Source organism: Geotrypetes seraphini, chromosome 5, assembly GCF_902459505.1.
Source record: "Geotrypetes seraphini chromosome 5, aGeoSer1.1, whole genome shotgun sequence".
NCBI lineage: Eukaryota > Metazoa > Chordata > Amphibia > Gymnophiona > Dermophiidae > Geotrypetes > Geotrypetes seraphini.
The window spans coordinates 43368219-43499676 of NC_047088.1; the positions used below are offsets into that span (position 1 = coordinate 43368219).

The 131458-nt window shown below is 43.6% G+C and overlaps 1 protein-coding gene across 4 annotated transcripts; it reads right to left on the reverse strand.

The window, feature by feature from the left end:
- Positions 1-25058: 25058 nt before the first annotated feature.
- Positions 25059-113466, reverse strand: PHF6 (PHD finger protein 6). Of its 4 annotated transcripts, none has more exons than XM_033946792.1 (12): positions 113314-113466; positions 109422-109576; positions 98409-98592; positions 90781-90882; positions 78350-78483; positions 65348-65391; positions 53565-53725; positions 49471-49614; positions 45034-45138; positions 37498-37631; positions 28982-29111; positions 25059-28193 (listed from the first exon to the last, which is right to left on the reverse strand). In XM_033946792.1, exons 3-11 carry the CDS (start codon positions 98544-98546, stop codon positions 28982-28984), a joined length of 1092 nt encoding a protein of 363 aa, XP_033802683.1. In that variant the 5' UTR covers positions 98547-98592; positions 109422-109576; positions 113314-113466; the 3' UTR covers positions 25059-28193. The 4 variants fall into 4 exon arrangements, with proteins under 4 accessions (XP_033802683.1, XP_033802680.1, XP_033802681.1 ...); XM_033946789.1 differs by having other exon boundaries at positions 53565-53728; XM_033946790.1 differs by lacking the exon at positions 113314-113466 and adding an exon at positions 111083-111268 and having other exon boundaries at positions 53565-53728.
- Between the last annotated feature and the right edge of the window lie 17992 nt (positions 113467-131458).

The following is a 131458-nucleotide window of genomic DNA, read 5'->3' on the forward strand; positions in this document are numbered from 1 at the left end:
CACTGCAAATTGCCCCAGCCCTAAAGTCTACTCCCTGAAACTTGCCCAACCCCTGCAGTTGCTCCCTGTAACTGCCACTATACACAAATTGCCTCACCCTGCAAAATACCATATCTTCCCTACCATCTGGAAAACTAATCCATACACAAAATACCCTCCAGTACTCCACCATTTCACAAACTGATTTTCAAAGGCATGTACTATGTTACTATGTACCCAGTCAGCAGGTGCTGCTAACTGGATATGTTTATTTATCAGTTAGTTATATACTGACTATCAATTGCGGTTGTCTAAGTGGTTTACATTTAGGTACTCAAGCATTTTCCCCTATCTGTCCTGGTGGGCTCACATTCTACCTAGTGTACCAGGGGCAATGAAGGATTGAGTGACTTGCCTGGGTTCATAAGGAACCCTGAACCTTAGGATGCTGAGTCTGTAGCTCTAACCACTGCATCACTCCTCATCCCCAGCAAAGGGAATATTTAGTGGTACTAATCAAATAGTACTACTGCTAAATAAATCCAAATAAGTAAGACTTCTTGACTGCCTCAGCACTGTCTGGACCTACCAGGATGGCCTATGAGTGGAGCTGGGGAAGAGCCAGAGGATATCTAAGTAGTGGATACATTCACACCCTTAACCAAAGAACAAACTTTTGCATGAATCGATATGACAATGTGCAGTCTTATGATGAACACCTTTGTTACCTCTAAACATATTTTGTGGCTATTTGAAATATTGGGCTGGACTCCTGCTGAAGGCTTTCTGCTGACTCACAGTCTGCCTTGAGTCCTGTGTGATTATTTCCACAATAAAGAATTGATTGAATTTTGTCCCCTTCACATTCCTGTATAGATTCCCACTCTGTTCTGACTGCTTTACCTTCAGAGCTGCAAGATTTCACAGCTTATACCAGAAGATTGCCAGGCCAGATTAGGTACTTATACAAGAAAGGGACAGTACTGGAGCTAATAGTCTACCATGCTCTCCACCTCTCAGCATCCCATCCTAAATAAATCTTTATCTCCATACAGAGAATGAAGGAAACGTGACCCTGGAACCCTCCAGGCCACCCCCAAAACCCTTCCTGTACACTTGCCACAGCACCAACATCACCCCTCTCCCCTAAATACCATTCTTAGACCTGATGCCACCAACCCACACTCCAATCCTGCTGTGCACTTGACATGTTGATGCTGGCACAGACATCCCTGCTGAGCCATTGCTCCAGATATTTCCATCTAAAACTGAATTTGAAACCATTCCCCATGTCATTCTTTAAGGAGAGAAGGAAGAATCAGAATATGAATGGGCACAACCAATGACCCCCTCAAGCCTTGCATTGAAGAATACTGGTGTAGAAGGACTGAGGTTGAGATAGACACTGAAGAATGACATGGGATGGTTTCCACAGTGTCATACATTCTCTATCTTTCACCCCCCAACCCATGCTGCACTTGACATGCATATACAACCCGTTCACCACAGACACACCCAGATATCTCTTATTCTAGATACCCCCCTACCACACCCAACCCATTCTCCATCTACATTACTGCCCTTTGCACATACCAATGTTATCAGCCGTCTCTAGTATCTACACACACAACCTCTAGACACATCTCGGTTTCCATACATATCCCCATTTCCCTCCACTACAGCTCTAAGGTAGGCATTCCTGAATCCCTAACAGTTTTGAGGGAGACCTCCCACTATGTCTTTGTAGAGCACTCTTTCATCTCTTCAAATCAAACAGCACTAGGTCAGAGTGCAAGAAAAATGATCAAGGACAATTTTGAATCTTCTTGTGGCTGTAACCTCATGATTGCAACCAAATAGCATAGTTACCTGTAGCAGATGTTTTCCTGAGGACAGAAGGCATATATTCTCACATGCGGGTGACATCATCCATGGACCTCAGCACAGACAATCTAAAAGTGTACTGTCACTTTAAAAACTTTTAAGATTGCCCATACATACGTGCTGATGCCTTCTTGCACATCAGCTCGTGGGACTATCAGTTCCACAACAAAGCTAAAAAGCCAACTAGGAGAGGTAGGAGGGTTGTGAGAATATATGCCTACTGTCCTCAGATAACACCTATTAAAGATGAGTAACTGCTTTCTCTGAAGACAAGAAGGCATTATATTCTCACATATGAGACTCCCAAGCTCCCAGGGTCATGCCTCTGCAAAAAGGGTTATCGACAGCTACCATGACCTTGGCAAAATCAAAAGGGTTGGCAGTTAGTTTGCATCTAAGTGAAGAATACATTTTGTAGAACTGCTTGTCCGAACCAACTATCCCGCTTGGAATGATTTTCCAAACAATAGCGAGATGTAGTATGAAATGATGACCAGGTGGCTGCTTTACAAATGTCCTCAATGGGAGTTGAACGTAGATGGGCTACTGAAGTCACCATTACTCAAACTATATGTGCAGTAACATGGCCTTCAAATATCAGTCCAGCGCATAGCAAAAAAGATGCAGTTTGCTAGCCAGGTGGAGATGATTCTCTTAGTGACACAAGTTCCAAATCTGTTAGGATCAAATGACAGGAATAGCTAAGTGGAAGTTCTGTAAGATTTGGTCCAATCCAAATAATAAGCAAGAGTATGTTTACAGTCCAGTGTGTGGAGCACTGTTTCACCAGGGTGAGAATGCAGACATGGAGAAATGACAGGGAGAAGTATGGACTGGTTTAAATGAAATTCAGAGATGACCTTTGAGAGGAACTACAAAGAACAACCTTGTCGTGGTAGAATGCTGTTTAGAGTGGATCTGAGATGAGCGCTTAAAGTTCACTGATGTGAGAGATGAGGAAGACTACTTTCCAAGTAAGATGTTTTAAAGAGCAGAGAGGGTCAGGACTATAGTGAGAGAATCACTCGCGCCCCCCTCCCCCCCCCCCCCCCCGACGTCACTTGGGAACTTGCAACAACCATCTACCAGGGCTCTGAGAACAGACAGAACATTGGGGTAGCTCCTCATCCACCAGAAGGCTGCCTGTTGAAACCTCCAAATGACTTCAGTGGTCCAAAAAGCATCAGAGGAGCAGAGAGAGTCAGGGCCAGCATGAGAGAATCACTTTGTTCCCCCATTGCTGATGTCACTTGCAGCGCCTGTGGCAACCATCTTCCAGAGCACTGGGAAGCAGGCAGGATGTTGGGGCAGCCTCATCCACCAAGAGCTGCCCATTGAAACCCCCAAATGACTTTAGCAGCCCGAAAAGCATTGGAGGAGCGGAGAGATTTAGGGCTGGAGTGGAAGAATTGCTCCGCCCCCACAATGCTGACATCACTTGTGGTGCCTGCTCAGACACAATTATAGCAACTAATCACATCTACAGGCTGTATGGAACCAACCTCTGAATGTAAACCAACTCAGATACAATTACAGCACCTAACCAAATTTACCTGCTCTAGAGTACTAATCTCTGAATGTGAATTCATTCAAATATATCTACAACACCCATCCAATCTACTACAGTGAACTAACCAAAATGAATTGGTATCTCATAATACTGCCTACTGATCAGCACCAAACAAACCAAAGCCTACTCCACTCCTCCCAAAAGTAGATCAAATAACTCCTCAGAACACATAGTCCCATCATGGAGTTACCCTATGATAAACTGCACTAACCATATGCACCAGGTAATCCCAACGCTGGTTGGACCCTCCAGACACCAAAAACCACACCACAATCACATCACTAAACCAAACCTGGACAACATAATAAGAATTCCAACCACTTAAACTAATGAAGTCATATCTCAATCCCATGTGGATATGCTAATACAAGATCAGTGGTCAACAAGACTGAAATTATAAAAGATCTGTTCAATGAATTACAACTTTCTATTCCTAACCAAAACATGGATATCGATGCAAGATGACTCCAGATTACAACTACTCTGTCCAATAGATTACAAAATCACCCACCTGTCAAGAACTGGTTGCAGGGGTGACGGTCTGGCAGTACTGCACAAATCATCTTTTTACATATAAATCATATAATCTAACTCTTGCCTCACTAGAGCTACTAATAGTAGAAATAAACAGCAATTATTCCCAAAGCTCCATCTACTGCAAATTATTCTACATCCCTCCTGGAAAGTGGATAGAAGATGAACCACAGTTCTCAGACATCATCTCAAGAACAATGATACAATATGACTGTCATCAAAGGACACTTCAACTCCTACCTAGATTCAACCAAACACTGAAATTCCATGATCTCTTAAATGAGCCAAACCTCAAACCCTTATTTCAACTACCCACACATGAGAAGTGCCATCAATTAAGATCTACTCGCCTCCTCCAATTCAGCAAAAAGCACAAGATACCTAGCTAGCATTTAATTCTCTATCCAAAGTACCTTTGGCCAGATCACCTATTCCTAGAATTCACCATATTCTGGAAAGAGATATCAATAATCAAATCAACTCCCCAAGTAGCCTCTTACAGAAACAAAGTAGCCCCTGAATCATACTGGAATGAAATAGATAACTCGTTACTATCTCTCCCCATCCCTAACCAAGACTTCCTGAGTCATTGGAAAACAATCAATGAACAAATCCTAAACAAACCAGCCCCATTCAAATGCAGCAAAATAATTCAAAGATCATCAGAGAAGCGGTTCATCTCAACACTTATGTCCCTAAAAAGAGCTTGCTAACAAGCCGAGCGCTACTAGTATAAGCACTCCTCCCCAGAAAACAAGACTAAGTGGCACCAGAAAATCTTAGCATATAAATCAATACTGATGCAAAATAAGAAAGAGTACTACTCTAAACAAATCAGCACAGAAGATAATCTTAAATCAATAAACTGTTCTCAGTATTAGATAATCTAACCAACACGAACAAGATCACAAATGGCGAGAACCCCTTTATTCCAACAGCCTCAGAACTAGCTATTTTAAAACAAAGATGCAATCCACACGAGACTAGCTACCCCGAACCAATCCAGCTAGACTCACTGCAACAAAACTACCTAAGTAAATACCAGCAGATAGATCTTTAAATGATTTTGAAGAGATTCAATTCAAAGACACATAATGGTTTCTCCTAAAATACTCTAAAGCATACTGCAGCCGTAATACCTGCCCACCTTACCTGATAAAGCAGCTACTTCAACAGCCATGGAAAAAAAAATAACCCAGAGGCTCAACTATCACCTAAAAACTGGCCCTTTTCTCAAATCAGGAGGAGGAATTATTTTAACGCCCATTCCCAAAGAACCTAAAACTCAGTCCCTCTGACATGACCATTTATCGGCCAGTAGCTTCCTTCCCCCAAATTATCAAAATGTTGGAAGGATATGTCACAGTACAACTCAAATGCTACTTACAATGCTTCAATATATTCCACCTTTCATAATTGGGATTCAGGAAAAATCACAGCACTGAGACGATGGCTGTAGCACTAGTAACATATGACAAAGAACTACTAAGCAAGAGTCACAGCACAATCATAATCCAATTTGACCTAGTAGACTTCAATCAAGTGTCCGAGATCTTTAGTGATCCAATCTTCTGGTTCCAAGGTTTACATAAAGTTCCTGCTTTACATAAGGTCAGTGAAGTTTTTGACATCTGGCACCCTCACAGTGGGGTCCCCCAAGGATCCCCTTTAACCATCAGTGTTCAATCTTCTAATGCAATCCTTGAGCGCCAACCTAGATCTTGCACAAATAAAACATTTCAGCTATGCAGACAACATAACAATCATGCTACCTGTAACAGCTGCATTAGCCAGCATCCTCACCAGTCAAAAAATGTGTCCACATAATAGAAAACTGGACCCCAACCCACTGCCTCAAACAAAATAAGAAAAAACAACAAATTCCTTTGGCTAGGACCCTCACTTGACCCACACTATACTCCACGGATTACAGTAGATGACATAGACTTTCCATTAGAACTATAATTACAAATCTTGGGAGTAGAAATTGATAACCACCTATCCATGAAAATCCACGTACAATCAATCATAAAAAAAATCTTTCCTTGTGATAAGAAAGCTAAGATCCATCAGAAAATATTTTGAAACAGAGGCTTTCTGAATTTTAGTTCAATCCCTAATCCTATCTCAACTAGACTACTGTAATGTAACACTAGTTCTTTAAAATGTTGCTATCATGTCTACAACTAGTTAAAAATACAGCAGTAAGACTCATATACGGACTACTGAAATCAGAGCACCTATAACCCTACTATATGAAACTACACTGGCTGCCCATAACTGCAAGGATCAAGTTTAAATTAAGCAACACTGCCTTTAACATCCTGACAGACAATGCCCCCGACTACCTCTCTGTCCCCTCCGTCCCCACCTGCACCCCATAAAAGTTACCTGCCCCCATAAAAAGCAGCAATTACTTCAGAAAGTTTTGATTTTAAGTCTTAGTTTATTTAAACCAACAATAAAATCTAATATAATAAAACCCTAAGCCACGCATGCGCACTCCTACCTGCATGCTCCTGTTTTCCGTGCGCTGTAGGGCACCGCAGATAGGAGTGTGCATGCGCGTGAATCTCTCTTCTCCTGAGGCGGATGTCGGCTGTCGGCGGCTGCAGGCCGTGGCAGCTGTAGGCCGCAGTGGCTGTCGGCGGCTGCGGCGAGCGAGCACAAAGCCATCAGCAGCGGGTGGCGGTCAACCCGAGAAACCCCTGACCTACAGGCCGGGACAAAGTTTCTGTTTTAACTTAAAAGACGCTGCAGCGGCTCCTCTCACGAGCCGCTCCTGCATTGGAGAAGGCGGTGATTGTGAGAGGAGCCGCCGGAAAGTTAAACTGGTCGGGGCTCGGGCTGTTCGGTCCGTGCAGGCTTCTCTCACGGTAAATGGAGGGAGAGGGAATGCTGCGGCTGCTGCACAGGGAAGGAGATAGGAAGAAAGACACGGGCAGGGAGAGAGACAGACAGACAAAGGGGGCCAGGGAGGGAGAGAGACAGAAAGAAAGACAGCGGGAGGAAGAGAGACAGAAAGAAAAAGACAGGGATAGGGAGAGAAACAGAAAGAAAGACAGACAGACATATATTCTACCACCAGCGGGAGGAAGGGAGACAGAAAGAAAAGAAGAAAGACACAGGGACAGGGAGAGACACAGAAAGACAGACAGACAAAGAGAGCCAGGGAGAGAGACAGACAGCGGGACAGAGAGAGAGAGACAGAAAGAAAGACAGACAGACATATATTCTAGCACCCGTTAATGTAACGGGCTAAAATACTAGTACAATATAAACAAATAACCAGTGGCGTACCTAGGGTATGTGGCACCCGGGGCCCATCATTTTTTGACACCCCCCCCCCCCCCCCATGTAAAAAAATTTTTTTTTTTTTTTTTTTTTTTGCAATAACCATGAAATGGAATAAATGGTCAGAATAGAAACAGGCAGTGAAAATTTTCTTTTATTGAACCTCATATATGTAACCATTATTCCAAACATAACATAACATAAATTATGTCTAAATTGTCATGACATTAGAAGTACATATGGAGTAGTTGCAGGTGATGCTTGGGACAGTTCTGATTGTGTTAGTTCGGTTTTATGTGTTTTTTGAATAGAAGGGTTTTTATTTCTTTTTGAAGGTTTTGCAGTCTGTGGTTGATATCAATTGGTTGTAGAGTTGGGGGTCGAGTGTTGCAGCTCGAATGGCTAGGAGGTTGTCGAACAGTTTTTTTCTTTTGACGTTTTTGGTTGGAGGGTGTGTGAATGGTGCACAAGTTCTCCTATGTCTGTTTGAAGTGGATTGAATTATTTAGCTGAAGAAATTAGTTACCCCCCATTCCACACACATTAATTCTCTTCCATTTTTGTTCCCATTATAAAAAACACTGATAAGTTCCCAGAAAAAAAATACATTAAAATAAGAAGTGAAAACAAAGGCCCCTACAGATGAGAACATAACATAAGAATAGCCTAACTGGGTCAGACCAATGGTCCATCATGCCCAGTAGCCCATTCTCATGGTAGCCAATCCAGGACACTAATACCTGGTCAAAACCCAAAGAGTAGCAACATTCCATGCTACCGATCCAGGGCAAGCAGACACTTCCCCCATGTCTTAATAACAGATTATGGACTTTTCCTCCAGGAATTTGTCCAAATCTTTCTTAAAACCAGCTACACTATCTGCTTTTACCATAACTTCTGGCCACTTCATTTTTAAGTTTAGATCTTTCCTTTCAAACAGAGACCTTGCTAGATGTCAAATACAGCACAAGGTAACTTCACATGGACTTAGCTGTGCAGGAAATGTGAATCTCCTCATACACCCACCATATAGTGCAAAAATGTGCAAAGGTCTGTTTTTTTCTTTCGATCACTACATAGCCTAATGCCACACAAGCAGCGCTGTTACAAACATATTCTGTAGGTCAATGCTAAGGATAACAAAGTTTCCTTCCTTGGACCAGAAGGAGATAAACCACTGGAAGAGATCCCAAAACAACACCCAAAGACCAACTCAGTGTGTGAATCAGTTGAGTGGAGTGGACTAACTGGGGGGTGGAAATGGGCCCGTAGTTTGCTCAGCAGAATTTCCCAGACCACCTCTTCCTCTCAACACATTGACACGCTGCCACCATCACCACTAGGAACACCTCACTGGGTAGGCCAGCTATGCTATAAACTTTATAAAACACATTATTATATTTTCTTATAAAGCACATATTTTAACTGACCTCTCTGACATCCTCAGCCTTTCCATTCACAAAAATAGAAGGAAGAAAAGTTCCCATTTCCTGCTGTCTCATGTCCCCGGCCTATACAATATTTTTTTTCTGCAGACCCTTCAAAAGTCTGACCAAATCCTCGTTTCACTTGCATTATAAAGTACTGAGGATGCCATCTCTCCCCAATCCCAGGTCCTAAAGTCTAAGACAGTAGCGCAAACTAATGCTGCCAGATACAGGAAAAAAAAATTTTGATTCGATTCAGCCCTATTGAATTGGTTTTTCAATTCGATTTTCCTGCCCAGTTGGGTGATTTTTTTCAAAACTCCTGGTGGGTTTTATAGCTTTTTCACCCCCTTTGGCTTCTCCTAACCACACTGGCGCTGTGGTGTAAATAAAATAAAGAAACAAAAAGGACTTTTCCTCTTTCTGTTAAATCCTAGCTCACGTTTGCAGTCCAACACCAGCTCTGGCAGGATACACATTTCAAATCTGACATGTAATAATCACAAAACAGAAAATAAAATTAATTTTTCTACCTTTTGTTGTCTGGTTATATTTCAAATTTTGTTGGTCCAAGGCTCTGGTTTTCTTCTGATAACTTGCTTGCCAGGGTCTCCTTCTTTCTGCATGCTAACCATCCATCTGCCAACTCTGTCCTCCCTTTCCATTTCCCTTCCCTTCCCAGGAAGTCTGGTATCTTTCCTTTTTTTCATCTCCCTCCACAGATCCACCTTTTCTTAAATACCCTTTCATCCGGCATCTCTCCCTCCTTCCCCACCATCCCAGAGTCCACCATCTCTCCGTTTCTTTTCCTAATTACCCTCCTATCCAGTATCTCTATCCCTCCTCCACACCATCCCTTGTGTCCAATTTCTCTCCCTTTCTGTTCCTTCCCTCCCTAAATCCCATGGTCCATCATCTCTCTCCCTCTCCTCTATTTTCAGACCCATTATTTCTTCCCCCCCCCAAAGTTTGGCATATGCATGTCTCTTTGAACACCCCCTTCCCTCTGTGTACTTCTAAATCATGGTCCCCCCCCAAAGGCCTGTCCCCCCTTAAAGGTCTGCCTGTCCCACCTTGAAGGCCTGCACCCCCCTTGAAGGCCTGTCCCTTCCCCTTGTAGGCCTGTCCCCCCCTTGAAGGCCTGCCTGCCTGTCCCCCCCTTGAAGGTCTGCACCCCCCGAAGGCCTGCACCCCCCGAAGGCCTGTCCCCCACTTGAAGGCCTGTCCCACCCCCTTGTAGCTTCTCCCCCCCCCCTTGTAGGCCTGTCCCCCCTTGAAGGCCTGCCTGCCTGCCTTTCCCCCCTTGAAGGCCTGTCCCCCCTTGAAGGCCTGCACCCCCTTGAAGGCCTGCACCACCCCCCTCGAAGGCCTGCACTCCCTTGAAGGTCTGCACCCCCCCCGAAGGCCTGTCCCCCGCTTGAAGGCTTGTACCACCCCCTTGTAGCTTCTCCCCCCCCTTGTAGGCCTGTCCCCCCCCTTGAAGGCCTGCCTGCCTGCCTTTCCCCCCCTTGAAGGCCTGCACCCCCTTGAAGGACTGCACCCCCCCCGAAGGCCTGCACTCCCTTGAAGGTCTGCACCCCCCCCGAAGGCCTGTCCCCCCCTTGAAGGCCTGTCCCACCCCCTTGTAGGCCTGTCCCCCCCCCTTGTAGGCCTGTCCCCCCTTTAAGGCCTGCCTGCCTGCCTTTCCCCCCCTTGAAGGCCTGTCTCCCCCTTGAAGGCCTGCACCCCCCTTGAAGGCCTGCACCCCCCCTTGTAGGCCTGTCCCCCCCTTGAAGGCCTGCCTGCCTTTCCCCCCCTTGAAGGCCTGTCTCCCCCTTGAAGGCCTGCACCCCCCTTGAAGGCCTGCACCCCCCCTTGAAGGCCTGTCCCCCCCCTTGTAGGCCTGTCCCCCCCTTGAAGGCCTGCCTGCCTTTCCCCCCTTGAAGGCCTGCACCCCCTTGAAGGTCTGCACCCCCCCCAAAGGCCTACACCCCCCCCGAAGGCCTGCACCCCCCTGAAGGCCTGCCAGCCCCCCTTGAAGGCCTGCACCCCCCCCCCCCGAAGGCCTGTCCCCCCGTGAAGGCCTGCCTGCCTGCCTGTCACCCCCTCCCCCTTGAAAGCCTGCTTGCCTGCCCGCCCGCCTCCTCCCTGAAGGCCTGATGCCCCGACCCACCCCGAAGGACCGCTCGCCCCCCTGGCCTCCCCGCACCACCTATGACCAGCCGCAGCAGGATCGCGAAGTCAGCGTCAGCGATCCCTGCGCCACGGTCCCGCCCCTCCTCTGACGTCAGAGGAGGGGCGGGATCGCGGCGCAGGAAGCAGCGCAGGGATGCTGACGCTGACTTCGTGATCCTGCTGCGGCTGTTCATAGGTGGTGCGGGGAGGCCAGGGGGGCGAGCGGTCCTTCGGGGTAGGTCGGGGCATCAGGCCTTCAGGGTGGGGCGGGATCGCGGCGCAGGAAGCAGCGCAGGGATGCTGACGCTGACTTCGCGATCCTGCTGCGGGCTGCTTCACAGATGGTGCAGGAAGGTCAGTGGGGCGAGCGGTCCTTCGGGGGTGGCGGGGGACTGAACGGCAAGGCCGGGAACACCCCCTTAGGGCTGGTACCCGGGGCGGCCCGCCCCCCCCCCCCCCGCCCCCCCCTAGGTACGCCACTGCAAATAACCTACCTGTAACCTGTTCAGAGCTTCTGGGAGAACGGGATAGAAATCGAAATAAATAAATAACCGTGAATAGAAATAAGAGATGCATATTACAGGATTCAGAGAGTTACAACAAGGTCATGAATTGCCCAGGATCATAAGAAGCGACATGGGATTTGAACCCACAACCTCAGGGTACTGAAGCTGTGACTAACTACTGTACCATAAGACCATAATAGCCTATCCATTCCATTTATTATCCTTTCCTCTCCCTTAAGAGATATTATGTACTTGTCCCTAGCTCCTTGAATTCAGATATTCTTCGTCTCCATCACTGTCACTGGGAGATCATTCCATGAATTTACCACCCTTTCTGTAAAGAAGTATTTTCTCCGGTTACTCCGGCGTCTATCCCCTTTTACCTTCATCCTAAGCCCCATCATTCCAGAGCTTCATTTGAAAGAGACTTGCCTCCTGTGCATTTATGCCATGGAGGTATTTAAATGTCCCTATCCTCTCCCCTCTCCTGCTTTTCTTCCAGTGATATACAGTAGCAGAGGACATCTAGGAAAGAAAGTAGTAATTCCCAAGATGCTAGACTCTGTAAAAAGGAAATGCATTTGTTTCTCTAGTATTTGCAAAATAAAAAAGGGGGCCCATGAGGATCACTTGTGGGATCAAGGGTAAGAAACACATGGAACACCAGGGATCTTTTGGAGTTGGGCTGGCCCACTTGGGTCATTTTTGAGGTGCGGGGTGTCAGGAAGGGCACAGGAAGAAATTGGGAGGTCAGATCTGCGCAGTCAACTGATTCTTATGCAAGACCTCCAGTTGACACTAGTGCAGAACCGTGTGCACATGCATCTGATGCAGTCTACCTTGTTAGTGAACATTTTGCACTGCAGGGCTAATTTTTGCATTATGAAGCTGCGCTCTAATGCAAGCTTAATATATTGACCCCCTTAAATTGTAATCTTTCCTGGGACAGAGAAATACCTTCTGTCTTTGAAAAAAACCTCATTTTGAGCTACCAGCCATGAGATAAATTTTAAAAACCCCAAAACCTTCCCCCCCCAAAAAAAAAACCAAGTAGGAAATACTCCCTATATTTCCACAATTACAAATTACAATCTCAAAACATCACACTGAAGAGAACTTGACAGATGAGCTGTTTCTTTCTAACTCTACAGATCATTCTGGCACTGTTAACAAAATTATGATGACTACAGTCCATAAGACTGGCTGAGTTTCTTACGTAAATCAGAAAAGAAGGGTAATCTTCAAACAGACATTAGCCTCTTAAATAAAATGAGTGACCTCTACAATTGAGCAGTAGTTGCTCTGCCTGCAGAGAAATATAACCTAAATGAAAGCTAAGCTCAAATTCTGATCAGATTTGCTGAAGTGAAAGCGCTTGCAGATCCTGATGATATTCAATCTCAACTTCAATTCGGGTCTGGCGCCGCAATGAGAACATCTATGTTGAGCATGGAGCTCAGCACGTAGGCTCAACATGTAGGCAGTGAACTCAGCACGTAGGCACATAGAATCCCCTCCCCTGGATGATGTGTGCCTATGTGCTGAGCTCCATGCTCAGCATAGATGTTTCCGCTGCGCCGCCTGACCCGGACTGAATTTGAAACTAGGTAGGCCTCCCCTTGGGAGTTCCATGGGCCTGGGACAAGTCCTCGTGAGAGGCCCGTGGGGCTTGAAAGGGTCCCTGTGGAAGTCCCGTAGATGGGGGGATCCCCGCAGGACTCCCGTGATCCCCATTACTGTGCAGATCTCTAAATCCAAATAGATAAAGGCAGTATAGAAAACCTGATTAACATGAAGTTGAGAGTGGAGCCTTCATCAGAGCAGAAAGTATAACATTAAGATCCCACGTAACAGGAGGTGGCTTGGTATGATAAAGGCCTTTACCATACCATATTGTTTTTTAAGTGTCAACTGAGAATCATTGCAGCTTACATAAGATTAATAAGGTTAGCAACATAGACATGAATCATAGCAAGACTATAATGAAAACAGATGCGTTTTAGCACCTTCCTAAATTGAAGATAGAAGGAGGTCTGACGTAAGCAGGTTGGAAGGCAGTTCCAAATTTTGGGGCCTTGAAACGTGAAGGTGGATTTGAAGAGTGAAGAGGTAATTTATAGCATTCAAGTCATTCTTGAGTTATAGAAGGAGTATGAAACTTGGATGGCTGAAGTTAGCTCAATCGAGCTTTCTCCATATATAGCCCTGTGAACCATACATGCAATTTTAAATTGATTCTATACTTTACTGGCAGCCAGTGTAGTTCTATCATAAGAACATAAGCAGTGCCTCTGCTGGGTCAGACCAGGGGTCCATCATGTCCAGCAGTCCGCTCACGCGGCGGCGCATCAGTTCCAGGACCTGTTAGTAACCCTCTATCTATACCTTTCTATCCCCTTTTCCTTCAGGAAATTGTCCAATCCCTTCTTGAACTCCAATACCGTACCCTGTCCTATCACGCCATCTGGAAGCACATTCTAGGTGTCCACCACCCGTTGGATGAAGAAGAACTTCCTAGCATTGGTTCTGAATCTGTCCCCTTTTAATTTTTTTGAATGCCCTCTCGTTCTCGAAAGCTTGAAGAATTTGTCCCTCTCCACTTTCTCTATGCCCTTCATTATTTTGTAAGTCTCTATCATATCCCCTCTAAGTCTCCACTTCTCCAGGGAAAGAGCCCCAGTTTCTACAATCTTCCAGCCTATGAAAGGTTTTCCATACCTTTTATCAAACGTGTCGCTTTCTTCTGAACCCTCTCAAGTATCGCCATATCCTTCTTTAGGTACGGCGACCAATATTGGACACAGTACTCCAGATACGTGCGCACCATCGCCCGATACAATGGAAGGATAACTTATTTCGTTCTGGTTATAATACCTTTCTTGATTATACCTAGCATTCCATTCGCTTTCTTAGCTGTCACTGCGCACTGTGCCGACGGCTTCATGGTCTTGTTCACTATTACCCCCAAGTCCCTTTCTTGGGTACTCTCACTCCCATCATGTAGCTGTACCTCGGGTTTCTGTTCCCTACGTGCAAGACTACATTTCTCTACATTAAACTTCATTTGCCATCTCATTGCCCACTCCCCTAGCTTGTTCAGGTCCCTTTGTAAATCTTCGCAGTCCTCTTTAGTCCTAGACCCATTAAATAGTTTGGTGTCGTCTGCGAATTTTATTACTTTGCCCTTCATCCCTGTTTCCAGATCATTTATAAATACATTGAACTGCAGCGGTCCAAGCACCGACCCCTGCGGAACACCACTCGTAACCCTCCTCCAGTCCGAGTAGTGGCCCTTCACTACTACCCTCTGCTTCCTACCCGCCAACCAATTTCTGATCCATCTGTGTACGTCTCCTTCCATCCCATAGTACTTCAGTTTCCGAAGTAGGCGTTCATGGGGTACCTTGTCAAAGGCTTTTTGGAAGTCTAAATATACGATGTCTATGGGGGTCCCCTTTGTCCATCCGTTTGTTAATTTCTTCGAAGAAGTGCAGTAAGTTCGACAGCAGTAGACTGGCCCTCTCAAATTGGGCATTATGGAAAATCAGTCTAGTCGCTGTATTCTGGAGTAGTTGCAATCTCTGTAAGCCCTTTCTTTGTGATGTTGCAGTATTAAGAGTTGCAATAATCTAGATATGGAAGTAGAACTGCTTGAGTCACTGTCCAAAAATTAGTGGTGCTCAGGATTGATCTTATCAATTGCCTCAGTCTGAAGAAAAATCTTTTGAACAATGAGGTAATCTGCTCGCCCATGGTAAGATTGGAATCTAGAATTACTTCTAATACTTTTGGCGTTTTATTAATCATGAGCTTTTCACCTGATAGGGTTAACTCTGAATGAGGTATTCAATTGTGATCACCAAACCATAGCACTTTCGTCTTCTGCTTATTCAATTTAAGGAAGTTATGTTGTGACCATATGCTTTCATGAATCTGGAAACTGAAGGATGTACAAATAATGGCTTTTTGTCCAGTGATGTATGAAAAGCACTAAGATGATGAACTCTCACTAAAGTATTTTGAGACCAGAGTTGGAAAGGTGTAGAAGATAATCTAGAACCAACTGAAGAGGACAAGTGATCAGCTGTAATGAGTGGAAATTATACCAGACTGTGAAGCGAGTCCACTTGAAATGATAGCAGCGCTGTGTGGAAAGTTTTCTAGAAGCTTAAATGATAGCCGACACTTTCGCAGATAGTTTGAAAGCTTCTACTTTGTGAGAGAAAAATACCATGCTGTGAGTGCTAAAAAAACATAGATTGGAATGGAGAAGCCAATTCTCGTTGTGTCAGCAATGTTGGAAAGATTTGCGTTGTAGGAGGAGAGGGAACCATAAGAACATAAGAATTGCCGCTGCTAGGTCAGACCACTGGTCCATCGTGCCTAGCAGTCCGCTCCCGTGGCAGCCCTTAGGTCAAAGACCAGTGCCCTGAGTCTGGCCTTACCTGCATACATTCTGGTTTAGCATGAACTTATCTAACTTTGTCTTGAATCCCTGGAGGGTGTTTTCCTATATAACAGCCTCAGGAGGAGCGTTCCAGATTTCTACCACTCTCTGGGTGAAGAAGAACTTCTTTACGTTTGTATGGAATCTATCCCCTTTTAACTTTAGAGAGTGCCCTCTCGTTCTCTCTACCTTGGAGAGGGTGAACAACCTGTCTTTATCTACTAAGTCTATTCCCTTCATTATCTTGAATGTTTCGATCATGTCCCCTCTCAGTCTCCTCTTTTCAAGGTAGAAGAGGCCCAGTTTCTCTAATCTCTCACTGTATGGTTGATGTGGCTACCAATGTGCTATGAAAATCATGGTGGCCTATTCTTGGCCAAGTTTGAATACAGTCTTCCTGACTAGAGAAATTGGAAGGAAAGCATAAGGAAACTTGCCCCGCTGGGTATCTGACTCCAGATGATTGGGAGTATAGAGTTTAGAACAGAAGAGTGTAAGTTTGTGGTTGGGGGGGAAGCAAAAAGGTCTACTTCTGGGATCCCCCAATCAGAGAATATGGTAAGATGGTTGCATTGAGTGACCACTCATGAGGCTGTAGGAGTCAGCTCAACTTGTCTGCTAAGACGTTTTGCTTTCCTGCTATATAAACTGCCTTGAGAAATATGTTGCGAGGAATCATCCAGGACAAGATTTGGATCGCTTCTTGGCAAAGTGGGTGAGATCCCGTGTCTCATTTGTACATAGCTACCTGGTTGTCTGTTCGAATGAGTACTACTTGACTGAGGAGTTGATCTTGGAATGTATGGAGAGCATTGCAGATTGCTCGAAGTTCTAGGAGATTGATATGGTGAATTTTCTCGTGAGCAGTCCAGCTGCCCCAAGTATGGAGGCAATTGAGGTGGTCTCCCCAACTAAGCATGGAAGCATCCATTGTTAATATTTTTTGATGTGGTGGAGTGTGTAAAGGAAGGCCTCTGGAAAGATTGGCTGGTAACAGCCACCACTGAAAGGATCAACGAAAGTCTGAGGTCACATATCTGTTGGGATAGCACCCTGGTGGCTTGAAACCATTGGGTCAAGAGGGTCCACTGAGGTTCTATGAAATGTAGATGGAAAAATTGAGTCACATGAACTGTAGAAGCCATGTGGTCTACGAGATGCAATATTTGACATGCAGTGATGCATTGGAGAGACGACCTTCTGATAGATATGAATCAGAGTGTCAAGCCTCAGCTGCAGTGGAAAGGCTCGAGCTTGAATTGTTTAGAGAACTCCAGTGAACTCTAAAGTTTGAGTGGGTTGAAGATGGGTTGAGTGGGTAGAAGATGGGATTTCTGGTAACTGATGCAACACCCAAGAGTCCCAACAGACAAACTGTGGAATTGATGGCTTGATGAGTTTGTAGTAATGAGGAGGCCTTGATTAACCAGTCATTTAGGTAAGGGAACACATGAAAGCCACGTGAGTACAGGGTTGCAGCAACTACCACTAAGTCTTCTGTGAACATTCTAGGGTTGATGCCAGTCTAAATGGTAGTACTTTGTACTGGAAATGCTGTGTCCCCATTCAAAAACAAAGATATTTCCTGTGGGCAAGTAGGATGGATATATAGGTGAACGTTTCCTTTAGGTCTAGAGAGCAGAGCCAGTCATTTTCTTACAGTGGTAATAGGGTTCCCGGAGCGACCATGCAGAACTTCTCCTTCACCAAGTATTTATTGAGAGCATGGAGGTTCAGAATTGGACGGAGACCTTTGGTCTTTTTCGGTATCAGGAAGTATTTCGAGCAGAACCCTCAGCCCCTCTCCTGCAGGGCAACTTGTTCTATGGCATTTTTTTTTTTTTAAAGGTTCCAGGTTGTGCTATGGGGCAGGGAGGATGCTGTCTTCTTTGCTCCAGAGCTATCTCTACTTGTTCAAGCGTCCCATTGATGTAATTTTTATTTATTTTGTTTTGGCTTTCATTTGGTTCTTCCACCCCCTTAGTCGCAGACTGTTTTTCTGGTCATTTTTGGGGTGGACTGTTTATTTCGGATGGCCACGAAAACTGCGCAGTGGGAGAAGGACAAGAGCCGCACATGTAATTCGAGAAAGGAGGAGAAGGGTCTAAATGGGCTTCGGAGATTGCTACTGAAGTGAGGGTAGCAGTGGAACACAACTCATTATGGATAAGTTAGATTCAATGGAGAACCATTTCACTGCCATGGTTACTGAACTGCAAACTAAACAACAGTCAGCTCGATTGAGGATTCCACGCAGGCTTTGACTCAACAAACCAGCAACTTACTGAGCATGTTGCACAATTGGAAGATAAGGTGGATGAGTTGAAAAATTGCTCTCGAGGAGTAATCTTTGCCTTCTTGGCTTCCCTGAATTGGTGCCGGATAGCGCTCTCAAGAACCATTTGGAAGCTGGGTGTCACCACTCTTGCAGTCTAGGAGCAAAGCCAGTCCACTCAGAATTGAGCGCTTGCATCATTTGAGCCCCAAATGGCCTTTGGGAGAAAAACCCCAGGTTTTGATCTTTAAACTTTTAAACTATGCACATAAGGTGGAACTTTTACAAGCTTTCCATGCAGGCCAGCAGTTGGATTACGAGGGGCATAAATTATTATGCTTTCAAGATTTCTCTGTTAGAGTTTCTGCTTTTCAGAGGAAATTCTCCTCACTGCACAAAACTACATCATATGGAGGTACGCTTTACATTACTATACCTTGCCAAATTAAAAATCATGCATAATTGCATTTCCAGAATTTGGGAGCAGGTGGATGAAGCAGCAGCCTTTGTGACGCAGTTGGAAAAGGATCGTGCAGCTTCCTTGTCGCCAGGAACTTGAGGTCCTTTGTGCAGAGTGGATTTGGACATTGAATTCTTTTTCTTAGTGTGAATGCGTATGGAGCACTTGACTTTTTCTGATTTTTTTTTTTTGGGGGGGGAATGAAATGAGTGACTTTGCTTCAGTCTGTGAACTGTTTAATCCCCATTTCCTTACATCATTTTTTTTTTTTTTGTATTTTCTTGGGGCTGAGATAGTCTCAACTAGATGTGGCACTTTAGTTATGTGCAGGGTTAATATTCTTGGGGTTAGGTCTTTTGGGGATGTTGGAGGGGAGATCATGAAGAGATGGGGTGGAGGGTTTCTATGCTTCCTGGTGGGAGTGATGGGGTACCAGTTATGTCTGTTACAGCAACTTTTCTGGGAGTGGGATGTTGGTTGTCTCTTCCTGTTTACTGCAGGGTTGGGGGTGTGCTGGCAGGGGGCACCTCTTCACAGCTCTCTTGGACATAGCTTACAGTTTATTTTCTCTTGGTATTTAAGGGTCAGATAGAATGGTAATGAAGAGTATCATTTAGAATGTGTGTGTGTGTGGGGGGGTTATATCCTCCCTGATCAAGAGGTATAAAGTTCTCCGGGCTTTAAACCATCACCATGCAACGCTGGCGTTCCTGCAGGAAACCCATTTAACAACCCAGGAGCATGGGAAATTATGTAAATGGTTGGTTTTTTTTGTTCAAGGTTATCCTGCTGTGAACAATATGCATCAGATCTTGGTCATTCTGTCAATTGCCCAATCCACTAAGATTTCTTCCCTGTTGATCAGTTTTGATGCAGAGGTGGCTTTTGAAAGAGTGGTCTGGTCCTTTAGTGTTTTAGACACCTATGGCATCACAGGTTTTTTTTCATGCTATTAAGACCTTATAGAGAAGCTAATCTTGAACGTTTCAAAAGCCTACTCAAGAGTCATTTATTTAAAGAAGCTTTTAACATTTGATTTAAATTTTACAGTATCCTTTTAACTCCCTTAAGGAATTAAGCAGCAACAAGCCCTTTCCTTTTGGGTTTTTTCCTTGTCTTTCGTTCCTATCCAAATTGTATTTCTAACCCTATTCCCTTTTGTTTCCCGTCTGTCTGTCTCATTTATCCCCTTTTAATATGCCAAGTATTAGTTGATGTTTCTTTGTAATTGTTTTCTTTTTGTGTTAATGGTATTGTTAATGGCATTTTTATTATATTCATGCTCTTTTTAATATTGTAAACACGCTTAGAAATTAGATAAGCGATTAAATCAAATTTTAATAAAACCTTGAATATTGTTGTCCAAATGCTAGTTAGGGCCAATGAGGTAGTGTCGGTCCCTTTTGACTGCAAATGTGGGACCAGGTAGGGGTGTCCATTATCCCCCCTACTTTTTGTTTTGACTCTCAATCTTGTTATTTGGGAAATTTTGGCTAATCCAGATCTAAGGGGTTTTACTTTGGGTCCTCGCATCTTTAAAATAGCGCCCTTCACATACGATTTGCTAATCCACATAACAGATTCTCATGTTTCCTTGCCTACAGTATTGGAGAGTTTGGGGGAATATGGTGATTTCTTAGGTTTTCAATTAAATCTAGACAAATCCAAGGCGCTTGCCCCTGGGATAGCCATTGGCAGATCTGGGGAGATTCTTTTCCTTCAAAATGGGCAATCGATTCTTTTAAATATCTGGGCATTCATTTGAATATGCAGCTGGATTGGCTATATCGGCTTAATGTGGACAGATTATTGTATGAGACCCATTGTCAACTGGATAAATGGCGCTTATTGCCCCTCTTCCTTATGGGTAGAATTGGCCTCTTTCGTATGGCCATTTTCCCCCGGTGGTTGTATGTTACAGATTCTACCACTTGGTAAGGATTTGTTGGCCTTACAGAAACTGTGCTGTAATTTTTGGGGGACAGGGAAAAAGAAATCTATGTATGAGTTACTTATAAGACTCTTGGGGACACAGAGGGCTTGGTGTTCCTAGTCTTAAATGCTATAACCAAGCGGGTTTATTACGGCATCTACATGATTGGGTATTTGCTTTAGAGGCTTTCACTCCTACTTCGTAGGAACGTCTTCTTTTTGCCCCTTGGCATTTTTATTCCTTGTTACATGCTACTTCGGGTGATTTGCCCCATTCTTACGTAAGTAATTCTTACTCCGGCCCATGCGTTCTCTGTGGAGGGATCTGATGGCTTTCTGGCAACAGAATCCCACTTGTACTATCTTTTGCCTGTTGTGAGAAATACAGCCTTTACCCCTGGGTTGAAGAATGTAATTTTTAGAAAATGGAGGGATTGTGGTCTTGCCCTCTTGAAGGATTTTCTTGGGGAACAGGGTGAATGTTATTCTTTTGTTTATCTGCAGCAGCATATGACCCTCGGTTGGAAAGACCATTTTGCTTACCATCAACTCCATCACTATGTAGCCAGTTTGGATCAAACTGGGTTATATTCCCACCTGGGTATTAAACTTAGGCTCTTTTTGCAGGAGGATGCAGTGGATCCTGTGTCTGTTTCTAGCCACCATAAAGCCTTGTCCACTCTGCTCCCTGGTAAGGATTTTTCAGAGTTATTAGGTGCTTAGAATAGAGATTTGGGTTCTCCCTTGCTGAGGGTGGATTTTCAGACATTAAGGGATTTCCTTGCATAGTACATAATGCTGAACTTCAAGAATGTCAATATTGTATGTAGAGCATATGTTTCCCAGCAACAAGCTGTATGCATCAAATGTGGATTAGCTGATACCTTCTTCCATGCTTTTTGGGGGTGCACTACTATACAAACCTTTTGGACAAAAATTTAAGGTTATTTGGCTTGATTACTACGGGGTGGGATTCCTTATACATGGAAAAGTGTACTCTTTAATAAAACTGAGGTATATGGGATACCTGGAAGAGGTGTTAAATTGCTGTTTGGTAAAGCCTATAATTTGGGAAAGAAATGGATATTGCAACATTGGCTACAGGATGCTGGGCCCTCTATATGGCATTGGAGAAATAAATTTCATGCTTTAATGCTTTGAGAGTCGAGAGAGGTCCGGTATTCATTTAAACAGCAAAGGGTGTTCTTAGAAATTTGGAATGTATATTTACAAGATATTTCCCCCCAGAGCGAGTAGTGTGGCTCTCAATGGTTCCTCTGACCTTGTGTCCTCACTCTTAGAGACCACTATTTGCTCCTTTTCCTTTGCCATGAAGTAGCAGGGGGGGGGGGGGTTGGTATTTCCTACCTATTAATCTATTATACTCTTATTTTCTTACAATGAACTATTTCTTTTACTTTGGAGCTAGTATGGAATTATTGTATATTGGCTTATAATTTTTGTACTTTGCTATTGGCAGAGTTTCACGTTACACAATGGGGGGGAGGGAGGTAGAATGTAGGTCATTTGCAAAAAAAAAAAAAAATTGGACGACAAGAATGGTTCTGTTAAATTCTTTTATTGTTGTGTTGTGAAGTCATCAATAAAAATAGTTGAACCATAAAGATTCCAGGCAAATATACTGAAAGAAGAAATGTTTTTATTTTATTTATCAATTTTTTATTAAGCGATAAATTGCTCCTCGTTTCCTTTGGATAGTGACTCTAGCACATCAAGAATGTTGGACTCTAAAACATTTTCCAATAAGTAGATGTGACTTGTCATCTTTTCCTTACATTTTTTTTAACATAAACAAAACCGAGAAGCCTTGAAGGGCAGGATCTGTACATAAGTGGCTACACATATAGAAAATTCAAGTTTTTCTGAGCTCTGTGAGAAATTATCTGTACCAGCAGTCAAAAGACATCACCTACTAGCATTCCAGCTCAACAGAAAAATACTGTCCAGCATAGCCACCTTTCTGTCAGTTTAGTACTATACAGATATATGTATTTTAATGATCATCATAGCCAAATTAAATTTTATTTTATCACATTTTGCTTTCAGGTTTCACTGTCATGTAGCCCAGGCAAATCAATGATGTTACAATGTCCAGCGTTTTCAACTCAGGCCATAGCTTTCTTGAAACACAAAGTTTGCAGCACAGATATCAATATGTTAAACACAGTTCCCATGCCATCTTTCTTACTACTACAGAAAAAGCCTGGAGAAAATCAGGAGACCAACAGCTCAAAGATAAATGGAGAAAAGCCAACTCACAATATAGCGCCCAGATAAAAAAAAACACAAACATACTCCAAAATGATAGGAACAGATAAACCAGATCAGAGGAAGTTATTCCAACTACTAAAGAAATTAACTGATTGCACCCACTTAAGTACTGCAAATACAAATTCCCCTACATCAAGCACACTAACCAAATACTTCTCGACCAGAATTGAAGCAATATATAAAATATTTGACAACCAGACAGACAATACAGAAAATCAACCAAATGACACCAATACCAAGAACATCATAGTGAAAATCCCAACTTCAACACAGTCACAACTGAAGAACTAAGACCTCTAGTAAACAGACTATCCAAAACAGGTTGCAAACTAGATCAATGTCCACCTTTTCTATACTATCAATCTGCCAGAAAACATACTCAATTGGCTAATCTAAATAAACACTACTCTGGCACAAGGATGGTTCTCAGAAGCATTTGGTGAAATCTTACTTACCCCTATCCCAAAAGAAGCAGACTTAGACACATCTGAAACGGCCAGTTACAGATCAATTGCAAGCATACCTTTCATAACCAAAGTGATTGAATTCATAGTTGCAACCCAGTTAAAGGAGTACATCACTTGCTGGAACTACTACTACCATCTCAACATAGATTCAAAAACTTACCCAGCACAGAAACTTGCTTGATAGATCTGGTATCCAGCGCACGATCACCACTAAGTGAAGGTAAACAAATGATACTAGTGCAATTTCATGTCTCGGCAGCATGTAATACGGTAAATAACACTCCCTTCTACTAAACAGGTTATCCAAACTAGAAATTGCCAGATACGTCCTACAATGGTTTAACAGATTCCATATGAACAAATGATAGCCTTCTGAAAGATGAAATTTACTCAGACAACTGGACACCACCATGTGCAGTACCACAAGGGTTACCCATCTCACCTCTACTGTATAACATCTTCATAACTACTCTCAACTCAAACTAACCCAGGAGAGTGGCTATTCTCATATGCAGATGACAACCTTCTGTTTATCCTGCAGATTTAAACCCAACCAAACTATCTTAAGCTATAAATAAAATACAAAACTGAACAACAGAACACCATCTCAAACTAAACACCAAGAAAATCAAACTACTATGGTTTGGATCAAAAGCACAACTGATTCTTCCCTCCATCTCCTTAACAAATGGAGTCAACCTCAAGCTCGAAAAAACCACTATGGTCCTAGGAGTCACCCTAGACAACTAACATTTGAAACTCATATTCAAAATACAGTCCAAAAATCATATGCCACACTACAACTGGGAAGAATCAGACCCTATTTCCTTCCCAATACTACAGGATACTTGTCCAATCTTTATTTCTGCTGTCAATACTAGACTACAGCAATGCACTTATTTCAGGAATACCAAAGAAACAAATGAGGACACTCCAACGAATGCAGAACACAGCGTAAGACTCGTATTTTACAAATCGAGATCTGAACATATATCACTTCTACTGATAGTACAATACTTGCATCCAGTCAATAAATAAATAGAATTCAAGCTATGCTGCTTAGCTTTCAAGATACTACAAGGAGAATTACCTGATATCTTCTCCAGATAAACTGAACTATTAGGCAGACTGAATAACAATAAAAACATGATCTTATCCTTTCCTACCATGAAAGGAATAAAATACAAAACCCAACATAACTCATTCAGTTACCAGGTTGCAAAGAAATGGAACACATTACCAGTAGAATTACACCATGTTCTGCAAAGCTCTAAAACATGGCTCTTCCAAAAATCATGGCCTGGAGTCCAGCCTATTCTCAACTCTGAATTCCATTTTCATGACTAGGAAGGAAATGCTGGATTCTTCCTCCACAATGTACTCACCCTTGCAAGAGCTGGCATAGAATGTGGCTTTACCCCTGTGCCAGGCTGTCTCTGACTTGCTGGAGAAGGTGTGGTGAAAGCCTACAAAGCTGAGATGACCCTGCTACAACTTAAGAATTGCCATATTAGGACAGATCGAAGGTCCATCAAGCCCAGTATTCTGTTTTCAACAGTGGCCAAACCAGGTCCCAAGTACCTAGATAGATTCCATGTAGTAAAACAGATTTTATGCTGCTTAACCTAGGAATAAGCAGTGGATTTTCCCAAACCATCGCAATAATGGTCTATGGACTTCAGTTTTAGGAAATTATCCAAACCTTTTTTAAAGCCCGCTAGCTAACTGATTTCACCACATTCTCCGGCAACTAATTCCAAAGTTGTGTGAAGAAATATTTTTTCCGGTTTGTTTTAAATCTACCACTTAGTAGTTAAAAAAATACAAATCTAGAGTATGAAATTCGTAATTCAATTTATTGAATGATTATAATATAGATGCAAGGATAGCAATAAAAAGAAACTAATACCATGAGCTATTAATTCAGGTATTAAAGCCAATAACAAGAACAAAATATACATAAAATATCAATTAGGAATGTGTTCGTTTTCTTTTATACATTCCTTGTCTTTTCATGGAGTATAGATGTGTGCAGTGGAAACAAAGTGCCAACAATGTGGGATGAACCTGACTGCTTTTCAACAAGAAACATTCTGTAAGAACCTTGAACAGTTTGTTTTTGAAATGTGGGTGGTGCTGAACTATATCCTCATATCCCCCATCAGCAGTAAACCTCCCAAAGAGGTTTCAGCACTTGCTATTCAGACAAGAGCGCATGCACGTGTGCAAGTTCTCTACAATCAGTTAAAGTACAAAATGAAATCCTCAGAGCTTCAAGAAGGCTGTGAGATTAAACAGTGAAAGCTACATATGCTTGATTTAAGTGCCATCAGCATTAAACACAGTTAAACAGAACATCACCTTCACCTATAAAGCTCTTTCCTGGCAATTCTGTTAAAACACGAACTGTTTCAGAAGAAACTGCAACAACTGTATGTAAAACTTTCAGCACATTACAGAAAAGTTTAAACTTGAAATGTTGAAAACATACCTCCTCCTCTCCTACCAACCCCAAGGCAGTAATTAAAATAACTGATGTAAATGTTATATATCATAAATAATTTGTTCATGCCTAGGTACTGAAACTACAGGTAAGGACAGACACAGTAAATACACTGCCGAGGAACATTTCTTTTCATTTCTAAATATTTTTATCCCAGCAGATGCTACTTGAAGACATAAAAAATACACCTTTTTTACATTTTAAGGCACTTTTACTCAGCATACATAACAAGTGTGAAGAAAACAGTACATCATAACATTAGTCTGAGGCTTGTAAGAGAAATAACATGCTTCCTTTAACTTTTGAGTTGAGGATAACCCAGTAGGTTTATTACCATCATGGGTAACAGGTGGTCATGTGAACACTAGCCAAAACTAAAATATCAAGACAGATGAGGGAAGGCATACAGTGACATATCAAAATTTTGGACAAAAATGAAAACCTGCATACCTTGATTTGGGGGGAAAAAAACTTGCCCTATTTACAATATTCTCCCCTCTGCACTGTATGTTTTTTTTAAATCTAAAACACTGAAGTTTCATACAATGACAACTTCCAGCTCTCCATCGATGTGCTGTATCTGTGCCACAAACTTCATAGTGATGCAGAGATTGTTAAGTACCTTAAAATCAGGCTATATATTGAAACCAACTAAAGGCTGGAGAAAAATATAATCACCAATCTTGCTATAGGCAGTTTTCTTACTGCAGCCATGATTTTGTCAAGCTGACAAGGCAAAATTATTCAGTTCACCGACTCATGTTATGTAGAGAGGGGAATTGTGATATCAATTCTATTACTGAAGTTGTATTTCCTCCCATATTCACTGAAGGGACCAATTTTCAAGACAGTATAAGCTAGACAAACATAAGTCTAGTAGTCATGACCATTTGGTTATCACTTGAAAAATATGCCATTTTTAAACAAATACATGAAAATACATGGACAAATGTTTTCTTTCATGAGTGCAAACTAAGTCACTTCATCACAGTTTAATTTTTCATCTAGTTTTGCTGTACAACTGGATTAGTACACAGGGAGATTCTGTTGCATTATCCATCAACAGAACTTGCTTTTCAGTACAATTCAGATCAGACTGAACAAGGAGATGGTGATGGCAGCAGGTTCGGGCATTTATTTGGTAAGTTTTGGCCTTGTTTACAATCAGAAAAATTGACCTTATTGCTTCAGGTCACTGCATGCAAAAACTAATAGGATAGAGTAACTATACCTAGCCAAATCATCCTCCTAGCAGCTGGCTAACTTAGGGGTCCTTTTACAAAGGTGCGGTAGCGGTTGAACGCATGGAATACCGCGCGTTAAACTGCCTGCCGCGCTAGTACCTAACGCCTCCATTGATGAGGCATTAGGATTTTAGGCTGCCGCGGGGGTTATCGCGTGATGAAATGTCCGACGCGCTAACCCCCGTAGTGCGCCTTGATAAAAGGAGCCCTTAGGCTGGCCTAAATGATTGAAATATATGAAACAGTTTAAATATATTCCAAAGGAAAGGATAAGAATGTGGTGCATGGTTGCTGAGAAAACCCAGGAGAAAATCCTAATTAAAAATAATAGAAATATTATAGACAATTTTCAATACAGTGGCCAGATCACAAACAATGCTTTTATTATTATTTTTTTTTTTTGGGGGGGAGACCCTGATTCTTCATTTCAATATGATGAATAAACATACTCTGAAGCGTGATGCAGAGTGCTCTGCACAAATACAAGAGACTAAGAGGTAAGGATATCGGACGTGGTGGCTACATTCCTTTCTATAGCAACCTCCTGAAATGTGAAGACAAAAGGCTGCTGGTTCCAGAAATTATGATTACAAGTTGGTTTGGCATTAGTTTTAAGTCTGTCCTGCAGATAAAAAGTAGATTTCCAGTACAAGTTGGTGCTTCAATCCCTTTGGCACAGGCACTGGAGCTCATTGCTTGGAAATCCCGTAGCTGCCCATGTCTATATCCAGTGCAGTATGCCACAAGCAAGGGCTTTCTCAATGAAAAGAGTCAAAAAGCCACTGCAATGTGTCATTACCAACCAACACATGTCTATGAATAGTGGCTTATGTTTCCTTGTGAATGAAACCACTGAAAAAAAACCTTTTTAACCCAGAACAAAAACTGACAATTCCAAGTCTTGTAATTTATTCTGCCCAAAAAGTAAAAATGTCATTTTCTGCCTTGATGCTTCCAACACTGTACAAATCATTTACATTGTGATGTAACTCTTCCAGAGGAGGACACCGCTGACTAAAAACTACATACTATTGACATGTAGAACTCTGCCATTTATTAAAAAGGCTCACATATGAACAATTCAGGCAGTTCAGTGGCATTTCTAACAGACAGCCAAACTGTAAAACATTATCAACTTTCTGGTTTCCTTATAGAAAGCACTGAAAAAGTGTAGTATTTAAGGGTGTCTTTTATTCATTCCGAATTCTCTAACTGTCCAAAGAACCTGTTCAAAAGATGACAAAAACAAACATGAATTCACATATTCTGAAAATACTTTTATCACAAAATATATTTAATTCACAACAACTGGAAACAAACAGGTAAAACTTACTTACAAAATTAGTTCATGTCAAAAATATCTCTTCATTCCCTTGCACAACCTTATTCTCAGACTTCAAAACCTTTTTTTTTCCGTATCTTTATTCATTTTTAAAAACCAACAAGTGCAACATATTATCAAACAATGTACAAAATAAACAGCACTTAATTCCATCAAATGATATAATAAATACATATCCTTTCCCCCCCCCACACCCACCCATCCTTTCATACAGTATAAAGATAAGCAAAAGTAATACAAATAATCAAGACCAACAAATTACAATCAAATAAACATTTAAAGGCATATCCCCCCTCCCCTCCTGGATGTGTATAATCAAAGGGCTAAAACCAATAATTAATCTTTATAAAATTTTGTCAATGGGTCCCAAACATCTTTAAATTTCTTATAATGTCCCAATTGTATTGCTCTCATATGTTCAAATTTATAAGTTTGGCACAAGGATTCCCATCAAAAATTATAGTTTAACCTGTCCCAATTTTTCAGAATAAGTTGTATGGCAACTCCCATCATGATGAAAAGCAGTCTATTGTTATGTGAAGTTATTGGACTCTTGGCCATCAATAACGTACCAAACCTTCAAAACCTTAATGCATTCGTAATACAATGGTAATACTTGTGCTGCGCCGCCAGGACTTAATAACTGGGTCTGTCAAGAATAGCTTCAATACCTAGTTTCCATTGATCTGTTGCTGAGCAGTACCGCCATGGTCAACAGCAGTCTTGCCTCGGTTTTTGTTTTCTCGCTCTTCGTCTTCTTCATCTCGCTCATCATTCCCACTATGGTTTTTACAGTACAATCTAAGATTAGAAAAAAAAGGAAATCATGGGATTCTACTAAGAAATCATGTATTTTTTTCATATTTCAGTGATTTTTTTTGGGGGGGAGGGGGGTCAGATTTGATATACTACCTTTCTGTGGGTATAATCAAAGCGATTTACATATACTACATACAGGTACTTTTGTTTCTGTCCATAGTGGGCTCACAATCTAAGGCCCCCTTTCATGAAACCAAGTTGAGCTTTTTACCACAGGCCAGCGAGGTCAATGCTCCAATGCTCAGAGGAATTGAATGAATGTTGGAGCATTTACCTCGCCAGACCGCAGTAAAAAAACAGTTTGATAAAAGGAGCTCCACATTCTGTCCCTGGGACAACGAAGAGTTAAGTGACTTGCCTAGGGTCACAAGGAGCTGCAGCGGGATTCGAACCTAGCTCCCCAGGTTCTTATTGAGGGTGTGCACATGCATGGAAAATGCCAACTTTTTAGATTTTAATTTGGGATTCAGCTCATGCTTTTTCATTGGTTGTTCAGGATAAGTTATATTCAGATGCAACAAATATTTCCTTGTCCCCAAAATGCATGCCATCTAGGGTGCATTAATGTACGTCAGACAAATATGTCCCACTGAGAATAATGGGGCTTGATGTTTTTTTAAATTAAATTATATAATATTTCAAGCATAAATACTTCATAAAGATAGAGCTTACACTGAAATATCAAAGAAAAGTAAAATCACATGTAACATGTAAAATCTATACTAATTTAACCCCAACATGATAGAAACATAATTAAAGAAGAAGAGAGGCAATAATCACTCTAGGGGAAGAGAACCAATCAAGAAATAGAATACCTTAAGATACTGCCTTGATGACAGAAAATGATTTAAATGTTTTGGGTCCAAGAAAACAAGTTTTATCAGAAATGTTAACAATATATTTACACGGGAATTGAAGAAAAAGGGCCCTTTGTGTGGACCAAGAGGACCAGAAATACAGTGAGTAAATCTACTTTAGAGCCCATCAGTATAATCCCTAGCACATCCTGTTAGATCACAGCACACCATATGAGCTGCTCTGCCTCTACAATCCCATCCCTATTCCCTGTCAGCAAGAATGGAGTGACGGAGAGTGCTTCTGCTTTCTCTCTTCATCACCCTTCTGTGGGGCACCAAGAGTGACGACGTCTAGCCTATCCCTATCACACCACCAGAACCTGATCCGCTGCCCTGATCCAGACTTCCGCCCCATCCCGACTACAGTCTGCCATAGGAAATCTTGCAATAGTCACAACTCTGAAAAGGGCAGCAAGAGCAGGCAGCTCAGACATATCCCTCTTACACCTGCAGAAGCTCAACGCAAGGCTGTCCCTGTCCCTACATTAATATCTGTTCCATAAGAAAAAAAATTTACCCTGGTGAAAGACTGGCTCATATCTGAACTGGACATCCTGTTCTTGACCAAGACTTGGCTCCCATCCGCGGACGACCCTCTAATCAGATAAGTTGCTCCCCTGAATACAAAATGGCCCCTCTATGCAGGCAACACAACAGAGAGGAGGCAGGCTGGCCATTGTGATCAAGGACTCTTTCGAATTCATAATCCTCAACTTCAAACAAATGGACAACCTTGAAATTCTATCATACCATATCAACAACACCACACTGAAAGACCCCTCTTACACGCAAGTTCCCCCCGGTAAGTGGACCGACTTCTTAGACTTCGTACTCAGGAACTATTAGGAGACATTAATCTACACCTTGAACTCAGACTGTCAAGGACTTCTTCAATTTTCTAAAATCCCTTGGGTACTCCATCCGCTCACCTTCATCCGCCCACCAGAAAGAGCGCCATTTAAACCTTGTTACCACCATCGAAGTTGACACTGTATCCCCCAGTATAGTTCTGCAAGACGGGGACTGGTCTCTTTCACTTTGGTCAGACTACTTCATGTTCCAGGAAGCCAAACAGCATGCCCTCAAGCCAATAAAAACCTACACAACCAAAAGTCACATTGAAGCATCCTTCTTCTGGACCGAATTCAAAGACTGAAGAGTTCTCAGACCAGTTAGACTTCTACGATACCTGGGAAAAGGTCAGCTCTGACATCTATGAAAGACTCACCCCCAAAGCCCTGTGAAAAAGATGGATCCACAAGTCCAACAAATGGTTTGACACTGAGCTTCGCAACCTGAAATGCACGGTCCGCCACCTAGAGAGGGCATGTCAACAAATGCCACTGGCGTGACCAAGTACACAAACAAATGCTGAAAGAAAAGCGCAAAGCCTACTACTCAAAGCTGGTGGTGACCACTCCATCAACACCAAGGAACTCTTCAGGATAGTATCTAAACTAACCAACACTACCAAACTAATTCTAGCCTCCCAGGAAGAACCACCTCCAGTTAACGACCTCACTGATTACTTCTGCTCCAAGATCCAGCCCCTCCACATTAAGTTCAAACCCCCCAATACACCTGAAAACCACCCATGTGCTATCTCCCCTCAGAACCACACTGCAGACCTAATCTGGGAAACGTTTGCCCCCCCCCCCAAGACATCAACCTGTTTCAGAAACTCTACACCAAATACATGCATGGGTGATGCCATTAGACACCTGCCCACCCGAGATCTTTTGACTCGCTCCTCCTGCTTTCCAGGGCCTACTCTTCAACTGGACTCAATCAATGCTGAACAAGAGAACATTCCCAGAGAACAAAGGGCATATCATGATAACCCCCATTACAAGAACAACAAGGAACCTATTTCTTTTGTCTCTAACTACCAACCTATCGCCTCTATCCGTTTCTTTGTGAAACTACTGAAAGGGCTTGTGTTACCACCAATTGCTCACCTTCCTAGAAAAGCACGATATTCTTCATGACTTCCAATCTGACTTCCGGCCACTATTCAGCAGAGACAGTTCTAGCCTCACTAATGAATGACATCTACCAACTCTTCACCAGAGGACAAAGCTCTCTCATACTACAATTCGAACTAAGCAGCACCTTCGACTTAGTAGACCACCGCATACTACTTTCATGCCTAGACATCATAGGCATCACAGGATCTGTCCTAAACTGGTTCAAGGGCTTCCTAACCAGTCGCTCATATCAAGTCTTCCGTGGAAATCTATCACCTGTCTGGACCACTTCCTGCGGAGTCCCACAAGGTTTCCCATTATTCCCTATCCTGTTCAACATATACTTACGCTCACTTGGAAACCACCTAGCCTTACCGGGAGTTAAGAACTACAGTTAAGCCGATGACATCACTCTGCCTTCAAAGGAATCCAAGCGAATTGAAGAGATCATCCAAACAATGGAAGACTGGATGATGAATCACAAACAAAATCCTGAATTAAAAAAAGTTCTTCTTCACAAGCCCCTCGGAAAACATCACGATCAGGAGTACAACCCTACCATTACATTTCACTATCAAAATAATAGGAGTGATTCTAGACTGAAAAATGATCATGGAAAACCAAATCGCCACAGTGGTTCACAAAGGTTTTACAGTACTCTGGAAACTATGATCAATCCATTCCTACTTCGACACCCTTCCCTTCCAAATCCTATACCAAGTCTGATCCTCAGCATGCTAGACTACTGCAACTTCAATTACATCTCATGCCCCAAGAAACACTTCAACAGACTTTGGACAATTCAGCAATAGCAGAGCGCCTCGAGGCCCAATCTATATTTATACTAGGTTGCTTCATGTACAAAGCTCTCTATAGCCTACTATCAAACTACAAGATTGAATTATGCCTAGATTGTCCAGATGTGTTCCGAGGGAGACGGTGTATAGGTTAAAGAGGGTAGGGGATAGTGGGGATCCCTGTGGTACTCCGCAGGGGTTTGACCAAGGTTCTGATTTTTCTTTGTTTGATTTTACACTGTAGGTTCTGGATTTTAGGAAGCCTTCAAACCAAGAGTATACTTTATCTGAGATACCTATTGCATCTAAGATTTGCAGAAGGATATTATGGTCAACTAGGTCGAATGCTGCAATCAGGTCCAGTTGTATGAGAAGCATTTTTTTCCCTGTGCTGAGGTGTTGTCTGAAGGGAACTTAGTAGTGTCTCTGTGCTGAAGTTGGTTCTGAAGCCAGATTGCATGGGGTGGAGTAGGTTATGGTCATCCAGATAATTGGTGAGGAGTTTGGCTACTAGGCCTTCTGTAAGTTTGACGTATAGCGGTATTGAGGCAATAGGTCTGAAGTTGGATGGTTGGTCTGGTGGTCCTTTTGGGTCTTTTTGGATTGGGGTGATGATGATTTCGCTGAAGACAGTAGGAAAAATGCCGTCCGTGAGCGTGGTTTGAATCCATTGTAGAAGTAGAGTACGGAATTTTACACTGGAGGTAGCAAGGAGATATGAAGGGCAGTGGTTGAGGTCACAGGAGGCGTGGCTGTATTTTTTGTAGAGTTTATTGAGTTTGGACCATTGTATATTGGGGAATTGAGACCATGTTGTCTGCTGCAGTTGAGTCTTTTTCTGTGGGGTGAATTGTGATTACGTTTAGGTAGGATGGGGTAAAATTGAAGGTGGCTCTGGCGTTAGTAATTTTGTTCTTGAAGTGATCTGCTAGGAGGGTAGCTGAGGGGGGTGGGGTATTGTTAGTGGTTGTGTAGGGTTTGAAGACTAGATTAGATTAGATTTAGGAATATTCAAAAATATCTCAGGCTCAATTTATGATCGTAATTCTCTAGAGCTTCCAGCTTTTGATGAATATTCATACTGTCTCTCGTTAATACTGTGGGCAGATTGCATTTTCCCCATAGTTTTTCAGTCTCTTGCATCCATTTTTCTAATACAACTACAGATTCTTCACACTGCTTCATATGGCTTTGAATTAATTCAGGAGCTTGTAGAACATAATCCAAACAACTAAACTAAGCAATTTCCATGTCACTTAAAGTTTCCCATTCTTTTCTAAAGTAATCTTCTCAGGTCTCTTCAACGGTGGAAAGGTCTTGCCACCTGTCAGTCACTGCTGGAGCCCTGGTTTCTAAAGATTAATTAGTGAAACCACCAGTTGCCCCATCCATGAACTCAGTTCTTGTCCTCTTATTTCCTTGGGAGATTGTCTGGCAGTGTTCCAGCTGCTGTGCAAGAAGCAGCAGCCTCTTTGACATCCAACTCTTCATTCATCGCTGGCTCAGGCAGAACACTTCCAGGTTGAATGGGAAGTATCGCGGCATTTGGGGCTCACCATGCCCATCGCATTCAGAGCAAACACCCCTCCAACAAGATCCAGCTCTCAAATTCTTCATCCCACTTGTAAAAGCACATAGTCCTCCATTGTCTGCTGGGCTAAAGTGGGGGCTAAAGCTGATCCAGCCAGGTAAGAACAGCTCTTCTCTTTATGCTCAACCATGGTGTCCCAACTAAATATAGAAGAGTTGCTAAGGAGCTTGTTCCCTCATGTCCATTCAGGCTACCATCTTGCCTCTCAGGCTTGTGTTAATGTGTGTTAATGTAAAGATATGCTAAGGTTGTGTCTGAGGTAATAGCGAATGAAGTGACTTGTCTAAGATCAAAAGTATCATCAGTAGAAGCTTGGGTCGGAATTCAAACGCTGGCTTTCTTAGTGTACAGCCCACTACTCTGAGCATTAGGTTACTCCTCCTTGTCTATTTTAATATTAAAACAAACTGCCTATTTTTTATCTCAAAAGTGCAGTTATGACATAGCCTCCAAATTTTTGATGCAAGGTGAACTCCCAAATGCCCTTTGCCTTTCTGTATAATTGCTGGGATCCCATACTACCCTGCTTGTTGTTATAAAACATCGCTGATTGTCTATACAAACTTCCACTGATGGAAGGAAGACAATCAATAGGACACTGTTACCTGGGTACAAATTATATCGCAATGACAGAGTAGATCAAGTTGGGGGGAGGGTTGCGCTATGTGTTAAAGAGGGAATTGAATCAAACAAAATAAACATTCTGCACGACACAGATAGCAGTGTGAAATCCATATGGATAAAAATTTCATGTGTGAAGGGAAGGAATATAAAGGTAGGGTTATACTACCATCCTCCGGAACAGAATGAGAAGACAGATGAAGAAATGGGCAACAGTATAATAAAGGGTGATTTCAACTACCACAACATTGACTGGATAAATGTTACATCAGGGAGTGCTAAGGAGGTAAAATTCCTAGACATCATCAGGGGCTGGATCGCGCCAGAAGAAACTTGCTGCAGAGGCCAACGGCAGCCTGTTAGGATCGCTATAGCCAACCGGCGATCCTCTGAAGGCTGCTTTAAAGGTGAGACCGGGAAGCTGGGATGGAGGGCGGGAAGAAACAGAGGGCCAAATCGCAGGCCAATTTTAATTACCCTGCGAGCCAAATTTGACACTCCTGCTCTACACTAAAGTGGAAGTAAGGAATTACAGGACAGTAAGGCCGACTTCTGTGGTAAGCAAATTAATGGAAACACTTTTAAAACAGAGAACGGTGAATTTTCTGGAATCCGGTGAATTACATGACCAGAGGCAACATGGATTTTTTAGAGGTAGGTCTTGTCAGACAAATCTGATCAATTTCTTTGACTGGGTGACCATAGAATTGGGTGTGCTAGATGTGGTGTATTTAGATTTTAGCAAAGTCTTTGACAGTGTACCACACAGATGTCTAATAAATAAGCTGAGTGCTGTTGGGATTGGCCCCAAAGTGATGGGCTGAGTCAGGAACAGGAACTGGTTAAGTGGAAGATGACAGAGGGTAGTGGTCAATGGAGATCACTCTGAGGAAAGGGATGTTACCAGTGATGTGCCTCAAGGTTCTGTTCTTGGGCCTGTTCTTTTTTAACATTTTTATATGCTGAAGAGCTGTCAGATAAGATTTGCCTCTTTGCAGATGATACCAAAATCTGCAATAGAGTAGACACACCGGATAGTGTGAATAACATGAAGAAAGACCTAGCGAAGCTTGAAGAATGGTCTGAAATTTGGCAACTAAAATTTAATGCTAAGAAATGCAAGGTCATGCATTTGGGCTGCAAAAACCCAAAGGAACGCTACAGTTTAGGGGGTGAAGAGCTTATGTGCACGACAGAAGAGTGGGACTTTGATGTGATTGTATGTGATGATCTTAAGATAGCCAAACAGGTTGAAAAGATGACAGCAAAACCTAGAAGGATGCTAGGGTACATAGGAAGAGATATGACCAGTAGGAAAAAGGAGGTACTGATACCCCTGTATAAGACTCTGGTGAGACCTCATTTAGAATATTGTGTGCAATTCTGGAGACTGCATCTTCAAAAAGATATAAAAAAGATGGAGTTGGTCCAGAGGAAAGCTACTAAAATGGTGTGTGGTCTTCGTCATAAGGCGTATGGGGACAGACTTAAAGATCTCAATATGTAAACTTTAGAGGAAATGTGGGAGAGGGGAGAAATGATAAGAGACGTTTAAATACCTATGTGACATAAATGTGCATGAGTAAAGTCTCTTTCAATTGAAAGGAAACTCTGGAATGAGACAGCATAGGATGACGTTAAGAGGTGACTGGCTCTGGAGTAATCTAAGGAAATACTTTTTTACTGAAAGGGTGGTAGATGCATGAACAGTCTCCCGGAAGAAGTGGTGGAGCAGAGACTGTCTGAATTCAAGAAGGCATGGGATCTCTTAGAGAGAGAAAGAGATAATAGTTACTGCAGATGGGCAGACTAGATGGGCCATTTGGCCTTTATCTGCCATCATGTTTCTATGTTTCCATTGCCCCCCAGTATAAAATTAGTACCTATATATATATGAAAATCACTTTGAATGTGTAAGCACAAAAAAAGTGGTATACAAGTCCCATTTCCTTTCCCCTTAGTTGTCCGAATATTGCCGCTGTTAAGTTTCAGCTCTGGTCAAGCTGCACATATGGACTACCCCAGCACTAACCGGACAGTGCAAGTATGGTTAAAACTAATATTCAACGGCACTATCTGGTTAAGTGCTGCTGAATACCAGCAAATAGGTAGGAATAAACTATTTAATTAGGTAAGGGGCTCTCTTTACTGGTTAAATTACTTTGAATATTATTGGATGGATATTAAATAATCTTCTCAGCAATTAGGGGAAGGAAACCTCCCACATATCATCATCATCATCTAGGGACCAGTTAATGATATACTTCCACCAGATTCTAGAAAGACTGCATCTAAACCTCTGAGATATGCCACAGAACTGTTGGGGCTGTGATGGCTGGGCTCTATTAAAGATGAAAAAATTGGGAAAATCTTAGCCATGAATGAAGGTCAAGGAATGATAGCCCCAATACAAAACCCCAAAAAGAGGCGCTAAGCAAAAAAAAAATTAAAAAAAATTGTAATATAACGATGTGATATCAGAGGCTGGGTTGTTTTTGCCAGGTAATTATAAAAAGATTTGCTGAAATGACTTACTTGTAAATGCCTCGTGACATATTTTCAATGTATTTTGCTTTATCTTGTACTCCACAGTGATAGTGGTAAGTCTTGACACAGGCTTTGATTTCACATCCGATAGTGGCACCAAGCTGACTACAAAGAGTACATTTCTGTAATAGGAAGCAAAACGTATAATAATTGTTCTATACACATCTTGGCAACTAATACTGAGAAACTCAGCTCCACGTTCTAGATATATTTTAATTTAGAGATATTTAAAGCCACAGTAAACATCTTAGAAGAGGATACAATGTAAGCCTTTACCCCGAAAGACAGACATTTTCAATACCACTTTTAACACTAAATCAAACTAACATAGAAAATGATATAGGTATTATGTGTGCAAATAAGTAGGATTTAGTATGAACATAGTACACGATACTAGTATTATATGTGTATATACGTAGAATGATTGATTATGGTATAAATATGTCTGTATTGAAAACCATATCAAAAATTGCTAATTCTGTATTGTAACAACATTACAGAGACGAATGTAAACTGCTCTGAATTGACTCCAGTCATTAGTAGCAGTATAGAAGCTTTCATTAAACAAATAATAAACAATTCCTCCAAGGACCTGACATTTAAGCCATTTGTGTATAGGGTCAATAATGTCTGTCTACCTAGGGGCAAAGTAACTCTTACAATTTGGCAGAATGGGACCAAATCTGTCAAGGGTGGGGGGGAAGAAAGATGCAGACACGGACCAAAGAAGACAAGAAGTTCCAGAAAGCAGTTCCTTAAAAAAATCACCCAGTGTGTTTCTAAGGACAGAAGCAGTTTCTTCTACCTATAGAAAAAGATACACTGAAGCACAGCAGTTAAGTAATTGCTCCTTTTAGACTGCCTTCTCCTCATTCTCTACTCCCCAAGGGATCAATGCATTAAAACCACCACGAGCAGAGATGTGAGGTTACCACAAGGGGTACACGCATGTTAATGCGTTCAAAATGCAAAAAGGGGTTCAGTGCAAGAGTTAACTTGTACAATCAAGCAAATGGTATGTTAAAATGCATGGAATTGAGTTCATTGAATTAAACTCACACAATGCCATGTCCAAGGCAGCATAAAAGGGTTAGCTAAGAGGATTTTATTTTTGCCAGTTTTGGAGATTTAGGGATTTACTGCCATTTTTTTCTTTCTGCATATAGCAAATACTTGTTAACAATAAAAGACAGAATAAAAGTAAAATGGGATTAGAACTGAACATAAACAAGACAAAGATCATGAACATGGAACACAATGAAAATTTTGAGCTTGAAGGCGATAGAAGTTGGAAAGGATTTCAATCTCCTGGGCTCTTTTGTAAATAAAGAAGCAATTACTGTGTTTCCCCAAAAATAAAACCTACCCTGAAAATAAGCCCTAGCATGATTTTTGGGGTAGGTCTTAATATAACCCCTACCACCAAAATATGCCCTAGTTAGATCGACCCCCGAATGTCCCCAGCACTCCCCTTCTCCATCCCTGGATTCACTGACAGCAGCACTCCCCCCCAAACCCCGCTGACCTTCCCCCCCACAGCATCTTTCCATCTCTCCCTCTTATTCAAACCCCACCAACCCTCCCACCACAAGACTGACATACCTTCATCCAAACAGCAGCGTCAACAGCACTCTAAATAAGCTGCTTCGCGGTCTTCTCCCGCCAGGTCCTTCCCTCTGCCGCATCACTGATGTCATCAGCGACGCGGCACAGGGAAGGCCCTGGCGGAAGGCAGCCATGAAGCAACCTGTTTAGAGTGCTGCTGACACTGCTGTTTGGAGGGAGGTATGTTGATCTCGCGGTGGGTCGGTGAGGTTCTGTTGCATGGGGGGATGGGAGGGAGGAATAGAAAGATGCTGTGCAAGGGTTCTGCTGCACAGGGGGATGGTAGGGAGGGATACAAAGATGCTGCAGAGGGAAGGTACAAGGGGATGGGTGAGAGGGGAGGAAAGATGCTGCACATGTGGGGGAGAGAAAGGAAAGAGGAAGAATTGGGGTGGAGGAGAGGAAGGAAGATGATCATTGTACATGAAAAAAATAAGATATCCCCCAAAATAAGCCCTAATGTGTTTTTTTGTCCCAAAATTAATATAAGACACTGTCTTATTTTTGGGGAAACACAGTAGCAAGGAGGAAAATACTCCACAGAATAGCACTTGGTTGCTCTTCAATGAAGGTTCTTGACAAAGTATTCAAGTGACAGTGCACTTGGTATGTGTCCATACCAGGATCCATGGATTACATCACCCAAATGTGAGAAAAATACATGCCTGCTTGCTCTCGGAGAACAGAAACATATAAACATAGAGTTTGACGGCAGAAAAGGGCCTGTGGCCCAACAAGTTTGCCCACTCAAGAACCCTCCCTCAGCTAATCTGTCTACTCTTAGAGTCCCCTTTCCCATGAGTCCGTCGTTTAAGCATGACTCTGTAGCGACCCCACTTGTCTGTCCCAACATCTCTTGAAGTCGAGCACGCCGCTGGCCTCGACCACTTGGCGTGGAAGGCCATTCCATCAATCAATCACCCTTTCAGTGAAGAAGTATTTCCTGGTGTCCCCATGAAATCTTTTCCCTTTAAGTTTTAGCGGATGCCCTCTTGTCGCCGTGGGACCCTTAAGAAAAAAAAGCTATCTTCCTCCACCTTGATGCGGCCCGTGATGCATTTAAATGTTTCAATCATGTCCCCCCTTTCTCTGCGCTCCTCGAGAGAATATAGGCGCAGTCTGGTCAGACGTTCCTCTTAAGGGAGATCCCTAAGTCCCGAGACCATCCTAGTGGCCATTCTCTGGATCGACTCCAATCTCTTCTCATCTTTCCGATAATGCAGCTTCCAGAACTGGACACAGTACTCCAGGTGAGATCTCACCATGGATCTGTACAATGGCAGTATGACTTCAGGCTCCTTCTGATGCAACCCAACATTTGTCTAGCTTTTGCTGAAGCTTTCTCCATTTGATTTGCAGCTTTCATATCGTCCCAGATGAGTACTCCTAAGTCCCTTTCTACAGTAGTTCTTGTTAAGTTTTCACCGTTCAAGGTGCATGTCCTGCAAGTATTGCTGCTTCCAAGATGCATCACTTTACATTTTTTGGCATTAAAATTTAGTTGCCAAGTACTGGACCATTGTTCCAGCAGAAGTAGGTCCTGCTCCATAGTGTTGGGCCTGGTAGCGCTGCAGGTTCCATTGCCCTGCCCACAACGTTGCAAAGTTTAGCATCGTCGGCAAATAATGTAATTTTGCCATGAAGTCCATGAGTCAGATCCTTTACGAAGATATTAAACAGCATCGGGCCCAACACCAAGCCCTGTGGCACTCCACTGGTCACTCTCGATGTTTTTGAGGGAATACCGTTTACCATTACCCTTTGAAGTCTGCCGCTAAGCCAGTCTTTTACCCATGCTGTCAGTGTTTCTCCTAGTCCTAGTGTGTTCATCTTGCTCAATAACCTACGGTGTGCCTTGCTAAAGTCCAAATACACGATGCCCAGGGACTCACCCCCATCCAGTTTTTTTTGTTACCCAGTCAAAGAAGCTTATCAGATTGGATTGACAAGACCTTCCCTTTGTAAACCCGTGCTGTTGGGGATCCCTTAATCTTTCATCATCCAGAAATGTATCCAATTTGTTCTTGATCAACTTTTCCATGAGTTTACTCACTATTGATGCGAGACTCACCGGTCTATAATTTTCAGCCTCTGACCTGCATCCCTTTTTGTGGAGCGGGATAACTTTGGCAGTTTTCCAGTCCAGGGGAACTTTTCCTTTGCTTAAGGAAAGATTGAAGAGCACCGCTAATGGCTCTACCAGGACATCACTCAATTCTCGAAGTACTCTAGGGTGTAGATTGTCCGGACCCATAGCTTTGTTTACCTTTAATTTTGATAGCTCATGGTAGACTTCGCTCGCAGTAAATTCCATGTCCCGGAAAGCGTCTTCCGAACTCCCCTTTGTCTGTGGCTGAGGACCGGATCCTGGTGCTTCGCAGGTGAAGACTGAGCAGAAGTAGTTATTGAGTAGTTCTGCTTTGTCCGCATCCGAATCAGTAAAGTTGCCGTCTGGTTTCTTTAGCCGCCCAATACCGCTAACGTATTTAAAAAAGGGTTTGTCCCCTTTATTCACCTGCCTAGCTATGTTTTCTTCCATTCTAAATTTGGCCTCTCTGACTGTTGTTTTAACTTTTCTGGATTTGGCCAGATAGGTTTCTCTAGCTTCTGGTCGTTGTGATTGTTTGTAGTTAACGAACGCTTTATTTTTTTGCTTTACTAGTTCCGAGATCTCCGCGGACAACCACTGTGGTCTATTTTTTTCTGCGTCGTCTGCTTTCAGTTTTTGTGTATAAGTTGGTTGCTACTTGCAGGGTAGATTTCAGAGTCGATCATAGTTCCTCTACATTGTCCGTCATGCTTTGGTTTTGCATCACTTGGTAAATGTAATCCCCCATGTCCTGAAAGTTAGTTCCTTTAAAATTTAGGACCTTGGTCGATGTATTTGACCTAGTGGATCCTTTCGTGAGGTGGAACCAAACCATGTTGTGATCGCTGGATGCCAAGGTGTCTCCTACCGATACCTCTGTAACACTGTCTCCTTTGGTGAGCAACAGGTCCAGGATTGCCTGGTCCCTGGTGGGTTCCAATACCATCTGCTTAAGGCATGCTCCCTGCATGGAGGCTAGTAGCCTTTTGCTTCCGCTGGTTGTAGCGGATGGTTTGTTCCAGTCCACATCGGGCATGTTAAAGAATCCTACCAGCACTGTATCTCCTCGCAGTGTGATGGCCTCAATGTCTTCCATTAGTTCGTCGTCTGCATCCTCCTTCTGTTGTGGTGGTCTGTACACAACACCAAGATACAGGCATTTGTTATTGCCCCTGGCAAAGTTCACTCAGAGGGATTCTCCCGTATACTTGATGTCTGTGATTTTAGTAACCTTGATGTCATCTCTAATGTACAGAGCAACCCCTCCTCCTGATTTGCGAAGTAAGCTATAGCCAGGTATGACCATATCCCATCCGTGGGACTCCGAGAACCACGTTTCTGATATTGCCACTACATCAAGGTCGGCGTTTCTCATTTCCATTTCCAGTATTTTGTTTCCTAAGCTCCGGGCATTAGCATACATGGCTGTCCATTCTTTCTTTTTGCATGAAGTGCTTTCTGACTGAGGTAGTTTGTCCCCCTCACTCTTTCCTATGTCCCCTTCAATCTTGCCTTTGTCACCCTTACTGTTGCCTCTGTCTCCTTCAGTGTCCACGTGATTTCTCCCCCCTGACCCCCTGTCCATGTGATTTATCCCTCCTGCCCCCTTCTCCATGTGATTTTTCCTCCCTGACCCCAAGATGGAGTCTCTATTTCTCCCTCTGTCCCCCACTCGACCGACTTGATTACTTACCTCAGTTTCATATATACATGTCCAAAGAAAATGAAAGCACAAGCACATATCTGCACACGTTCTGTGAATAAATATTAGCCTCACAAATTTTGTGTTCCAGCACTTTTGTTTTCTTTCATGCACATAAGGCACTTTTAAACGCAGAACTTTTATGTGCATGTGTAAGGCAGGCTTCTTCTGATTAGCACACATTTTCTGCATGCTTTATTTATTTCAACAATTTCTAACCCACTTAAACAATTTACAAAATACGTTCATAAGGAAAGTTTACTGCATTGCTGTGGAATATATATTCTCCTTAAGCTCATGGTAAAAGCCACATGCTTAGCCATCAGCATGTAACTCAAACCACATGGCTTTCTACATCAACACTCTAATCGCATACTGGCTGCAAATGCAAATCCTACCTTGACAGAACCTTCATGTTCCAAGCTAACAGACAACAATCCTGGCTGGGAAACTACATAAATAAAACCAGACAGACCTACAACGCTTTCCGAAAATCTATCAAAACCACTCTGTTTGACAAATTCATCACCTAAACAGACCTACGCTTTGCCCCTCTACAACCCAAAGCAATCTTCAGGCAATTCCTACCCCTCTCACTTTTCCTCCCACTTTCAACCCCTCTTACTTTTCCCTCCACTCCCCCCCACCCCTTCTTCTGTAACTTTCCCCTTGTGCTTCTGTAATTCGCTGAATGTCCAGCCTTCTTTCAATGCTGAACCGCCTAGAAGTCGTCTGACTATGGCGGTATAGAAAAATAAAGTTATTATTATTATAATAAACTCACAGCTCTTTGCTTAAAGAATTTTAACTTCTCTATTTTGATCTATTTGGCCTTCATATACAAAATTAAAAAAAGAGATTCAGTCACGCTTTCAATTCAGATGGTCTGTAGGTCTCTAGCAATTAAAATTAGCTATAAAAAAATCTAGGTTTTCCTTTACTTGCAAACAGCTAGCTTTTAAATTGTAGTATTTTCCTATTCCATTTTGTTCAAGCCTTTCAAAACAGTTTCTATTATTTTAAATTTTGGATCACTGGATCCATTAAAAATAAGTGTCAGTAGAGGGAGGTTTCACAGAGGTGTAAATAATGGGGACAGACAGAAAAGACTTTTCCATAGGCACAAGAGGCAGCATGTCTTGGGTCCACAAAATATTTCATTTATTTTAAATCAGAAAGAATAAAAAAATAAGTAGAAATTATTTATTGTCATGCATTGCCATTCAATCTTGAAAAGACAAATAATAAATAGAATGCAAATATATAAAATATTTATCAAACACAAAATACACATACAATTCAAGCTAAAAGAGACCAAACTGGACCTCTATTCCCACCAAAACATGCATGCAAAGGGGGGAGACATCACGCATCCAGCAAATCCCTCAAAAGGACCACTGCAAGTGCCAAATCAGCTTGCACTCATGCTCCTGATAACTCAGGGGCGAGTTAGCTTCAAAGAAAACTGTCCCTAAGCTCCTAAAATGTTAAGCAGGCTGGCTAGACAGGTACCACAAAGGGATTGGCCTGCCAGCTGCAGACCCCATCTGCTTCTCCTTGGCAGAGGCAACCCAGGATTTCTGGGAACTCTGTAGCACTGAAAACCTCCAAAATGTGATGCCAGAATTAGAAATACCTGAAAATAAAAAGCTTTAAAACAGAGCAGAAAAGATGCACATCTTTATTCATAGAAGAAGGAAAACCTAAAGGGGGCAGTATGCGCTACTTAGGAAGGAGGAGGAGTTGAAAACTAATTGATATAGTCTGCATAGCATGTGAGTTTGGATTCATTACCCACTTGTCCAGAATGGCATACCTATTGCACTAGAATGCAGAATTTATAATGCTTTATTGATTGTATTTTTATGCAAACTGCTCTGATAGTACACAAACTAAAATATAATAGCCTTAGTTAAACCCCTCCCCCCCAAAAAAATAAACCCACAATCAAATCTGTGATGATGACTCTTTTAAGCTGTGACCTACAGGATGGAAATTGAAGGCACATTGAACATAGTTCTACTACTACTTATGTATGTCAGTAAGGCTTTTTTTTTTTTTTTTTAGGGCTGTACTTTGTTAGGTAGTTTGATAAAAAATATTACTAAAGACCATGTGAAATGCATACCATTCTTTTCCCTCGCTTTATTTCCTGAAGAACAGTTTTAATATCGAAATCTCCAAACTCTGCTCTTGATGTTGTTGTAAGCTGAACAGTGCCAGAAGAAAACAACTGCAAAGGAAAATGAAGGAAGAACTTTTAGGTGGTGAAGTATGTCATGAGTGTAGTAGTCAAGCAGTTGCTGCTGTACATGGAAATGAAAAACAGAAATTAGAAGCAGAAGATTCAGAATCACTCAACCTTGTGCTATAGTTTTTTCTATCCAGTATGTTGTCAGTGAACATAACTACTGTCATACTGGATCAGATCCAAAGCCCATAAAACCCAGTATCCTATTTCCAACAGAGGACAATCCAGGTCAGAAGCACTTAGAATGATCCCATTAAAGTAGCTGTATTCCATACAGCACATTGTTTGAACTGTAATTTAGCATTTTTATTCCTCTCAGTTCCCCCATGTAACTCCCCACACCACCCTTTTGATTGATAAAATATACTTACCTGTAGCAGATGTTTTCCGAAGATAGCAGGCATATTTTCTCATGTGGGTGATGTCATCCATGGAACCCGGTACAGATTCTGCCAAGTGCAATGTCACTTTATATATTTAGGCAGTGCCCGTACCGCTGGTCTCTTCCTGCCAACAAGAGGATGTGGGTGGGATGTGAGAATATATGCCTCGGAGAACACCTACTACAGATAAGTATTTTTTGCTTTCTCCAAGGAAAAGCAGGCATAAAATTCTTACATGTAGGACTCCCAAGCTGCCATTATCATGACTCAAGAAGAGGTTAAACAGAATAAACATAAGCCTGGAAAAATCCAACAGGTTTGGAGAGAAAGTTAAAGCTTAGGAAGCAGAACTGCTTGTCAAAACCGACCATCTCTTCTGGAGTTTTGTTCTAAAGAGGTAAATGATTGTACTGAGTACCAAGTAGCTGCTTTCAGATGTCCTCAATAGATGTAGAGCGGAAATGGTCTACCAAAGCTGCCATAACCCTTACACTGTGGGTTGTCACAAGGCCTTGATGCATCAGCTCAGCCTGAGAACATGTAGAGATACAATCCACTAGCTAGGTAGAGATGGTTCTCTTGGAAACAGCAAACCCTAGTCTGTTAAGAGTCAAAAGCTACAAAGAGCTGGGAGGAGCTTCTATGAGACTTAGTCCAGTCTAGATAGTATGCCAGAGCACACCTACAATCTAAGGTGTAGAGGGCTGCTTCTCCAGGATGGGAATGTGGCTTTGGAAAGAAAACAGGCAAAAAAATATGGATTGGTTAAGGTGAAATTCCGAGACTACTTTAGGAAGAAATTTGGGATGCATCCGGAGGAATACCCTGTCATGATAAAATCTTGAATATGGAAGATCTGAGGCAAGGGCTATAAGGGAAATGACTTTCAAAGTAAAAGTTTCAAAGAGCAAATGTACATTTTTCTTTCAAATTGATATTTGAATGGGTCTTTAAATATTCTGTTACTGTAGAAACTAAATTTAATTATGTAATATGTGTTTGTACTATATATCTTGCTGTTGATCTATATTATGTATATTGAATTATAAACTGTTTTGAGCACTTTTGGGAGGACGGGCTAAAAAGCTGAATAAATAAATAAGATAAAAGTGGCTCAAAGGGAGACTTTATGAGACTAGAAAGGACCACATTGAGATCCCAAGCAACAGGTGGAGGCTTGATAGGTGGTTTTATGTAAAAGAGGCCTTTCATGAAACAGATTACTAAAGAATGAATAGAGGTTTTCTGTCTTGATCTAAGTGGAATGCACTGATAGCACCGAGATGAACTGAGCTCGTTTATAGACCAGTGTTGGAGAGATATAGAAGGTAGTCTAGTATTAATGACAGAAAACAGGCAATACGTTCCAAAGAATGCATTGCACATCAGGAAAAGGATCATGTCCACTTAAAGCGGTAACAGCGCCGAGTGGAAGGTTTCCTAGACATTTCTAAGATAGCAAATACTTCAGCCGAAAGGCGAAAAGAATTTACAAGAAAGAAGATATCTAGGTAAGAACCTAATCTTTCTTTCTAGTGCAAGAGGCACATCAGCCTGAAACTAGCGGGCCATACCATGGCAGGACAGATGAGTCTACTGCCAACACAAAAGCTGTGTCCAGGTAAGCCATTATATCAACCCTGTAAAACTTTGTAAAAGTAAGAAGAGTGGCCCATGTTGCTGCCCTTCAAATCTCAGGCAGAACAGTCTGGGACTCTGCCCAAGAGGTAGCCACTGTGCTGTCCTAGTGAACTGTGCTTTCAAAGAAATCAGGGATTGTTTCCCACACCCAATGCATGCTGGAAAAATGGCCACCTCAAGATGGAAGCTTTGGAAGCCAGCCTCTCTCGCTAGCTAGGATTCATCAAGACGAAAAAGAAAAAACTGATTGGAAAGATGAAACTCATTCATCACCTCGAGATACAAGAGAAGAACTCTCCTAACATTCAGCAACTTCTTTAATGGAACCCATAGGACTGAATGCAAGCAGATGGACCACTTGACTAATGTGGAAGACCAAGACTACTTACGGCAAGAAGGAAGGTACCGTATGCAGCGATTCTCCAACCTCAGCAAACCCAAGGAACAGCTCCCTATAGGACAAGGCCTGCAGCTCTGAGACCATTCTTGCTGTGGCTATAGCCCCTAAAAATACTGTTTTCACTATAAGGTCCATAAGTGACCCCCATCCCCATAACGGCCCATACAGAGCTCGAGAGAGAGCTATGAGAACCATGTTAAGATTCCATGATGGAAAAGGCCATCTTACCAGTGGACAAAGCCGCAGCACCTCTCTCAGAAACCTGGAAATATTTGGGTGAGAATACTTCTACACGGATGGGAAAAGGGGGCAATGTCTGGAAAGCAGTATATACTAATGCTCAAAGTATGGGAAGCAAGATTCTGGATCTAGAAGCTGTGATGGAAGAAGGTGAGTTGGATATAGTGGCGACTCGGATCGTTACAACTTCCAGTATGGGTTCCTGAAGAAGGGCTTGTCTCAGAAACCAGGCTGGTTGAACCTGGTGTTCTGTTGCGTTTGATTCCGGTGCTTCAGAGGTTTATCTCATTCAGTTAAGTTTTGTTTTTTCATTGATTTCATTTTGGCTGGGGAGCTGGCTGGATCGGTTCGGTTAGGAGCCGCTCAGAGGTTTGTTATGTTGTTGTTCACTTCATGTGTGATTATAGTTGACTGAGTTGTGAGTGTCTTCACTTTATTTATTTAAATCATTGTATGGAATTTATTTAAATTATTGCACACAACAGGGGCCCAGTGATGGTGTGCGGGTGGGGGTTTATGACCTCTGCTTGTCTGTGAAGCGTCGGAGCTGGTCTCCTATGGCTGCTCGTTCACACTAAGGGCTCCCTATATTTACTAAATATTTTGCTGTTTAGAATGGTAAGGGATCACAACTCCTCTGAGCGACTCCTTCCTTGAACCTTTGACTTCTCTGCCTTTTTGTAGTATCAAGTTATAGGAGCCGGCTTTGCAAGAGTTCCGAAATACGATGCTGCATGACTCTAGAAGAAAAACATTGCCCTTCGCCGTGTTAAAGAGGAAACCTAGGTGTTCCAGGGATTTGGTCAGCTACAGGTGTTATTTCTGAAAACTGATTATCCAGCCCAGCTCTCGCAGCATCTAAACCACCTGAGTCCAATGCTGACTTTCCCTCAGACTTGGATGGGGCTCCGATTATCTAATCATCCAGATAAGGGTATACCTGGATCTCTGACTTGCACAAGTGTACTCTCACTATGACCATCACCCTTGGTGAAGGTGTGAGGTACTGTTGAAAGTCCGAATGGGAGTGCAGAAAACTGGAAGTGTCTTTCCAACACTTGGAACTGCAAGTACCACCTGAGAGCTGGGAATATGAGAATATGCAGATAGGCCTCCAGTGAGGCTAGTAATTCCCCTTGCGCTAGAGGCAATGAGCAACCTTATGGTCTTCATGTGGAAGTGGGGCACCTTGAGGAGTGCCACACTGACTGACTTCAAGTCCTGTATTATCCTCCAGGCTCTCTTTTGGGCACAATGAAGTATATATATATATATGTATGTATATGTACAGGCCATAGCTCGAATAGCTAAAAGCCGCTTCACTAGTGCTCAGACCCTGATCACTTTTACCAGCCATCTGGCCAGATAATCCAGGAACAAATCCTTCAGAGAGCGAAAGAACTCGAGCTTGTAACCCTTTTAAATAATGTCCAAGACCCATTGGTCTGAGAAAATCCTCATTAAGATTCCCAGTAAGCCAATAACCTCCCTCCTTATAGAGGGTCGGCTATTGACTTGCATCTAGCGGCTATTGAGGGGATTGAGGTCGCCTAGTGCCTCCAAATCTGTCTGGAGCTCTGGTAGGGCCTCCGTGTAGTGTCAACATAACATTCTGTCAGACTATAATCAGCTGGAAAAAAAATTACTCACCATGCACTTGTAATGTGCTGCTGCTTTTTTGGCATTAAATACATGAAGCTTCCCTCGAGTCTCATTTTCTTCCTCTCCAGCATGGCAGAATCCACATTTTGGCCTTGCATCACTTGGACTGCTTCGGAGTGGAGACCTGTCTCTCTGGAAAGGAAATAAAAAGAGGAACTTGAAAATCTTTCAACTTTAAGCCACCTAATTTTAAATGCATATTCAATAAGGATATTATAACAACATAAGAATAGCCTTACTGGGTCAGACCAATAGTCCATCTAGCCCAGTAGCCTGTCCTCACAGTGGCCAATCCAGGTCACTAGTACCTGGCAAAAACCTCAAATAGTAGCAACATTCCATGCTACCGATCCAGGGCAAGCAATGGCTTCCCCCATATCTGTTTCAATAACAAACTATGGACTTTTCCTCCAGGAAATTGTCCAAACCTTTTTTAAAACCAGCTACGCTGTCTGCTCTTACCAGAACCTCTGGCAATGTGTTCCAGAGCTTAACTATTCTCTGAGTGAAAAAATATTTCCTCCTATTCTTTTAATCAGTTCTTAATATACTGTATATGAAACAAATGCCCTCCATGCATTTGCACCCAAGTGATGCATCATCCTAAAAAACAGAGGAATGACTGTACCCGATTTAGTTTTATACTATTAGACAGCACAATTCTGTACAATTCTGGTCCATTCAAACAAAATATTGGTGCGATTAGAACAAAACTGGTTAGGATCTATATCACTTTTGGCTATTCCATTACTTCCAGAACACACAAAATGAGTATAGAAGGTCTTCTCAAAACTTGGAATGGAGTGTGAATGAAGTTTTTCCCTGTTAGGAAGCTTTTTAAAAAAATAAATAAATAAATAAACAAACCTTTCAACATGCTCCTGAATTCACACTTGGGAGTACATCATCAAACATTTTTTCAGTGGGAGTCTATAGGACTTTACATGTTAAGGCAGATCTGGGAGGAAGGCGAGTTGTTTTTTTCAGATTTACAGGAAGAACAAAGTCTTCCTCCTCAACATATTTTCCATTTTAGACAAAAAGGAAATTGAGTTTTGGAGAGACATGGTTGGGACAGGCTCCACGGGGAGGTAAAGGATCTATCTATTTATCTATCTATCTATATATATCTCGATCGGGGTCTACTACTCTTCCATCCCTATTTACATTTGTCTTCCATGGTCCCACTCCCGGCACTTCAACTGTGAACACAGAACAGAAGTATTTGTTAAGCAATTCAGCCTTTTCTTTATCAGTTTCTACATATTCCTCCCCTTCATCTTTGAGTCTCACAATACCACTTTTGCACTTCTTCCTATCACTAATATATCTAAAAAATGTCTTCTCTCCCCGTTTTACCATGTCAGCTATTTTTTTTTCTTCCATTTGCAACTTTGCTTTCCTGACTACACGACCAGCCTCTCTCAACTTTTCCAGATATTTTTGTTGTCTTCCTTTCTGTGATCTTTTGTAGTTTATGAAAACTAACCTCTTATTCCTTTTTGTATCATGCCCCCATAGAACAAATGATGCATATTTAAGTAGGTGGCATTCTCTGAGTAACAGCAGGAATATATTCTCAACATGTGGGTGATGTCATCCACAGAACCCAGTATGGACACTACCAAGTGCACTATCACTTTAAAGTTCTTAAGGCAGTGCCTATACCGCATGCATGCCAGTGCCTTCCTGTTTGACGTGAGCTTGTACGGCCATCAGTTCAGTAGCAAAGCTAAGAAGCCAACTAGGGGAGATGGGTGGACTGTGAGAATATATGCCTGCTGTCTTGGCTTTCTCTAAGGAGAAGCAGGAATAATATTCTCACAAGCTGCTCTGGATGAGCATAATTGATATATAAACATGAGCCGAGCCTGGCAAAATCCAAATGGGTTGGAGGGAAAGTTGGCACTCATGAAGTAAAAAGATGTTGCAGAACTACTAGTCCAAATTGACTCTCTCTTCTGGAGTTTTGGTCTAAGCAGTAGTGAAAGGTAAAGGTATGGACTGAGGACCAAATAGCTGCTTTACAGATGTCCACAACAGATGCAAAGCGGAAATGAGCAAGCCATAGCTTGGACATTGTGGGCTGTTAAATGGCCCTGTAGCATCAGCCCAGCCTGAGTATATGTGAAGGAGAGAGTCTGCCAACTACATGGAGCTAACAGAACTCCAAGTTTGTTAGGGTCAAAATTCAGAAATAGCTGTGAGGAGACTGTATAATATTTAGTTCAGTCCAGGTAGTATGCTAGAGCATGTTTACAGTCCAAGGAGTGAAGAGCCGCCTCCCCCAGGATAGGAATATGGCTTTGGAAAGAAAGCAGGCAAAACTATGGACTGGTTGAGGTGGAGTTGTGAGAATTTTGGGGAGAAATTATGGAGCACTACTCTGTCATGACAGAATCTTGAGTAGTGAGGATCAGACACCAGTGCTTGGAGTTTACTCACTCAGCGTGCAGACACAAGGGCAGTATGGAAAACAATTTTTCAAGCGAGAAGTGTGAGAGAGAAAGTTGTAAGTGGCTCAAAGGGAGACTTCATAAGAGTAGACAGTACCACATTAAGATCCCAAGTAACAGATGGCGGCTTGATAAGTGGTTTTGTGTGGTAAAGCCTCTTCATGATTTGTGATTCTAAGGGATTAACAGATAGAGGTTTCTTGTTCAAGTGAGAGTGAAATGCACTGATAGCACTGAAATGTACTTAAATCAAGCTGGTTTTTTGACCAGAATTAAAGATGTGAAGGTGGTAGTCCTGGATGTGTGGAAGTGGACGAGTCAAAGATTCAAGAGAATGTAGGGCACACTAGGAAGAAAATCTTGACCATCTGACGCAGTAGCAGCACTGAAAAGTTTTCTGGACACTTCGATGACATCAGACACTGCAGCCAAGAGGAAGAGCATTTACTTAACATAAGAACAGCCTTACTGGGTCAGACCAATGGTCCATCTAGCCCAGTATTCAGTCTTCAAGGAAGCCAATCCAAGTCATAAGTACCTGGTAAAAGAAACCATACTGTTATTGCTAACGACTGAGGGTTGGGATGAAGAAGGAAGCCATCATTCTGTGTTAGCAGTGTTGGGAACAGTTGCAACTGGCATGATTCCTGGGTCAAGACTGACATTGCCAGCTAAGTGCAATGAGGATGGTGCCTTCATCTTGATAGAATCTTCCTGATAAGAAGTATAGGAGGAAATGTATACAGGAATCTGTTTCACTAACGAATGAGGAAGGCATCCGACTCTAGGCGATTGTAGAATCTGGAGCAGAAGTTTGTGGATTTGGGGGAAAAGCAAATAAATCTATGTCTGGAATCCACAGCTGGAGATAATCTAACATAAGATGGTTGTGTTGAGACCATTCATGAGGTTAAAGGAGTGTGCTCAACTTGTCTGCCATCACAATCTCTCCCATAACAACTGATCCCTTAAACTGTTAGCCACTTATCTCCAACTATATAAGTTCCACTCAATTTGTAGCATCTTTCTAATCATTGTAAACCGCATAGAACTTCAGTCCTGTGGTATATAAACTGTTATTATTATTATTATTATGTCAGGTTTTTCAGCATATCTGTTTTTTCAGGGCCCACTAGGTCTCCTTAGGTGCCCAAAAGAGATTCGGAAGACTGGAGACCAATCTAGACCTGAAAGCAGTTAATGGGGGGGAAAAGGAAGGAAACATTGGCCCTGTGCAAGCACTTATATACAATTGCACAACCAAATAACACTGCAACCAGGATAAGACAAGACTTGATGTGCAGTGTGCAAGGAAGCAGAAAATTGCATCTACAATGCTTGGTGGGGGAAGAGTGAGGAAAGAAGACTGATTTGGTTCTGTACTGTGACTGCAGACATGTATTTATGGTGAACCATTCTCAAAAACTTCTGGAATGGTTGTTGGGGAGCAATCTCTGAATTGGGTTCTGTTTGATTACATCACCCATCAATCAGAATATCTATCCTGCTTGTCCTTGGAGGGGGGGAACAGAACATATTTACATCATCTTTGGAACAGGTGTAATTTTGTGCAAGGGATTGCGTGCACTACTGGAGGTCACTGCAAGTACTGTTATAGCTGCTTACGTAGGAGCTGCTTTCCGTTTCTTCTGTTCCATGTGTGGCTCTGTTATCTTCTATTTGTCTTCTAGAATTAACAGTCCTTGGCCTTCCCTTATGTCCTTTCCCCTTGCCTCTAGGCAGTGAAGATTCCAACTCATGTTCATTAATGCTTCCTTCTAAATCATCTGCTTCAAAGTGTTCCAGCACAAAATAAAGAACACATAAGATTAGTCTAAAAAACAGGCAAAGAAATCATCGTAATTAATAAAACATCAATTACAAAGAAATCAAAATTTAAAGAAAATCAATCTCTCAATGATGAGCATGAGGGTCTGATTTTTTAAAAATATAATTCTGTATAACAATTATAGCATTATAGCATTACAATCACAAAATCTGAAACAGAGAAAATTATAAAATTAAGGACACAACATAGCAAATGCTAAAATTTTTAATCGCTTGAATTAAATAAAATGTGGAACAAAACACATTCCTATATGGGCCAGTAAACCTAGTTTTCTACATAAATAATTTGCTTCAGTGCTGTATATAGTATCTCTCTGTTGCTTTTGGGTGAAATGTGGATGTGTGCATTCTGACACCTGAACACGCCACTCACATGCTCAAGAACAGTTGGTGCTACAGCAGCACAGGTGAGAGAAGGTATGAAAAAATACAGTGCCAATAGCATATGGAAAGGAGAGAGAAGAAGTAAAAGAAGAGAGTATGTTTTTGAGAAGGAAGAAAAAGAAAAAGTATGTTAGGGAAGGGAAAGAGGTAGTGTTATCTGGCATCTCATCAAGTTTGGAGGATGGGAGACAAATGCTAAGGGTCACTGTATAGGTTTAGTGATAGAGCACAGTTACTTATCGTAACAGGTGTTATCCAGGGACAGCAGGCATATATTCTCACATGTGGGTGACGTCATCTACGGAGCCCCGATGCGGACAGCATTTCAAGCAAACTTGATTGAAGATTCAAGCTTGCTGGCTGCACCACGCATGTGTGCCTCCTGCTCCACTAGAGGGCGCATCCCCTCCTCGTGGTCTCCAGTTCACATATCCAGCCAAGAAGCCAACCCCGGGGAGGTGGGCGGGTTGTGAGAATATATGCCTGCTGTCCCTGGATAACACCTGTTAGGGTAAGTAACTGTGCTTTATCCCAGGACAAGCAGGCATGATATTCTCACATGTGGGTGACCTCCAAGCTCACTGACACGGGATGGAGGGAGGTTGGCTATTCAAGCAAATAGGTTACGTAAGACTGATTGGCCAAACCGGCCATCGCTTCTGGACAGTGTATCCAGGTAGTAGTGTGAGGTGAAAGTATGAACCGAAGACCACGTGGCAGCCTTGCAGATATCCTCGATGGGCGTGGACCTGAGGAAAGCTATCGAAGCTGCCATCGCTCGGACCTTATGTCCCGTCACTCAACAATGCAGCGCGAGACCAGCCTGAGCGTAGCAGAAAGAAATGAAAGCAGCCAACCAGTTGGACAGGGTGCGCTTGGAAACTGGGCGCTCCAACCTGTTAGGGTCGAAGGACAAAAACAATTGGGGGGCCATCCGATGAGATTGGGTGCGTTGAAGGTAGAAGGCCAACGCCCGCTTGCAGTCGAGAGTGTGAAGCGCCACTTCTCCGGGATGAGAGTGGGGCTTGGGGAAGAACACAGGTAGAACAATGGACTGGTTGAGATGGAAATTAGACACCACCTTAGGTAAGAACTTAGGGTGGGTGCGGAGAACCACCTTGTCGTGATGGAATACAGTGAAAGGTGGGTCCGCTACCAAAGCCTGCAGCTCACTAACTCTTTGGGCAGACGTGAGTGCGAGTAGGAAGATCACTTTCCAAGTGAGGAATTTAAGGTGACATTTATCCATGGGCTCAAAGGGGTGTTTCATCAGTTGAGCCAGAACTACATTGAGATCCCAAACCACCGGAGATGGTTTGAGTGGCGGATGAACATTCAAAAGACCTTTCATGAAACGAAAGACCAAGGGATGGAGTGAGAGAGCCTTTCCTTCCAGGGGCTGGTGAAAGGCAGCAATCGCACTAAGGTGCACTCGAATGGAATTGGTCTTTAGGCCCAAGTGAGATAAATGAAGCAGGTACTCTAGAACCAAGGACACTGGGACCGACACCGGGTCCTGGCGGTGAGATGAACACCAGGACGAGAATCTAGTCCACTTCTGAGAATAGCAGAGTCTAGTCGAGACTTTCCGAGAAGCCTCCAACACTTTCCTGACCGACTGAGATACAGGGAAGGGATTCAGGGGGAAAGAAACCAAGCAGTCAGATGAAGAGACTGAAGATTGGGATGTAACAGTGAGCCCCGTCTCTGTGATAGCAGAGGGAAAGACAGGCAGAAGTAGAGGTTCCCTGGCACTGAGTTGAAGTAGTAGGGAAAACCAGGGCTGGCGAGGCCATCGAGGGGCGATGAGGATCAGAGTGGCCCTTACCAACTTCAGATGGACCAGCGTTCTCAGAATCAGAGGAAGTGGCGGGAACGCAAAAAGAAACTTCCCCTCCCAGTCTAGGAGGAAAGCATCTGCCTCGAGGCGGTCCGGGGAGTATATCCTCGAGCAGAAGAGAGGCAGTTTTTGATTGTCGGGGGAGGCAAACAGATCTATCTGTGGGGTCCCCCACGTGTCGAACACCTGTCGCAGCACCTGGGCATGCAGGGACCATTCATGTGGCTGGAGGAGGCGGCTGAGCCTGTCCGCCAGGCAGTTTTGTTCTCCTTGGATGTAAATCGCTCGAAGGGAGATGTTTTGGGAGACCGCCCACTCCCAGAGCCATAGAGCTTCTTGGCAGAGGGACCAAGACCCCGTCCCTCCTTGCTTGTTTACGTAGTACATCGCCACCTGGTTGTCCGTACGGACGAGAACCACCCGGTCGTGAAGCAGGTGTTGGAAGGCCACTGCGGCGAGGTAGATGGCCCGGAGTTCCAACACGTTGATGTGGCAGCGACGGTTCTCTGCGGACCACAGACCTTGAGTGCGGAGACCGTCCACATGAGCCCCCCAAGCGTACTCCGACGAGTCCGTGGTTAGGACCTTGTGGTGTGGAGGAGCGAGAAAGAGCAAACCCTTGGAAAGATTCGAAGAGTCGGCCCACCAACAGAGCGATCTTTGCAAGGAAGGAGTCACTGTCACGTGGCGGTTGATCGGGTCTCGATCCTGTCGCCATTGTGATGCCAAAGTCCACTGTGGTAACCGCAGATGAAGGCGAGCAAGAGGGATAACGTGGACTGTGGAGGCCATATGGCCGAGGAGCGTCATCATTTGTCGTGCCGAGACCGAGTTCGATCTCGAGACTTGTCAGCTCAGGTTTACCAATGCCTCCCGACGCTGAGGAGGGAGGAAGGAGCGAAGGCGGACCGTGTCCAGCAAGGCCCCGATGAATTGTAAGGACTGAGAGGGGCATAGCTGGGATTTTGGGAAGTTTATCTCGAACCCCAGACACTGAAGAGAAGTAATAGTCTGTTGGGTTGCTGAGATAGCCCCCTCCCTGGTCGAGTCTTTGATCAACCAATCGTCCAGGTAGGGGAATACCTGCAGACCTTGGGAGCGCAAGGCAGCCGCGACCACTACGAGGCACTTCGTGAAGACTCAGGGGGACGAGGACAGGCCGAAGGGGAGGACCCGATATTGCAGATGGAGGTCTCCCACCTGAAAACGCAGGAACTTGCGGCAAGCAGGGTGCACCGGAACATAGGTGTAGGCCTCCTTCAGGTCGAGGGAGCAGAGCCAATCGCCCTCGTTGATCAAGGGGTAAAGAATCGGAAGTGAAAGCATCCGGAACTTTTCCCGTACCAGAAACTTGTTCAGGCGCCTTAAGTCTAGGATTGGGTGCAGGTCTCCCGTCTTCTTCGGTACCAGGAAGTAACGGGAGTAAAACCCTTGGCCCCTTTGATTTTGGGGGACCGGTTCCACCGCCTGCAGGCGGAGGAGGTCCTGTGCCTCGGAGAGGAGGAGGGGCAACTGCGCTCGATTGGGAGGGCACGCGCTCGGTGGGCTGTTGGGGGGTACCTCTTGAAAGTTGAGCGAGTACCCTGATGAGATCACGCCAAGGACCCATGAGTCCGACGTGATGGCTTTCCAGCGAGGGTAGTAGGCTTGAAGGCGGCCCCCGATGGGGAGGGGGCCCGGTAGAGGTGCGGAGGGGGCCCGCCCCCGTCCGCTCATTCCGTCAAAAGGACGGAGATGGCTTCGCCGACACCGTGTGCTGTGACTTTGGTGGAGCCCTAGCGTGAGCCTGGGGGCGTCGCAGCGGTGGTCTGGAGAAGGCCGGTGTGGACTTCTGGGGGTAGCGTCGAGGTAATCCCCGGAAAGGGCGAGAGGCCTGTGGTTTAGGCTTCTGTCGAACAAGAGACGCGAAGGAACGTTCGTGTTCAGACAACCGTTTCGTAGCAGCCTCGATGGTGTCGTCGAAAAGTTCCTTCCCGACGCAAGGGAGGTTGGCTAGTCGATCTTGCAGGTTGGGGTCCATATCGACGAGTTGTAGCCATGTCAGTCGGCACATGGCCACCGCAAAGGCTGCGACCCTGGAAGATAGCTCGAAGCCGTCATAAGCGGCGTGGAACAGGTGTAGCCTGAGGTTGGAAAAATCCTCGAGGAGGAGGCTGAACTCTGTCTGGCGAGGGGTGGGTAAGCTCTCCGAGAAGGAGGCAAGCCGCCCAATGAGGTGCTTCAGGTAGGAAGAAAAAGTGAAGGTGTAGTTCAGGACTCTGGCGGTCATCATAGAGTTCTGATACAACCGGCGTCCGAATTTGTCCAGTGTGCGGCCTTCGCGTCCAGGAGGGACCGCCGCGGACACCCTCGAGGGGTGAGCTTTTTTCAGAGATGACTCCACCAGCAGGGATTGGTGGGACAGCTGTGGTTGCTCAAACCCCGGGTGAGGTACCGTCCGGTACTTAAGACTCCATTTTAGATGGGACCGCCGTCACCATGTAAGGAGTTTCGAAGTTCCTGATAAAGGTCTGCCCGAGTACCGGGTTCAGTGGTAGCCGGAGGGACTCTCAGGGCGGGGAAGGCATATCCAGCTCCGCCAGGTATTCCTTGGAGTACCTTGAGTCAGATTGTAAGTCCAAGTCAAGGGCACGTCCCATGTCCTGGACGAACCTCATGAAGGATGGTCGGTGGAGTCCCGTGGCCCCTTGCGGGGATGGTGACCGAGACCTCTGTTTGGCCGAGAAGGAAGGAGAAGCCTCCCTCGAATAGCGGGGCTCTCACTCAGACCCTCGGTCCGATACCAGAGACGCGCTGTGGAAGCGCTCCGGGGTCGAGGACCTGCGTCGCCTCGAGGAGCCCCTCGGGGACGACGCCGGGGTTCTGGGTACCGACCGGTGCCTGGCCGGGGATCCCTCCCCGGACTCCCTCGGCGAAAGCCTAGGACCTCGGACCGGAGCCCCGGACCGAGGGGGAGTCAATAGGAGCTGTGGGTTGGTGAGAGACAGCTCGGTGACCCTTAGCGGCTCCCCCGATCGGGTCGAGGGGGTGCGCCCTCGAGCCGGAGGGGAACTCCGGGCTTTCTTAGAGAGGGGTCTCGATTTTCGTTTCGAATGCCTCGGAGAGGAATCCGATGAAGAGGAGAGGCGACGAGAACGGTGCGGTTTTCCTCGAGGGGTCTTGGCGCGTTGCTCAGGCTGGTCTGGCGCGTGCGAGGTCGAGGCCGGTTGAAGGTGAGCCATGGCAGCGGATAGCTCCGTTGTGATCATTGCTCGGAGCAGTTCCTGGAATACTGGCACGGACAGCATCGATGGCATGTCCAAGGCCGCTGTGCTCTCCACCGGGGGTGATCTCGCTTCGGAGCATTCCCGAGGGGTGGAGGCACGTCCCAAGGTCTTCGGGGTTTTCGCCGGGGCCGTGGGTAAGGAGTTTCCACTCTGTCCGGCCATTGTCCCCGAGGTTGGCTTCTTTGATGATGTGGAACCTGAGGAAGGAAGAGGGGACTTATGAGGGGCAGAGGACTTATGAGAGCTTGAGGTCTTCGAAGTCGAGTCCCGAGGCGGGGCCGATGTAGTCGAGGCCGAGGGTTGATCGGTAGCAAACAGCTCTGCCATGCGGGCCCATCGTCGTCGGAGCGCCCGCTGTTGAAAAGTTGCACACCGGGGGCAAGTTTCCGTTGGATGGTCGGCCCCCAGGCAAAGGATGCACCAGCGATGCGGGTCTGTGAGAGATAGAAGACGCTCGCACCCGGTGCACTTTTTAAAGCCCGTAATGGGCCAGGACATCCAGGCGGCCGTGGCCAATCAGGCCTCGCGGTCGCGGCGATCCGGGAGCCCCCGGAACACGAGAAAAAGGCGCGAAAAGCGCGATGAGCAGGTAGAAGGAAAAAATTTGTTATGCACAGTGACTTTTAGCGGAGAAAGAAAAAAGAAAAGTAATAAATCGCGGTGCAAAGAAGGCACTAGGGCAGCGCTAAGAAAAACGTGTCTTAGCACAGCGGAAAAAATCGAACTGGAGACCATGAGGAGGGGATGCGCCCTCTAGTGGAGCAGGAGGCACACATGCGTGGTGCAACCAGCAAGCTTGAATCTTCAATCAAGTTTGCTTGAAATGCTGTCCGCATCGGGGCTCCGTAGATGACGTCACCCACATGTGAGAATATCATGCCTGCTTGTCCTGGGATAATCTGTAATATACAGTAGAACCACATTTTATCTCTGGTGAAGAGCAGCATAATGGTGAGGGTATGCTACCATCCACCTGGATAGATGGGCACAGATAGTCAAATGCTATTAGAAAAGCTAACAAATTTGGCAACACAATAATAGATTATTTCAATTATCCCAATCTTGTTTGAGTAATATTGGGAAATGTTAGGGAGGTAAAGTTGTTAGATGGACTATGCCGGTCAGCTAACAGATATAGACAGATATACAAGTTGTGAACTCTGCCCTATAAAAAGGCATAATGAAGTTCAGCAACTCATTATTTCCATAACAAATCAGATAGTGAATCTAAACACCTCCTCCCAACAACCTTAGCAGGGAAAAGAAAATCCAGAGTCCTCATATCAAAATAACCTGCAGATCTCCCCTAAGTTCGGGGAGAGTCCCCATAGACTGGAAAACAGCTAACGTTGTTCCACTGCACAAAAAGGGTTGCAGGGCAACCCGGTGAGTTTCACATCAATAATATGCAACTCATGGAAACACTAATCAAACGTAAATTAGACGCAATCTTGGATGAGGAGAATCTACAGGATCCCAGTCAACACGGATTCACCAAGGGTAGGTCCTGCCAATCCAATCTTATCAGCTTCTTTGACTGGGTAACAAAACAGCTAGACTTGGGAGAATCCGTGGACGTCGTATACCTAGACTTCAGCAAAGCTTTCGATAGTGTCCCGCATCGCAGGCTGTTGAGCAAGATGAAATCAATGGGGCTGGGAGAAACACTAACTACATGGTCAATGACTGGCTGAGTGGCAGACTTCAGAGGGTAGTAGTTAACGGTACCCTCTCTAAAACATCGGAGGTGACCAGTGGAGTACCGCAGGGCTCAGTCTTGGGCCCGCTCCTTTTCAACATATTCATAGGGGACCTAACTCAGGGGCTTTAAGGTAAGATAATATTATTCGCTGACAACGCCAAACTATGCAATATAGTGAGAGATGGCAATTCACCCGATAGTATGACACAGGACCTACATTTGTTGGAGCTTTGGTCCTCGACCTGGCAGCTGGGCTTCAACGCTAAGAAATGCAAGATCATGCACCTCGGCAGCAGAAATCCGTGCAGAACTTACACCTTGAATGGTGAGACCTTAGCTAGAACTTCAACAGAACGAGACTTGGGAGTGATCATCAGCGCAGACATGAAAACTGCTGATCATGTGGAGAAGGCTTCATCTAAGGCAAGACAGTTGTTAGGTTGCATCCCCAGGAGTTTCGTCAGCCGGAAGCCTGAAATCATAATGCCATTATACAGAACCATGGTGAGACCTCATTTGGAATACTGTGTGCAATTCTGGAGGCCACACTACCGAAAAGATGTGCTGAGAGTAGAGTCAGTGCAACTGATGGCCACCAGGATGGTCTCGGGGCTCAAGGATCTATCGTACGAGGAAAGGCTGAAAAATTTTCAGCCGTACTCACTCGAGGAACGTAGGGAGAGAGGAGACACGATCGAGACGTTTAAGTATATCACCGGCCGTATCAAGATGGAAGAAGAGATTCTCTTTCTCAAAGGACCCTCAGCCACAAGAGGGCATCCGCTCAAACTCAGGGGCAGGAAATTTCATGGCGACACCAGGAAATATTTCTTCACCGAGAGAGTGGTTGATCCTTGGAACGAGCTCCCGGTGCAGTTGATCGAAGCAAACATCGTGCAAGAATTTAAGAGCAAATGGGATGCCCATGTGAGATCCCTTAGAGGGTTAAGCCAAGGGAACCTGTCACCAGGAGTGGGATCCCTAGGATAGTAGACTTGGGGGTGGGTCAGTAGAGAGGGCAGACCTGATGGGCTATGGCCCTTATCTGCCGTCATCTTCTATGTTTCTATCTTTTCCCTAACTACAGGCAGAATCTCCAGACATTTAGGCTGGAGGAATCAGAAATGAGAGAGCCTCTGAACTGGTCAAGGAAAGAAAATAAAATATTTTTCCTTATTTTTCATCCAAATCAATCCAGAATGCATGAGATGTAACAAAGTAATCTTCAAAATGGGTAGGAAGATGAGGCTACTGCTACCAAAACAGCAGACCCAGAGGCTACCTCTTCCCTGGCATTAACATCTATAATCTATAGCACTGCTCTTCAACCGCCGGTCCGTGGACTGGTGCCAATCCGCAGGAAATTTATGCCGGTCCGCACTGGGCCTGCAAGATTCCTCAGCAAGGAGGGCTTTGCAAAAGTCTGACACCACTTCCCTGGCGTCCTTATATCGATCCAAATCTGGAACTCCCTTAAAACGTAAATTATTTCGCCTTGAGCGATTCTCCAAGTCCTCAACCTGCCTTTTTAAGTCATCCAGTTGTGCCACTACTGTGTCCATAGCAGCAGATCGTTCCTCCGCCAAGCCTTCCACGTGGCCCAATCGCTCTTCAGCGACAAGGACTCTGCCGCTCAGGTCTCCCACTTCTGCCCGAATCTCTCCCAGCGCAGTCTTCACGTCTGACCTCAACCCTACCATTTCTGCTTTCAATTCTTTAAACCACGTCTCGATCTTCCCTTCCATAGGTCAATCGTTCGACACGGAGTTGGTCTGGGAAGACACTGTCTGCAGTAGCGTGGTCGGCTCCGCCATCTTGAGTAGCGCCGTCGGGGAGCCGGGAACGTGCGATCGAGTTTTCACACTCGTTGCGCCGGGAAAATGAAATTTCTCCAGTTTCTTCCGACTCGCCATACAATCAGCGAGCTCAGGCACCAAAAAAATTGCGCTCAAACCACCACGGGAAGCAAATATTAAACTTGCAACCGCGAGCCCCGACAGAGCTCTAAGTTTAAGCGGCCATATTCCGTGATGACGTCACTTCCTCCTATTCTTATGTTCTTATTGGAGAGTTGATTCCTATTAGAGAATGACATGGTGGCTGTTACCCACGGCTAGCCACGGGTAATCTGCCGAAACATTTTTTTTGGGGGGGAAGAGCTCACTGCGGGCACGGGGACAAGGCCATCCACCGCCCCGTGGAGCGATGAATGGCCTTGACCCCGCAGTTAAGGGAGGGAATGCATGCGGTCACCTCCCTCCTTCCTACCTACCGAATGTATCTCCCTCCCTCCCTCTTACCTTTGAGGCATGTTAGTAAAGTAAGTTCTCAAACCGGCTGAGCCTGCCTGCCTGCAGTCGTGTGTGTGTGGGCAGAAGCTTCTCCTCTGACACAACTTCCGATTGCGTCATAGGAGAAGCTTCCGCTCACACACACGCGACTGCAGGCAGGTAGGCTCGGCTGGCTTGAGCAACTTACTTTACTAACGCGCCATGAAGGTAAGGGGAGGGGGGTTCTCAGGTAGCGCAAGGGGGTGTTGAAGGGCGGTGAGGTGGCAAGAGTGAAGGGTGGGGAGAAGGTGCTGGAAGGGAAATGGGGAAGACAAGAGTGGGCAGAAGACGCTGGAAGGGAAATGGGGAAGACAGAGATGCCAGACTATGGGGGGAGTGGAGGGAAGAAGATGAGTGCCAGATCAATTGGGGGGGGGGGGGGAAGTCGCTGAGAGTGGATGGAAGGAATTGAATGAGAAGATGAGGAAAGCAGAAACCAGACAACAAAGATAGAAAAAAAACATTTCTATTTCCTTTTTTTTTTTTTTGCTTTAGGCTAAAGTAGTATATTAGTTGTGTTGATAAAAATTTATAAACAAAGCCCTGCCAGCTGAACATCTCTTTCTCTAGTTCAGCAGCCAGAACTTTGATTTTTAAGGAAGGAATAAGCTAAATATTGCAGTACTGAGGCTTGTATCGATGCTGCGGGGATGGGGATGTGAAGGGGATAGTGGGAACGGGGCAGAGAAGGGGATGGCAGAGACGGGGACGGGGCAGTGACGGGGACAGAATTTTTCCCTATGTCATTCTCTAATTCCTATATCAAACAGCACATATTTGGCATAGTCCACCTTTGTTAATTAAGCAGAGATTGTTATTTTTCCTTTTGTAAAATATAAAAATTAATATACATTTTGGGATCTGCCATGTATGTATAAGCCAGACTGGAGACAGGACGATAAGCTCAATTGATTTTAGTCTGAAGCAGCATAGCTTTCTTAACTAATGAATGTGAACGAAGCAAAGCAAGTCTGAGGATGACAGGGAGAGAATATATGGTTGGTGCTGCTTACTGAATTCAGCTTTATTGAGTGGGAACCATGTCATGGACCATCACTACTGTGCCATACAGATGAACAAATATAGTTATGTGGTCATTCTGCCTAAGTATGATGCAGAATCATAAACAGTTTTGTAAACACTATTATGTCACCAGTTAGTTACAGAAATGGACAAAAAGCAATTTATGTCTGTTTATTCTCATCATAGTTAATTTACAAGTAGGTATGTTCCATTTTCAACACTTATCTTCAGAAGTAAAGGAAACCAGCTTAACCAAGAAGAACTTCTCTATTCAGCTAGGGTTTTTATACCTTTTAGAAGATGGTTCTCCAAGAGATATCCTTACTCTATCCTCCCTATTTGTTACATATCAGCAGGCATTAGGAAGCTATCAAATCTCCAGTATCTTCCTATCTTCTCTCTTTATGTAAGCCAAAACTCCAGTATTTTGCAAACTGTATTGCCTTCTGCCCAGTCACACTAGGCCAACCTAAGAGCAGAGGCTGGCTTGGCTCTCGATACAAGGTCTACTGAGTTTAAAACAAGCAAACACAAAACTGATTTAAATGCAGAGAGACTAGGTTTGATTTATTACATTTTATACACCACTTTTCACTTCAACTGCAAAGTATTTTACAACTAATACTCAATAAAGTCAGAGGTGCCATGCTACTTAACCAGCTTGCTCCACCAGGAGACTATTCAGGAAATTTTTCTCCCAAAATGATATAAAATGGGAGGAAACCTCTTCCAAACTTTTGAATGTGTTCTAATTTGCTTAAGTGGAAGAAAGCTCAGAATTGCTGCACTAATTGAAAGCAAAAATTTGAGGAGAATTCAATATATTTAAATTACATCTAGTAAGTTTAAATTTGGCTGTCCTGATCCTTCTACTGCTTTTCTCCAGGAAGAGATTGTTCTTTTGACCTATTACACACATTGTCTGACAAATTTTGTGGGTCCCAATTTACCACTCCATTTTATGTCCAAATGTAATCTAACACCTTCAAAAAATATATGTACTAAATAAAATTTACCTTCTGAGTTTCGTGTGTTTTTCTTGTGTTTTCTGCAATAAATCCTAAAAACAAAAATTTGTAAGCAATTTGTTAGATGCTACTTCAACAATTTGGATTCTAGGCACCCAAATATTTTATACAAAGACTTGTAATATTCCAGTATTATCATTAGAAAGCTGTTAGGTATTACCTGCTACCCAATGCTGGATATCATTATAATGAGCTCCAATTTCACCGACTTAAAATGATATGGACTTCACAAATGCCTAGAACAGTAGTGAATGTGCATTTACTCTATATTCACTAGTACTTGTATCCATATTATACTAGGGAATCCTGAAATAACCAATCCCAACCAAGAATAAGGTTTCATATTCCTAGATTGCTTGATAAATTCAGAAGTTATCAAAACTGGATAAAATATATGAAATACGGTCCCAACTGTCAATACAAAACGAATCCAATTCATATTTAATCTCAGAGTAGTTTCCCTGTTGTTGAAAGAGCAGAAGTGAAGTCAAAGGATTAGAACATAGATGCAAAACTAACTGGGGGTTGAAAGCTTCATGAGTGAAACAGTGGTAACAGCCAATTTTTCAAAATAATCAGGGGTGCTAAATTCAAAACACAATTGCCCCTCATTAGACATAGATAAAGGATTTGTTCAATATTAGGGGCTGCTCAAGCACCCACAGAGCTGGTACTTATGAATGGAAGATTAGGTTCTTACCTCAATAATCTTCTTTCTAGTAACATGGCATACAAGTCCTGATGACTGGGTTAACCTCCCCACAACCATGAGCTGTGCAGAAGGAATCATACACTTTCTTCAGCTCCACCTCCTTCCTCAGTGGGCTGCACTGCCTCTTCAGGCAGAATTTGATAATCACTACAAAATAAGAAACATAAGAAAGAGGGGTTATGGGGAACTTCCCCAACAAGACACTTATGTTCTGCTCTGTAACAAGTATAATGAACAATGTTAATCAAAATATAACACATAAAACAAAGTAGAACAACCAAACCACCTGAGTGCCACCAGCACTAACATTTATGAAATTTGTATACTCTCAATTGCATTTATAACAATATGGTATTGTACTCATAATACCAGACTGGCATGAGAAGATCTCAAGTTCTGGACAAATATAATTGTCCTAAACATTACGAAGGTGAATAACTACAGTGACAAGGCAGGGTGTCTGGACTCATATGCCATGTTTCCAGAAAGAATATTATTGAGATAAAAACCTAATCTTCCCTTCTAGTGCACACGGCATACGAGTCCTGATGATTAGTCCTTTGAAGGGATAGATGAGCCTGCGTATAGCACTGGGCTGCTATATCCACTCTATAAAACTTTGTAAAAGTATGAAGTATGGACCATTTAGCTGATCTGCAAATCTCCATCGACAGGATCACCCAGGCCTCTGCCCATGAAGAAGTTACTCTTCTCATGAAATATTCTCAAAAAGAAATTGGCAGCTGTTTACCAAAGTCAATGTACGCTAACAAAATCGCCATGCAAATCCATCTGGAAATAGATGCAGAAGCTGGCTTGCCAAGCCTGGTCATAGTAGTTAGGACAAAAAGATGGTTGGAAAGCCAAAAGTCATTAGTCGCGTCTCTCCTCATGTCTAGTAACTTCAACCCTTTGTCCTGTTTCTTCAAACCTGTAGGCTGAAATGCTTGAAGTTGGGACTTCTTGATTGACATGAAAAGCTGAAACTACTTTCAGCAAAAAGCAAATAACCCCAGGTTCTGTAACCGTGAGGAATGGCTCTTTACAAGCAGCATTATGGGGTAAAGACTTGGAACAATTATTTATGCTAACTAATACTTACGGTGAATTTAGGAAACACCTAAAAACATATCTGTTCCTGAACTACTTTGGCAACTGATTTGTACAATCTTTCCCACTTAATTGATCCCTAGAGCCACGATTCACTAGTATTAACTTGTCAATTCCACTCAATTTGTACTATTTTTTAATCATTGTAAACCGCATAGAATTTCACGGTCCTGCGGTATATAAACTGTTATTATTATTATTAAATGAAAGTGCTTGCAGCGCCGAGACTTGTCTTACTGAGGTGATAGCCACTAGAAAGACTGTCTTAACTGTCTTGTAAAGACTCATACAAAGCCTTACTAAGACCCTGTAAAACAATGTTAAGTTCTATGACGGAAAAGGTTGTCGTACCGGAGAATACAATCTGAGTGCCCCTTTCACAAATCTGGCTATATCAGGGTGAGAAGCCAGTGAACCCTTTTCCACTCAGGCTCTAAAACACAAAAGACTGGCTACTTGTACCTTGAGACATCCAACCACTAGACCCTTCTTGAGTCTGGCTTGCAGAAATGCAAAAACTACTGAAATCAGAGCCTTGCAGGGCTCCTTGTTGTCTTTAGCATACCAAAGCTGAAACATCTTCCAGCCTTAGCATAGGCCGCGACCATCACTGGCTTCTTAGTTCTAAGGAGAGTAGTGAAACCACCTCCGAATACCCTTTCCGTGCTAAAGCTACATGCTCAAGAGCCATGCCTATAAGCCAAAGGCATTCTGGATTCTCCATGAGCGTCGGAACCTGCGACAGTAGATCCAGATGTACTGGAAATTTGAGACCTCTCTCTCTCTGCAGGCACACTAATCCATGTACCAGGACCAGCACGGCCAATCAAGGGCTACCAGGATTACTAATCCAGGGTGGAGTGCTATTCTGCAGATGACCCGGCCTATTATTAGCCATGGGGGAAACATGTACAACAGCTCTTTCTCCGGTCATGGTGGTACTAAGGTATCCAGTCCAGTGCTTCCGGACTCAAAATCTTCGGCTAAAGAAACAGTCTGCTTTCTTGTTGCCTTCCGAAGCCATCAGGTTGCCAGTCGGTTGTCCCCAATGAGGCACAATGTACTGAAAGGCTTTCTGTAATAACGACCACTCCCCCAAGTCCAGTTTCTGCCGGCTGCGATGGCTTGTACATTCTCCACCCCCCACTATACAAGCTGTGGAAATCACCTGCAGGTGTGTCTCTGCCCAACAGAACAACTGGGCCTCCAGTCTTAAGGAAGCACTTCTGGTGCCTCCCTTCCAGTTGACTTAAGCCACTGCTATGGCATTATCTGAGAACATTCTTTAGATATGTTAAGGGGAAGAAACCGGCGAGGGAGGAAGTAGGACCGTTGGATGACGGAGATAAAAAGGGAGTGATAAAGGAGCAAAAAGAGGTAGCTGACAGGTTAAACAAATTCTTCTCGTCAGTCTTCACAAGCGAGGACACATCCAATGTACCAGAACCCGACGTGATCTTCCATGGTGATCAAGAAGAAAAACTGTCGGCAATAGAGGTGAGCCATGAGGATGTCCTCCAACAGATAGATAGATTGAAAAGCGACAAATCACCAGGCCCAGACGGAATCCACCCTAGGGTACTAAAAGAACTAAGAAATGAGATAACGGGAATACTCCAACGAGTTTGCAACCTATCCTTGAAAACTGGAGAGATTCCGGAGGACTGGAAGATAGCAAATGTTACACCTATCTTTAAAAAGGGGTCAAGAGGAGACCCGAGAAACTATAGGCCGGTAAGTTTGACATCGGTTCCAGGCAAGATGGTAGAAGCACTGATAAAGGACAGCATCTGTGAGCACATCGAAAAAAATGGGCTGATGAAAGCGAGCCAACATGGCTTCTGCAAGGGAAGATCGTGCCAAACAAACTTACTGCACTTCTTTGAAGGGGTAAACAGCCAGTTGGACAAAGGGGAACCTGTAGACATCATTTACCTTGACTTCCAAAAGGCCTTTGACAAGGTACCCCATGAGCGGTTACTTAGGAAGCTGTGGAACCACGGGGTGGAAGGGGACGTACACAGATGGGTCAAACACTGGTTGGCAGGCAGGAGACAGAGGGTTGGAGTGAAGGGTCACTACTCGGGCTGGAGGAAAGTCACGAGCGGAGTTCCGCAGGGGTCTGTACTTGGACCGCTGCTGTTCAATGTATTTATTAATGACCTGGAAACGGGGACGAAATGTGAAGTTATAAAATTTGCAGATGACACTAAACTCTGTAGAAGGGTCAGAACTACGGAAGAGTGTGAGGACCTACAAAGGGACCTAAGCAAACTGGAGGAGTGGGCGAATAAATGGCAGATGAAATTCAATGTAGGGAAATGCAAGGTCATGCATATAGGGAGAAAGAACCTGATGTTCAGCTACCAAATGGGGGGATTAGTATTAGAGGGAAGTAACCTTGAAAGAGATTTGGGTGTACTGATGGATACAACAATGAAGTCAACGGCGCAATGCGCAGCAGCCGCGAAGAAGGCAAACAGAATGTTGGGTATTATTAAAAATGGTATTACGACCAGAACAAAAGAAGTCATCCTGCCGTTGTATCGGGCAATGGTGCGCCCGCACCTGGAGTAGTGTTCAGTATTGGTCACCGCGCCTTAAGAAGGATATGGCAATACTTGAGAGGGTCCAGAGGAGAGCAACACGAATGATTAAGGGCATGGAAAACCTTTCATACACAGAAAGACTGGAGAAGCTGGAGCTCATCTCCCTGGAAAAGCGGAGACTCAGAGGAGACATGATAGAGACCTACAAGATCATGAAGGGCATAGAGAGAGTGGAGAGAGACAGATTCTTCAAACTTTCAAAACATAAAAGAACAAGAGGGCATTCGGAAAAATTGGAAGGGGATAGATTCAAAACAAATGCTAGGAAGTTTTTCTTTACTCAGCGGGTGGTGGAGACTTGGAATGCGCTTCCAGAGGATGTAATAGGGCAGAGTACGGTACTGGGGTTTAAGAAAGGATTGGACAATTTCCTGTTGGAAAAGGGGATAGAGGGGTATAGATAGAGGATTATTATGCAGGTCCTGGACCTGTTGGGCCGCCGCGTGAGCGGACTGCTGGGCACGATGGACCTCAGGTCTGACCCGGCAGAGGCATTGCTTATGTTATGCTTATGTATCTTATGTAACATCCTGAAAGCTTGACCTTCCAGAGACTTCCCCAGGGTCTGTAATGCTAGCCATATGGCTTTCAGCTCCAATCTGTTTATTAACCATTTCCTTTAAGAGGGTGTCCACTGGACAACCATTGAAATAAGCCCCCCCCCCCCCCCAGCCTTAAAGAATGGCATCTGTGGTCAGTATCACCCTTGAGACTATCTGGAGAAGCATGCCCCTTGTTAGAGATTCTGGCTGGAGCCACCAATGCAGGCTGCACCATGCTTCCTCCTTCCTCCATCCAGGCTGCACCATGCTTCCTCCATCCAGGTCAGTGAAATCTAAAGGGAATCTGTCTGGAATGGGCGCATATGAGCCTTCGCCTAAGGAACTACTTCTATGGTTGCTGCCATGGACCCCAATACCTGGAGATAGTGCCATGACGTAGGTACTAACATTGTCAAGAGGTCTAATACTTGTCTCAAAATATTCTGTTTGCGTGGCTCAGGAAGAAAAATATGGCCTTCCAGCATATTGAAACAAATTCCCAAATACTCTAGGGACTGGGATGGTACCTTTTCTTCAAATTCACTGAGCTTTGGAATAACCTCCCTGCCCCGCTGCGGAACCTAGGCTCATTCCAATTATTCCGAAAGTATCTGAAAACCTGGCTTTTCTCCATCATTCCAATTATTCCGAAAGCATCTGAAAACCTGGCTTTTCTCCAAAACGTAAAGCTATCTATTTAAAATGTAAAGCTAGCTATCCTCTTCATAACCTCTAATTTCTTATTATGTCCTTCCCTCATTTATTGAATTACCTGTAAACCGTGTCGAGCTCTATCTTTATGGAGATGATGCGGTATACAAACTTAAGGTTTAGTTTAATTTACCAAGTGGCTTTTCCGAAAGTTGATGACCCAACCCAAGTTCTGCAACAGCTGGACCACTTTTGCCACTGCCTTTTCCCTTTCCATTTTGAACAGAGCTCTGATCAACTAACTTTCCAAGAACGGATGCACTGTATTCCCACCTTGCAGAGATGCGCTATCAACAGAACCATCACCTTGGTGAAAGTGTGAGGTGCTGTTGCCAGACCGAATAGGAACGCAGAAAACTGAAAATGTGTCCCTAGTATGTGGACTCTTATAATAATAATTTATTTTTATATACCGCCTAACCAGCAGTTCATAGCGGTTTACACAATTAGGTACTCAGCATACAATATAATAAAAAATAACATCATACATAATAAAATTCTAAGTAACTAATACAAGCATTAAAACTGATGAATAAGAATAACACAATATAGACTAAAATAAGCACTTTCTTTGCTCTGGGACTAAGCAGCTAGGACTCTGTCAAATCCATAGAAACATAGAAGATGACGGCAGAAAAGGGCTACAGCCCATCAAGTCTGCCCACTCTGCTTACCCATCCCCTGTCTATGCCCTAATGACCCAATTTCCTTATCTTGATCCTCGTAGGGATCCCACATGGGTATCCCATTTATTCTTAAAGTCTGGCACGCTGTCTGCCTCGATCACCTGCACTGGAAGCTTGTTCCAATGATCAATCACTCTCTCTGTGAAGAAATACTTTCTGGTGTCGCCATGAAATTTTCCGCCCCTGAGTTTGAGCGGGTGCCCTCTTGTGGCCGAGGGTCCCTTGAGAAAGAAAATATCATCTTCACTTCGACACGTCCCGTGAGGTACTTAAATGTTTCGATCATGTCTCCCCTCTCCCTACGTTCCTCGAGAGTGTAGAGCTGCAATTTGTTCAGTCTCTCTTCGTACGAGAGACCCTTGAGCCCTGAGATCATCCTGGTGGCCGTCCGCTGAACCGATTCAATTCTGCGCACATCTTTACTGTAATGTGGCCTCCAGAATTGCACACAGTACTCCAGATGAGGTCTCACCATGGCCCTGTACAACGGCATTATGACTTCAGGCTTTCGGCTGACGAAACTTCTATTGATACAACCCAATATCTGCCTTGCCTTAGATGAAGCCTTCTCCACTTGATTGGCAGTTTTCATGTCTGCACTGATGATTACTCCTAAATTTCGTTCTGCTGAAGTCCTAGTTAAAGTTTCTCCGTTCAAGAAGTACGTCTTGCATGGATTTCCGCTTCCGAGGTGCATGACCTTACATTTCTTAGCATTGAAGCCTAGCTGCCAGATTGAGGACCAACTTTCCAATGTAAGCAGGTCATGCGCCATATAATTCTGTAAACTGCATTCACTTACTATATTACATAGTTTGGCGTCATCGGTGAATAGTGTTATTTTACCTTGAAGCCCCCGAGTCAGATCCCCTATGAATATGCTGAAAAGGAGTGGTCCCAGGACCGAGCCCTGCGGCACTCCACTGGTCACCTCCGATGTTTTAGAGAGGGTACCATTAACCACCACCAGGAAGGTTAAAAATCCTCCTGGCACCACCAATGCAATGACCAAAAGAACAGTCTCCAAACGGAATCATAAGAACATAAGAATTGCCGCTGCAGGGTCAGACCAGTGGTCCATCATGCCCAGCAGTCCGCTCACGCGGCGGCCCTCTGGTCAAAGACCAGCGCCCTGACACTAGCCCTACCAGCGTATGTCCTTGTTCAGCAGGAACTTGTCTAACTTAGTCTTGAATCCCTGGAGGGTGTATTCCCCTATGACAGACTCCAGAAGAGCATTCTAGTTTTCTACCACCCTCTGGGTGAAGAACTTCCTTACGTTTGTGCGAAATCTATCCCCTTTCAATTTTAGAGAGTGCCCTCTCATTCTTCCTACCTTGGAGAGGGTGAACAACCTGTCCTTATTTACTAAGTCTATCTCCTTCAGTACCTTGAATGTTTCGATCATTTCCCCACTCAATCTTCTCTGTTCGAGGGAGAGAAGGCCCAGTTTCTCTAATCTTTCGCTGTACGGCAGCTCCTCCAACCCCTTAACCATCTTAGTCACTCTTCTCTAGACTCTTTCGAGTAGTACTTTCAATGCTGCATTGACAGACTTCAGATCCAGGATTGGTCTCCAGTTGTCCAAGTCTTTCTTGGGCACTATAAAATAAATAGAGTATCTGGCCAAACCCAATTGTTCAGGAGGTACGAGCTCTCTGGCTGAATATCTAGGAGCCTCGCCACAGTCTCCTGGAATTTGACCACTTTCTCTGGTTGCCGGCCTTAGAGTCCACAAATAGATTCAGGAGGAGACAAAATTTGAACTTGTACCCTTCTCGAATGATGTCCAGCACCCAGTGATCCGAGCAAATCTGTTCCAAAGCGTCCCAATAAGCCAATAACCCTATCTGCGGAGGTGTGGCTACACCCTCTAAGGCAGGGGTGTCAAAGTCCCTCCTTGAGGGCCGCAATCGTCGGGTTTTCAGGATTTCCCTAATGAATATGCATGAGATCTATTTGCATGCACTGCTTTCATTGTATGCTAATAGATCTCATGCATATTCATTGGGGAAATCCTGAAAACCTGACTGGATTGTGGCCCTCGAAGAGGGACTTTGACACCCCTACTCTAAGGGCTCATGGACTGCTGTCTAGCAAAGCTTTAGGGTGACGATCTGCCACACTGGCCAAAAACTGTCCATTTCCTTACCAAATAGCATTTACCCCTTAAAGGAGAGCCTGTTTAGTGTTGCCTAAGAAGCCAAATCTTCTGCCCATTGTCTGACCCAGAGCATTCTACAAGGAGAGATAGCATAGGCAGAAACTTTTCTCATGACTCTGATTATATCATATAGAGCAGTGGTTCCCAAACCTGTCCGGGGGGCCCCCAGCCAGTCAGGTTTTCAAGATATCCCTAATGAATATGCATGAGAGAGATTTGCATATAATGGAAGTGACAGGTATGCAAATCTCTCTCATGCATATTCATTAGGGATATCTTGAAAACCTGACTGGCTGGGGGTCCCCCAGGACAGGTTTGGGAACCAGGTTTGGGATATAGAGCATCTGCAACATAGTCAACCCCCGCCATTACCAGCTGGGGGTAAATGTCATCATCCTCTATGGGAGTCAGATGAAATCTGATACGGCAAGAACATGCCACGAATGAGGCTAATGCTGTTTCTGCTTTAATTCCCAAGGCCTCAAACTGCTTTTTTGAGGACATCTTCCCTGCGGTCCTGCATGTCCTTTAAAATGACTCCTCTTTCACTAGGCAGGGAAGTACATTAGGTAACCTGCACTACCAACAAATCCACTTTAGGCTGAACAAACAGCTGCTGAAATTCAGGAGCCATCGGATACAGCCTTTACATCATCCTAGCCACCCATAAAGAATCCTCCAGGGTCTTCCAAATTCTCCATGATTAGCATATTAATGTCAGGATGAATGGGGAAAAAAATGTAGTCTCAGCCTTAGAGCTGCTCATAACAGAGCACAGTGTAGCCAAGGTTTGAGAAGCTTCTCATAAATTTAACTCCCGCTGTAATCATCTCCAGCAATGCTGTCAGCTTGAAAAGGTGGCTTACAGTCGGGTCCTCCCTTTGATCAAGGGCCGGCACCACCACCACCTCTTGACTAATGGCCTCTGCCTGAAATCTAGACTCTCCTAAGAGTGAATATTTACTCTTAGGCAGTGAAAGAATGGACTCTGAGACTCTCTAGTCCAGTCCTTTTCCTGATCGAAAACCATCTTTGGGGGGAGATTCCCTTTTGCAGCTACAGGTGCACCTTCAGAGAGTGCAGGAAGACTCCAACAATTTACATAAGCTTTGCAAATGAGACTCTCAAAATCAGGGGTAAAGCCCTGAGCAGGAAGCCCAGAGGACTCCTTCAGAGACTCACCATGTTGTCTCTTGGGCTCTATGGCATCCACGCATCTGTGTTTCGCCAAATTGCTCTCCAAGGGCTCTGGGAGGGATTTTTCCCCTGACAAATGAACCCCTTGCATTTCCCCAGCCCTAGAGGTACAGAAAGGGCTAAGCTCAAGGCCCCTGCCTCCCCCATGTGCGCTGTAGCACATGGACACTCCTCAGCCGACCATCCAGTTTATTATATTTGGCATGATATAGTGGTAGAAAGGTCCGAAGAGTCCATTATAATTGATTTTAAGTTAAATCAAAGGGGTTTGAGGCAGATAAGAGGATTTTTTTTAAACAAAATCGAGAAATCCAAGATGGCTGCTGCGGCAGCATTCTGGCACAAAAAAACCCCAAAAACAGCCCGCTATAGCAAAGTCCAAGAAATTCAGGGAAGGGGTTTATGGGAGTCAGGGATCCTATATCTAGCCCCAGAAGCCACTAAAACTGCCAACTTGAGACCTCCTCCAATTTTCCCATAGACTATAATGGGCTTAACTCACTATGCTGTGCTGTACTGGTGCTATAGCCTGCTTCAGCTCACACTGAAGCTGGATAGTGGAAGTATATCTCCAGTCTAGGATGCTGCGATCTTTGTGCTGTTAGTCAGGCCAAAGCTGGACTGAGAACTCAGACCCCCGATGGACGCTTTCACGGCAACAGGGGGAAGAAAACGCAGCCGGCAACTGTCAAAGTCCTCCCAGATCCCTGTGAGGCCAAACAGCCAGTGCTCAAGCACCTGATAAATTAGGGGCAATCCTTGCTCCAAGGGGAATGGTCCCAGAGCACCTTAATTGTTAGTGTAGGCCAGCTACACAGGTTCCTTAAAGAGTTATCCTGTTAGCTGCAAATTGCTACTCAGAGGTTCTGTATCTTCTTCCAAGCAGAGCTGCCCCAGGGCTACTGGGGACCTCTTGAGCACCAAAAGACTCAAAATTTGGATTAAAAAAAATAAAAATCAAACAACAAAATTTCTCAGAGCACATCAGAAAGACACCTAGCTCGCATACAGAAGGGAAAAAAGAGAAAGAGAGTACAGGCAACTGAGGAAGCTGGCAGAGCTGAAGAAAAAGTGCATGATTCATTCTGCACAGCTCATGGCCGGGAGAAGTTAACCCAATCATCAGGACTCGTATGCCATGCGCACTAGAAAACAGCACTAGCAGTTGAACATAGTTAAAGCAGAAGTCCTACGATAAGCAGAAAAAACACGAAGTATGACCTACAATACTGTGAGGACCAAGCATTCTTCCCATGCAGTCTTGAAATTTTTTTTTTTTTTGCCCTAACATATTTTATGTAATAAAAGCTATACGAGTAATTCTACAGATAGGTGACAACTGTGCATATAAGTTACAGAACAGCAGAACTTATGTGCGCGATTGGCAAATGTGTGCATAAGTGCTGGGTACTATTTTATAACAAAACAGTCATGGGAAAAAATTAGGACACCGCATGAAATATTCCGTTTTTTTCTTAAGAAATGTTCACATATCGATGAAGGAGGTTTGCCCTACTTAAACTTCAGACATTTAGTTTGGTGTGTTCATGACTGCTGCGGCGAGAGTGAACACCATGGTGAGATCAAGAGAGCTGTCTGAGGCCTTCAGAAAGAAGATTGTAGCAGCTTATAATTCTGGTAAGGGTTTTAAAAAGATCTGAAATAAATTGATATTAGCCATTCCACGGTGTTTGCCAGAGAGAATGCAGACAAGCACCAGGACTTCTGGAATAGTGTTCTATGAACAGATGAGTCCAAGACTGAATTATTTGGACACCAGAAAAGAGGACATGTTTGGCGTACATCAAATAGAGCATTCCAGGAAAAGAACCTCATACCAACTGTGAAGCATGGAGGTGGAAGTGTCATGGTTTGGGGTTGCTTTGCTGCAGCAGGACCTGGTCAGTTCACCATCATAGAATCATAGAATCTATCATGAATTCTACCGTGTATCAGAGGGTGCAGGAACATTTGAGACCATTTATAAGAAAATTAAAGCTGAACCGTAACTGGACCCTGCAACCCGACAATGACCCAAAACATACTAGTAAATCCACCAAGGACTGACTGAAAACTAAGAAATGGAGAGTTCTAGAGTGGCTGAATCAAAGCCCTGATCTTAATCCCATTGAGATGCTGTGGGGTGATTTGAAACGGGCTATACATGCAAGAAACCCCTCAAACATCTCACAGCTGAAAGAATTCTGCATTGAAGAGTGGACCAAACTTTCCTCAGACCGTCAGAGACCGATAGATGGCTACAAGAAGTGTCTCACTGCAGTTATTTCAGCCAAAGAGGGTAACACTAGTTATTAGGGTATCCTAATTTATTCTTCAGTTAGAATATACATTTTTGTGGGTATCTTTTGTTTCATGAGTATATCAAGGAAAATGTTTGTTTTTTATCTGCAATTACATCACTTTCTTTTCCAGAGATAAATAAAAAAAGATTTGACATGGATATGTGAGCATTTCTTAAGAAAGAACTGAATATTTAATGGGGTGTCCTAATTTTTTCACATGACTGAGCATGCCAAAAATCACTTAGCATGTTAAGTGTGAAGGGGTGCAAATATACAGTAGGCAGAGTAAGAGCAAGTAAAGGGCATGTTTCAGAGATAGTAACTTATAGACTATTGTAAGTAGTGTGCACTTCAGGGCACAATTACAACTGCCACTTGAAATTAACTGCTGATGCCTAACTTTAGGTGTGCTAAGGCCACCTTACACTAGTATTCTATATTGGAATTGCTACCTTAATGCTCTCTACATCATGTCCCATCACACCTTGTTTTAAATAAATATCCTTTCCACCATCTCTTAAGCTATTTAAATCATGCTGATACTGTAGAGCAGGGATCTCAAAGTCCCTCCTTGAGGGCCGCAATCCAGTCAGGTTTTCCCCAATGAATATGCAATGAAAGCAGTGCATGCACATAGATCTCATGCATATTCATTGGGGAAATCCTGAAAACCCGACTGGATTGCGGCCCTCAAGGAGGGACTTTGAGACCCCTGCTGTAGAGGGTATTGTTATGATACCTCAGCGCAATTCTAATGAGGATGCCCCATCTGCATTGCAATCTTTCCAAGATTTCTTGCCTAATATGGTTTAAGCAGAGTGTTATAACACTGCGGTTTTCCCCAGATACACCAACCTTAAGGCTGATCCACATCATTCTAAACAAAAAGTACTATGGCCTGGTTTTATACATGAAAAAGCATGCCTGCAAGCACATTGTAAATAAAATTATCTTACAAGTAAATGCCTTGTGAGGGAATTTCCTTCATTTGAGCCTTATCATGTAAAGCACAGTAATAATGATATGTCCTATGGCATGTTTTCACATCACAGCCAACTGTTGCTCCAGGACAATGGCACTGTGAACACATCTGCAAGGAAAAAAAAGCATTGTTTGCTGGAACACAAAGGAAAAATGCACATTAGATCTTTGCTTTCAAAACTGATTCTGATGTTTTGTAGAATAAGAAAGTTTTATTGGATTTTTCAATAGAGGCTTTAAGCCCCTGCTTATTCCAGCCATCACACAATAGCTTCATGTATAATGCACAACAGAACCATGTTGGATGATCCCCTGCTGACAGTTTTTGGGATGTCTAGGATTGACTCAACTTGGGAAAAATCCTCTGGCAGCTAAATGAAGGCTGACAGCACCCCCAAGTCATAAATAGAAGCAAATGAAGTTAGGTGCGATTCCTACCAAGTTGGAAGTACGCCAAAGCTTTTCTATCAAATACCTAAGGAATTGAATAATAATATAAACACAGTGAGGACAATTCTGACTAGTCTGTGTAGTTATAGTACGGGTACTATGAAAATTAGCTAGTGTAAGGTATGTGAATTGAAAGCACTTAAATCTTTGCACCTATTTGTAGGGGCAGGAAAGAAGGGGAAAAAATACAAATTTCCTTGAAGTATTGAGAGGAATGGAAATTCTCAATGCCGGAGCGAAAATGTTTCTTTTTTTTTGCTAAAGAACTGAATAATGATGTTACAATTCATGTTTTTGCTGGAAAATTAGCAGAACTTACCTGGGACATGAACTGAGCACTCAGGGTGTTTACCAGACAAGGCTGGTGAGCGAAACTTTGTGTTTTTTTGTTGCATTGTTGGTTGTACTTCAGGACCCATTTTGTTTTGAATTTTCAGACAAACTTGAATGCTAAATAAATTCTGTTTGGTTTGAAAGCTTGCCTATTGTGTGCCATTCTGACTGCTGTAAGCTAGGTAAGCCCACTGATATAGGGACTTCCTCCTACTTGGGGAAGCATGACGGGCCTATATCAGTAGCGTGTGCCGGTCCCTACTGCCGTCTGAGGGATGACCATGCTACAGCTTCCACATATAAAGGAGTGCTTCCGGTGCCTCCTCATCTGTGATATACACTACTGTTGTGGCATTGCTGAACACTCTTACAGCCTTTCCCTCAAAGACCTTTTCCAGAGCTTTCAACACTAGCCAAATAGGCACAGAGCTCCTGACAGTTTATGGACCATTCCTTCTGATAATGAGCCCACTGGTCCTAAATCAAGTGGTCCCTGCAACAAAGGCTGGCATTGTTCATGAGAGTCACCCACTCCGTGATTCAGAGAGGCATGCCCTTCAATAAGGAGTCTCCTTGAAGCCACCAGCACAAGCTGTTCTTCCATAGGAGCTGTATCTGAAGAGAATGACTCTTAGGTGACCACCAAGACAGAAGAGCATCCTGGAGAGGTTGCATGTGCGCCCTGGCCCAGGGAACAACCTTCACAGAGGCTGGTGGGCATGATTCGATTCTCATTTTAGGTATTGATGCCGATGGGGCTATCTGGGACTTTCCTACATTGGCATCGATTGCTATATGTGGCCCCTTTGGCCTCGCTTAATATTAATGGAGGATATACTGATTGTTTTACTTTGGGGAGGGGGAACTCATCAAGGCTGTACTTTGTCACCTGTGTTCTTTGCATTAGTTATGGAGCCCCTCGCACAATTGGTACGACAGACCTCAAATATTTTAGGTATAAAGTGTAGTGGGTTGGAAACAAAAATATTACTATTTGCAGACGACATTCTTTTTACAATACGAGATCCTCCTACCTCGTTGAAGGCAGTGGTGGAAGTACTAATAGCCTATGGACAGGTGTCAGGATTCCAGATAAATATGTCTAAGTCAGAAATTTTGGTTCTTATCTTATCGGATTTAGATCACCAATGGATTTCCAGTAATTATTCTTTTAAATGGGCTCAACATTCATTGCATGGATTTGTTATATGCAGCTAATTATCCTCCTCTCTTGAAAGCGATTTGGAGAGATGGAAACATCTAAATACTTCCTGGTTTGGTAGGGTGCAAACGATCAAGATGATGGTGCTTCCTAGGTTGTTATACCTCTTCTCAGCTTTACCGGTCCCTTTGTCCAATAAATTTTTTCTTCAACTGAAGCAGAGGATATTTGCTTATATTTGGCAATATAAGACTCCAAGGGTGTCTCGTATGATGATGTACCAACCTAGGAGATTGGTGGGAATGGCAGTGCCATATTTTCGATATTATTATCAAGCAGCGCAATTATGATATTTAATTAATTGGAAGTGGGATAAGGGGAAATATTGGGTGTGTATGGAGCAGGAGATATTGGGCATGATCCCGTTGTGGGCGGTACCTTGGCTCCAATTCCCACTACTTATGGCTATGGCTAAGATGTGGATCCAGGTGCGCAGGCGAAGTTTGGAAACCAGATTTGTTTTCAGGGGGCAGCTATTATATACAGTATATGCCCAATTTTGCTCCAGGTGAGGTTGATTCGGCCTTCCATTCATGGGGAAAGAAGGGTCTTAAAACATTGGATCAATTACTGGAAGATGGGAAAATTGCTCCCTTTGAAGTGTTGATGGAAGATTATGGTCTCCTTTCGAAAGATCTATTTTACTATAGACAAATTGAAAGCTTTATTAGGAAAGTGGTCCTCAGAGATCTGGTTTCCTCCAAGCAGATGATTTTGGAGAGGGCTTTGATGAAAGAGAGTGGAAGAGGTTGTATTACTAGATTGTATAATGCACTATTGGAGCATCTTCATCCCCCCTTTGAAATATAAACGTCGTTGGGGAAAAAATAATTGGCAAATGTTATAGTGATAAAGACTGGGCTAAAATATTTCACTCCCTTCTTCATAGTTCTATTGCTAGTAATATGATAGAAAACGGTTATAAGATGTTCTACTGTTGGTATTACACTCCAGCGCGATTGCAAGCTATGTATGGGGAAGGATCGGATGAATGTTGGAGAGGATGTGGGGAAGTGGGCACTTTTGAACATATTTGGTGGCACTGTATAAAAGCTCAGACCTATTGGGATAGAGTAATTTCCTTTACTGAGGCAGTGTTGGGCACTTCGCTACCTAAGACCATGGAGTGCTACCTGCTGAATGTGGAGCCCGCAGTTTTACCTATTAGGCAGCATAAATGGATACATTTGATATTGACAGCAGGTCGACTTGTTCTGGCATCTTCTTGGAAACAATCAGATCTTCCTGCGATTCAGGTATTGCTAACTAAAGTACAATTTATACAACAAATGTCTAAATTGACTGCTCTCCAGAGAAACCAGATACATAGCTATAATACCGTTTGGGGTGCATATTACATTACATTACATTACGGATTTCTATTCCGCTTGTACCTTGCGGTTCTAAGCGGATTACATTGGAAGATAACTGGGCATTCCCAGGAAGTTACATTACATTGGGAGATAGCTGGACATTTCCAGGAAATTACATTACATTGGAAGATAGCTGGACATTTCCAGGAAATTACATTACATTGGAAGATAGCTGGACATTTCCAGGAAATTACATTACATTGGAAGATAGCTGGACATTTCCAGGAAGATACATTGGAAGAAAGTTGGACATTTCCATGAAATTACATTACATTAGAAGGTAGTTGGTTTCAAGTTACATAGTGAGGTTTCAGGTTATTTTGTGACATAGAGAAGAAGATTCCAGCATGATGGGATTCATGTTAGGTTAGGTTAACCGAATATGTTTTTTGAATAGTAGTGTTTTTATTTCTTTTCGGAATGCTTTATAGTCTGTTGTTGTAGTCAATAGGTTGGATATGGAGGGGTCAAGTTTCGCTGCTTTAGTAGCTAGGAGGCTGTCGTATAGTTTTTTGCATTGGGTACCTTTGAGTGCTGGCTAGGAGAATGGTGTCTGTGTTCTCCTAATTCTGGGTGAAAGGTTTCGATTTAGGCGATTGTTTAGGTAGGTAGGTGCAGTTCCGTTTATTACTTTGTATAATAGAATGAATAATTTGAATTAGATTCTGGCTTGTATGGGTAGCCAGTGTGAGTCTAGGTAGGCATTGGTGATGTGGTCAAATTTTCCGAGTGAATAGATTAGCCTGAGAGCTGTGTTCTGAACAGACTGTAGTTGTTTAATTAAGTTTATTGGACAAGGTAGGTAGAGGATGTTGCAGTGGTCCAATAATCCTAGTACAAGGGATTGGACTATGATCCTGTATTGTTCTTTGTTGAAGAATTTTCTTATTTTTCGTAGGATATGCATGGTGAAGTATGCTTTTTGTGTTGTTTTGTTGATTTGAGTCTGCATTGTGCAGCATCTATCTACCAATACTCCAAGGATTTTAAGAGATGTCTGTATTGGATATTTGGTTACATTTATTACCAATTCTGTTATGGAAGGGTTTTTGTCCTTTTCAAGTAGTAAGAATTTTGTTTTATCCGAGTTAAGCTTCAATTTGTGATTTGTCATCCATTTTTCCACTGCTTTCAGAGTTGTTTCCAGGTGTCCTGTTGAGTTGGGGTCTTGGTTATCGAAGGGGAGCATGATGATTATGTCGTCTGCGTAACTGAATGATATTACATTTAGAGTATCTAGAGTGGTACCAAGGGAGGATATGAATAGATTGAAGAGGATGGGCGATAGTGGTGACCCTTGTGGGACTCCACAGGGGTTAAACCATGGGGCTGATTTGAGATTGTTAGACTTTACTCTATAGGTTCTTGTTTTAAGGAATCCTTGGATCCAGTTGTATACCCCACCTGAGATCCCTATGGCGTCTATTATCTGGAGTAGTATGGTGTGATCTACTAGGTCAAATGCAGCAGAAAGATCTAGTTGGATAATTAGTATCCTACTTCCTTTACTGAGGTATTGTCGGGCTGTATCCAGAAGTGTTGCTAGTAATGTCTCTGTGTTATGGTTTGTTCCGAATCCTGATTGTGAGGGATGGAGTAAGTTATGGTTTTCCAGGTAATTTGTGAGATATTGTGCAACAAGACCTTCTATTATTTTAACGTATAATGGGATTGAGGCGATGGGTCTATAGTTAGAGGGAGAGTCAATTGGGCCTTTACGATCTTTCAGTAGAGGGGTGATTATGATCTCGCCTAGTTCTGGTGGGAATTGGCCTTCTCTGAGTGCGATTTGTATCCATTGCATGAGGTTGGCTTTGAAATTAGGGGTAGCATTCATTAGTAGATATGAGGGACAGTTATTCAGATCAGATGAGGCTTGGCTGTATTTTTTGTAGAGTCGATCCAAGTCAGTCCATTGTACTGTTGGGAAGTTGGTCCAGGTTCTATCAGCAGTTATGGCTTCTTCCATTGTGGTGTTTATTAGTATCTTGTTGAGGTTGGACTGTGAGTTATTAAAAGTGGTTCTGATTGTGCGTATTTTGTATTTGAAGTGGTCTGCTAGTTGGGAGGCTGTTGGTGGGTGGTTTCCTTGAGTGGCTAGGAATGGTGTGGTGTCAGTTAGTTTTCTTACTAGGTTGAAGAGTGTTTTAGTGTCTGGTGTGTTAGTGCCAATTAGTTTGGAGTAGTAGGCTTTTCGTTTTTCCTTAAGTTTGATCTTATATTGTTTGGTTAGATTTCTCCATGCTGTTTTGGTTTGTTCCTGGTTCTGTTTTATCCAGACTCTTTCGAGTTGTCTACAGTGCCTTTTTAGTTGGAGAAGTTCGGTGTCGAACCATTTGTCGGAAGGTCTGCAGATTCTGTGTTTTGATTTTGCTGGGGCTAACTCATTTAAGGTTGTTTCGCTTAGGGTTCTCCAATGGCTTACGAATTCTTTAGGGTTGATGGAATTGAGTGCGGGGTCTACTTTGTCCCAGAATGTGTTGGGTTCGATTTTCTGGGGAGTCTTGAAGTACTTTTTTGGGGGTTTGGGTTTGTTGTTATTGTTAGCCCAGTTGATGGTGAAGGTATATTTGTAGTGGTCTGACCAAAGGGAGGGATGCCAGGTACTGTTGGAGATGTGGATATCTGGTGTGTGAGAGTTTAGGGACGTGTATGCAGCAATATCAAGATGGTGGCCTTTTTCGTGAGTGGGCTGAGGGTTAAGAATCTGGTAGGAAAGGGCATCGAGATATGAAAGTAAACCTTCTACTTGCTTGGAGGTGTGGTCTTCTAAGTGGAGATTTATGTCTCCAAGGAGCAGGTTATGTGAAGAGTTTAGAGAGTTCTGGATGATGAAATCTTCAAGATCATGTTTTGAGGCGATCCATTTTCCTGGAGTGATGTAGCAGAGAAGGCATGTCAAGGTGCCTTTGAGTGTGTCGTTGGATATTTGGCAGGCTAGAAGGTCTAAGTGGGGGGTTGAGTGTTTATCAAGGACTTTTAGTTTGAGGTTATTTCTTACAAGAATAGCTAATCCTCCCCCTCGTTTGTTTTCTCGACAGACTAACTCTAGTTTGTATCCTTTGGGGCAGAATTTGGTTATGCATGGGTCTGAGTCGGAGGTTAGCCAGGTTTCGGCTAGGAAGAGGCAGCCTAGACGTTCTTTGACCAGCCAATCCTTGATTAGTTCTGCCTTTGGGCTGACTGATCTTATGTTCATGTACGCACAGGCTATCGAGGTGTGTTTTGTGTGAGGAATGGTGATACAATTTGGGTAGATGAGGTTTCGAGGAGTTGTCTGATGTGTTTCAGTTGTTGTCTTGGATTTTGGTGGATGTCTTTTTACCCATTTGGTGGTGATGTTTTCGTGGTTGGCTAATGGGACGGATATCAGCGTCCTGGGGTTGTGGAGTTTTCTAGATGGTTGACACTCGAGCTGGTAATGTTATGGATTTCTGAATTTTACATTATAATATTTCATGAATCTCCCGTACACATCCTTTCATCAGGGTGGGAGGGAGAAGGTTTAGGGAAGGGGAGAGGGTTGGACTAATGAAGGCTTATAGATAATTGATACTTTTAGTATGTATTAAGAAATTAGGTACATTATGATCTAAAGTATTGTATTCTGATTGACTATGTATGTTGGATGTTTTTAAAATGTATTTGATTAATTCAATAAAGGAAAAAAAAAGAAAGAAAGAAATTAATGCCTTATACTTTAACTCTGGGTTGGTTCTAAATGGCTGTTCTTAAAGTTGACTATCCATCCTAACCGCTACAGTAAATCCAACATATGCCACACTGCTAGCTCACACTCCTGTTTGGACAGAGCTCCGATTAACCAATTGTCCAGGTAGGTATGTACTTCAATCCCTATCTTTCAGAGATGAGCTGCAACCATCACCATAACCTTGGCGAAAGTGTGGGGGGAGTTGCCAATTCGAACAGGAGAGCCACAAACTGGAAATGTTCCTGAAGTACATGAAACCTCAGATATTTCCTGTGGTCTGGAAAGAAGAGAACATGCAGATATGCTTCTATCAGATCCAGAAACTCCCCAGGAGCCACAATGACCAAATGGGCTATTTCCTTGTGGAAACGTGGGATCCTCAAAAATGCATTTACGGTTTTGAGATCCAAAATAGGCCTCCAGTTTTTTGTGCCCTCTTGGGCACAATGATGTATCCAGAGTATCTGCCTTAGCCTGATTCGTCATGGGAGGCAGGCTCTATAGTCCAAACATCAAGAGCCTTTGAAGTGTGGCTTGGACACTCAGCCTCTTTGGCTGGCCAGTCGGCTAGAGAAATCAAGGAACAAATCCACAAGAGGATGATAAATCTCGATCTTGTGACCAACTTGGATGATGTTCAGCATCCAGTGGTTCAAGAAAATTTTCCCCCACTCTCTCTGAAACGCCGACAGCCTCCCTCCAATATCTGGAGGCATGACCACCAACTTAGCTTCATGGGGACTTTTTGGAGGGCGGCTTGACCTGAGACCCTGAGGGCTGCTGGTATCTGGGGTTACTAAAGCGTTGCCTGTAACCTTGGAAGGATCTCTGGATAGAAGAACTCAGGTTATACTGGCAAGAATGTAAGGTTGTCTAGACCCTTATCGAAAGGTATATGCCCCTTTAAAGGGCAGTCTACTTAAGGTTGCTTTAGATGTTGAGTCGTCCACCCACTGTTGGATCCAGAGCATTCTGCGAGCAGGGACTGCATATGCTAATACCTTGCTCATGGGCCCTGATAAGGTCATACAGGGTGTTGGCACGTAATCCACCCCTTCTAGCACAAGTTGGGGACAGTCGTTTTTCTCTGAAGAGAGCTCTTGTCTCAATCTTGTGTGGCAGACCTGAGCAGCAAAAGAAGCTGCCAACCTCGCTTTAATTCCCAGAGCCAGAGCTTCAAATTGTTTCTTCCGGTATATTAATGACAGAAACAGAAACGCAGATGGGATAGTACGCCTTAGGAAACCAGACGGGAACTATGCAGAATCGGACTCCGATAAAGCTAAACTTTTAAATGAATACTTCTGCTCAGTCTTCACCTGTGAGGCGCTGGGATCTGGCCCTCAGCTGCAGACATGGGAAAGCTCGGTAGACCCGTTTCGTAATTTCGAATTTACGCCCGGCAGTGTCTACTGTGAGCTATCAAAACTCAAGGTTAACAAAGCTATGGGGCCAGACAAGCTACACCCCAGGGTGCTCAGGGAGTTAAGTGACGTCTTGGCGGAACTGCTATCCGTGCTCTTCAATCTTTCCCTAAGTACAGGAAGAGTCCCATTGGACTGGAAAACGGCTAACGTCACTCCACTCCACAAAAAAGGATGCAGGCGGAGGCTGCGAACTACAGACCGGTGAGTCTCACTTCGATAGTGAACAAACTAATGGAAGCTCTAATCAAACGCCAATTGGACACGATCCTGGACGAGGAGAATCTACGAGATCCCCATCAACATGGATTTACAAAGGGAAGGTCCTGTCAATCCAATCTGATCAACTTCTTTGACTGAGTAACGAGGAAGCTGGATATGGGGGGAGTCCCTAGACATCGTGTACTTGGACTTCAGCAAAGCATTCGACAGCGTCCCACACCGCAGGCTATTGAGCAAGATGAGTTTGATGGGATTAGGTGACACACTGACTGCATGAGTCAGGGACTGGTTAGGAGGTAGACTTCAGAGGGTGGTGGTGAACGGCACCCCCTCTGAAACAACAGAGGTGATCAGCGGAGTGCCGCAAGGCTTGGTCCTGGGCCCGATCCTATTCAACATCTTCGTAAGAGACTTGGCTAAGGGGCTTTAAGGTAAAATTACGTTATTCGCCGATGACGCCAAACTATGCAATGTAGTAGGCAAGAGCACAACAGACAAAAGCACAATGCCTGACAAAAGCTCAATGTCCGACAGTATGACGCATGACCTACTCCCGCTGGAGCATTGGTCCAGGACCTGGCAACTAAGTTTCAATGCCAAAAAATGCAAGGTCATGCACCTTGGCAGCAAACACCCATGCAAGACTTACACCCTAAATGGTGAGACCCTAGCAATGACTGTAGCAGAACGTGACTTGGGGGTGATCATTAGTGAAGACATGAAGACTGCCAATCAAGTGGAGAAAGCTTCATCCAAAGCTAGACAAATCATAGGTTGTATCCGTAGAGGTTTCGTCAGCCGTAAGCCCGAGGTCATAATGTCATTGTACAGATCCATGATGAGACCCCATCTGGAATACTGTGTACAATTCTGGAGGCCACATTACCGCAAAGATGTGCTGAGAGTGGAATCAGTTCAGCGAATGGCCACCCGGATGGTCTCAGGTCTCAGGGATCTCCCGTATGAGGAACGGTTGGATAAATTGCAGCTATACTCACTCGAGGAACGCAGAGAGAGGGGTGACATGATCGAGACGTTCAAATATCTCATGGGCCGTATCGAGGTGGAAGAGGACATCTTCTTTCTCAAAGGTCCCACATCAACAAGAGGGCATCCGTTGAAACTCAGGGGTGGGAAATTTCATGGAGACACCAGAAAACATTTCTTCACTGAAAGGGTGGTTGATCGCTGGAATAATCTTTCACTACAAGTAATTGAGGCCAGCAGCGTACCAGATTTTAAGACAAAATGGGATTGGTACGTGGGATCTCTACATAGGGGAAGGTAGGGGTGGGTCATTAGTGTGGGCAGACTGGATGGGCCGTGGCCCTTTTCTGCCGTCAGTTTCTATGTTTCTATCTTTCAGGATAACTCTTCTCTTACTTGGGAAAGCCATGCATTTGGTGACCTGAGCCACTGCAGAGTCCATTTTTGGCTGATTAAATAGCTGCTGGAATTCAGGTGCCATGGGATAGAGTGTGGACATGGCTTTATCAATCCTTAAGGACCCTTCCGGGTTTTCCACTGCTCCATACCTAGCGTTCGGATATGCTGGGAAAAAAGGAGGTCTGAGAATTAGAGCCACTCATGACCGTGCACTGGGAAGTGGAGGACTAAGCCTCCAGCTTCAACTCCCTAACAGAATCTGATACAAAATGGTGGCCAGATACCAACTTGAAGAGGTAGTGGATGAGAAGGTTGTTCCCCTGGTCAAACACTAGAGACATCTTGGCTATCGGACCCAAAAAGCGAACTGGAGTCTTCCAGGACTGTCTCTGAGCCCTAAGATAAAAGTGGAAGTTTTAACAAATATATATCTGGTACAGGTAGATGGACTGAAGTGTTCATTCAATCACTCCCCTATGGCCTTGTCCTCCCTCGGTGCACTTTTTGCTCCTTGATGACCTCATGGTCTCATGGATTCCCACACAGACTTTCTACTTCTAATGTACCTGAAAAAGGTTATCTGTGAGTTTATGCCTCTGTGGCAAGTTTCTTTTCATATTCTCTTTTAGCTTTCGTTGCATCTAAAGTGCTTATGTTGCTTCTTTTGTCTTCATTCGGACATTTTTTCTGTTCTTTAAAGCAGTGTTCTTCAACCACTGATCCGCAAAATTTTCTGCCGGTCCGCGCAAGACAGGTGAGATCAGGGAAGCTCAGATGTTTTGCTTCCTAGCTCTCAAAACTTACCTGCAACAATGCCAATAGCGTCAGCACAGCGATTTGCTTAGGCAGCCGTGGGTCCTTTGATGGGTTGTGCCGCCTCTGAGGAAAGAGGAAGTTGCATCATCATAGGCGGGCTGTGACACGGCAAAAGCCCCAAGGGTGCCTAAGTGAATCACTGTGCTGACGCTACTGGTGCTGCTGCAAGGCAAGGTTTTTGAGGTCGAGGCCGCCGAGGCCTTCGAGGTCGAGGGAGATTTGCCAGAGGTCGAGACCGGGGTCGAAGCAGAAGCAGCCTCCATGGCAAAGAGCTCCGTAATCTTGGCCCTATGTCGCCAAAGAGCTCGAGGCTGAAGGGTGGCACAACGAGGGCAGGAGTCCATGGGGTGATCAGCACCCAGGCACAAAATACACCAGCGGTGCGGGTCTGTGATGGAAATAACCCGACCGCACTGGGAGCACTTCTTAAACCCGATAAGAGGCTGGGACATAAGTTTCAGACGGCCGCAGCCACACGAGACCAAGCAGCCATGGCGAACCAGGAGCCCCCGGTCACACGATCAAGTAGTCAAACGTAGGGAAAAACCGCACAGCGACTCCCGCTGAAAATAAAGAAGCCGCGGTACAAGAAAGACACTTAGATGAACGCAGAGAAGAGAGACAGGGCTTTCTGGCTCCGCGGAAAACTAAGAACTGAAGACCACGAGGAGGGGATGCGCCCTCTAGTGGAGCAGGAAGGCACACGGATGCATGGGCAGCACTAGCAAACTTTGAAATCTTCAATCAAGTTTGCTTGAAAAGCTGTCCGCGACGGGGCTCCGTGGATGAGGTCACCCACATGTCGAGAATATGCTGCCTGCTTGTCCTGGGATAAAACATAATAATAATGTAAAGCCTAATAAAATTACAAAGAGGTTTTAACGGGTGACGACGCGGAGAAACTGAAGGAAATCTTGGTAAACCTGAAGACACAGCGAGCCAAACTGACAAGTTAGAGTGACAAATCACCTGGAATGGATGGTATATGTCACAGGATATAGAAAGAACTCAAAATGAAACTGCTGATCTGTCGTTAATGATCTGTAACCTGTCATTAAAATCATTCGTAGTACATGAAGATTGGAGGATGGCCAATGTAACACCAATTTTTAAAAAGGGTTCTGGGGTGATCCAGGAAATTACAGACCAGTAAGCCTTTACTTCGGTGCTGGGAACATGGTTTAATGGGACAGAGTCAGCATGGGTGTAGCCAAGGGAAGTCTTGCCTCGCTAATTTGCTTCATTTCTTTGATGGTGTGAAGAAATATGTGGATAAAGGTGAGCCAGTTAATAGAAACATGATGGCAGATAGAGGCCAAATGGCTCATCCAGTCTGCCAATCCGCAGCATCCACTTTCTCCTACTCTCCCCAAGCGATTCCACATGCCTGTCCCATATTTTCTTGAATTCACATAGTCCTCTTATATAGAAGGCTAATCAGACTGTTCTTTGAAGCAAGAACACTTACCAGTTTAGTTCCTCGCTTCATTTCCTTTTGAACATCTTCAACAGAAAATCCTCCGAGGCTTTCATTCTCAGAATGTGATGACACCAATGCAGATGAAAAGAGCTGCAAGTTAAAATGACAGGTTTTTAAATAATCCTCTTATACATTTGATTAGCTCCCAGGCAATCTAGCAGAGACAATTGGGTCATATGGCTCCCATTTCTATCAACTCCTCTTGCTGCAGAAATCAAATACATTGCTTCCAAGATTAAATTTATGAAGGTTCCAGTGCTTCTACTATCCTGTTCTTTGAAAAGATTGCTATTTTTAAAAATACTACATGAATGAGAATACAGTATTTAGAAAATTTGATGTCATCCAAAAATTTCATTTTTCTACCTTTTTGGCAATTTGTTTTGTCAAATTTAAAAACTTTTGCTGCTTTGTCTACAATATATTTCAGGTTTTTTTTTTCATATTTGCTCATTTTCTCCCCCTTTTATGAAGCCGCATTAGGCTTTAATCGCCAGCCATGGCAGTAAAAGATCAGATGTCCATAGAACTCCTACAAGTGTCAGAGTTAATACAGCTGTGGCCGGCGATAAAAAATGCATTAACTAGGCTTCATAAAAGGCCTTAGACACTGGTCTGCCAAGCAGGGAGTGGCTGTAAGCACGAACAGATGGTCATAAAGAAGGAAGTTATTCATTCTTTCAAGCACTAGATCAAAACCCTGCTGATGTCCAGCTTCTTCAAAAACTATCTTGTTTGTCAGACCCTATGGACTGAAAAGCAGGCAGGTGAACCTCCTGGTTGATGTGGAAATCCAACACTACCTTTGGAACAAAGGAGGGAACAACCCGGAGAGCGACACCTTCGTCCATGATTCTTAATAAAGGTTCTCTGCAGGAAAGAGCCTACAGCTCTTAGATTTGCCGCACTGAAAAAATCGCCACAAGAAACACAGTTTTAACTGTAAGGTCTAACAGAGAAGCATCCTTGAGGGGCTCATATGGAGCCTTAGTGAAACCCTTCAGAACAATGTCAATGTTCCAGGTCAGAAAGGGACATCGCAGAGGAGCCTCAACCTGAAAGCTCCCTGGAAGAATGTACTCACATCGGGATGAGCCATCAGTGAAAACCTGCGATTGTTAGTCAGGAAGCAAAGTGCTCCTTAAGAGAAGCCACAGTCAGGCCTTTCTCCAGCCTGGTCTGAAGGAAACCCAAATACAAAAATGGGAAAGTGATGATAAATACATGGGCAATACGTTAACTAATACAAAATACAAAATCACCCATTCTTGCTATGTTTATAAATAAATAATTGAGCTAAATTCAAAGTGCTCAGAACCAATCAGCTGGTAGTAAAAAGATCACGCCGGGGTTTTACCTCTGGAGAAAATCTTCGCTTGTTTAATCATCGCACTTTAAATGTTATACTATATTGATTACAATTCCAACTCCTCAAAGTGTCATAAATAATTCAAAAATATTTATTTGTACTCATCTTGGGTGTCTAATTGTTCCAGGTTCTGACTCGTTTCGCCAGACCAGGCTTCCTCAGAGAACCCACACAGAAGAAGTCTGAAAACGATTGTGATCTAGTATTCTTCCCTACTTGTTTCAGGAAAGCCAGAATGACCGAAACAGGAGCCAGACACAGCTCCACCTGAATGCTAGCACACTACTGCTGAAAAGCTCGCCAGGCCTTCACATAGGCTGCCATGGTAGAGGGCGTCTTAGCCAAAACAGCATTGCAATAACCCTGTCAGAATAACCCTTGTAAATCGGTGCCAAGCACTCAAGAGCTGTAAGACCAAAGTGATGTGGATTCTCCTTGGGGACAAGCCCCTGACTGAGAGGACTATGATGAAGAGGCAGCCTGAACCCTTTGTTCTGCTGAAGATTAATCAGATCCACATACCAAGGCCAGCAAGACCAATCCGGAGCTACCAGGATCACAAGGCCTGGATGCAATCTAGCAGAAGACCCTGCCCACCATGTGCCAAGGAGGGAAGACAAAAAGCAGACCAATCAGTGGCCAGGGCTGGACCAGAGCATCCAACCCCAAGCTTCTTGGCTCCATTCTTCGACTGAAGTTTCAAGTTTATTCAAAAATTTATAAACTGCCCAATCGGCCTTCTGGCGATGAACATTATTGTATTTTCACATAGATAACGCGCACCCGTGTAAAATGCGCACACGGGTATAGCGTGCGAAAAACACAAATTTATGTACAGAAATTTTTATATACCACGCATACCCGTATACCGCGCATGCTGCCCGACTCTCCCGTCGCTGCCCGACTCTCCTTTCGCCCGCCCCGACTCTCCTCTGGCCACCCCGACTCTCCTTTCGCCCGCCCCGACTCTCCTCTCCCCCTTGAAGTCCTGTCCCCACCCTGAAAACCTGATGCCCCCCCCCCCCGCAGGACCGCTTGCACCCCCACACCGAAGGACCGCTCGCATGCACCCCCACCCCGAAAGACCGCTCGCATGCACTCCCACCCGCACCCCCACCCTGAAGGACCGCTCGCACCCCCACAGCCTCCCGACCCCCCCATCATGTAGAAGCTCCTACCGCTGTCCTGCTGCTTCCTCTTGGCGGTCCCGACTCCCCGACACGATCGGGGCAAGAGGGAGCTCAAGCCCTCTTGCCCCAGCCAACCGCGGCACACCCGACACGATCGGCACAAGAGTGAGCTCAAGCCCTCTTGCCCCCCCGACACGATCGGGGCAAAAGGGAGCCCAAGCCCTCTTGCCCCGCCGACTCCCCAACTCCCCGACAATATCGGGCCAGGAGGGAGCCCAAGTCCTCCTGGCCCTGGCGACCCCCCCCCCACTAGTTGTTCGGGCCAGGAGGGAGCCCAATCCCTCCTGGCCACGGCGACCCCCTACCCCCACCCCGCACTACATTACGGGCAGGAGGGATCCCAGGCCCTCCTGCCGTTGACGCAAACCCCCCCCCCCCCAACGACCGCCCCCCCCAAGAACCTCCGACCGCACCCCCAGCCGACCCGCGACCCCCCTGGCCGACCCCCATGACACCCCCACCCCCCTTCCCCGTACCTTTGTGTAGTTGGCCGGACAGACGGGAGCCAAACCGGAGCTTTGGGACGGATGGGCCAATCCGGCCTCATTCCGTCGTTGGCTGCCTGCCGGACAGGCGAGTTTGACTCCCGTCTGTCCGGCCAACTATACAAAGGTACGGGGAAGGGGGGTGGGGGTGTCGTGAAGGTCGGCCGGGGGGGGGGCGCGGGTCGGCTGGGGGGGCGGTCGGAGGTTCTGGGGGGGGGCGGTCGTTGGGGGGGAGGGGGGGTTTGCGTCGAGGGCAGGAGGGCCTGGGATCCCTCCTGCCCGTAATGTAGTGCGGGGTGGGGGTAGGGGGGTCGCCAGGGCCAGGAGGACTTGGGCTCCCTCCTGGCCCGATATTGTCGGGGAGTATGGGAGTCGGCGGGGCAAGAGGGCTTAGGCTCCCTTTTGCCCCGATCGTGTCGGGAAGTCGGGGGGGCAAGAGGGCTTGAGCTCTCTCTTGCCCCATCGTGTCGGGGGTGCCGCGGTTGGCTGGGGCAAGAGGGCTTGAGCTTCCTCTTGCCCCGATCGTGTCGGGTGTCGGGACCGCCAAGAGGAAGCAGCAGGACACCGGTAGGAACTTCTACATGATGGGGGGGGGGGTCGGGAGGCTGTGGGGGTGCGAGCGGTCCTTCGGGGTGGGGGTGCAGGTGCGTGCGAGCGATCCTGCCCGGGGGGGGTGAATTGGACGTCGGGGGGGGGGGGGAACTATGTAAAAAAAATTTTGTACAACGCGCAAGGGTGTGCGTGGTACGTAAAAACCACGTATAACGCGCGCGTTATATGCGAGAAAATACGGTATATTATAAACATATATAGGATAACTATACATCCTTTAAAACAATAGTCATAATTTAAAACATTTAGAAACATTACAAAAACAAACAAGAACAAAATGGGAAAAGGATAGAACTATAATTTATCAAGTAAGAAAAAGAACATATAGGGAAAGGACAAAAGGGAGAGTATACAAAAGTAGAAGCACTTGGCCTTCATGTTCTTGGCCAAAGCCATCAAGTCCATCACTGGTCTGCCCCAGCGCCGCACAATGAGATCAAATGCCCTGCATGAGAGAGACCATTCTCCCAGGTCCAGGAACTGTCAACTTAGAAAGTTGGCCTGAATATTTTCCATTCCGGCAATGTGAGCCATAGAAAGAACCTAAAGATGGACTTCTGCCCACCAAAAGAACATCTGAGCTTCCAGCCGCAAGAGGGAGCTCCTTGTGCCCTCCTGCCTGTTTACATATGCCACTGCCGTAGCGTATCAGAAATCACCCTTATGGCTTTACCTTCCAGAACGCTGTCTAGAGCATAAAGAGCTAGACATAAATTAACATAAAAATTTATTTATATACTGCGATACCTTAAAGTTCTATACGGTTAACAAAATTGAAGTAAAAACTGAACAATCACAGTGAAATACATTAATCTTCCAAGAATTTTGCTAAGTCTTCAATAATTTCCTAAAATACTGATAGAAGGCTGAAGTTGCTATCAGACAACTCAAATTTTAATCCCAAGTTGCAACTTGAAACGATAGAAGCCATTGAAAGTATCTTTTATATAAACAACCTTTAACAGATGGAAAAAACAAAAAGAGCACTGAAAGCCAGTGTAATTTAAGAAAATAAGGAATGATATGATCTGACTTTTTAAAATTAAAAATCAAGGGGAAGCAGCGCAGGCTTTTGTGGCTATTCTATCAGATGCTGGGACTGAGCCCACTGCTTCATCATCCTCTGGACCCGCCATAAAAATTACCTCGATCTGACCCCTGAGGGGCCCTTAGCCTGCTGTCTGGTAAAGACTTTGGTTTGTGATCCTGCAGGCTTGCCATCAGATTGTCAAGCCCTTTACCAAAGAGCAATTGATCTTTAAAAGGCAATTTGCTCAGAGTAGCCTTAGAGAACGAATCTTCCAGCCACTGTCTGATACAAAGCATTCTACAGGCGGGAACAACATATGCAGTAACCTTGCTCATGACTCTAAACAAATCGAGAACCAACCCCATAATCCACTCCTGCCATAATAAACTGGGGATCCACATTGGCATCCATTCCCAGAGTACGATGTAACCTTGAGTAGCAAGCATGTGAGACATATGACAACACTGCTGCCACCTTCAACCCCAACGCCATGACCTCAAATTGTCTCTTAAGTACAAAAATCCAACCTAAGGTCCTGTGGCCAGCATGAGACATACGACAACACTGCTGCCACCTTCAACCCCAACGCCACGACCTCAAATTGTCTCTCACAGACAAAATCCAACCTAAGGTCCTGTTTTTTCAACACCACTCCCCCCTTCACTGGGGAGAGAGGAATACTTGGTAACCTATGCCACCAGGGAATCCACCTTTGGTGGAATAGCTGATGAAAATCAACGCTAATGAAAATCAATGCCCATCTTAGTAATGTCCAGATGGGAGGGAAAGCATATAGTCTGAATTGTAGTGCAGTTCATAAGAAAGCACTGGGAAGTAGAGGTCTGTGGAGGCTCTGTCTTTACTTCTTGGAGAGACTCAATGCATTGTGGGTTTAAACACAGTCTGGTCCTCTCCGAGATTCAGGGCTGCCATGTGGTTGGGATCTGGATCTCCCAGGTGCAATGCAGAATCTCCTGCTACTGAGGACGCAGACTGGGAAAGTAAGGGCATAACTACATAATCCACTTCATCCCAGTCCTCTTCTGATTGTACCTCTGCATCCTACGAATAGCTCAGCTGTTAAGGAAATTGCACTCTTAGATGGGGGCACTACTACCGCCACAACCCCCAAGGAGTCAACGCGATCACTGTAATTTAAGTACACTTCATACATCATACTTATAAATTCTGGAGCAAAAGCCAGACCAGGACGACCAGAGGACCCTTGCAGGAGCTTCTATGTTCCATTCTGGGGTTTAATGGTACGAGGTGTGTTCAATAATTTATCTACCTCAGTATGAAAGAAGAGTTTTCAAAAAAAAATTTATTTTTTCAATATAGCCCCCAATAACTCCATACACTTCATCCACTTTTCCTGCAATGACTTTAACCTCTTTGAATACAATTCTTCTGTTTGACCTTCAAACAAGGATATGTCAGCTTCCTTGACGTCTTCATCACTTGAAAATCACTGTCCACGGAGAGATTTCTTCAAAACTCAGAACAGGAAATAATTTGAGGGAGCCAGGTCAGGACTATAGGGTGGATGGTTCAGCTGCTGAAACCCACACTCGGATGGCAACCTGCGATTGTTGCAACATGTGCACAAGCGCATTGTCGTAAAGAAGCAGCATGCCTGCTGTGTTTTCCTCATCTTTTCTCCTTGACTGACTCCCACAAAGTGATCATTGTGTTGGCATAATTCTCCTCGGTTATGGTTGTCTTGTGTGGCATAAACTCCAGAAGTAAAGTCCTTCATCATCACAGAAGACAGTTGCCATGACTGTGCCTACAGATGGGGCAGACTTACTATAAACTGCAGACATGCGCTCATTGATCTTCTTTGGCTTATTCCCTTCTTTTGTGAAAAATGTTATCACTGCAACAGTGCTCCAAATCTCCCAACATTCTGTCTCTTGGAATGTTAGACTCGCACTGAGCCAAAACTGTGCATGAGTAACCTTGAGACATGTCACAACATGTACAGTCTTGTTTCAGCACGCTTGCTACTTTCTTTCATACTCGGATAAAATCACTGGCCAACACTCATTTTGATGCCTCAAATGTTAGATCTATTTCTGGGTATATTTGAACTCCTGATTCCAAAAATGGCAGCAGTTTTCTCTTATCTCTAGTTTCTGAGATACGGAACATGTGCCATATACCACTCTTCACTCTGCTCACCCATTTAAAAAAATCAGGATATTTTAATGTAGTGTTTAAATTAATATCTTTAAGCATGAAGGAAACATATTAAAAATTAAATGAAAGGTTTACAATCTACAAAGTGGAAATCTACTTATTTCGTACCAAAAGCATAAGTTTAAGATATAAACTTTCCAGTCATTTGACATAAAAGAAGCTCCTTTTGTAAGACTTCTGAGAGTGGGATCTGCCAGGACAATCCCACTTAAGATTCCAACAATACTCTGCCATCATGTGTACATACCATCTTCCTTAGTATCTGGCTTCCATTGTTTTTATGTCTTGGTGAAATATTTCACCTAGCTCTTCACTTAAGTCATCAAGGTTCTCTGAAAATCAATCTAAGTGACTAAATGATCGGCTGGCCTGGAATTTCCTCTCCGACGCCAGAATTGACGTCGGGGGGGAAAGCTTGTGCAGTCGCTGCTTGAAGATGATCCGTTAGTGTGGCGGTGGCTTGGTGAAATAGGCTTAGTCGTCCCATTTTTAGCTCGCTTGTCCCACTCCTTCTGAAAACAGGACATTTCGGCGTCCCGAAGCTGTGTGTGGGGACAACGGGATAGGCGAGCTAAAAACGGGACAGCCTCATTCAAAACGGGACGTATGGTTATATTATCTATGCCTACAGAGTTCCACTGACAACTGCTACACGGATAATCTGTTTGCTTTTGAGATTTAATGGTTTTCTGTATCACATAGTTACTGATTTTTGCTAAGCTGCTTACCATACACTTATTGTGTGCTGCCACCTTCTGGTTTTCAGACATCAGTAACTGTCCACATTCCTTGTCTCTATTAGATCTACAGAAGCCACACTTGCGTTGTCTTGATGACCCTTTTTTCTGTCCAACAGAGCTAGACATGACTTCTTAAAAGGACTCCACAAAGTCACTTTAAGCTTTCAAAACACTGCAAAACAAAGTGCAATAACAACCTTAATATAATATAATATAATAAAGTCAAGTATTTGCTCCCTGTTAAGCTCCCTACACAAATCTCTGTAACAAAATGAAAACCTTTAAATACTAAAAGCACAGTTACTTATCTGGGACAGCAGGCAGATATTCTCACAGATGGGTGACATCATCCATGGAACCTGGTACGGACAGTGCAAAATTATACTGTCACTAACTTCTTTAGCAGTCTCAACTAGGCGCATATCAAGCATGCATGAGTGCATTCCCACCCAGCGGCAGCTCACAGGACCATCAGTTCAATAAAAAAAACTAAGAAGCCAACCAAGGAAGGTGGGAAGGTTGTGAGAATATCTGCCTGCTGTCCCTGGGTATCACCTGCTACATGTATAACTGTGCTTTTTCCCAGGACAATCATGCAGCATATTTTTACAGATGGGACTCCCTACCTACTTTGAGAGGGACGGAGGGAAGTTGACATCAAAACAGAGAATAAATTTTGTAGAACTGCTTGGCCGAACCAACCAGCCCATCTGGAATGAGTCTCTAGATAGTAATGGGATGTGAAGGTATAAATTAAGGACCAAGTGGCTGCTTTACAAATGTCTTCCATAGGATTCTAACTTTATGTGCTGTGAGCATAACAGAAGGAAAAACAGTTTGCTAACCATGTAGAGATTGTTCTTTTGCTTACAGGAGCTCCCAGTCTGTTAGGCCTTCTGGTCTTGCTCTCTCCGAGAATCTCGGAGAGAGCGAGACCAGAAAGCCTTGAGCATGTACAAATGCTCAAGGCCCAGTCCAGCCCAACACAGGCAAGAGGGAGGATCTCAGACGAACCGTCCAGCCCAGCACAGCCAAGAGGGAGGATCTTCAGGCACCGGCATGTCCTGTACGTTGGTGCTGGTGCCAAATCGGGGTAAGGGATGTTATTTTGGTGCTCGGGAGGATGTAGGATCGCGGGGAGGGGGGCAATGGAGCAGCGCCGGTGGCCTCAAGATGGGGGGGAATGGAGCAGCGCCAGTAGCCTTGGGGGGAGGAGGAAATAGAATGAATCAAAGCGAGTTTCCCTTACTTCCTATGGGAAAACTCGCTTTGATATACGAGCAATTTGGTTTACGAGCATACTTCTGGAACGAATTATGTTCGTAAATCAAGGTTCCACTGTATGCTCGAGGAATGGGCTGTGAAATGGCAAATGAGGTTCAACGTGGATAAGTGTAAGGTGATGCATGTCGGTAACAAAAATCATATGCATGAATACAGGATGTCCGGTGCAGTACTCGGAGAGACCCCCCAGGAACGAGACTTGGGATTACTGGTCGACAAGTCAATGAAGCCGTCTGCGCAATGCATGGCGGCAAAAAGGGCGAACAGAATGCTAGGAATTATTAAGAAGGGGATCACAAACAGATCGGAGAAGGTTATCATGCCGCTGTACCGGGCCATGGTACGTCCCCACCTGGAATACTGCATCCAGCACTGGTCGCCGTACATGAAAAAGAATACAGTACTATTCGAAAGGGTCCAGAGAAGAGCGACTAAAATGGTTAAGGGGCTGGAGAAGTTGCCGTACAGTGAGAGATTAGAGAAACTGGACCTCTTCTCCCTTGAAAAGTGGAGACAGAGGGGACACGATCGAAATATTCAAGATAATGAAGGGAATAGACTTAATAGATAAAGACAGTTTGCTCACCCACTCTAAGGTAGAGAGAACGAGAGGGCATTCTCTAAAGTTAAAAAGGAATAGATTCCGTACAAACATAAGGAAGTTCTTCATGCATAGAGTGGTAGAAAACTGGAACACTCTTTTGGAGGCTGTTATAGGGGAAAACACCCTCAAGGGATTCAAGACAAAGTTAGACAAGTCCCTGCTGAACCAGAACGTACGCAGGTAAGGCTAGTCTCAGTTAGGGCACTGGCCTTTGACTTAAGGGCTGCTGCAGGAGCGGACTGCTGGGCACAATGGACCACTGGTCTGGCCCAGCAGCGGCAATTCTTATGTTCAAAGAGTGAAACAGGACTACTTGAAATGGTAACAGTGCTGTATGGACAGTTTCCTGGCAGTGGCTATGATACTGGGACAGAGAGGTCAGTCATTTACTTGCTGAGAGAGAGGTACCAGGCTTTGAGAGCTAGTGAACAGAGACTGGGGTGAAGGAGGGACTCCTTGGTCTGAGTCAGAAGAGTTGGGAAAATCTGCAGAGGTATGGGTTCCTTGACACTGAGTTGAAGAAGAGCAGGCAACCAGGGTTGTCTCGACCATCTCGAAGCTATGAGAATCTTAGCAGCTGGCTCCTGTTTGAGTTTGAATAGAAGTTTTACTATTAAAGGTATTGGAGGAAATGCATAGAGAAATTTGTTCATCCAGTCTAAAAGGAACGCGTCGATTCCAGACGATGTGACGAGTGAATCCTAGAGCAAAACTGTAGAAGTTTGTAATTGATGGGAGACGTAAACAGATCTATCTGAGGGTTCCCCATGTTGAGAAGATGTGATGCACTCGTGAGGTTGAAGAAATCTGCTCAGCTTGTCTGCTAGCACGTTCTGTTTGCCTGTTAAGTACACAGCTTAGAGAAAAATTTTGCATGGAATGGCCCAATGCCAGATTTGAGTCACTTCTTGGCAAAGGAGGCAAGAACTTATGCTCCTTTGTTAATATAATACATGGTGACTTGATTGTCCATATGTAGAAGGACCACCTGCTTGAGAAGGCGATCCTGAAATGTGTACAGAGTTTTGCGAATCGTTCGCAGCTCTAAGAGACTGATATGAAAGTCTTGAACTCTTAAACAGTCTAAGTGTCTTGAGTACAAAGGCCATCTAGGTGAGCTCCCCATCCAGGCATGAACGTATCTGTTGATGTGGGGGAACATGAAATAGCAGGCCTCTAAAAGATGTTGGTTGGGATGAGCCACCACTGTAGAAAACGATGGAGAAGAGAGGCAACCGATTTGATGGGAGAGCAGATCTGTGGCCCGAGACCATTGTAAAGCAAGAGTCCATTGGGGATCCCTGAGATGTAGACAGGCAAATGGGGTAACCTATACTGTGGAAGCCATGTGTCCCAATAGTCACATCATTTGCCAAACTATGATGGTTTGGTGAGTAGATGTCTAGTTGCAAAGGCGAATCAGTGTCAAGTCTCTGCTGAGGGAGGGAGGTAGGCACAAGTTTGAGTTGTATTCAGCAACGCTCCTATAAGTTCCAGAATTTGTTTGGTTGGAGATGGGATTTTCGCTGCAAATCCTTCCGTAAACATATAGTCGAGTTCATTGCTATCTGAGCAGCTTGAGGTGAGAATGCTTTTATCAACCAGTCATCCAGATAAGGGAATACATGAAAATTGTAAGAGTGGAGTGTTGCAACCACTACAACTAAACACTTTGTGAAAACTTTGGGTGCTGATGCTAGGCCAAAGGGTAGCACCCTGTATTACAGATTATGTGTTCCTATTTGAAAGTAAAGGTATTTTCTGTGGGCTGGAAGAATTGGGATGTGTGTGTATGCTCCTTTTAGATCCAGAGAGCAAAGCTACTCTAAGAGGGGATACAGAGTACCTAGGGACAGCATGCAAAACCTCTTTGACTAAGTATTTGTTGTGGGCTCAGATGTCAAGAATCAGGCATAGTCCTCCAGTCTTCTTTGGAATGAGGAAATATTTGGAGTAGAACTCCTGGCCCCTCTACTGAAGAGGTGCTGGTTCAATGGCATTCAGCTGCAGGAGGGCCGACAGTTCTTGTTGAAAAAGGGAGGTCTGCTGCGAGTTGAAAGAGTACTCTCTTGGAGGTTTGTTTGGCAGCTTTTCGCAGAGACAAAGAGCATAGTTCTCTCATATCACTTGTAAAACCCATTTGTCAGTTGTGAAAAGAGTCCAATGGTGGTGGTAATGGGTTAATCGACCTCCAATGGGATGAGGAGGTGGCTGAAATGCAAGACCGGTGACAAGGCTCTAGAGGGAGTCAAAAGGACTGAGTAGACTTCTGTTGGGGTTAAGTCTGAGGTTTCTGTGATCACTGCTTTCTAGGGCGCTTCTGCAGAAGAGCCCTGGAGGTAGAAATTGGCTGGGTATAGTGCCATTTGTAGGATAAGATTTTCTGGTATCTACATAAGAATAGCCTTATTGGGTCAGACCAATGGTCCATCAAGCCCTGTAGCCCATCCTCACGGTGGCCAATCCAAGTCTCTAGTTCCTGGCCAAACCCAAAGAGTAACAACATTCCATGCTACCGATCCAGGGCAAGCAGTTGCTTGGCCCATGTCTCTCTTAATAACAAACTATGGACTTTTCCTCCAGGAAATTGTCCAAACCCTTCTTAAAACCAGCTATGCTATTCGCTCTTATCACAATCTCTGGCAATACATTCCAGAGCTTAACTATTCTGAGTGAAAAAATATTTTCTCCTACTGGTTTTAAAAGTATTTCCCTGTAACTTCATCGAGTATCCCCTAGTCTTTGTAATTTTTGACGGAGTGAAAATTCAATCCACTTGTACCCATACTCCACTCAGGATTTTGTAAACTCAATCATATCTTCCCTCAGCCATCTCTTTTCCAAGCTGAAAAGCCCTAACCTTTTTAGTCTTTCCTCATACGAGAGCCTGAGATTTGGTAGGTTTTGAGATTTGGCAGAAGAAAGAGTAGTCATGCTTAGCTCATTTAGAAACATGATGGAAGATAAAAGTCCAAATGGCCCACCCAGTCTGCCCATCCACAGTAAAGATTATCTCTTGCTCTCTCTAAAAGATCCCACATGCCTATCCGAGGCTTTCTTGAATTCAGACACAGTCTCTGTCTCCACCACCTCTTCCAGGAGACTGTTCCAAGCCTAAGGAAATACATCACTTCATCCTATGCCCTCTCATTCCAGAGATTCCTTTCAAATGAAAGACTCAACTCATGCACATTTACATTATCTGGTATTTAAATTGTCTCTTATCATATCTCCCCTCTTCCACCTTTCCTCCAAAGTATACAGATTGAGATCTTTAAGTAGTCTTCATCTGAACCGACTCCATCCTTTTTATATCTTTTTGAAGGTGGCATCACCTAAGTCTTATAACAAGGGCATCAATACCTCCTTTTTCCTACTAGCCATAACTCTCCCTATGCACCCTAGCATCCTTCTAGCTTTCGCTTCCACCTTTTCAACTTGTTTGGCCACCTTGCGATCATCACATACAATCACACCCAAGTCTCGCTCTTCTGTCGTGCACATAAATTTTTCACCCCTAAACTGTACCGTTCCCTCGGGTTTCTGCAACCCAAATACAGTCATGACCTTGTATTTCTTAGCATTAAATTTTAGTTGCCAAATTTCAGGCCATTCTTCAAGCTTTGCCAGGTCTTTCTTCTTGCTATTCACCCAGTCCGGGGTGTCTACTCTATTGCAGATTTTGGTATCATCTGCAAAGAGGCAAATCTTATCTGACAGCCCTTCAGCAATCCTATATAATAAAACCCTAAGCGCGCATGCGCACTTAGGGTTTTGTGTTCCCTGCCGCCGTGGTGTGTGATCCATGGCCGTGTTCCATTTTAGAACCCGGCGGCAGGGAACACTCTGGCCACTCCCTCCTCCCACCCTCACTCGCCAACCGCTGCTGCTGGAGGAAGCGCAGGCAAGCTCTCTCCCAGCGGCGCCAGAGCCGCATCATCGCCGCCCAATTGCCGGCCGCGGTGGCCGCCACTGCTGTGAAACTGCCCAGTACCGCTGCCGACGCTGCTCTTCAAAGGAGCCTGGTGAGGATAGCGGCCGCCTGTAGCAAACTTTGCAGGCCGCTCAGCACCTCAGTAGCATGTTTCCTCTGACGTACGCGATCGCGTCAGAGGGAACTTGCTACTGAGGTGCATAGCAGCCTGCAAGGTTCGCTACAGCTAGCCGCTATCCTCACCAGGCTGCAAACGAACATGGACAGGGACAGGGAGAGCAGGGAAGAGGTGCTGATGGACAGGGGAGCAGGGAAGAGGAACAGGGGGAGCACGGAAGAGGTGCTGATGGACGGGGGAGCAGGGAAGGGGTGTTGCTGGACACGGGGGACATAAAAGGAAGGGAGAAGAGCTACTGCTGAACAGGGGGAGCTGGCAAGGGGTGGTGGTAGACATCGGAGGAAAAAGAGACAGAAAGAAAGAAAGACAGACAGAATGCAGCCAAGAAGAGAGAGAGAGAGACAGAAAGTCAGACAGACACATCTATTCTAGCACCTGTTAATGTAACGGGCTTAAAGACTAGCATTGTTTGTTAAAAAGAACAGGCCCAAGAACAGAACCTTGAGGCACATCATTAGTAACATCCCTTTCCTCAGAGCGATCTCCAGTGACCACTACTCTCTGTTGCCTTCCACTTAACCAGTTCCTGACCCAGCTCATCACTTTGGGGCCTATCCCAAGAGCACTCTATTTATTTATTAGACATATGAGTGGAACACTGTCAAAGGCTTTGCTAAAATCTAAATACACCACATCTAGCACACTCCCTCTAGCCAATTCTCTGGTCACCCAGTCAAAGAAATTGATCAATTTGTCTGACAAGACCTACCTCTAGTAAATCCATGTTGCCGCCGGTCTTATAATCCACAGGATTCCAGAAACTTCACCATTTTCTGTTTTAAAAGCGTTTCCATTAATTTGCTTACCACAGAAGTCAGACTAATCAGCCTGTAATTCCCTACTTTTTCCTTACTTCCACTTTTGTGGAGAAGGACTACATCCACCCTTCTACAGTCCTCCAGTACCACTCCCGACTCTGGAGACTCATTGAAAAGGTCAGTCAGCGGAGCCACCAGAACTTCACTAAGTTCCTTCAGCACCCTCGGATGGACACCATCCAGCCCCATCGCTTTGTCTACCTTTATTTTAGCTAGCATCTCACGAACACAACCCTCTGAAAATTGATCAGAGTCTACCACTCCTCCATCCCTATTCATGTTTGTCTTCTGTAGTCCCGCTCCCTGCACTTCAGCCGTGAACACAGAACATAAATATTTGTTAAGCAATTTAGCCTTTTCTTTATCAGCTTCTACATATTTCTCCTCTTCACCTTTGAGTCTCACAATGCCACTTTTGCACTTCTTCCTATCACTAATATATCTAAAAAAAATGTCTTTGTGTCCTCATTTTACCATGTCAGCTATTTTTTCTTCCATTTGCATGGAGAGGACTTAGATCAGTTATGTGGTGAAACTGGGTGAAGCAAAAAATTATCATCTATACACACATATGCCTTGATGTTCACGGGGACACCAGGAAATTCTTTTTCACTGAAAGGGTGGCTGATCGCTGGAATAGTCTTCCACTTCAGGTTATTGAGGCCAGCAGCATGCCTGATTTTAAGGCCAAATGGGATAGACACGTGGGATCTATTCACAGAGAAAGGTAGGGGAGGTGGGCAGACTAGATGGGCCGTGGCCCTTATCTGCCGTCTATTTCTATGTTTCTATATTTCTTGAAAAGTGTTACTAATGGACTTAAGAAAATATTAAATAACGGTGAAAAAAACGGAGCCCTGGGGAACCCTATATTTCAATCTGAAGGATGATGAAAAGGAAATAGGTATAGACCCTGAATGATCGTTCCATTAGGAATAATGCATTAGCAAAACAATACACATTTTAGCTACCAGAATTTCTTGCAGAATATGGGAAGCTGATTTAGCTGGATATGCTAGTTCTGTTGTTGAACTAGCAAAACTTTGCTGCTGCACGAGACAAATAATGGGAATATGATTCTTCTTCTATCATTGGATCTCTCTGCGGTATCTGACTTGGTAGATCATGAGATATTAATTAACAATTTATAGTCCAACTGGTATTACAGATTTAGTATTGAAATGGTCCACATCATTATTTTTAAAGTATTAGTCATTTTCATTTTACCAACATTCACTACATCGTTTTATGCTTATATGAGTATGTGTTGTACATATTAGAATATTTTATTTTGCAAGTCATTTCATCCCAATTTTTCTTACAGCTGGTATGAAATATGCCACTTCTAAAAAAAAGAAAAGAATAGCTTCCAATATTTTGCTGTATATAGATGGGGGCCATGATACCAGTCCCCCTTCATTTTGCAATTGTTCATGATGTATTTTAGGCGTTCTGTATCTCATCTGACATGTTTTTTTAAAAAAAAATTGAACATAAAAAAGAAAACAGAACTTTGAATACAATTTGCTGTACTTGTGAAAATTTGAATTTGAAAACGCAATTTTGATTTGTTACAATATGCACACACATGCTGGTAATCTCCTACGTAAAGGTGCCCTTTTGCTAATGTACGCTTAACACAGGAAAGAGTAAAAAAAAAAGGTTAATCTTCCTGTCAGTAAATGCTATTTATTTTAGGTTATTTTTTCAGGAGGGGGCATGTCATGGGCAGGAACAAGCATGGAAGCGTTATCCAGCTAGCATTCGCATTAGCGTGCACTAATTAGGTAACACTTAGCACCTCATAAATAGAGGGCAATGCTAATATTTTTGCATGCTTCCTGCACTAATGGAAAACTAGCACAGGACCTGCACAAAGGGGAGGGGGAAGCCATTAGAAATGTAGCCATTGGGCTACATTAGAAATGGGTTTAGCACATGGAAATGTCCCATCTTAAAACACTTTTTCATACAACTATTTCGGATTAAAATAAAATAAGCGGATTAGAAATCCTCAGAAAAGTCATTAAGGGCTCCTTTTACGAAGCCGCGTTAGCGGTTTAACGCGCATAATAGCAAGCGCTAATTTGCCAGCCGCGCTAGCTGCTACTGCCTCCTCTTGAGCAGGTGGTAGTTTTTTCGGCTAGCGCGAGGGTTAGCGTATGCTAAAAAGGTGCGTGCGATAAAGCTGCTAACGTGGCTTCGTAAAAGGAGCCCTAAGTACATATTTATTCGACAACATTTAAATAATATTTTTGCTAATTATCATCCAGAATTTCAGTACAATTCAGTATTATCATTAAATTATACTAGAGAAAAAGAGCCAACATCTCTAGCTCCTGTACCCCCCAGCCAGCATCTCTCATTCCCTCACCCCTGTCCCCCACTCTAGCCAGCATCTTTCATTCTCTCCCCCCATTGTCTCCAATTCAGCATTCCTACCCACTATCTCTGAAACACTGATTCCAGTTAATAGCAGCCGACTGTCGGCTCTGCAAGCTTCCCTCTACCGCTGTCCCGCTGGAAAAGAGGAAGTGACATCATCAAGTATGGGACCAGGGAAGTCTGCAGAGCCCAAAGACGTTGCCAGCAGCAATTTGGGCCACAGCAAGAGGATTGCACCCAACACCACAATCTGCGCAGACCTAAGTATTTCCCCCAGCCAGCATCTTTCACACTCTCCCTATTGTCCCCAATCCAGCATTCCTGCCCACTACCTCTGTGATAGCAATTCCAGTTAAGGGCAACCTGTTGCAGGCACTCCTCTACCGCAGTCCCGCTGAAGAAAGAGGAAGTGACATCATCAAGGGTGGGACCGCGGTAAAGGGAAGCCTGCAGAACCCATGCAGGCTGCTCGAAGATGTTGCTGGTAGTTATTCAGGCCACAGCAATGGAGTGCCGACCCGACCTCAGGTAATTCTGTGTCCCTGGAGAATTCTGTGCAAATTCTGCATTGTGCAGTTGCACAAAATGCTGCCAAGAGTATAAAATCATTTTATATCATCAAACTCAAAATGCTATCTGCACCATAAATCATGTTGATTTTTTTTACTGATCTAGAATAAAACATGTCAGGGTTACCAATGTGAGTAATCAACTCGGAAGCATCATATCAAATGTTCACATTTCTCCTATACATGTTTTGATCATATTTACTATTTTTTTTGCTTCCTAAGGGGCCCTTTTAATAAAGCTTAGCACACATGGCCCATAGGTGTAAAACAGGACAATTACCATTTGATGTGCACTAATCTTTAGTAAAAGGGCCCCCTAAGTCTCAAGCAAGAGCAAAGGGTTGTAGACAGATATAAATACCATATTTCCTTAATTCTAAGCTCCCATCAATTCTAAAATGAAAGAGACCTTCAATTCTAAGCAACATTCTCATTTTGCAGAACTGAAAAATATGGTAAACTAACATGCAGAAGGAAATATGGTATTTTGAAAGTAAACTGTTAAGGAATGTGCAAGAACTGTAGATTTCCATTCAGGCGCCCCCAAGACCAAATGATCTGTAATGTTTGCCCTTGATTCTAAGCCATACCTACCTTCCACAGACATTAAAATGAGTAAAAATGTGCATCTTAGAATCGCGGAAATATGGTATTTGGACTTAATAGCTGCATTGCGTGTCCTCCAACAAAAGATTTTAGTCTACACACCATGATTCTTACATAGAATAAGATATTTTTACAGTAATCCAGTAAAAAAGGATACAGAAAACAGGGCCAAGCAAATCATAAAGCAATACTAAAAATCCACCCAGGGCTGCATCTTCAAAGGAAAAAGGCAAAAAGCCACTGCAGCCAAAGCAAAGCACCTCATGATAATCACACAAACTCAAAGAACCATCAGCACCCACTTTTAACTGCAAAATAAAGCTTAATATTAAACTCTAATTAGATATCATGCTTTTCAGTTATCCACACTTTGGGCAGGAGGGAAGCATACTAGTTAGTAATCTGAAAATTAATAGAGGGGATGAATAAAGCTGAAGCTTCACCAAGGGTGCCCAATGCTCTTGCACCAACCCTGACAACAAAAGTCATTCATTGAGATTCAGGGACCAACAAGCCCCTTCAACTGTAAAGGTTATGATGTTGTCCTGTGGATTAATTATCATCTTATTCCAGTAACAGGCATCTCAGCGTATAAAGAAATTCTTAACACCCATAAAACTTACAGTGGATCCTGAAGTAGGTTGTGATGGTAGAATCAGCAATCCTCTGGTTCACTATACCCTCAAACCCCACTTAAGAGACAGACTCCTTTGAAATGCTGTGCTGGTGACACAGGTTGTAGCAGTTCTTACCATCTGTACTGCCTTGAGGTGTGTACCTGATCAGAATGGGGAAAAACAAAGCTAACACAGTTTTTCTCTGGACCCAACAGAGAATCATTTAATCCAGGCAATGTCAACACACTTTTCTACACCATGTCACAGAGAATCAAGTTTCAGGGAATGGTACTGGCTTTCATGAACAGCATGCCAAATTTCATGTGCAACTCTCCAGAGTAGCCTCAATGAGTACCAGATTGCAGAAAGCATCAATCCAGCTGCAAATATGTTTATAGCATTGCTGACTGGATCAAAAAGGAATGGGGAGGGGGAAGGAAGGATCACTGTACCCTCTCCTATGAACAGGGTTCAACATGTGGTAGAAGCCTTATGGTAAGACTAAAGATGGTGGCTGCAGGAGCAAGCAGGTCAGAGCATCAGGGGTTCACCTACGAGAGGTCTGCTGGGGGTCGATGAACTGAGGTATGAAAGTCTCCTTCTGTTCTATGTAAACACCACCCCATGCCCCTGGTTACACTGGAGACATTATGGCCATCCATTGTATCTATGGGGAAAAAATTAGTCAAATTGTTTAGATTAGTGGTTTTCAAACCTGCCCTGAAGACCCCCAGCCAGTCGGATTTTGAGGATATTCCTAATGAATATGCATGAGAGATTTGCATATAATGAAAGTGACAGGTATACAAATCAGTGTCATGCATATTCATTAGGGATTTCCTCAAAACACAAGTAGCTGGGGGTCCCCTAAGACAGGTTTGAGAACCACTGGTTTAGACCATCTCTTGGGAATAACAGCAGAGCTAAAGGCTGAGGATCCACAGAGACTGTTTGTTACCCAGGAGAATAAATAGGAAAGTCTGACTACATAAGTTTCAGAAGTCCAAAAAATGTACTGCTATTGTGATCAAAGGTATATTAAGCAGCTCCAATTTATTTGAAAGAAAGGGAAATTAAGAAATTAGAAAGTGCAGATAAAATCTCTCTCATATATAATGAAACAAGAGACTAAGCCAAAAAAGTATTTTGTGGAGGCTTTAAAAACTAACTGAAAAATTTTGCCCCAGTGGTATAGGCACACTATTTAAGAGCACGGAAGAGGGAAAAGGAAGAATTGTCTTCATCTTTATCAGATATTGGTTTGACACTTACTGACATTCTTGAATCAACCAGTATCAGTAATTCGTGAGGGCTACTTTAATAGTTACCTTTGCTCTAGTGCAGTGATTCTTGAACCTGTCCAGGGAAAACCCCAATCAGGTTTTCAAGATATTCCCAATGAATATGAATGAGGCAGATTTGCATATAATAGAGGTGACAGGCATATTCATTAGGAATATCTTGAAAGCCTGCCTGGCTGGGGGTCCCCCCAGGACAAATTTAAGAACCACTGCTCTAGCTTATGACAGGAACAGGGTTCTAAAATGGTATTTGTAATAAGGATGTTTCCTTCTCAGGCTCAAAATATGAGTTTATCCTGATGTATATGCACAAAAAAGTAGCGTGAACTGTTGCCAACTATGCCTTTATCATTCAGTTATTATCACCTGTTTCTGCTGCCATGCCTGCTTGAGCTGGCTTATTAAATTCCTTCTTTTAGTCCTTATTTTTATCTGTTGGAACATCTTGGTTTTGAGACCATCATTGTTTAGAGGATGGATTTTTAATAAACACAAACGTATAACCCTTTTCTTTTGAAGTTTCTTCTCTTTTGATATTCACCCTACTTTTTGTGCATTTGGATATTCTCACGGAGGACTTGTTCTTTTCATGATTTATAGTCACAGGAAAGAAAGTGTAAAGAATACATGTTACTGAAAGGAGAAAACAAATATATTAGGTATTTATTTTAACATTGCATTTTCCCTTTCAAAAATATTCCTTTTTTTATTTGGCTGATCAATTTAAAGCATTTCTTGATGCTATGTCTGTCAGATGGGGGCAATTCTTTAGAATTGTACATATGAGTACATGATTAATATTTAAGTACAAGCATTTACAGTAGCCACAGAGCTATGTCAGATATCTATGTGACTTTACATTATTGTGTAAGTAAGAGCACCAAGCTCCAATCCAGAGCAGCCTAATAATTACTGCACCAGTTTAAGAACCTGCAGAACTGGGTTTGATTCCCACTAGAGCTCCTTATGACTCTGGGCAAATCACTTAACTCTCCATTACCCCAGGTACAAAATAAATACCAATGTATAGTATGTAAATTCCTTTGATTGTAATCACAAAAAGGTGGTATATCAAATTCAATCACCTTTCTCTTTTAGTGTAAATATGCACTATGAAAGTTAAACTTTATTTGCAGAATAAAACTTATGTAGCATGCAGGCATATATGTATGCTAGTACTCTAAACATTTACATGCATATTGTGTGTAAATGTTAGTGCCTAGTTTACAAATCACTTGAATAATGTGGTAATTTGGGTATCTCCAGATTTGTGTGTGCATTTATTAGAAGTTCTCTGTAACCAGCCTATTTCTTTTTGACTGCCTGTAAATTGTTCTGTTTTCTATCTTTTCTCCACAGCTTGGATCACTTTCTTTTTCTTTTAAGATGTGATTTTGCTGGATTGCTGTGTGTGTATGGGGAGAGTGTCCTACTGGGTCTGCAATGGGTGTGCTTGCTTAATCAAGTTTGCTTGTGATTTATATTACAGTGGAAATAAAGTGATTTCTTTGTTATATTCACTTAATAGGTGCAATAGGTACAAAGATTTGAGGGGAGGAACCTAGCCCTGTTTCATCACAGTACATGCAAGCAATCATCACTAGACTACTTTGTCAATGCTAGTTCATTGAAAAATCAAATGAAAGAAAAAAAATCCACTTTATAGAAAACCAAGTGAGGAAGATGCTTAAACCATTTCTAATGAAAAGATTGTGAGGATACTTTAAAGCACTTAAGTATGTGTGTACATGCGCTAAATAAAAAAAATGACTGGATGTTGCTCTTCTTTGGAAAACAGCTTAAAGCAAGATATTGTTTATCATAGAAAAACTTTACCTCACAAATATGTAAAAAAATGAAGTCATTTATAGTAAAACTATGTACCATTTGATGCTTTAATCCCATCTACCTTATACCCAGCTCCTCTAACATTTCATGCTTTTTGTCAGCAAAATAATGCACATGTATGAATATAGAAACACATTTTATGATTTTGTCAGTAAAATAATGTACATGTATGTATATATAGACACACACGTTTCAGTAACAGATTTCATTACAACAGATTTCCCTTTAAACGTTCGAATCGGTTCTTTCACGGAACCCGATCTACTTGCACACAACCCACCCGGGTTACAGAGGAGCAGACGTCCCTCGATAACCAATAAAACAAAGTGGGTGCAGCAAAATAAAATAATAAAAAAAAAAAATCGCTTAGCAACCTTTCAGCGATCCCGGGAAGCGCACGCGGTCTAGCCAGGCCTCCCACTACACCGTTTCCGCAAGAGCGCCAGGCGCGCGCAACCTACCCGAGCCCTCATTCGGTCACAATGGAACCGGGCGGGAAAGAGAAAAGGAAAAAGAAAGGATGTGGGGGGTGGGGAGGGGGCTCGAAATGCGCGCCCGCAGAAACACCAAGCCACACGCATTCCCGCTGACCTCACACTCTCACGCGCCAAACACCCCTCTTCACAAGCACTCGGGAACCGGTCTTCTCTCCCCGCAGTCTTGCCATCGCTCCCTCTTCTCTTTCGCCCTCCCCGGTCCATCGCGTCTCCCTCCACCCAACCCCCGCCATCCTACCATCAAACTCGTACCTAAGGTTTTCCCCCACCACCGGTCCTGCAGAGAGCTTCTCCGGTGCCCCGTCGCCTCTGACACAACTTCTCTTCCTCTGATGCGTCCCGCCTTGCACGGAAACAGGAAGTTGCATCGGAGAGCAGGATGCCGGAGACGAGAAAAAGTTACGTCAGAGGAGGGCGGGATGCCTGAAAAGGAAAGCTGCGGGGCCTGTAGCGGGCTATCGCAAAAGACAAATTGAACATAGAGCCTGCGCGGGAACAGGGTTTGCGGGAATCCCTCGAGCGTGGAAATAGTTCCTACGAGCCCCTGTCTCTTCTTTTTTTTTTCTCCCCAGTTCACATAAGTCAGTGCAGTTAAAGCTGAAGAAGAATTAGCTCTGGAGAAATACAAGTACTGTATAGGGGAATCTTAATAGCAGAACGGCAGAATAGCCATCCAGCATAAAGGGAAATGCAGAGAGGATAACCACCAAAACCAGGGAACGGAAGTAACAGAAAAATTGCTGGAAAACCAGATGAAGAACAGTGATGACAAAAAAATAATAATAATAATAATCAGAAATCGGCGCAAAAAACCGCAACTGCTCACAACTTCCCGCAACTAACTCTCCAAAAGCGAGAAATCCGCGGACCTGGCAACGCTGCATAGCGGGGATGCCGAAGGCCCACCAGCCATCCTCCGCCTCCTTGTGCTGTTTCTGCACGGTCAGAATCGGCAGCATGCCTGCGACTACTGATTCCAGGACTCCGGGGCATGCACGAGAAGCCCAGGTGTTGGCAGCAGGAGGCATGGCACAAACCTCTGCATTACAGAAGCAGCACAAGGAAGGGAGTAACTCAGGCCCTTCATTTTTGAGGGCTGACAGGCCTTAGGCATTCCCAACTGTTAAAGGGGGGCGGGGGTCTGTAGGTTTGGAGAGGACCTGAGCACAAAGTGAAACCGCCGGTGGCTACGCTTCTTAGAATAAGGAGTCTAATACAGTGGTTCCCAACCCTGTCCTGGAGGACCACCAGGCCAGTCGGGTTTTCAGGATAGCCCTAATGAATATGCATGGAGCAGATTTTCATGCCTGGCACCTCCATTATATACAGGTCTCTCTCATGCATATTCATAAGGGCTATCCTGAAAACCCGACTGGCCTGGTGGTCCTCCAGGACAGGGTTGGGAACCACTGGTCTAATAGGAGACCAAACTCTTTCAGCTGTATGTTTATGAGTGAATTCTGACACAGGTTCAAAGCCTGTGAACTATTAAGACACATTGCTACTTAGCATAAATCGTTTTAATACTCAAGGCGAAGAGTGTATCAAATAATTTAGTATTTCCATTTATTCAAAGGCATTTCTAAAGCAGATGATCTGAAAAGGATTATGTACAGTAGAAACCAATACTTTCTGTAACTGGTAAAATAGCTCGATTTCCTTCCATACCAGTATCGAGTCCCAAAATGGATGGATATGAGAGCAAGAATAAATGATATGGGAAAAGTCACCACAAGTAAGATGACAGTGACAGCATAAAATGGGCATCATGCGGGGTATTGGGGGGGTGTCCATAAAGCAAGATGAAAGGTTTATATTTAAGCACAACAAATAGGCAATGATGTGTACATTCACTTCTGTTTTTGGTCAAACTTGTGCACATGCTTGGTTCTCAGCTATGCTCAAACGTGCATGGGCTTCCTTCTCTTGCAAAAGAAGACAAAAATGCAAAGGAATGTAAAAAAGAGACAAACTTATCTTCTCCTGAAAACCATTTATACTGTTCCTAATCTGGCACCAAATTCTCAGCATCATTGGCCATTATTTCCATTATTACAGTGCTTTTATTTGTGCATTGGGAAGGAATATAAACTTGACTTCATTTTCATCCATATAAATACATTTGCAATAATGTTTAGTGCGTATATTTAACATCCATACTTGAGCCCTTAGGGCCTGATTTGCATGCACAAAATGCTTTTTAATGCTTATGTTTGTTTTGAGCATCGTCCTTTAAGTGACATTGATACCTTGGACTGGCTTTAACCGCTTTGAATCCATGTTGGGGTTAGCCAGGAGCTGCCCAGAGAACGGGCTCAGGACCCATCCTTGAAAAGCTCTAAGCAAAGAGCTCTTGTCTCTTCCCGAGCCACAGGCCTTGGTGTATCCCGTAAATGGCATCTCCTAGACTCCGGTATTGCACTTGTTTATGCATGCATACATGGACTTGTACATGCTCTGTATGTTCTCTCACTTACTGCTTTGGAATATGTAAATCCACTATCTTTTTATGCCCTGTAGCTTTATATTATTGGAATTTTGAAAAATAGTTTTCCCTTTTAAACTATATTTTATACAATTTCTTAAAGCATTTTCTGTGTGTGAGTCATGTTCTACATTTGGAAATTGATTTTTTTTTAAAATGTGTGTATGTATAAGCAAGTGTAAGTACACGTCAATGTTCCCTCGAAGCTGTGCAGCTACACAGCTTCTCTATAGAAGCCGCACATCAGTCCTGGCTTGCTGCACAGTAGTTGAGTCAGAACCTGCTCCACCTCCCTCCCACTACCCTGGCTGCTGCTGCTGCTCCAGTCTAAAGCTGCCCGATTTAGGGAAAAAATTTTCGATTTGATTTGGCCTAACGAATCCATTTTTCAATTCGGTTTTCCCATCCTATCAAGTATTTTTTCAAATGTCCTGATAGGTTTATTTTGTAGCCTCTTCACCCACCCTACTCCCCCCTTTGCCCTCTCCAACCACATGCCGGTGCTGTGGTGTAAACAAAATTAACAAAAAAGACTTTTCCTCTCTGTTGGGTCATAGCTCACGCTAGCTATCTAACACCAGCTCTAGCAGGATACACATTTCAAATCTGACATATTGTAATCACAAAATAGAAAATAAAATTATTTTTTCTACCTTTTGTTGTCTGGTCATTTTATTATTCAAATCATGTTGGTCCCAGGCTCTGGTTTCTGTTTGTCTTCTGCTAACTTGCTCACCAGTATCTCCTGCCCATTTGACGTTTTCTTTCTCCTCTGTCTGTACCTTCCTTTCCACTATCAAATATATAAACTAAGGAAAGACTAGAGGTACATATAACTAAGACACAATAAACCACACTCCAGTAAATTGGTATATATGTACTACTAATCAGGCAGCGGAATGACCCTGCTCCCATAATAGTACTAATTGTACCTTTTTTTTCATTTTTCATATATACACACAATAGGTAATCTTATTAACAACACATAATGGTTAACCATAAAATTAAACTACACAAAGAACACTGTATGCTTCTCAACATTCTTTCTTACCAGAACACATGGCCTTGGTCACAAATGCAGAACACAGATAACCCCTATGTAAATACGGGACCACAAACTAAAAGTACTAATATACAGTATATAAACAAAACTAAGATGTAAGACAAATATAGACAGCAAATGTAAATTCTCAAAACTGACACAATTCAATCACAATTGAAAATAAAATAATTTCCTCTACCTTTGTTTGGTGATTTTGTTTTTCAAACCATTCTGTCTGTGCTCTTAACTGAGTATTCAGGGCCACCTTATAAGAAGAATAGCCTTACTGGGTCAGACCAATGGTCCATCAAGCCCAGTAGCCCCAGAAAATTGTCCAAACCTTTCTTAAAACCAGCTACACTATCCGCTCTTACAACCTCTGGTAATGCGTTCTAGAGCTTAACTTTTCTCCGAGTGAAAAAAATTTCCTCCTATTTGTTTTAAAAGTATTTCCCTGTAACTTCATCAAATGTCCCCTAGTCTTTGTAATTTTTGACAGAGTGAAAAATCGATCCACTTGTACCCGTTCTACTCCACTCAGGATTTTGTAGACTTCAGTCATATCTCTCCTTAGCCATCTCTTTTCCAAGCTGAAGAGCCCTAACCTTTTTAGTTTTTCCTCATACGTGAGGAGTTCCATCCCCTTTATCATCTTGGTCGCTTCTCTTTGAACCTTTTTTAGCACCGCTATATCTTTCTTTAGATAAGGAGACCAGAATTGAACGCAATACTCCAGATGAGGTCGCACCATGGAGCGATACAGGGGCATTATAACATTCTTACTCTTGTTATCCATCCCTTTTTTAAATAATTCCTAGCATCCTGTTTGCTTTTTTGGCGCCGCCACACATTGGGCAGAAGGTTTCATCGTATTGTCTATGATGATTCCCAGATCCTTTTCTTGGGTACTAACCTCCAAGGTGGACCCTAGCATCCGATAACTGTGATTCGGGTTATTCTTCCCAATGTGCATCACTTTGCATTTGTCCACATTAAATTTTATCTGCCACTTGGATGCACAGTCTTCCAATTTCCTAATGTCTGCCTGCAATTTTTCTCAATTCGCATGCATTTTAACAACTTTGAACAGTTTAGTGTCATCTGCAAATTTAATCACCTCACTCATTCCAATTTCCAGATCATTGATAAATAAGTTAAATAGTACATAGCCCTGTGGCACTTCACTGTTTATTCTCCTCCATTCAGAAAAATGACCATTTAACTCTACCCTCTGTTTTCTTTTTTACGATTATTCAATTTTTATTAGAAGTTTATAATGAAAACAGAAACAATATAAACACCACAAATACACCACTCTGAAATACTACATCCACTCAATATAAAATACAAAGTAAACACTTCTCTAGAGAAAGTTGGTTAGTGAAATACAATTGTATCTGAAATTAAATCACATAAACTTAAGAAAATTCTCTCAACTATCCCAATTCAAGTCCACAAAAAGGGATCCAAGATTACATAAGCGAGAATAAAAAAGAAAATTATAAAGGTTAAACGCTTACAGAGAAAACTGAGATTAAGGAGCAGTTAAATAAATTATAGAGCTATAGATGTTTTTTCTTTATCCAGTCGATGTGAGGCCAGAAAAGCAGTTAACAGATAGGGTTAAAAAAAAAACATATTTGACTGAACGGTAACAAATAATGCACTTGCAAGGATATTTCAAGTAAAACGTCGCTCCCAAAGAAGTGACTCCAGATTTCAAAAGTAGAAATTCTCTACGACGCTTTTGAGTATCTCTTGAAAAATCAGGAAAAACTTGTACTCTACATCCAAGAAACTCTTTCTGTTTGTTTTTGAAGAAAAGTCTCAATAACCATACTTTATCCATTACAAGAGCTAAAGTCACTACCATTGTAGAAGGTACTGCTGACTCACTATCTGATGTTTCTAAAATTTCAGAAACATTCAGTGGTCTTGATTCCGATATATTAGGTTGAAGTTGAGTCCCTTCTTTATTTGGTACATAATAGACTAAGGTAAATGAAGGCAAAGTTTCCTCTGAAACTTGCAAAATTTCAGTCAAATATCTCCTTAACATTTCCCTAGGAGTAACAGTGGTTACTCTAGGAAAATTATTAAATCTCAAGTTATTATTCCTGGAATTATTTTCGAGTATTTCCACTTTCCTCCTAAGATTAATGTTATCTTTAATTAGAGACTCTTGTGCATGTTTAAAAGTTAACAATTCTTGGTCATGCTTGTGAATCGTCGTCTTTGAGACAGCCAAATCCGTTGTAAAATTTTTCAGCTCTTTAGTATGTTGAATTAATTTCCCTTCTATATATTGGAAATTGGGACTTATGGTTTGTGTAAAATTTGCTATCAAATCCCATAGAGAATCTAGAGTCACTTGTGCGGGTTTCTCCAAATTAGGAAATCTTTGCTGAGTGAAAAAATGCTCACCGTCCAAAGGAATGCTGTCCTGGCTTAATTCAGACTGGAATCCAACTCCGGTTGTTTGTCCTACCTCGATTTCTTCTACAGTTACTCCCTGGCCAGGGAGTACTGCTACCACGCTCTCCAGATTGAAGTTGTCTGCCTCTAGGTGGAGGACCTCCCCCTTCTCCAGGGTTTCCTCTACCCCTGGGGAGCTGGTTAATCGAGGACGCGGAGGTGGGGCTCTTGTGTCGGGGCTAAGTGTAGTATCAAGCCCTGGAGAGACAAACCCAGCCTCGCTCTGTCCAGGTGCTCCCTGCGGGCTGCCCTCCGACATCAAAGACGCTGTTCCCTGCATCCACCGCAAGAGTGTGTCAATTCTACCGAGCGAGGGCAGATCCAAGCGCGGCGAGACGTTAGCTGCGCTCCTGCCTCTTCTCTTCGGCATCGGAGCAGGAAATCAGGCCAGGAAGTCAACAAGACAGGAAAAAAAAGGGTAAGAACACCGATGCGGTCGGAGAGACGCTCTCAGTTAGTCTGTGCTGCGGCCATCTTCCTAACCAATTCCTAATCCACAACTGAACTTTGCCACCTATCCCATTTGCAGTTTTTCTCTCCTTCACTTTCTGCCATACATCCATCTTTGAAATAACCACCGATACTTCCTAATGATAGATTAATTTCCTAAGTTATCAGAAGGTCTTGTATTATATGCTCAGAGACAAAACTCCTGTGAAATTTAACCCCAGTAAGGAGCTTGCCACCCAATCATTGCATATGAAACTACTTGTAATTTGCTTTTATGTGGGTATGCAAAACTCATAAACCAAAAAAATAAACAGGCGAGCCAGGGACTGGAGAACTAGATTGAGAGTCTAGGACAGACAAGAGAACCATAGCGGGGGCAGAAACTTCAAAGCGTCCCACAGAAAACATACAACATCTGGAGACGAGGGCAGGGAGCCCCTCAGGGGATCAAGACCCCTACGAGCAAGATCCGCAATCCGGCTCAACACCAACAGCCGGGAACATCCACCACCACTGGTCACCAGCGTGGACACAACCTGTCAGAGGGACACAGTTGGCTTCGATCCCGGGCATACTCCACTGAGCCATGCAGCCTGTACTCGACCCACTAGTGGACAAACTTGGGGTGAGCAAGCTCCCAATGGAATGGTCCCTGAGCCCCAACCTGAAGTGCAGTCTATCCAGAGGGAGTATTGCCCCACAGCCAACCCCCCCTAGAAGCAGACTTAGTGCAAAGTCTGCAATCTCCCACAGTCAGAGCTGTCCCCACGGGGAACCTCTGCAGCACAAGTGCCAAAAATGATTGAAAGGACTGAATTTAAAGAAAATAAACACAAGCAGAAAAGACAAGCTTCTACAGTTTGGCTTGTAGGAAAGAAGCTGATTTCCTAGGGGACTGGTTCTGAGGTAAGAGGGGAGGAGCTCAAGACTCTATGGGTTCCTTTTATCAAGTTGCGGTAGGGGTTTAACATGCGTTAAACCACCTGCCGCGCTAGCCACTAAGGCCTGCATTGAACAGGCGTTAGTTGTTTAGCCAGCCGCGGGGGTTAGCGTGTGATGAAATGTCTTGACGCGCTAACCCCGCTAGCGCGGCTTGATAAAAGGATCCCTATGTTATTAGGCTTCCTTCATCTCTGGCGACTGCGAGTATGGGAAAATAACCCAGTAGTCCAGGAACAGAGTGGGATTGTACAAGAAACAATGTGTATATGCTGAAAACTGTTAATGTTGCACAGAACTGCTGGTACTACAAAACAACAATAACAAACAGTTACTCATATGCTTTGAATTGTTATGCTGCATAAGCTGCTAGATAATACTTGAACTAACTTTAATTTGCTTATCTTGAGAAAGCACAGGATCCCCCGACGGTGGCCATTGTTTCGCAGCTGTATTGCCACAGCTTCAGGGCTTAAGATAGGAGGCGAGTGTGGCGCAGTGGTTAAAGCTACAGCCTCAGTACCCTAAGTTTGTGGGTTCAAACCCATGCTGCAGCCTCAGTACCCTAAGTTTGTGGGTTCAAACCCAAGCTACAGCCTCAGTACCCTAAGTTTGTGGGTTCAAACACACACACACACAGAGCAAACAAAGAAGAACAAAGAGAAACAGAGTTCTGCCTCTGTTTTGTCATGTCACATTCAGGAACAAATCAAATTACAGTATTGTACATTTCCAGGCAGCATTTAAGCTACACCTGTACTCAGTGGCTTAGCTTCATTGATCTGCTATTAAGATTCAAGTTTAATTAAAATGTGATATACTGCCCATCAATAGATTACCTGAGTGGTTTACAATGAAATGCAAAAATAGGCTAAAAGAGTGAAAGGAAATTGCAAAGTGGTAGATAAAAGGAAATCCATCATAGACCCAGAGGGGAAAGAAAGAAGTGCTCTACCCCCTGCACTCCACACCAGGTTCTACCCATTCTCATATGGCAGTCTGCTGAGATCTGTTCAAAGCTGGTAAAATAAGTATATATGTACACTTCTCCCTCCGTATTCGCTGTGATAGGGTAACAGACCTGCAAATACAGAAAAACAGCAAATAACTTTTTCAAATGCTATTCGCTGTTTTCTATTAAAAACCATCGTGAATATGGTGAAACCGCGCCTAACATGGTGGGAGAACTGGCCTGTTCCTGAAGGAGTGGCAAAACATAGTGAAGAAAGTGCTGGTAATCCGCGATTTTCTCTGTAAATGCTTGCAATCAACAATTTCTCTATGCAAGCTGATGTAATTTTGGGGGGGAGGAGCCAGCAAGCTAAAAACCGTGAATAATTGAAACTGCAATTGCTGAAACTGTGAATACAGAGGGAGAAGTGTACTTAAGCATTGTCATACTGGGTCAGATCAAGGGTTCATCAAACCCAGTATCCTGTTTCCAATAGCGGTCAATCCATGTCACATGTTCCTGGCAGGATCCCAAAGGAGTAATAGATCCCATGCTGCTTTCCCAGGAATAAGCAGTACATTTCCCCCAAGCCCGCCTTAGTAACAGTTTATGGACTTTTCTTCAGGATCTTGTCCAAACCTTTTAAAACTCCTGCTATGCTAAGGGCTTGTACAACTGTCTCTGCCAATGAATTCCAGAACTAATCATTTTGTAATTGCTGAGCCTACAGTGCCATCTATTGGATGCAGATCTAAAAGGGTGTTCTATAATTTCCTTCTCTGTAAGCAGCCACTTAGCCTCTTTGTTCTCACATTCACATAATGAGAAAATTTAGTATCTGTAGCTAGGATGTCCTGATCTTTAGAGACTCTCCATGGTTTCCATGTTTCCAGCCTTAAAGGCTAGTCTGGTACTTTTCTTTGGCTACCAAAGGCCGGTAACTAACAAGCAAACCACTTTGAATGAATCACAAAAAATGTGGTATATCTAAAACTGAGGGTAAAACTGTCATATCCCACAAATATTAGTGGGAACATAACATGTCAATACAACTAAGTCTAGAACAGTGGTTCCCAACCCTCTCCTGGAGGACCACCAGGCCAGTCGGGTTTTCAGGATAGCCCTAATGAATATGCATGAGAGAGATCTGCATATAATGGAGGTGCCAGGCATGCAAATCTGTCCCATGCATATTCATTAGGGCTATCCTGAAAACCTGACTGGCCTGGTGGTCCTTCAGGACAGGGTTGGGAACCACTGATCTAGAACCCAGAGTAATAATTCTAAATTCTAAATGGTGAAATTAGCAATTGCATTTTCGATATCAAATCACCAGCTTCTTCATGGATCCACCAACAATAATTCTAATGTGTAATGTTTTCAATATTTATTTATATGAACTATTTCCACTTAGCTTAATAAGTAAATGCGATCTAAATATATAGGTAGCTTCCCAACATGAGCATGTTTCAGTGGAATTGCATCAGGATAGAGGCACCTACAAAAAATACCAAAAATAAAACTGTAGTGATCTGCTTCTCTGCAGGTCTCTAACACAGATTTCCATCAACTAAATAGCCAACCAGGAGATTAGGGGAAGAGGTGGATGGAAAGAATGGTAGGATAAAATCCATAGTTAGCAGCAACTATTGTAAGCAGCAGATCAAGGAAAATTACAGTGGAGAATGCTTGTGGAAATGAAAAACAAGTCTTAGCATCCTTAATTTTTTGAAAGGAAAGTTCCAATTTAAGATCTAGTAAATTATTCCATAGGTAAGTGCAAAGTATCCTGAAAACAAGCATCCTCGGTATGGTTGCAGTAACCTGGTTGAGGTTGTGGCTTGGAGTAATCACAAACACAGTCATACACATAGGCGTAGCATTCATTATATGTTAAGGAGGGCCTTGAATCGAATGGACTGAAAATTCTACAGGAGCAGAAACACACCTTGGAATCCCTATAGGTTGAAGAAATTCCATGTGTAAAGGGGAAAAAGATAGTGATAGGAGTGTACTACCGTCCACCTGACCAGGATGAATGGACAGATGCTGAAATGTTATCAGAAATTAGGGAGACTAACATATTGGGTAACACAATAATAATGGGTGATTTCAACTACCCTTAAAAGAAGAGATTTTATATCCAATCACACTAACACACATGAAATCCAATCAGTTCAGAACCAGTCACAATCAACACATCCAACAATGGTGAAGAAAAAGCCTCATGTATAAAAGGCCAAACCCTGTTGCACCCCTAATGGAGTACGTAAAACAGGGCAGCTCACCTTCAATCATAAGTATAGAAACCCAACCAGGTCGTGCATGTGCAAGACTGGAGGGTTAGGACTTCGATGGGAAGCTAGAACTTAAATGGGAAACCAGGGTGGCAAGGGGACCCCCTCTGGGGATTCAGACAGGTCTTGACCTGTTTGGGCCGCCGTGGGAGCGGACTGCTGGGCAGGATGGACCTGTGGTCTGACCCGGCAGAGGCACTGCTTATGTTCTTATGTTCTTATAAGCTGAAAAAACTCCACCAGCAAACTGACATTATCACAATCTTCTAACAATGAGCAACATAATCATAAGCATTTTATAACAGTCATAAATATTTGTCTTCAGATGCTCACTTTAAGTTAAAGAATTGAAACAAAAAGCCCTTTCCCTAGATAAGGTCAGTATAGTAGTAGACCGGTTCTTAACAGCTTGGGTAAAAGCATAGGAAAACACATTTAGTTCCAGGTACTGGGAGATTTTTCACACAAATTTCCAAAGTAAAACTGAAGAAAAAAAAAATTATTAAGGCAGTACTTATCCAAAATTTTAGCGCTTCTCCCATCGGTTTGTTTCAATTCTTTAACTTAAAGTGAGCAACTGAAGCAAAATATTTATGACTGTTATAAAATGTTTATGATTAAGTTGCTCATTGTTTGAAGATTGTGATAATGATAACATGAGAAGAATGGTAAAAAAGAAACTTACAGAAGCAACTGTATCAGGGGTGGATGTGATTCAAAGATATCATCCTGAAAGCCCACCCCAGACTAGGGCTCCTTTTACTAAGGTGCGCTAGCGTTTTTAATGCACGCAGGATATTACCGCGCACTATTCGGCTAGAACTGCCAGCTCAATGCTGGCATTAGCGTCTAGCACACGTGGCAATGTAGCGCGTGCTATTCCGTGCATTAATGCCCTAACGCAGCTTAATAAAAGGAGCCCTGAGGTGCGTTAGCATTTTTAGCGCACGCAGGATATTACCACGTGCTACGCAGCTAGAACTGACGCCAGCTCAATGCTGGCGTTAGCATCTAGCACACGCTATTCCGTGTGTTAATGCCCTAATGCAGCTTTGTAAAAGGAGCCCTAGATATATTCCATATATTAAAAAAGGAGGAAGGAAGACCAAACAGCAACTGGTGTGGTTAACCAGTGAGCTAAAGGAAGCTATTAGAGCCCAAAGAGAATCCTTCAGAGAGTGGAAGGATCCGACTGAAAATAATTATAAATAACGCAAGGAATGGCAAGTCAAATGAAAGGTGCTAATAAGGAAGGTAAAGCAAGATCTTGAAAAGAAGATTGTGCAGCAAGCAAAAACACATAGTAAAAACTTTTATAGGTATGTTAAAAGAAGTTGGGAAGAGAATCGGTTGGACCACTAGACGACCGAGGGATAAAAGGGGCTGTCATAAGAACATAAGAATAGCCTTACTGGGTCAGACCAATGGTCCATCAAGCCCAGTAGCCCGTTCTCACAGTGGCCAATCCAGGTCACTAGTATTGGCCACAACCCAAAGTGTAGCAACATTCCATGCTACTGATCCAGGGCAAGTAGTGGCTTCCCTCATGTCTTTCTCAATAACACACTATGAACTTTTCCTTCAGGAAATTGTCCAAACTATTCTTAAAACTAACTATGCTATCCGCTCTTACCACAACCTCTAACTATGTGTTCCACAGCTTAACTATTCTCCGACTGAAAAAAAATTTCCTCCTATTGGTTTTAAAAGTATTTCCCTGTAACTTCATCGAGTGGCCCCTAGTCTTTGAGATTTTTGACGGAGTGAAAAATCAATCCACTTGTACCCGTTCTACTCCACTCATGATTTTGTACACTTCAATCATATCTCCCCTCAAACGTCTCTTTTCCAAGCTGAAGAGCCCTAACCTCATACGAGAAGAGTTCCATCACCTTTATCATCTTGGTCGCCCTTCTTTGAACCTTTTCTAGCGCCACTATATCTTTCTTGAGATAAGGAGATCTGAACAGGTCGCACCATGAAGCGATACAAGGGCATTATAACATTCTTAGTCTTGTTAACCATCCTTTTTTTAATAATACCAAGCATCCTGTTTGCTTCTTTGGCTGCCGCCGCACATTGAACGCAAGGTTTCGTCATATTGTCTAGGCCATGGATATGCAATAGTAATGATTTGACAATGCTGTACATATGTAAAGATCAGCTCAGAGATATGGAGGGGCTTTTACAGAAACCTGTGGGAGCATCTTTTTGAACATTCAAGCTGCATTGAAGATTTGAAGTACCCATTGCCGCCCAGCACATTCTGATGAGTGTGGCTGAATTCTAAGCTGTTTGGTTTCCTGAAGCAGGAGCACAAAACGTGTGCATATTGAAACCAAGAAACCAATCTTTAAGTTAAGCAACTTTAATTTTTTTGATTTGCTCACACTGATTTGATATTAATTTGGCATGAACTGGCATTATATATGCTTCAAAGTATGGAAGATAGGGTGGTGAGGTGGTATAAAGGGGGTTTTGCCTTCTGTAAAAGCCCCTCCATATCTCTGAGCTGATCTTTACATATGTACAACATTGTCAAATCATTACTATTACTATATCTATCTTTGGCATTAACTTTTAACATTCAACTTTCTTCCATTTTTCTTTCTTCTCAAAATCTACTTTTCCGTGTCTTCCCTTCCCATCTATTCATGTGTACCATCTCCTCCCTCTTTCTTCTCCCCAATTCCCATCTATCCATGTAGAAATAAAACAAAAACATAAAGGGGAAAAAAATGAATACCTTCCATGAATAACTTATTCTCTCTCTCTTCCTTGCCACACCCTTTGCTGTGCAACATATCCTCCATCTCTCTTCTCTTCCCTTCCCCTCCATCCCTGTGCACCATCTCCTCCTTCTATCTCTCTCTCCTGTGGTATGACATCTCTGTATCCCCCCTCCCCAATGGTCTGGCATCTCTCTCCTCTCCTTCCCACAGTCTGGCATATCTCTCTCCCCTCCTTTCCTTCCATTCCCTGGTCTGGTATCTCTCTCCCCTCCTTTCCTTCCATTCCCTGGTCTGGTATCTCTCTCTCCTTCCCCTTCCAATGGTCTGACATCTCTCTCTCCCTCCTTCCATCACCCTTCTCCAGAATCTGATATTTCTCCCTTCCTTGAGTCATCTCTCTCCTCCCTCCCAGTGTAACATTTCTCCCTCCCTTCCTTATTTCTGCCCCTTGCAGTACCTCTTCCCTCACTTCCTTCTTTCTGACCCCCCCTCCCAATCCAATATTTCTCCTTTCTTTATTTCCACTAATCCAACATTTCTTTCTCTCTGCCTCCTGCAACCTTCTTCTCCTCCAGTTCTCATTTCCTCCCCTAACTAACATCTCTCCTTCCATGAGTCTAACTTTTCACTCTCTGTACTCTTCCCCTTCTCCTAAGTGTGACATTTCTCCTTCCCTCCTTTCTGCCCTCCCCATCCAACATCTCTTCCTCTCTCCATGTCCAACACTTTCTGCCTCCTGCACACTTTCTCTCTCTCCTCGCCCCCTTCCCTTGAATGCGACATTTCTCCCTCCTTCCTGCCCTCCAGTCCATCTCTCCCTCTCTGCCTCCTTGCATGCTCTCTCTGCCCTGGCTCTTCTCTACCCTGCCCCATGATCTATATTCATTTGGTACCCTGACACCAGCACTGTTGTCTGTTCTCTACTGCAGGCCCACTTCTGATGAAAAGGAAGTTACATCAGGGAAGATGGGTTGCAGTATTGAGAAAACAGCAGTGCCAACATCAGGGCAGCGTATGCGATTGGCTGCCACCAGTGACGTCCTTTGAGCTGCAAATGAAGGTAGGACCACCCCTGCTCCAGATGATGATCATGTCAATTTTGGGTGACGCCCTTGTGTGGAAGCATTTAAGACATGCTAATTTGCATGTTAACTGCTTAGTAAACTTTAGTAGAAGTACCCCAATATTTTACTTAATTTTTCTGAAAGTACATTCATTCCCTAACTTTAGTCCAATCATCTACATATCAGGATGCATAAAAGTGAGATTCATTAATGGAAGGCACTACAAAACCAATTAGACTGTGAGCCTGCTGGGACAGATAGGGAAAATACTTAAAAGTACCAGATTACTATTCAAGAATAACATATTGAGAACTGCTTTGGGTGAATCTCTTCATGAAAAGGGGTTAATCTCAATAAATAAATACAACAATACAACTGTTCTGCATCATATAGATCAGGCAAGCAAAATAAGGGGATCCATCATTGTTTGTTTGTTTGTTTTTTAAGAATGTTATTTTTATTGTTTCAAAGTACATGTACCGTGTAATCCACTTATACAGAATAAGCACATGATCAGAATTTATATCATCATAAAAAAGGAAAATTACCAACAAAAAGATCCAATAATAAAGCTCAGAAATCTTCAGTTCTACCATACAGGGCATCAATCAAAACAAGAAAATTTTAAAAAGGCCACTGTACCCTTTTTCTACCCCCAGATGATACTTAGGGTTAGATTCACTAAGCAAACCGATTGTGTACCGATCGGTTTGCGACCCGATTTCCCTCCGACCCGATTCACTAACCTCTCCTCCGATCCACTTCCAATCCGTGTATGCAAATGAGGGGAAACGGCATGCAAAGTAGGCAGGGACACGATTCACTAAACAAATCTGGGACACCAACTGGGCTGGCCGATCAACAGAAGAAGCGACTGCTGGGGACCAGTCGCACACGTCTCTGCCGACTCTCCTGCTACATTGTCGCCCTGCACTCTGCCCCTATCTTCCAGCCCTGCTCTCTGCTCCGATCTTGCCCTGCTCTCTGCCCCGAGCTCTGCCCTGATCTTCCAGCCCTGCTTTCTTTCCTGATCATGCCCTACTCTCTGCCCCGAGCTCTGGATCTCTGCTGCCTTCCCTGCAGTGGAAACCTGCGGGTTTAAAGCGGGGCTGCACGCCGCAGTGCAGCCCCACTTTAAACCCGCGGGCTCGCACTGCAGGGAAGGCAGCAAAGAGTAGGAGAGTCCGACGGGTTAAGGCCTAGCGTATTCTGGCTGATTGCCCCACTCCCTGCCTGCCAGCGTCTTCCTTGTGCGGATATAACATGCGCAGAAAATCGACAGGCAAAGAGATGGTATGCGCATGCATCGGGATCGCTCAGTAGCGGGGGGGGGGGGGAATTCCTCCAATCGCCCCCAATTAAATATTAGCCTGTAGTGAATTGGTCGGCCTACCATGGATCGGACACGATCGGGCAGGTTAGTGAATCTAGCCATTATTATGCAAGTAAAAACATTTATGGTCCAGAGACATCTGGTGAGGTGACCATGAATCTTTTACTGTTAATGAAATAAGGGGCCCTTTTAATAGCACTAGGTACATGCTAATGAAATTAGCATGTGCTAAATGCTAAGAAGCCTATTTTACATCTATGGAATTCTTAGCATTTAGCATGCTTTAATTCTGTGTGTGCGTGCTAAGCTTTAGTAAAAGGGTCCCTAAGTTGGTTGGACTCAAACAAACTATATTTAACTGAATTAATTTAATCACACATTTGCAAAAAAAGAGCAAAGGCCTGGTTTCTCTAAACTGCACTGTTGTTAGTGGCCACCTTAAATGCAGCTGCCGATCACGTGTCAAACACATGATAGCGCTGTTTAGAGAATCGCGCCTCTGGCAAAGGTAGGCACCAGAAATGTAGGCTATGGTTTTCAAGGCCTAATTTCGGCGCCTACCTTTTGACATGACTTGTGTCTCCATAGGCACTTTGTGGCACCTAATGCCAATTCTGGCATTATCCATGCCTACAGTGGCATTAGGCGCCATAAAGCACCTGTGGAGGCATGATTCTGTTGCAGGTTTGTTAGATGCTGGTTGGTGCTTTGAAATTCTTTTTAAAACATCTTTTAAACAGCGTTTTTCATTTAACTTAGGCACCAGTAGGGTGCCTAACAGCGCCTAAATTAAGGCACAGTTTATATAGGATTACCAGATTTTTGGGAACAAAAATCCAGACCCATGCCTGCCTCGTTCCACCGAGTCATGTCCAGTTCCACCCAAGCCATGCCCCCTCAACCTGGTTACTTGTCGAGAGGGCATCTGCGCATGCGCTGGGATTACATATGCGCAGATGCCATCCTGACATTGCTGCTACCTGGATAGCTTTTCAAAACCTGGACAAAGTGCCGGGTTTTGAAAAGCTGTCCAGACCCCCAGACATATCCTCGAAAAGGAGGACATATCCGGGAAAATCCAAACGTCTGGTATCCGTACGTTTATAGAATATGGGCCAAAACACCTAACTGGAACACTAGGCCTAAAAATAAGAAACTGTTTATGACTCTTTTGTATATCTCTTTTTACATCAGGAAATATTCTAATTTTATAATTCATAGACCTTCCAGTACTTAAAAGTACATTCTCAGGAGCCAATTTTTGTCTGCAGACAAAGCAAAAAGTCATAATCATTGGAACTGGAACAATACTATCCAACTCTAACCAGACATCCAAATTCCAACAGAATTACCTTCATCCTGATGAGTATCTCCAGGATTCTTACAACTTAGAAAATAATATACCTTTGTAATTGGAGATATCAATTTAGATGGAACTTGCAAAGCTTCTAAAACATATATTTTAAGCAAGTCCTTTGGACAGAAAAAAGCTGTCTTCAAAAAACTCAGTCTAAGATTCAAACTCCTTATTGCATTCTTTATATCTTGAAGCCATTTTTTAAAAATTTTCTTATTCAGCATATGATATTCAATTATAAGAGGTAAAACATCATAACAATGTACAATACCAGTAAAACTATAACACATTACCAATAAAACCATAACACTAAGACCCATAAAGAGTTGGACTGCATGAAATAATTTTAAAAAAACCTCAGCATTCAGAGACCCTGGGAATGAGAAGTCTCAGCTATTACTCAGTAGTGATACCAACTGGCCAGTTAGGGTACATGCATACCAGATTTCAGAACAGAACTATGGTCTGAGGCCTCCAACCACTGACCAGCATTGTAATGTTTTGGCTGGTGGTTATAAACCAGATCCTCGATCACTGCAATGCCTATAGCCATCTTAGCCTTGTGATCCTGAAACACAACCCAAATTTGAAAGATATACGACTCTAAAGATTTAAGTTTAGTCTCACATACCTGTATGTTTTCACATGGTCCTTAATTTAATGAGCAATTCCAAAGCATGTATGGTCTCCCATATGGCTATTAAAGTTAAAACCTTTGGATGCTCTAAAGAAAATATCAGAGGGGGCTTCAAGAACTCTCTGAAATTCTTTTGTGCCACAGATTAGTAGCAACTATTTCCCTACCTTCCACAACATCACTCGACAGTTCCTGCACTACCAGCAACAGAAGGATCATGCACTACTCCAAATGGGGTGAGATTATGCTCACTATAAAGCTGGATCCTTCCTCTCTTGCCATCAATGTCTCCACAAGAGAATCCTGGAGAATTCCACAAGACTACCTGCTTGGCTTATAAACGTGGGTGGAAAAGGAGGCCCTTGCAACTCAGGACTCAAAGAAGTGTCAGAGCCAAAGACCAGTGCTGTACCACATGACTCCAACGTCGAGACAGCTGCTAATAGCTCTCCTTCCATTTGGGAATCCATCATACCACACAAAGATGTCCATAGGCCCCCAAAGGCAATGCTTGCTGTGATTCAGGAGAGAAAACCCTAGTTTGCTGTTCCACTGGACCAAAATTAGTAAACTTCAGCAGCGATCACTGAGCAAGAGAACCTAGAGGCTGCCATCTTGAATCTCCCATACCGAT

Bases quoted from the DNA above. Each gene is read 5' to 3' on its own strand.
- PHF6 (XM_033946789.1), bottom strand. From the start codon at position 98,546: ATGTCTAGCTCTGTTGGACAGAAAAAAGGGTCATCAAGACAACGCAAG. The intron at 49,615-53,564 runs GTAAGCAGCTAT...TTTCCTTTCCAG, and splicing joins AAACGGAAAGCAGCTCCTAC to AGAGACAGGTCTCCACTCCG. The intron at 45,139-49,470 runs GTGAGTAATTTT...TTTCCTTTGCAG, and splicing joins CAGCACATTACAAGTGCATG to TTGTTTTCTTCTGGCACTGT.